The following is a 123,535-nucleotide window of genomic DNA, read 5'->3' as shown; positions in this document are numbered from 1 at the left end:
TGCTTGATTATTTTTATTTTTATTTTTAGCTTTATTTAACTGAGAAGCCTCTTGAGGCGATATCTTTCTGAGGGAGATTGGTGCGTGTGATGCGTTTGCATCTACCGTAGATGTGGGTCTTTATAGAGAAAGGAACAGAAGAGGAGGAATCTGTGCGCTTGTAAATGTCATCAAACTGTCTGTGATCACACACACACACATGCATATATTGTCTATTTCCTACTCATCCACACTCTCACTATGCCCTTGCCTATGATGGAGTGTTAAAAATAGACACGTTGGCTCTTTTCTAATTGCTCTATTTAACCCGACGCTTCTTCCGTCTCCACATCTCTGCGCCGTTCAGCCAATAAGCACAAGCCATGGATCGAGACAGAGTACCAGGGGATTGTCATGGAGAACGACAACACCGTGCTGCTCAACCCCCCTCTCTTTGCGCTGGACAAAGATGCTCCACTTCACTACGCTGGTAACACTGGACAGCAGGAGAGAACGGGGGGGGGGGGGGGGGGGGGGAATGCTCATAAATATGTGGCCGATTCCACGGATTTGCTCAAACATCCGCAGAATGTGTGAAACGTGTGAGAAATAGGCCAAATCAAGTTGCTCGCCCTGCCAAATTGAAAACGATCTCACCCGGCATGGCATGGGCTTCTAATAGTAAACATGCTGATCTTTACAGAATGATGTTTGAGGCTATCATCAGACCGATGCCATTAGCAGTCATATTTCCAAACAGACGGCCTGAAAATGAAAGGCGATGTCCTAAGTCACAGGGTCCATTATTTTTAGAACAGCATAGTGTAATTCAACCCTTCATCTCAGGAGTAGTCGGCAGTACTCTGCCTCTGCAGCCTGATGAAATAAGGGTATTGGATTTGCACTGCTGGAAATAACCATGTTCAGTCAAATTATCAATTAGAATTACTCAGGTGCTCCCAGAAGCTCATTAGGCTCATGAAAAAAAAAAAAAAAAGAAGATAAAATTGGGGATTTGAGCAAGAACGTTTCCCACCTTTAACTCAGGCCAGAGGAAATTGTCGGCAGCGCTGAGAGCTTTATTTAGACTCTCAACTGTTATCTATTCTATAAGATAAGACTCCGTTTTAAAGGAGTCCTTCAGGTGTCTGTATGTCCTCTGCTATTGTCAGAAATGAATGACTGAATGTTAAGCTCGATCGTCCCCATTTATTCAATAATGATCAAGGAGGCTGTTATTTCCTTCTTCTTGACTGGGCTGATTGACTCAGTTTCTGTTTATATGCCACCATGTTGTTGTAGTATTTATAATAAAAATTTTATCGTTATGACCTTTTCAAATCAAAATGGTAAATTTTCACATAAAAAAGGGAGAAAGAATATTAAGACCACGCAACTAATTGGGACGATAAAAAGAGGACGTGACAGGAAATCGAATGGTTACTCTTTACTGGAGTTTTCAGTTGAGATTAAAAAGGGAAAAGGTGCATTATAATTGGGGGGCTGTTCGACGCTGCAGAGTCGTGCAGCTGGATTCAAGGTTGAGTGCAGAAAGGTGAGGGCACAAAGCTCAGAGGAATGTGTGCTTCAGAAATAAAGCGTTTTTCTAAAAGCTGTGAGCAGGCTTTCTAATAATAATCTGTTTAAATGATAATAAGAGATTAAATGACTTTGTTGAAGTGTGTCAATTATAGTAACATCAAGTTGAACATTTTATATATCCACCATAACTATTTCAGGCAATATACATATTATAAAATTACAATATGAGCAATTTTCAACTTCTATAGGTCGAGTTGTGACTTCCTCTCTTCTGCCAGGTGAAATTTGCGGCTTTCGGGTTCATAATGGCCCTTCGGGTTCAGGGTCAGTCCAGTTTGAAGCAGTGGTTCTGGACCGGTCCACAGGCGAGGGTCTGGTCCGGGCCAAGGAGCCTCTGGACTGTGAGAGTCAGCGAGAGCACAGCTTCACCATCCAGGCCTACGACTGCGGAGAAGGTCCTGATGGCGTGAACAGCAAGAAATCCCACAAGTGAGTCCACCCCCCCTCTAAATGTACATATAAAATAGCATCCTCTTTTTTTAAAAAATAAATTCAACACAATTATTTGTTTCTATAGTGGCAGATAATAACAGAACGTTATCTCAAGGCCCTTTACAGGTGTAGAAGGGAAAGATAGAGCCCAACTTGTCCCAAAAGAGCAACCACTTTGGTGATGGAGGCGAGGAAAACCTTCCCTGTAACAGGCGGAAACGTTGAACAGAGCCTAGGACTCATAGTGGGTGGCCAATCTGTCTGGACGGGTGGGGTTGAGAAGGAGACAGAGGTAGAGAGACAGAGAGGGAGAGTGATGGAGAGGCAGAGAGAACAGGAGCAGACAGAAATATATTGTATTGACAATACGTCCAATGAGTCACAGCATCAAATGATCAATAATCCGAGTCTCTGTCTGATGCTCTGTCTTGCTGTGCGCTGCGGCAACTCGGCTCTTTCTGATTTCTACGGCGATGCTTCTCTCTGTGTTCCCCTTTTGCTTCCCAACTCCTTCTCCGTTCCCGCAGGGCCACCGTGCATGTTCGTGTAAATGACGTCAACGAGTTCTCCCCCGTGTTTGTCGAGCGTCGCTACGAGGCTTCGGTCCCAGAGGGCCGCCTGTTTGACCGAATCGTGCGCGTGGAGGCTCTGGATGCCGACTGCTCCCCGCAGTACAGCCAGATTTGCTTCTATGACATCATCACTCCCAATGTGCCCTTTGCGATAGACAACGACGGTGAGATATATGTTTTATCTTGTATCACTGAGGTGTTCAACTTAATATTCGTCTCTCTCTGCTACGATAATACAATATCGTCTCGCCGCTTTCCTTTTTTTTTTTAATGCTGTTGGCACTATCTGCTCTGTGTACAGTGATAAATTCAATATTCAATTCCGTTAACTCAAACTCCAGATGTCCTCATGCATGAAACGCACACAAGGCAGGCTCCGCTGAGATATTGCTGTCTGCCTCGCGTCCGAGTTGAATTCCAGGCGCTTATTTCCTCTCACAGCATCTTTCGGTTTTTGCCTCTCACAGGTAAAAGCTGAAAGATGTTTAGAATAGACCTTTTGTGGGCGGATTATAGCTTTATCTTTGCATATATTTATGAAACGGATTGATATAGTGGTATCCTTTTGTTCCCGGCTGCTCATAGAGTCCCTAAATTCTTCTTTGTTGTTTCTGTATCTATTACCTGTCAATTATTCGTGACTCAGCAGCCGAGGAGGACTCTGTTCTATAATCATTCTGGGCTTGGAGGGTGTTTTTTTTTTTTTGCAGAGGATGAGCAGCTCCTTTCTTTCCCGGGTCAGACCAGTGCAGCATCAGAGAGAGCTTTTGTTCAAACCATGTCCAGATACTGTGGGCTTGTCATTGTCTGTTTTCCCCCTGACTCTGTCTTTTCTTTTGATGCCGCTATCTCTTTCATCCCTCTGTTCCTCCTCTCGCCGTGTCACAGCGTCTTCCGTCTTACCTACTGTTTGACAGCTGACACACTGAGCACCAGATCGCCGGTACTTTTATCTCCTTAACACAGGAGGAAACGCATCCATTTTCAATTTGTTCTGCACAATCAATCCTCCTCTGTTTCGCTTTTCTAAGGTGTACATGCAGTGTTAGATGCTCTGTCACTGATTGGCTAGTCGTGCCAGGCTTTCAGTCCCACACGCTTGTTGGTGATGACTAACGCCTTCTATTTCTGTGTCCTGTTCATTCTTTGTTGCATTCTTTCTTGCCTATTCTTTCTTTATGTTTTTCTCCGTTTCCTAGGTAACATTAAGAACACGGAGCCTTTGGATTCGAAGCTTCAGCGTGTTCACACCTTCTGGGTGACCGCCTTCGACTGTGGGAAGAACCGCGCTCAGGCTGATGCTCAGGTCGTCGTCACGGTCAAGCCGTCCTGCAAACCCGGCTGGATTGGTAAGTGGTGTTACGTCTCAGTTCTGGTCCTTGGAGAAGTCTTAGCTTTGCCCTGATATTTCCTCGGCTGTAGGTACATTTGAAGTAGATATATTTTAGAAGAGGACTTCTTAGTTGTCTCTTTGTGAATTACACGTTGTACAGAATGTCCTTGTTTTCAGGATGGACCAAGCGTGTCGAGTACACACCCGGGTCGGGCAGCATTCCCCTGTTTCCCAGCCTGCATTTGGAGACTTGCGAAGAAACCGTGTGGAACATCCAGGCCACCGTAGAGCTCCAGACTGGCCACATCGGGAAGGGCTGTGACCGAGACAGCTACTCTGACCGATCTGTGCGACGACTGTGCGGTGAGTTTTGGTTTCAAGGTCAGCCCATGTGAATATTTAAAAAGGTAGAATCCTTTATGAATACGCTTCATTTTGTCTCCTCCTCAGGTGCTGTCAGAGGAGAAGTGGACCTCCTCCCCCCTCCATCTCCTGCTGCCAACTGGACCTCAGTTCTGCCCACGCTTCCCTCCTCTGATTCATCCCTGGTGTTCTCATTCAACGGGTCCAACCACGTAGCCCTGGTGCCGGATGCGGTCGTCACGGCGTTATCGGGTGACCACTTCACCCTGCAGCTCTGGATGCGCAGGGGCGGCGCCAACATCCAGCCTGCGACCTCTCAGACAAGAGCAAATCGCAAAGAGGAGGAGACAATTGTGTGCAGCACTGTCAGAAACGGTGAGTTATTTCACGCGATCATGCCTTTAATAGGATTCAAAGACATTTTAAGGCTGTTTTCGGCTGTTTGGGGAACATAATAGGCCTTTTTAGTAAGTAATGTCTTCAGTTGTTCCTTTCCACATTAAATCCTCAGAAGGTTACCCACTCAAATTCCCAGAACTGCAGGAGGAATAAAAGTTTATTGCTTTTAACAACTCCTCTCAAGGTGTTCTTGCGAGAGGCGCTTAAACCCCAGCTGATCCACTTGAGCAACCAAGTGAGCAGCGGAGGAAATAAAAAAAAGCTGCAGTTTGTGCCAGGCATGTTAGTTTGTGCATCGGGAATATTTGCTACTGAATGACATTGTAGATTGTTTTGCTAAATAGCAGCATGTTTAGGAAACCTTCACTCAGTAAAAAAAGAACGATAAAGTGAGAAAGACAAAGCAATGATAAAAAAAATGCAACTTTTCTGTGATTAATCGCATCGCACTTACCCGCCATTTATTTCCTGTTCTTCCCTCCTGCCCCGCAGACGACTCCTTCTCCCACTACTCTCTTTCCGTGCACGGGTGTCGTCTCTCTTTCTTCTACTGGCCTGACGTCTCCGCGGCACGGCCCGTCAAGTTCTTATGGAAACTGGAGCAGGTACAAGAGGAGAAATGTTCAGCGTTTCACCTCCACTTATTTGCCTAACTGGGAATACAGATAGAATGATGGGGATTCAGCATCTGCTGAGACGGAAGCAAAACAATAAAGTAAAGCATTGATCATGATATTATCGTTCTGTTGCGCTCGGGGGTTTTCAATAGCGTTTAGGTCGAGGTTCATCACTTGGCCAGGCCTGGACTCCAGACCCTGTTCTAGCACACCAATGGCACAAGACAAGCCATGCCCCCCCCCCCCCCCAGCTGCAGCATACTTAGATATCTGCCTTAGATGATGATATAATAGCATTGCTAAAAGAGAAAAAGGGTTTTCTTAAGGTGGGTAAAAAAGAAATTAGTAATGCAATTTTAAATCCCACGAGTGCACTTTGAAAGTTACGTGGAAAATTTCAAGTCTATCCTGATAAAGGGCCTTTCCTCATCTCCAGGCTTTCTCCAATTAATTGGCTACTTAAAATGTCTCTGCATGAGACGCCAAGTCTGTTTATGTGTAAATTAACCATTGTGCTGTTCCCACTGAGGAGGATATTACATAATCCAAAATTAAAAAATAAATTCTATTTAAAATATATATATATATATTCAGAGACTTATTCATTCTTTGTGGATAAACATAACATCTTAGCTGGGCATGAGAGATCTTCATTTTTCATATGTAAAATGCATTCTCATTTATATTCATATATAGCTGCATATAAATGTTCACAGTGACGCCCTGCATGCCGTGGTGCATAAATTGGTTCCACATCAGGTATTCTGAATATTGATCGTATGCCCTCCTTGCATACCTGCATGCATGTCAGTGTGTGTGGGGAGGCTGGTTGTTTTGACTGAAGTCACTGGTCCCAGACAGATTGAAACAGCATGAATTAAAAGACCCTGAGCTGATTTAAGAAGATTTATCAAATCCCTCTGTCTGATCCGTGATATGTTATTACACCAGTCGGCTCCTCGGACAATTAATTTCCCTGTCTTTTGTGTTCCTTCTGATGTCTCCCTATCCATAGACAAAGCTCAAACTGACTAATTAAAAAAAAGAAAATTTTAATTGCACACAATATATTATAATTAACAAAGGAATAAACACACCTGCAAGACATTTGTGTCTTCTGACCGAATCTTCTCCGTCTCGTAGGTGTGTGACAGCGAGTGGCATCATCTTTCCCTCAGCGTCCAGTTCCCGTCAGTCACTCTGTATGTCGATGGCGTGACCTTCGACCCCGCTCTGATCCATGACAACGGAGCCATTCCCAACCCGGCCCCCCGCCAGCGGATGTTTATTGGTGCCTGTTGGGGTAAAGACATTTGAACTTTATTTTTCATTCCAGCGTAATGATGCATTTTGACAGAAATGAAGGCAAACGTACAATGGATGATGGATTTTACTTATAATTTATTTATTTGTTTGGAGGGGTTGCACAAATTGCACACTGCGACGCCACACATTTTTCAAGGATAGCGAACTGTTTCTCGTATATGCATTGGCAATATCCAAATCATCTCATCCATCAGCCAAGACGTTTTGCCAATCAATCACTCACCCATTCCAGTCACTTGCAATTTGGTTGATGCATTTTGTCTTTGAGGGCTAATAATATAACTGACTTATCAATTATTCAGGGAAGCAGAATAACATGCGGGCTAGACCACTTACACCCCAGCCGCTGGTTAAACTGGAAGACTCTGGCTGCCAATTAGCAGTAAAAAAACAAACAAACCCACACACACACACACACACAAACACACACTGATGCTCCATAGTGGAGCTCTGCAACAGCTGCAGCTAGTAATGAGGAGAGAGTGTATATGTGAATATGATCTAGAGTTTCCCTGCCAAAGTTTTTTCTCACTCGCGTCTACTGGTGCTATTTCCTTTATTCTTCATGACAATCCGTTTTCCTCTCACTTCCCTTTCATACATTACTATATTTAGGTATATCTCTCAGCGGACCTTATTATGTACCCTCTTTGTCTCTCCATGTATTTTTCTGCAGAGCCTGGGGAGAAGCAGAAGGAGCTACTTAACAACACCATCCCTGAGGGTAAAGACTCAGGTGACCTTAATGCTGTCAGCTTGTTGGTGTACAGATTGCTTATTTTGTTGTGTCATTGTTACTGCATAATTTATATGCTCATTTACATTACATTATAATCAATATAAAAGTGGTAGTAACGGAGCTCCTGGACGGTCTGTGATCATTAGTGAAGTACGTGGGTGGTTATCACGGCCTGCTGTCGGGCGTGACGGTGCGTCCTGGGAGTGTGGAGCCTCACAGTGTGGTGGAGTGTCTTTACGCCTGCAGGGAGGGCCTGGATTTCGGAGACCTTGAGACGCTGGGCTCTGGCATGAAGGTAATGACTCAAACGTGGGCTGTCGTATAATGGAGAAACAATAATGAAAGAGCCCTTTCCTTTTCATATGTGTTCATTACTCTCACACAGTCCTATTTAAAAACTACATCCCTGCAATTTCTTTGCTGTTCATTAGATATGCTTTGAAGAATAAGTTTGCAATTTTTGCAGCTGGAACTAAATAATAATGATGATGTGAGGAGAACCAGTTTAAATCTTTATATGGGCATCTGACTCTGTGTGAACCTGTTATCTGAATGCAAACACAACTTGTGTGAGTGAACGTGTTTCTAACCTCCTCTAGTGGTGGCTTGGCGCTTTTGAGTGTTATCATGTTTGTCCAGTGTGATTGTCTTTGGTCTTGGTAGCATGATTAATGTGCACATTTCATTCATCTTGTCTGCCCTCCTTTCAGGTCCATGTGAACCCCAGTCAGTCAGTTTTAGTGCTGGAGGGGGATGACATTGAGAGCTTTAATCGCGCAGTGCAACAAGTCACTTACAGGAACTCTCTGCGATTCGCCACTCCTGGAGTCCGACCCCTGAAACTAAGCACCTCCCTCAGGTACAAAAACACACTCTTACACATGCACAAACAAATAACGACTCTTTTTACTAAACGCAGAGATACTGATTTCATCATCAGAAGTATTTAAATATTCACAGACGGCTCTGCTTTAGTTGAAAGCTGCAGTGTCCTCTTACTTATAGTAATAAAGATCTGAATTGAAATGCAGACATGGCCTTTCTGTGTTTGTGTGTTTCTCCCTCGTCTGCCAGCCCTCCCCCCTCATCAGTTTGGATTCTCTCTGGGCTTTCCAGCTTCCTCCCAGTCCAAAAACATGCAACATAATTGAAATGGTGAATGTGATTGTGGCTGGTTGTTCATGTCAGCCCTGTGGTGAACTGTGTCAACCCATCCATGGTATCGTGTGTCTCACCCAATGTCCTCTGGTATACCCCCCCCCCAACAATCCGGCAGATGATAAATGGATTACAGAAATTGGATGGATGATTGAAAGTCAGTCTGGCTCGGTCTGAAATGAGACAAGCTCAAGGAAGTTAAATGAAGTGTAAAGTATCATAATGGAAAAATGGTACATCAGACACTTGCTAAGAGTTTAAAGAACGTGCTGAATAAGAGTAAGAATAAGAATCCCACAGTGTCACGCTCTGGAATCTTCTTTAACATTGATCTCATCAAACATTGACTTTGCCTGGACTGAGATAAGAACTGGTGCGACATAAAAGAGCTGACTATATAGGAAACATGTCAAAGGAGCGATAACGAGGAATATCTTATCTCTTTGTTCAGACATTTCTTAAATGTAATCTATCTGGAGCTGAAGTTAGTGAAAGATTCATTCAAATAAACCATTTTGATGTTGTTCCTTTTTAATATCCCCCAATGAAAAATAAAGAGCATCTCCTGTCCTATTAGTCAGTTATTTACATAGGAAAAAAACATATTCCTTTAGTCCACATTTTTTCACGGTAGCCTTGGCGGTTCCGCACGGATTGACGGCACAATGTTGTTCAGCAGCAGAGCAGCCTGGTTCGGTCTGCATCGCTCTGAAGCACATGGCTGTGTAAATGAAAGGCACACAAACTCAGTTTCCGTGCCAGTGCTCAACCACGCTTAACATCTGCAAACTGGCTCTCTGGCTTTAGCAGCCACTTTTAGCTCATGCAATTTTAATTCACATAGGAAAGTACAGTCAAGCACACATATGCTCTAAGGTATATTCTGTATTTATACTTAAACTAGCATCCTGCCAAAAAAAAAAAAATCGGATCCTATAAAACTCTCAAGCTGCACAGACATTCTTATAATTCGCATGTGTATAAGATTCAAATTATTACCGCACCACAAGTTTGTGCTGGAGGATTTTTTCCACAGAGTGATTGTAAGATCCCAAAAGCTCAAGGTCATGGACGGATTTTCTTTCCTTGGCTTAACTCAAGTGAACTGGAGGTTTTTTTTTTATTCTTCTGCATGTTTTATTGCGTGTGTGAAGATTAGACTGATTGGAGGCCAGGAGTTACCCAGATGGCTGAACAGCAGGCCCTTCTGGAGAGGCAGCTGTTCACTCTGATAATAGAAATCTAACACACACACATGGACATATTTTGCAAAATGCCTTTGCTGATTTGATGCTGAATTATAGTGCAGATGAATAAATATGTGTGCAGCTTGTCATCAATTCGATTTGCTTTCCCCTTGTCTGGAAGGCTATTTTTCCAACAGAGATACATTGGAAAGACATTTGCTTCTTTCATTGTCACAACTCAGACACCACTCTAACCCTAACCTCTATCAAGGCAGCTCAGATTCCCCGCCGTGTTAGCACACCTGATAGCCCCATGATAGACTGGACATTATAATAGGCATACAAACAAATAAAAATAACTGTGGAAAATAAAAATCTCCATGGTAAAGGTAACCATAGTGAAATTATTAGACTGAGATCATTCTTTGTGGGTTTAGAGCTATTTGCTCAGGATCATCATGTCATCTTCCTTTCTGTCACTTTGCATCCATCATTGCTAAATTGTGTGCAAGTTGGAAATCTACAGCTTTATTAGCTCTACTTTGAGGTAAATGCTAACATGAGCATGCTACAATGCTCACAGTGAGGTTAAAGAATTGTGGTTTAACTTCATCATAGGATTTATCATATGGGCAACTTTAATGTCTGGATAAGATTTTAAAGTCTTATCTGGATCTGACACGGTGCAGACAGCTGAGTTACCCAGTCAATGACATTTTTAAATTCTCCTTTTCAAATTCTTTATTTGCATCACACTCGCCTTTATTTACCCGCCAGATGTTTCAACGAGGAGAGCTGCCTGTCCCTCAAGCAGCTGGAAGGATACCTGGTGGTCCTCCAGCCGGACGCCCCTCAGATCTCGCTGTCTGGGGTCGGTCCTCATCTGGCCCGTCCTGCCCCTGAGTTCGAAGGTCCGCGTGGTGTCCCCCTTTTCCCTGAGCTGCGGATCGTCTGTTCCTTGTCTCATGCCGTCAACACAGCTGCACAGGGTATGGAGGGTGGAGGTGAGTCATGCATTAAGTGTCCCCACTGCTGCTGTACATCTATGAGGTATTAGGAGATGAACTGAACGATTTGTTTTAACACACAGCTCCTCCCTGTAATTAACCGTCTGCAAAATTTGGTTAATGACGTCGCCGTTGATCTCCTTTTCACTGCCTCTTAGCTCTGATGTCTGACGCTATAGCTCACACGCTGGACGGGTGTGAAGTCCAACCACTGGGAGAAGAGCTAAACTCAGAGAGGGAAGAGCTTCTGGTGGACATGGATGTTGTGCGAGAGAGGGGACTGGAAATCATCAATACTACTGCATATATTGCCATCACCGGTAACGTGCATAAGGACAACCTGTTTCTGTTCATGAAAAAAGATGTGCAGAGCATTCTTTTGTTATTGGCTTTGGCAAGGGAAAGTATTATTGCCATTAATTCTTGTGCAGGCATTGATAGGCACCAATATATCTATAAAGTATTGATTATGGCTCAAACAATATGCAAGAAATCTCATTTTTCTATAGGAATAGAATACGAGCAGAACACAAAATGAAGACCATTTCTCATCTGACAGATCTTTTAAAACCTCCACACTGTATAATTTCCCCCCTCAGTACTTAACCCCTTCTCCTTTATTCCGTCTTTATATTTCTGCACTCTTTCCAGGAGCTGAATCCATCTCCGTGTACGAGGATGTCCTTCGCTCAGTCCACTACCGGCTGGCCAAAGGCTCAGCTCGCTTCGAGAGGCGGTTCCGCCTGTCCTGCTCTGAGATGAATGGCAGATACACAAGTAATGAGTTGACTCTCGAGGTGAGAAGGGCCATTGTCCCCTGGTATCGACGTGCACAAGCACAAATCATTTAGATTACGCAGCCGTACAAATAATCACGATGCAGTGATTGCAATGTGTCATTTTGAGGCAGTAACACTGAACTCATTATGCCTTCTCCTCTATTCCTCCCGTCCTCCATCCTTGCAGGTGAACTTCCTCCACTCCCTGGACAGCCTGTACCATCCATCCCACCTGCTGGCCTCCCAGCAGCAGTTTCTCCATCCATCCCACCATGCTGGAGAGCTGAGTGGACACACTCTGCCCAATCCACACCGCAACTCAGGTGACATATTCCTCTCATCAGCATTTCCTGCACTGTAGCATGAATTATTAGTGTAACGAAGTGCTTCATAGCAAAGGACAAAAAGACATAACGTGCAGTCATAGCTCGAGATGGAATGGTAGGAGCCTTAAACGGTTAAGGGTTAATACTCACAACGCATGGACAGTGCCTCCGGCTTGATTCCCAGCCAAGCTGAATCAAATAGTTTCATTTTCAGTCTTGACAACTGATGGTTGACTTGCGTCGCAGGAAATGCGAAATCAGCATTCTAAAGGTTTTATTAAGAAGGAAACACTCTTAGATCTCAAAGATAGACACAGAGACTTGTTCTATCCTTGAATGCAAACATCACGTTAATGTCTGTTTACAAGGAAACTCCATAGGGTCCCCTTTAAGTCCAGAAGAGATCATTTCAGAGTCCGGGAGCTGCAGCCTCTGAGGCACAGTCTTTTAGTTTTATGCCTTGGGTGAGAACCAAGCAATAAACCCAAATTAAAAAGACCCCTGGAAACCTAACTCGTGATAAATGTCTGCAGCAGAGCTTTAATGAAGGCAGGTGCCTGGGCACACAGAGCAAGGGTAGAGAGAGCGTGGTGAGGCAGTGTTACCAGTGTGTGCTGTGTAATGGTCTGCTACACTGCTGCAGTAATTACAGTTACACAGTTGGTGGCACTTTCAGCTTGAATTCTGTTGTCCATAACTAAAACATTTTAGATTTTAAAATGTATCTCTTGTTTTCATTTCTTTGAATTTGTTCACCGGGTTTTTGTCCCGTTTTACGCTGCATCTTAGGCAACACTGTTGTGTTTTAAATGCAGATGAACTGGCTTGACTTGTCTTATTGGCATGCATACTCTTAATATCATTTTATTATTCATAATCATCCTGGCATGTTCTTTTTTTTTCTCTCCTTTCCAGTGGTGCCAGGAGCAGCAACGGTTATTATTATGGTGTGTGTTGGTTTCCTGGTTGTCATGGTGATCCTCGGAGTGTTCCGAATTCGCTCCATTCATCGCCGGGATGAAGGTGCCGGAGGCGGGTCTAAGGACGGCAATGGCCAATGGGATGACTCTGCACTCACCATCATCGTCAACCCCATGGAGGTGAAAATATGCTGTTTGAATTTTGGCGGTAAATGGCCGCATATGTTTTGCTCTTGTTTTATCCTAACATTGTTCTCTCACACAGACCTATGAATCTCGAATGGGCATATCTGCTGACACGGAGGGCGAGGGGGAGGGGGAGGAGGACGAGGAAGTTGCAGAGTCACCTGATGACGCCAATGATGACCAGCGAATCATTATCAAAAAGGAGGGGAGGGATGGCAGCGCCCGTCGCTACTGAGCCGCCTGCGTGTGTCTCAGCACCAGTTCTCATGGGAACCACACACTGGATCACCAGTTACACACTCAAACACTTAATATCAACAACTGCTTACACCATTTGTAAAAGGAATGTATGCATACAAACACAGTCACTGTAATACTCCTGACACTCAATGCCACATGTGACCTATAGCCAACAATGAGCAGTTGTTCTCCACCTAAATGTTCTATGGCACAATGTATACAGTTTACGTAATTTAACCACTTTAACAAGCCCCACCAAAATTATACGTGGTGCGCCAGTGCTAAATCACAAGATGGTAATGTGTTTGTTGAGTGTAATACTGGCTGAATGAAATAGCTTTTTTTAAAATTGCAAATAAGAAGATTGTATTGTAATGTTTATTATTTAACAGAGAATGAAATCCCGTTCTTTGTCTCAATATTAATCTTTACAAAATGAAATTTGGAAGAATCCATAGCATGCAGGCCTTGAACAGATGTCCAGGCAAAGAAACAAAGCCTTGATCCATGGCGCTGCACTTCCTTATTAAATTGACTCGAGAAGTCCATGCACAAGCTCTTCTCCCTCTTTGCATCCACTCGCCTCACATTTCTAAATCACCATTGAGCAGAAAGGTAATACACTGTGGGTCTGACATTACAGTCACTCTTCAGCATATTTATTAAATATAAAAATCCATGTTTGAAGGTATTTTTCTTTTGGTATTGTGATGACTTTAGCACTTCAGCGCTTGACTGTATCTTATGTGGGGCTGATGATTAGATGAGAAGATTTGAGGACTATCAACAACAATTTCCATGAGCTTTGTATTCTTGCAATATTCCATTGACACACAGTGAAGGCCTCAATGTGTTGAGCCCATGTCTGTGTGATTTCTGGGTCATATCAGAGCTTGTGCTGTCTTCAATAAACCTGAAGTCTAACAGCTCTGACACACACACACACACACACACACACACACACACACACACACACAGTGACTGCTGGAATGTCTAAATGAACCATCACTGCTTTTACAATAACTGCAAGGCATCTCATACAAACACATAAATGCTCACATGCACATCCCATAATGCTACCCCTGCTGTTTCCAGAATGTCAGCTCAGCTTGGGCAGTTTTTGATTGTAATGAATTTTCTGTACATATAATGATTAATATTATGATATTATTGTTATTACTATTACAATTGTTGCAGCCACACTTTTTCTGCGCATTATGTGAGGGAAGCAGATTATGATTTCCTTGTACTTCTAAATTGAGTATTTCATCTTTGCAGCATCAAAAAAACAGTACAATGATAATAACAGTACCGTAGTAGTGATAAAGATGATAATCCCTGGCTTGGTGAGTGTCTCTTAATTTGTGTGTAATATTGTTGTAATTTAAGAACTTGTCAATATCCGAATCACAGAAAAAGGAGGGCACAATGTTGTGATACTTAGATATGTCTCACTCATTTTATATTTCACAATTCTGTGTTACTTTTTCACATTTTATAAACTTTTTCCTCTTGTTTTCACTCCATCTGATATCTTTGGTTCAATGAATGTAAAACTGTGCGCCTCTCCTCACCCCCCCCCCCCCCCCCCCCCCCTTCCCTTTTCCCCTCACCTCTTTCTCTGTGTCTCTTGCTGTCTTTCTGTGTAGCCTATCAATGTGCAGTGCTAAACCTGTCAGTAAATAAAGCCCGTCGTTTCTGAGTGTGATGTTAAGAAGGAATAAACATTGCATTGATTAATAACTTATATTATTACTGTTACTATTGGCTCATTACCTGTAATTATTGATACAATGATGACATGGATTATGCTGACTAGCTGTTATGGTCAAAAAGAACAAAAATTCATAATAAAAACACAATATGAGATCTCCACGACAGAAAGTGTTCTTGTTAAAGACGATGGCATTGTAGAAAATAATTTTAAAAGCAACGTTATATATGAAAATGTACAAGAATTACATTTGTACCACACCACATTTATCTGAACCCGAGTTACCAGTCACTACTTTTCAAAATAAGATAAAAAACATAACATAAGATTTAAAAAAGAAGCCAACTACACTTGCAGTATTCAAGGTAAACACTGACAAAATACTGCTTCTACACTCCAACCACAGTAATATACAGGTGAGAGTAGTGTTCAGATCATTAAATAATAGAAGCTAACATAAAATATTATACAAAATTCTGTCTTAAGTTGTTAACGTAACGTCTTTAATCTTCCAGAAACACGCACACATTTACACTTACGTATATTACGTATTATACACCTGGCAACAACAGTTCGGTCTTTACGGCAAAAGTCTCCAGCGTTAAAACCTTTGCGTTGTTAAATTCTTCTCCGTCGGCCTCTCTACGTTTGTTTTTGTCGAGCGCCGACATCTTCGTACGTAAAGCTGTGCGAGAATACAAAACCCATCCAGGCGCTTAAGTGATCGGTGGAGGGGGTTTTGTGTTGTGGGTCATGGAGGCAGAAGGTAAATAAAGGAGAAGCGTCCGGAAGCCGAGTGCACAACAGCGGCTGGATTCAGACGGTTTCTGCCAGGATTTTCTGCGACAACTTTTAGAATCAGGCGGAAAAGGGCTGACCAGAGCCGGGGGGACTCCCAGCAGCTGCTGTCGGCGGTGAGATGAACATCACGCTACTCGCCTATTCATGCCTGCAACGACCTGTCCCCGACAGTAGCTAGCTAGCTAGTGCCATTAGCACCCTCTAGCTACATTCGCTTTTGTTGGAAGGGACGTCGTTGCTTGAATTCTTCTTCTTTTGGCTCGCTGGCGTTATTTTTAATGAACCACGTCGGCTATGGACACGTTAGCTTGATTGCGGTATGTAAAGCTAATAGCGCTGTTTGTGGTCAACACCACGGCTAGTGTCAGACACACAGAGCTACAAGTGCAAGCGAGGCTCTCCGTGCAGTTAGCCGGCTTGATACCAGTGGGTTGCTTTTAGGTGCGCAATGTGCCAAAGTTTGCATTTCGCCTTTGTTTTTGGAATAATTCCCGAAACCAGCTATCTCGCATTTTTTTAGTATATAGATGAGCGATTAAACATGACATAGTTGCCTGTCTGTGATGGCGTGTGTATTAATATCTCGTGTAATCCTCTTACATTGACCCTAATCATCATACAAACAGCTGAATGAATTGATATAAACTCCCCATTGTCTATTGGGTTTATTGGAAAATGCCGTTTACTGCCATTGCAATAACCAACTCAAGTACAGACTGTAAATAACACAAGATTTTTCCAAAATACAGCACAGAATGCTAGTTTTACCAACTTCTTATTGTCTCAAGACACTGAATGTTCAACTTTCTATGACGTATTTTCTTTTTGTGGTTTCCTTATACTTGATGGAATCCACCTGACCCTCTATACGCCAAAGGATTCCAGGGTCAGAGCAAGGACAGTAGCCCCAGAGCATCACTAAGCTACCAACGTGCCTACACTGTAGATACTGGATTCTCTTAAGCATACACTTCATTCTTCTTCCTAAAGACGTACCAGTCATCCATGGGTGAACGGGTTACATTTTGGTTTCATCACTCCACACAGCAGCATTCCCCTGGAGCTGACTACGTGCCTTTGGTCAAGATACGATGAGTGATTGGAAACGCACTTGTAGAATGAGCTCCCCTCCGGAATATTTTCTGTGGTGATGTTCAACGTACACCTCAATAATAGACATTCATCCATTCATTCATTTTCCAAACCGCTTTGTCCGTTACCGGGTCGCAGGGTGAGAGGCAGGGTACGCCAGTTCATCGCAGACACAGACAGACAATCATTCACACACTCACACCTGTGGGCAATTTAGTGGAACCAAATGCACCTAATTTGCATGATTTTTGGTGGAGGGAGGAAGCCGGAGAACCCGATAATAGACAGAGAATTAAATTTCTATTCCTGGCAATTCATTATGGAAATTGAAGCATTGCACATCCCTCCGGGGAGGTGGAACAAATAGAGTGGGCCAGCATGTACAACAGTCTGTCAGCTGTTCGTCGCTGGGTCTCGATGTAGGTCAGTCAGTTGAGCTGCAGAAGTAAAGAGTAAATAATTATTAGAATTTGTACTTTTGGAGGATCATGTAAGTGAACTTCAGATATGAAAAAGGGATGAAATAGAACTTAATATTGAAGGTGTGACTTAATACTGCATGCCGATGTATTTTTTATTATGTTTTATCAGCACGAAGCAGTGTTTTACGCATACATCTTTAATTTTTATTTATCGTAACCATGCCCTGTACATGACTTTAGTTTCCAAATTATTATAATTATAGCTAAATATATTTCCCGAATAAAACATTTGCAGGATGTGGGGATGGTTGCCATCCACGCACCAACATTGTCCCGAGCACTAATGTTTTTTCTAGGATTTTCTACTCCTTCCTTGGAAGCGTGATGTGTGTGCAGCACTCAGTCCTCATCTTCCAGTGATTATAGAAGTTTTGTATCCTGAGATGGTCGTAGGAGTCTGAACAGTTGTCATCTACAGCCGGGAGACAAACCTCGCAATGCATCCATTCATTTTCCTCGTGTTCTCAGGTGGTCTGAAAGGGTTTGCCTCGTCTCTCTATTGCCATGGCGATGCGGGAGTTGGTGGAGGCAGAGTGTGGGGGAGCCAACCCTCTCATGAAGTTGACTAGTCACATGACAAAGGAAGGCGGGGCATGGCAGCACCGCTCAACACCGACGGTGAGTAATTTGTATATGGAGGCGGACAACTTTTCGATAAACTAAATTTGCTCGTCGACAGCAGACGTAGCATTATTAGATCGTCACATTTTATTCCTTCATGCTTTCTCAGATTCCCCCCAGTGCTATAGAGATCACAACTGAGGAAGAGGTTTGTAACCATGGTTACTCTTTACATGTTCTAAAAGTCTTTAAAAAAAAACCCTTCTGTATTAGGTATGGTAACATGATTTCATTTTGCGCCAGCTGGTGAATGAGTTCCTTCAGACCCCCCCACGACCCCCACACACATTTGACATGGGTCAGCTGTTGGAGGAGATGCAGCAAATTGACCAGCAAAGCTACAGACAAGCTCCACAGAGGGGTACAAATACACGTTCATGTGTTTTGTGCATTAGTTTAATTTTTGTTGTATTTTTCTGACATGAGACAACACAAACTTTTTTCAGCTTCTTATGCACCATCTATTTCCTTGTCCTAGCTCCAGATGTGGCAGCATTGGCCCTGTCTGGTGACTGGGCAGCTGAGTTCATCTCAGGTTCTGGTCCCGACTCCGCCTCTGCTCCGGGGATCATCAATCTCGGTGATGCAGCAGATGCTGATTGGACGAGAGAATTTATTGATGAGGCTGCAGGTATCTTTATTTGTTTTAACTGTGCTTTCTTATGCTTGCAACATGCATCCTTAGTGAATCCTTGTATATGCTTAATGCTTTTATCCCCCCCCCCCCCTCTATCAGATCCTGGACGCTGGGCAGAGGAGTATCTGGAGCAGTCAGAGGAGAAGTTGTGGCTGGGAGACCTTGGAGACAAAGAGAATGACTGGTTAGGAGAGGGCTTTGGGGGACATGAATAATGTAAAAAATATCCAATAATAAAATGTATCTTTCTGATGTTCATCACAGTCAAAATGCAATGAAGGGTATTTAAATAAAGTGATTTATAACAGTGTTTTGTTACTTTGACAGGACAAAGGAGTATCAATCAGGAGAAGAGCTGAGGCAAGCCGCCAATGAACTTGTCTCGAAGGTTGATGACCCAAAGTTGAAGAACACAGAGGTGAGCAGTGACTGGATAGGATCGGATCTTATTTATACCATACTTCATTATTTTTACATATCTGACACCATTTCTTTGATCTATGTCTTTTTGTGGAGTGGTTCCCCGGAGGCAGAGTTTAGTGGCTATGTTGAATTCTATTGTTTACGTTTGGACAGCAACGTGTAGGCTTTGACATAAACTAGCGTAAATCTGATGATTTAGTAATGCTAAATACTTTTTTTTTGCTGTTGTTGTTTTTTTTTGACTGTTGTGTAGTTCCTGCGATTCATTAGGCAAATTGGCGAGGGCAGTGTGACAGTGGAGAGCAGAACAGACAAACAGCTCACAGATAAAGCTCAGGCCGAGGAGGCTCAGAGCTGGGCCTCCAACCTCAACCAGGTACGAGTTATTGCCCATTGAGGAGGGAATGGTTGCAACTGGGAATAGTGGTGGAGCACATGTGACTCATTATCCAAAGCTTTTCCAAACATGTAACCAAAAGCAGCTTCTTCATTCCCGTAACTTGGAAGTTCAATCTGCCCGGTGGTGCAGATGGAATTTGTGCAGCAATGAAACAAGTCTGCCTCTTTTCCTGTGCATTAAGTTCTTAAGGGTCACAGTCTAGCTCTACTTATTCCCATCTTGATTCAGTTTTCCTTCAGTTCCTGTCTTTGCTGAGGCTGTAATCAATCACACCATTCGCTTCACACAGAAATGTTCCCATCAAGTCATAAACTATAAAAGCCCGTTTCTGCCAAGCAAAAAAATAAAAATAAAAGTTAGTGATTAAAAATCTAAATCTGCATATCAATTCAGCCTCAATGTATGACGTAAAAATTAAAACAACATTACGTGCCTCATCAGTTTAACAAACTAAAGACGCAAGACGGCCCTTGAAAGCTGTGGTCGGTCAATTTGGAGAAAGGAGCCAGAATAACTTGATTTTAAGTGTTAAAGGAAACGAAACGCACAACATGCTGGTTTTTTAGTTGAATAAGTACATAAATAAATATTTTACTAACTGTTACTACACTGCTCGTCAAACATAAATCCAGAATAATATGAGCTACCTCAGGAAGGATAAGTGGGGTAATATAAACCTTCAGTCTAATTATATGGAAGCAGTTTGGGATGGTTATTGATTGATTGGAGTTTAGCATTTGATTATGACTCATCCTTTTTCCTTGTCCATATTCCAAATATTTTTGGAAGTGATTTTCTGCCTACACTGTAAACACTGCACTGTTATCATCCATCAACTCCTATATTGGCTGAAGAGCATGAGAGCAAAGCAGATTCACCCAGAACATATTGGACATCATGACAGACTTTAATAATCAGCAAGTCTTTTGGCAGAATAAAATGGAATGCCAAGTCCTTACACACCTCCTCTCTCGTGGTAAATCAATTACTGTCGCAAACTTGACCTTGTTGTTCCAAATAAACTTTGTATGTAGTTGCTCAATTTTTGAATCTACAACTAGATGATGCCAGTGACTGGAACATTACTGATACAAAACTGTTTCACAACCAACCCTTCATCTATTTTCTTTTATGATCTTGGCAGTTGGCGAGTGTTGCCCCCCCCCTCCGGCGTATCATTCACATCTGTCAAACTTGACTCCTTTATGTTTTATTGCCATCTAACGTTGCCATTTTCTTTCACATGCATTTTAACTCTGGGCTTGCCGCAACCACCCTTCATCTCAACCTCCTCCTCATTTAAACTGGTGCTGCTCCTTCGACCCCCTCAAAAACCTCAACTGTGCTCCCCTCCTTCAAAACGCCCTATTCCCACCTCGTCCTCGCCTAATGCCATAGTTCCTGGTGGAGACGGGGGGAGGGAGTCTTCCCTTGGAACCCCCAGAGAAGAATAAGAAGATTGAGACAGTTAAAGCTAAGCAAGCAGAGCAATGGGCCAAGGTCATCAGGCAGGTAGGGCCTCTGTAGTCATGGCAACGATAGGTAGTGTAGTAATTATATTATTTTTAAACTGAGTAGCAGCTTTTACTGTACTAAACTAGTATCGTACATTGAGCTTTTTCCTATGCCTAAATCATAAGACACACTTTTTTTTATTGTTATATAATATCTGTATATTTATTTTATTGCTGCTCGGTGCATTTCCTGGAAAAAAAGTTAGAGGAGTGAGAGAGAAGGAGCTTTTTCTGTAGTTTCTGGTTTCACCCTTGTCCTCCTTGTTCACTTCCTTCTGTTTTTCCCGTTTTAACGCCTCCATCCTCACCTCTAAGGACATTGATAGTAGCCAGAACCTGCTTACTCAAGTCAACCAGTCTTTCTGCTCTTCATCCCTGTGTAGGTGTCCCTGGACTCAGCTGAAGCCTGGGTGGATGAGTTTACCACAACAGGGACAGATTTCCAAGAAGCTAAAGCTGCTGTGGAGGTGTGACGCAAACAAATGATAAATGAATTTCAAATAGACTAGAATCGTAGCTGGTGACGCACACAACCCTTCGGAAATTAACTTGATCCTGTTTAAAAAACAGGAACAAACCAGTCTCAATTTAGTAATCGATCCAAAAAACTGGATCGGTATGCTCTTGTCAGTCTCCTAGAAAAGTAATGCTTGCGAAAGGTCTGGAACAGTATGTCATACGATGTGAGGAGACCATGAATTCATGATGCATTTCTGTCATGTCAGAGTGATGTGGATTTCTGGGAGAAGCTGCAGCAGGAGTGGGAGGAGATGGCTAAAAGGGATGCAGAGAGCCATCCCTGGCTGTCTGACTTTGATAAGCTGCTCAATACCTCCTATGACAAGGTAGCTTTCAGGCTGCTGAGCAGCCTGGCTCACTGCTCCAGGACTTTTCTTTGTTTACTTACAGCTCAACAGACACTGTGTTGATTCCTGATAATGCTGTGATGTGCACGTATGGTATTCTGAGCAGCACGCACATTGTTCTTGCGTCTCAGGGGTATCAGTTTGAAGACGAAAACCCCTACTTATCGCACCCAGACCCGCTGTCGGAGGGGGTGAAGCGGATGGAGGCAGGGGATATCCCAGGTGCGGTGCGGTTCTTTGAAAGTGCTGTACAGAAAGAACCAGACAACCAGCTGGTGAGACTCTTCTGACTTCAGTGATTGTCTGTTTTAATAGTAAATGTAAAAACACATTTAACTGTACGTGCATTTCTACTGATTTAAATTCCAGGCATGGCAGTATCTCGGATCCTGTCAGGCAGAAAATGAGCAAGAATTTGCTGCCATCAGCGCCCTCCGGAGGTGGGACATTAGAATTGCAAAATAATGGTATAAACTCATCACTTCAGAGGCAAAGCAAAGGCAAAATATCATTCGTATACTGTATCTGCATTTATAAAGCAGTTACGCTATCTATATATTAGTCATTTGTTTTCTTTAAATGTGCAGTTTTTAAATGTTTTAGTACTTATATAACTTATATAGGGGCAGTACGGTGGCGCTTGCCCCACAGCAAGAAGGTCCTTGGTTCGATTCCACCTGCAGCATTGCTGTGCAGAGTTTGTATGTTCTCCCTGTGTGTATGTGGGTTCTTTCCGGGTTCTCCGGGTTCCTCCCACCACTAATTCAATTAGGTGTATTGAGCATTCTAAATTGTCCATAGGCATGACTGTGAGAGTTAATGTTTGTCTGTGTGTGTCCCTGTGATAAACTGGGGTCTTATCCAGGTTGTACCGCCCACGCGGTGTCAGCTGGGATAGGCTCTGGTGTAAACTCGCGACCTGGATTTGGATAAGCGGCTGAAGACGACGCAAAGTCTGATCGTATACTAATATATGTTTAGACAGTACTAATATATTGAAATTGTCATTCATAGTTTAGTAGCTCTTTTACGAACTCCATGCCTGCAGGTGCTTTTCTGCTGCCTGTTTTGAGTAAACATCCATTAAAATATTTTTAATAGTCTCATAAAAAGCGAACTCAGTGAGTCATGGAAATAGATTTCTTCAGGGTAAAGTGTTTTAACTATAGAAGTCTTTGATGTGCAACAAAACGTTGTATCCAGTGACATTTTATAAACCAGATCCCAGGTCTGAAAGGCACGTTGTCTAGACCCGATATCATCCACTGAGGAAGCCGCATCTTGAGCAGATAGAAATACTAAGACCATGTTCCCTGCAGGAGTGCTGCCTCTGCACCCTTTAGGACGCTCCTGTCACCTGATTTATATTAAGGGTTTGGCAATAAATAATATCCGTTTATCTTAACAATAACGATATGATGTTCTTCTTTCCTCTTCCCATTGCCACCTCTTTCGTCATTAGATGCGTAGAACTGAAGAATGGCAACCTGACTGCTCTGATGGCGTTAGCCGTCAGTTTCACCAATGAGTCGCTACATCGACAAGCCTGTGAGACTCTTCGCGACTGGCTGAAGCACAATCCAAAATACCGTTCCGTGTGGGAGCAGAATGAGCGAGAGCGCCTGAAGGATGCTGCCACAGAACGGGGCAAGGAAAGAGAGCGGTTCGGCTCGCTGCTGCCAGAGTGAGTGTCCCAAACGCCATGGAGAATGATTTCAGCTTTTAAATGCAGCAAGCAGATTCAGCGTTAGTTAGAAGTTAGTCTAAAACAAATGTGATATTGTGCTTTATTCTGTTTGACCCTGTCTTTGCTTATCCTCTTCAGGTCTTTGTTCACAGATGTCCAGTCCCTGTTCCTGCATGCAGCCAACGCCGACCCCGTGCAGGTGGACCCTCAGCTACAGTGTGGTCTGGGAGTTCTCTTCAACCTCAGCGGGGAGTACGACAAGGCAGTGGACTGCTTCAGCGCTGCTCTGTCTGTCACCCCACAGGTTGGTGTAGAACCTGAGTACTCAAAAGTCTCTTGTCTTCCTGTATATAATGTTTGTGTCTGAGCTTTCACTTGATTTCTTTGGTGCCCATTAGGACTACCTGCTGTGGAATAAGTTGGGTGCCACACTTGCTAATGGAAGCCGCTCGGAGGAAGCAGTGGCCGCCTACAGGAGGGCTCTGGAGCTGCAGCCGGGTTTCGTCCGCAGTCGCTACAACTTGGGAATCAGCTGTGTCAACCTGGGAGCTCACAGGTGAGGAAGCCACGTTCACCAAAAATGTCGAGATGTTTCTTTCTTAAACTTATGTATTATCCAATTATCCGTTTTAAAGTGTGACTTCACTTCACTATGTTTAATGAATCTGAAGAACAAAGAATTTACCATTTACTCTGAGATAGATTTGAGAAACATCTGCTTTATCAGAATTTTTTTTGTTTTTTGTAATTGGATTTGATTATTACATATTATATACAAAATTTCTCAAAAGTTGTGTCATTCAAGAGAACAGGAAGGTCTCTCCAAATGTTTGTTTCAGGATCACCATATGTTACTCCAACTGTTATTTATCTTTCAGGGATCAAAGTCATTTGCAAAAGAAAATGGAATTTGCTGCTTTTTCATCTCATTTCAATCTCCCGATCTCTTATTTTATCCTCAGGGAGGCAGTGGAGCACTTTCTCGAGGCTTTATCTTTACAGCGCCAGGCCGCCGGGGACGGGGCGAGAGCCGCAAGGGGTCCTGGAGGTGCTGCAGCCACCTTAATGTCGGACAACATCTGGTCCACCCTGCGCATGGCTCTTAGCATGATGGGAGAGAGCTCTCTGTACAATGCTGCTGACCACCGGGACTTAGACACATTGCTGGCTCACTTCTGCCAAAGAGAGGTGGAAGGTGGGTCTGAATGAGGATTATCCAGGGGGTGGGGACCCATCGAGTGCGAGTGTGCTTCACGGGGAGATAAATGCCTGGGCGACTGAATGAAGCGCAGAGGAATCAGAGCGGCCCCTCCTCCACGGAAATGGAGGGAAGACGCTGTCATTTGTTCACCATCTTGGAGACATTATCTTGTGATCGGGCGAACTTCAATGACTTTTGTTAAACGAAGCCCCGCTGAGGATGCAGCCAGCAGTAACTCGGTCACGTTACTGCATCTCAAATGATTGACAGTCAGTTTTCCTCCTTTTCAATTGATATGCAGACCTTGGAAATTTGAAGAAAATAAATGATTACGTATTGATGAATCGATTCTGTATTCAACAATAAACAGTTAAGTTCATCATGTTTAACGTTGTACTCACTACAGTTATGTAAATTAAAGGTGCAGTATTGCTGTAGCATAGCAGTATAGAGTCCAAACTCCAACTAGAAGCCACTTCTTTTTTGCAAGTATTTAATTTTGTAGCAATCAGATATCAGCCATGATTATGAAATAAAATCCAGCCGAACTGTTACTGTTATGGTAAGGTGTGTGTGTGTGTGTGTGTGTGTGTGTGTGTGTGTGTGTGTGTGTGTGCGTGTGAGAGAGAGAGTAGTTTGGGTTGAGTATTAATCATGAATTGAATGAAAAGGTCATACTGTATTATCATTGAGAATGATTTCTTTGGGCTCCTCCCCCTCATGCTCATATTCATATCGCTCTTGTAAAACGATTTGCTTCATTGTAAATTAATGCTATTTGCCATTTTGTGTACTGTAACATAATTGTTGCACTATAAGTGTTTTCAGGCCAGTTAAATGCTGACCTCGATGTTTAATTTCATATTCAGCAATAAAGCTTTGATTCCAAACATGCTTGTGTTGCTGAATACGTAAAAGTAAGTATGGAGTTAACCTAGTTAACAAGTCTTTATAAAGATAGTGTCATATTGTAGATGTAGAATCTCATTTTATTGTATATTGCCAAGTGCATTGGTCTTACTTTGCACACACTGCTTACAAAAATAAATACATGTATTTATTCAGCACATACAATAAGAAATATGTAGCAGTCGGAGAGAGAACATCTCAGGCTACATTATAACTAACCATCATTACCCTGAATATAACAAGTGTGATGTCAACATGATGATGCTGCTGAATTTAGATCTTTAGATCTGTATAGTTTAACAAATTGTGTTTATTTCCATTATGATTTAACTACTAAAGTATGATTTTCTATCATGGCAATATCTGAATATTTTTCATCTAGGTGTAAATTTGCACCTTTCACAGACATGAAATCATCTTAAATAAATCTGAATCTGCATTATTTCAGCTGCAAATTGGTGATACTTGTGTCTTCACCTCTGGACATTACTGTTCTAAAGCACATTTCCTCTTCCACGTGTTTATCTTTCTGATCTTTGAATACTGATGATGAATATTGAGCAGTAAAAATCCTCAATAATTCTGTTTGAACGCCTGCCTCCATGTTTTAAGATTTGTTAAGCATAAGGATACTTTTCCATGAATACTGTAGAATTTATATGTTTGTGTTTTTTGTGTGAATCTTCGGATCACTTGGCCTGGAAGATTCAAATTTCATTTATCTCCTTCGACATGATAAACAACGCTTGCTTTATTTCTGAAATTGTAATTTTGTATCGGCATTTGTACATGTATTTTGTACATCCCGGCCACCGTAGGTACCAGTGGAGGAACTTTAACCTAAAATCAGTTGTCCACGCCCAGTTTTGACAACATGGTGCTTTTGGCCAATCAGCACTGAGCTAATGGGAACAACGTTCACGCTGATTGGTCAGTTCAAAAATAACAGCATGCATCCGTGCTATTTAAATGTTTTAAATTAAACGTTTCTCGTGTTGTTAACTGAGGATACGTGAAAGGAGTATCTCGTCGTCCTCAACTGTGCGCTTCAGGTAATGTTTGTTGTTAGTCTGGCACGGTCAAAGACATTACGCTTCCATGCTTGACATCAATGTTTATAGTTAATAATGTTTTTTAGGGCGAAATCAAGAAACGCGTGTAGTTTTGCCGAGCTAGTTTGCGCTTAAATGTTCTAATCAGTTCGTGAAGGTTGTGCTAAAGGTAACAATGCTAGTAGGAATGTTATCCTTCCTTGTTTATGAGCATTGCTTTGACAGTAAATAAGTGTTAAAACATTGGCTTTCATGTATTATCTTTTTAATGGGCGGTAAGTTAATTTGTACTAACAAGTAACACCAAACTGTCGTACAGGCAATAAGTTAAATTATGTTTATATATTTTTAGTAGTGTGGAAATGTGCCCAAGTATTTTATTTGCATTAAACTCTCTGAATTCTGCACGTAATTTTTGCAAGTTTTAAAGAGTTTTCGTTTCCAAAACTCTTCTGTTTTAAACCAGACCGCTTTAAATCAGTAGCATGGGGTCCTTTAAGAGCAAGGAAGCAGCGTCTTCACCAGCGATGCCACAGCCAGCCATCAAGAACAATCGAGTGAGCCGCCTGATGGATCCACGCTCTCCTTCGACGGAAGTCGACCGAACACCCATTCAGGTCGGTTACCAGACATGCTGTGAGCTGCGTGGAATGGTTTAATCGCACGCTACCGGTACTCAATCCAAAAATTATGTTCTTAGGTTAATGGGCTTGTGCCAAAAGCCGTCGCGGATGCAAAAGCCGAATGTCCTGTGGCGTTCACGGACCCCCGCTCACCCACGTTTGGCGTTACGCGCACCCCTGTCAGAGACATCATAAGAGGTGACTATTTGGTAATGAATAACTTTCATTTTGGCGTGACTCGTGGAAATGACCCGTAATATTGTTTCCTTCCGTTTATCCTTGCAGCGACGGTTGGCTCCTACGCTCGCCGTCTGGGCTTGCTGTTCCACAATGAGGCAGAAGGCAAAGTCCCTCAAAAAGACTTCAAGGGTGAAGAACTGGCTTCCACCGATTCCCTCCAGCCTCCTCTAAAGCAGTGTTCCCTCGACTCTGAGGCCGAGCAGGCGAATCTTCTGGTCACCCCTGTAATGCCTCCTCTCCAGTCTGTTGCCGACGCAAGCCCCTTTGTGCTTCTTCAGCAGCCCCAATTTGAGGTGGAGCTGGAGACCGAAGACTTGAGCCTGGAGGAGGCTGAAGAAGCAAAGGAGTCCCCTCTTCACAAGAGACTAAGCTTGAGTCTGATAACTTGTCATGAGGGAGCAACGTCGTCCCAGGTTTATGCTGAGGTGCATTACGATGGCGCGTCGTCTCCAGTACAGAGTCCAGGAAAGGACTTACCTGGGGATGGTGTTGATCATTCGTACGCCCTTCCATTGATCACTCTTAAGACTGAGTCTGACGAACCCACCGTTGCAGATTGTTCACCAGCTCAAGTGTCAGAGGAAGCGGAACACGCGGCGTCCACATTGCCCTCTGCTCCCACTCTGTCAGATCAATTAAACGTCCTCCGCTTGGCGGAGCCACGACCCGACACCAGCATCCACCGCCCCTTTCTGGAAGCGGGGAGGAGCCCCAGCACGGTCGTGTTAAAGCCACAGTGGTTGGGAAAAGGCTTCGGTGCCACTGGGCAAAGAGCTCGAGGCGTGCAGGGATACGGTGGAAGAGGAAGTTCCTCTGCTCTTGCTGTGGCTGTGAAGAATATGGCCAATGAGAAGGTGGAACCGCCTGTCAGACGAATCCAGACAGGTACGCGTAAAAAGCTTTGGCATCTCATTGTCTCATAACAAAATCCATGTTGTTAATGTTTCTGTTCTCTTTCAAGACAATGAGGGTCGCTCCCCATTGCAAATCCTGAGGGAAACGAACTCGCCCAGGATCCAGCGTCCTCAGGTACTGCCACGCACTGACACTTTGATAGGGATACCGACTGCTCTTGTTTACTGAATATTAATTTTGAGACGTTTACAATGATTTGGGATTTTTTTTTTTTAATTCAGTCAACTAAAGTAATGTGTCTTGTTTTTCCAGAAGAAGCTGAAGGTGTCTACTCCTGATAGGCAGAGGCTCGGACAGATGGACCTCAGGACGCTGTCAGTCTCCTTTGATAAGGAGAATAGATGATCCACTGCATTGAACAAGATTCAGTATCTACATTTCTGCTTCTTTTATTGTCTCTTAAAACAAGCTTATATATGTACAGTTTTTTTTAATTGACGTCTTGGTTATACTGTATCGCTTTACTTCAACTTCAGGTATTTTTCTGTCCTGTTCTCTCGTGTATATAAATAAAATTCTGATGCATAATCTAATCGCTGTATTTTGTATTGCTTTTTTTGGGCTGATTCTGAAACGCCAAACTTGCAACATTCCTAGATTCAGGTTCCCTGCAAAGAGGGCAAATGAAATGAACACTAAATGTGTTAATCTAGTGAACACTGCAAATTTTCATTGAATTGGATTTGCCGTTTAAATTATTTTGACACATCAGTTGATGCCTTTTTAACCTATTTTCATTCATTCTTGAGCATTTTAGAATTAAGTATTAAATACTAGAGTTGAGACTATAATCTGTGAAAATTTTCTTGGGCTGATAAATATAAATGTCCTAAAAATTCTGATGTATTTAATGTCTGACTCCATGTCCACTGCCGTAATCAACTTTTTGGAAGCAAAATTCTTAAGTCTGCCCACCAGAAATTAAAGTCAAAAACATTTAATGCAGAATCCCATTTTATTAGTCGTTTTAAAAACTGCAGTATTGCAAGTTGTGGAAAAGATGCAGTATTAATTTGTTTCAAAACTTACAGGATTTCTTGTTTTCATGTTCACAACTCTTCAAGTTTATTTCGTACTCTTGGTGAGGAAAAGGTAAGCAGTCGTACAGACTCGTGTGCACATTAAACCATCTAAAAACACTCATACCAACGTCCGCCTGAGACAAATGGGTCATTTTTTTTTTTGTAAGTGCTTAGTGAGCCATGGTAACGATTTTATTATCCCATCTGCCACTTTTTGACCAAAGCACTTTTCAGGTCTAGCTACTCGGGGGGGGATTAGACCAAACGATGAGACCCATATTCTGCCATCAATCACTCACAAAACAGCCCAAACACTAATATAGACATCTGCAAACTAAAACTCTATTTTAATTAATATTAGAAAATGAAACTTAAGTAAATATAAGCATGCAGGGAATCTATGAAAACTAAGAACAAATTAGTCTCAAACAAAAACACTCGCATGATTCATATGACAACTTATGCTTGGATATAAAACACAGCATATAGTAGCTACTGTGAACCTACATCTTGACACATTTTCTTCTATCATCCAGTGTGCTACCATTTCCATGCTGGTATCTGCTCTCATTGGGTGATCTCTCAAAGTTACTGCCATAAATGTGTTATGGATTTCAATGTGATCTATAAAACTTAAAAGGAATGTTCTTTTCTGAGACCTCAACAATATGTGCCACCCAAAATCCCCCCCTGGTAACGTGAAAAGAAAGGTGAGAGCGCAATGTGACAAGAGAGGAGGAAATCTTCACATTACAAACCAACGTCAGATAGGACTTGGCACAATTGAAATACCCTCTTCTCACCCCATGCAGCTCCCATTGCCCCTCATTCCCTCCCTCAAGCTCTTTTTTTCCTCCAATCTTCTTTGCCTCCTGCTTGGTAGCAAGGAATAGCTTCAGTTCCATATTTTGAGGAAGCTGTCCCAGGATCCTGTGCAGCATGCCATGCCATCTGAGGACACTCCGATGCAGCTCACTCTGTTATCGTGGCCGGCCAGCGCTCCTGGACCACAGCACAGAAGAAAAAAAAAAAACATCATATGATCTGCAAAAAGTGTCATTTCTGACCGATCCCCATAATAGAAGAGAGACTCTGAACCTGTACTCACCCACTCTCTCAGCTTGAAGCGTGTCCCAAATGTTGACATTAAAATCATCATAGCCAGCGAGTAGCAGGCGTCCAGACAGGGACGAGGCCAGGGAGGTCACCCCACACATGATGCTGGAGTCCTGGTAGGTGATGAGCTCCTGGTCCGCCCGTAGGTCAAACAGCTTACAGGTGGCATCATCTGACCCTGTTATCACCGCGGTACCACTGGGAAAGAACTGCAATAGCGACAGAGCGATCAGAAACTGGGCCCTCCTTTGAGCATCTCAAACAGAAAGGATCCTCACCCCGATAGCATTGATGTCACTTTCATGGCCCCCGAAGGTCTGTCTGCATGTGCCCTCCCTGATGTCCCACAGCTTGGCCGTGAAGTCACAAGCCCCTGAAATGAAAAACTTGTAGTCTGGGGACACAGCTAGCGACATGCAGTCTCCCTGGTGTCCCGCAAAGATGGTCTTCTCGGTCCCTGTCTCAATGTCCCATAGCACACTGGAGGAGGAGACAGACCAGAAGCGGTGTTTGTTTCTGTTTTATCTACAGAGAACCGGTTTGCAAGATACTTTTCAAACGGGTTAAACATGATATATTCTCACCAAGTGCAGTCTCCAGAGCTGGTGATGATTTCACTGTCACTGAGGAAACGACAGCAGGACAGGTAGCCTGATCGAGTAAAAAAAAAAAAAAAAACGAGGCACAGCGCAAGTAAGGAAAACAGAAGTCCCACCAGGACATCAAATGTAGAAGCATCAGCGACTTTAAGAGATCACGTTTCCGAGCCGTGTCGTCCTACCTGTGTGCGCTGCCAGCTCACGCATGACCTTGACATTTCCATCCTTGCCCTTGAGGTTGTAGATTGAGCACATGTTGTCCAGACCGCCACAAGCCACTAGGTTCCCCGAAGGCGCATAAGAACAAGTCATCACCCACGATGACTTGAGAGGGATGGCGTTCACCTGGAGACATAGAAAAGACACGGGAAAAGTCTTCTGTAAGCGCTGAAAGGAAATAAACTCCAATTTATAGAGTTTTCAATAAAAATATTTTTTGTTTGAATTTGCCTTTAATGCTAGTAGATGGGTCTTTGTTAAAATTATTGTAATTATTATAAAACACACAACCCCCCCCCCCTCCTTTTAAACGATTGAGTCTTGCTTGTCTACTTCTTAGTATTTGATGTTTTAGAGAAATATTTGTTTTCAGGCGCTTTAGGGCTTGTGGGTTGCGTGTGCACTTCTATTGGCTCAAGGTTGGATCTACACTGCAAGGCTTAATCCTCAGTGTCAACTAAAAAGTTTGCATTACTAGAATCCTAAACCGTCGCTGCTTCGTTGTGTCTCACCTTGTTGGTTGTAATCGTGTCCCACACGATGAGTTTTCCATCTTGTGAGGCACTGACACACAGCCTGATGTTAGGACAAACAATGAAACAGGGAAAGAAAGCGACATATAAGCATTTCGTGACGCTCCAAATTTGAACAGACCCCTCCCACAGCCTGGACGTGAAATAAAGCCGCAGGTGTTCTTTAAATCATGTGTGCAATTTGCTGTGCATTTTACTTGGACTCAGCACCCCAGTGCATTGCATAGATCTTAGCAAGGTGACCCCGTAGTGTTTTCCTGGTCTTCATTTGGACCCGAGCCACCACGGTGGTCCCTGCTGCCGCTTCCTGCAGTGTGGTGTCCTGCACGGCCTTACGAGCTGCCTGGAGAACACACACACACAGTCTGGTTCCGACTACTGGGCTAAAATGTAATTACGAATAATATTCATCATAGTCACATCATGTCACAGTGGAGAACTACATGTCTCTCCCTCTAATAAAGGTGCTGCTGGGCCTACTGACAGTGATCTGATCCTTGAGACTGTCTGCTTCCTTTCGCAGTTCCTCCATTTCACCCATGGCGATGTCACCAGTGGAGACAGTGAGAGATGGCAAGAAAAGCAGATAATCCTGAAAGGTAGCAAAATGGCAGAGAGACAACCCCCCCCCCCCAAAAAAAAAAAATTAGAATTCCACCTCTATGAATTCAATTCAACAACAGATATTCTTTCTAGCATTGGCCGGACACTCATTTATAGATTTTGCCTGCTCTGATCTGAACGGAATTGAATTCTTCCCATCTCCGGTCTCTGACCAAAGTGTGTTTTTGCAAGTCAAAACTGCCCTCGTCTACTTTGCAAACTTTCGTAAACCCACGGAAGCACACGCACAGGAACTCACAGGAACACACCTACTCTTACATTGGTTTATGCATGTACACACAGACAGTATGAATGTTTAAGCATGGCATTCAGAGGCAGTACCCGCTCGTTAGCGTATGTGACACACACACACACGCACCCTCACCCTGAATGTACACACAAACCGGTATGTCCTGTAATAATGTCATTAGAGGAGCCGGCCGCTTGTCACTGTACGATAAATTCCCAAACAATGAATGCCATCAGCAATCCAGAGAGCCTTCGCCTGTTGCTGGTGGCTATTGAATTTAGTAATGCCGTGATTAAATATGGAATGTTTAGCAGTCACCAATCACCTAATGGACAAAGAAGCACAGTGTGATAACTGTAATCAAGGGACAGTTAAAAAGGCAGAGTCCTGATCTCAGGCTGATTTTACATTAGTTCACCTCGGCGATAACAGATGTTACAAAGAGCTTTTCTTTCTTTGAATAAAAAATAGATGTCTTAATCTTACCTTGAAAACTGATGAGAGGGAATACTCGGGCTGATCTTTTTGTTTGCCTACCTGTGGCAATAGCTCTCTTGCTCTCTCGCTCTCTATTTGAATGACTGTCCCTGTCACAACACATGACCCAGCTGATTTGCTTCTAATTTGTTTGACGTGAAAAGGAGAGGAAGGAGAGAACGAGGGAGTGACTCTTTGGAGGAGTTCAGATGGTTTATTATTGGGCTCTAACTTTTGCTGATGATGGATGATGACCTGAAAACACATTAAAATGAAATCGAAACGGCTTATGATTTATGGCGATTATAGCATTGTAGTTTTCCAAACAGCAAGGGCATGGCTGCCCCGCCTTTAGCTGCTGAGGAAGTTGGAAACTGGATTTTAGGTCTTTGTCCCAGATGGTAAATTGCTTTGATAATAAGTGTTGTAATGAATGCTTCAGCGTTTGAGTCGTGCTATTACCCTTTTGCCATTCTGTTCCGGGGAAGCTGCCATTGTTCCATGTGATTAAATGACAGCTAGGTGGGTGACGAAGTGCATTAGTGCATCAGGGGAGAAGAGAGGGAGGCAGGAGAGTGAGATTTAAATCTGACTGACTGAGTTTTTAAGGGAAGCCTTTTGAATCAAATCTGCTCTCATCCGATTACTGAATGCTCTTTGCATCTGGGTATGAGATGGAGAAATGGAATGGGGGGGGGGGGCAATAGTGGGATGAGAGTTATGGAGGGAGCAGGTGGAGGATCTCGACTGGGACGCTGAAAGTGTTGTGAGGCTGGAAATCAGTGACAGGTTTTTTCAAACAGACTGGGTAACTGTGGCCTCATGCAGGTTGCATCTTCACCACAGATGAGAGGTAGCAACCAAAAAAATAAAATAAAATAATTCAGTTCTTGTTTATTTGACCTGAAATGAACAGATTAGTATTGTCTCCTAGTATTTCCTAAAAAGAGATGGATGCTATGATGTCTGTTCTGGGTGCATAAGGCGATGAAATGTTGTATATCAATAATCAGACTGTATTTATTGTAATTACACTTTTTTTTTTATAAAATAACATTTCTGTAAGCCGCTAGAAGCCCTTGATTCACCCAAAAAAAATAAAACAAATGTGTCTTGTTATTTTATCCATCATAAAATAACAAGACACCATCATTACCATTTCAACAGGGATTATTCTATTATCATTTACCGGTAAATTATATTTACCATCGTGAAGATTTTCTTCCCATAAAGCCATAAAGTTGATGACATACAAGTGCGTTAGAATTTTAAAGCTCATCTCCGTGTACCATGTCAGAATATTTAACTGCAAATACGCGTAACTATAAGATTGCAAGCATATGGTGTTAAAAAATTAGCAGCTTTTTCATTGAAGAAATATTATTTTTTAAGTCAGGATTCATCATCACAGCAATCATTCAGTTTTGCCACCTATAAAGCCAGTTTTTTAACAGAATAATTTCTGGTCACAAATTTCCAAAAAATTCCCAAGCCAATTCTTATCACATGACCATCCACTTACTGATCAGGTGTCTCCTTTCAATGTGACCGGCAGATCTTTTAATCAATGTTCCTCCAGCGGTCTCCCTCTGCTTGCAGTCATAAGTTGAGCCCGCCTGTTAAAGCACTTTCTCCCACTCATTCACTTTTGGTATCACACACAGCAGAATATCCCTCCACTGCTCCTATGAGGAACAGATGAGGATTGGAGGGATGAAGGGAGATCAGCAATCAAGGGATAAACTCCAGGATGGACAGAAAGAGGGGTGGGGGTAAAAAGAGACAGAGACGGAGAGGAGACATTGGGGCGGGTGGGGGGGGGGGGGGGACCAAACAAGGTGCAAAATGTGGTTAAAGGGTCACAAGACATGAGCTGGGTTAAATCCGATTCAAAAACTAGGATGGAAATCATGGAGGGGAGGGGAAGGAAGATAAATAGAGGCCCAGAGAACATGGCTTTTTATGGTGCTGGGGTCGTCTTTAACGGATCCGTGACTGACGAGAGGGTTTGTGTTTCGTAAACCCAAGGTGAAGCTAATATTAGAATGGCAGAAGCAGAGATCAGACTGGTGACGCAGAGTTACTGTGGGTTTCAGGAGAGAGATCTTTATGGTTCATTCCTAGTATGCAGTTTCACCAGGTACGGATGCTTACGTGAACAGGGTTCAAGCTTTGTACTACTCTCATTGGCTTACAGTCTGTCCTTAGGGGTGCTTCATCCCACCTCCTGTTCAACCCAAGACTGCAGAGAGGTCTTCCAATCCCGTCTCCGGTGCCCTCCTCCGTCTGTTAGACAGCGTGCAACTCACCGCTGCACATGATCTGTCGTTATCTAACAAAGAAAATCACGTGCATTGGCTATGAAATCGCACTCACGGTCATGAGCACTTCCAGCACCACGCATCAAAGTTAAATGTACTATGCTGAACAAATAGAATCGAAATCCCCCTGTTTGTTTCTGTGGAGACCCTTTCCTCTGTACTACACCTTTGAATGATATGTTTTCAAGCATAATGGCACACCCTCGGTACTTACTAATTTTACATCGTGTCTCAGACCACAGAGTAACCTAAGGTTACACATAAAGACGTAATTACACAGGCTTGCAACATGTCGAAGGTGTAATTACATGTGTTTGTACTCTGGTGCATTTTTACTGACATTTGCAGCACTTTGAAAAGCCTTTGGCGAAGTTTATTTTGCATCTTTTCCCGTGTGAAACAGAAGCCATGTCGAAATTAGAAATTAGCCACAGTAGACTTTTATTATGCTACCTCCTACTTCTTTTAAACATTTTGACTTTTTTGCTCACTCAAGCGCAGCAGCAGAGACAGAAGCAGACTGACTGAGATTAATGAGCTGGGCTGGAATTCAAAGAAATGGCATTTGAGAGCCGTGAAATGCATCACAGAACGGATTAAAAAATAAAGACAAAGAAGGATTTGTTAGCATCCAAACATGCACTACTCACTACAAAGGCAAAGCGAGTGTGTTATCTTAGTTCAAAGCAACGATGTTTTGATCTCTGCTGTTATTTTTAGCATCGCTGCAGTTTATCCGATATTTTTAAAGTTATTGTTGGACGAGTGTATTTTTAGTCTGTAATTCCTGAAAAGGGCCGGGATATCTATGATGCATTATATAGACAGAACACCCACTTCAGAGAGGATTAACGCAGACTTTCAGGGTGCTGCGTGGTTTCAGCAAGTTAGGGAGGGAAGAGGTTAAAGCCAAGACTCCATTAAACAACCCCGCCGACCCAATTCTGCAGCAGTGGGGGGGTTACAACACAGAGGGGAGTGAGAGTGTTAATATGGGCTGTAAACAGTACTTGACTCAGTTCCTAATGCACTAAAGGGGGGGGGGCTGGCTGTAATGGGAAGGATAAGGTGGAAGTGGTTGAGCGGGTGACGCTCCACGGTAGACGTGAATGATTAAATCATCTCTTGCTGGATTAACATTCCATATTTTAAATGGGAGATTTTTTAAGCTTCATAAACAAATGCACTCATTTATGAGAGATTACTGGTAATCTCGCTCTTTCTATCACCCCCCCCCCCCCCCCCATCTCTCCCTCTCTTACTGCCTTGAACAGTCGTTTCTGACGTACTGTGTTAATGCAACTACTTTATTAAACGTTTCCCGCTGCTGCGTTGTAGTAAAATGGTTAAAAAGATGTTCAAATGCAACTTTGACAAAGAAAATGCAACCTGAGAAAGCACAAAATGTAACTCTAACAGACAAAAGGGCAAAAAGCAATATTTTAACTTGGAATATGACCTTCGGCCTTTGCCTACAACAGCAGGGGGGGGGGGGGGGGGGGGGGGGGGGAGTACTGCAAAAGATGGGACTGTTTTACACAACCTGTGGACGATGACAATGTTGACGAGATTTGAATTGTACCTGGGGCTCTGGTGAGTTATTTTATTCTCTGCATGCCACAAAACATTTAAAAATAAAGTAAAAAAAAAAAAGATATTTGGTGATAACATTTGGAGCCATGACCAGTGGCATTTCTGGAGGTGAGAGAGGTCTCCAGCTCCTCAGATGTTTTACTTGGATCTCTTGTCTTCCTGAATGAGCGTTCATCACGCTCTTGGAAGGTTCACTGTTGTTCCAAGTCTTCTCCATCTGAGGATAATGTTTCTTTCTGTCCGTCTGTGGATTCCAAGAGCTTTGTAACCCTTCCAAGACGGATTCCTGTCAACTTCTTCTTCTTCGTGTCTTCTGGAATGTCTTTTGATTTTGGCTTAGGCCGGGTGATACTGATGACTTTGTTGAACAGGCCCGAGTGTATTTGCTTCATCTGCAACCATTATTGGTGCATTTTTGCGGCTTAAGTTTCAAAGGGGAGCAAACCATATCACTAAGCTGCCATGTTAGCAGTTTACTCATCCTGTTTGACATTAAATTATGTTTTAAGATCCAGTACTTTAGTTCTTAAGAGACTCACATTTATTTCTTTTATGACCTTTTCATTTCTAAAAGGCGTGAAATCAATCACTCCTGCAGCTTTAAAACAGCTCATATTTAAATTAGAACGATAGAAGAGCAGTGTTACCTCACATATCTTCATCACACACAGTATAAACAGCGTCTGCAAACATGCATTCGGCTTTACAAAAAAAAAAAAAAAAAAATACATTCAAATTTATCAAACAATGCAGCACGTGAAAAGTGAACGTGGAGTTTAAAAACTCAAGTGTTCGTGTTTGGTTCGATGACCGATGTGTGCACTGGAGTGGAGTCAGACGACTGCTTCAGTCTGTCGGATTTTGTTATGGCTCTCACAACTCATCTCTGCCACCAACCACATTCCCTCTTCTCCTCTCCTTTGGCGCCTGGCTCCGAGCATTCCGGATGACTTTTCCTTCTTCCTCCTCGTCCTTTTTCACTACTTGCTGTCCATCTGCAGCCCATATGGCCTCTGCCTCCTCTCGCTCCTGAGGGAGAGAAGAAGAAGTATAGCAACAATGGCTCGCCTTCATTCCTGTTATATTTTATATTTCAATTCTCACTTTTCTTACAGTGTTATATAACACATGACAGCACCACATTGTGTGATGTGAACATGCTCACCATGTCCCTGTAGAGCTTCTCCTTTGAGAACCAGAGTGCCAGCGCACACCTCCGGCCGCTGGTCACCGCGGTAACACCATGTGGATTGACTGGCCCCGAGGAGAAGCCGACCAGTCGACCGCAGCTGGGTTTGACTCTGGCCTGGGGACACGACACGGAGAGGGAAGGGGAAAAACAGGTTTCATTTCTCGCAAAAGTGAGTGGGCCTGAGGTTGAAAAGCGACTTACTGTTTCTGTCTTGGCATCCCTGCTGGTGAAGAACAACTCTCCTCCATCAAAGTTGTCGTTCAGGTAGAGGATGGCACTGGGAGGGAAAACACTCAGCTGTAAAAGCACCCATCATGGTCTCTGTTGGTTAACCTTTGACCTTAAAATGCAATCATTGATATTTTGTTGATAAAGTTTTACAAAGCTTTACTAATACAGTTTGCCTTTTTGTCTACTGTGCCTGTTTATTTTGAGTACCTGAGGTCTCTGTGTATAAATGCCGGAGGCTCCCTCCAGCACTGCTTTGTCTCGGGCTCCAGGAGACAGTTGTCAACGTGGACGGGGTGAGACAGGTCCATCCTGCCCTCCTGGTCACCTCGGCACAGAGAATCAAAGGAACTATTTCACTTCCTCAAGCAACACGTCAAAGTCCACAGAGTAAAAATCAGACCAGCCTGTAGTTGTAGTTCCACACGTTCATCCCTTCCAGCAAATAATAGCGATCCCACACGAGAGACATACGGATAAAGTGGGGATTACCTGCAACAGCAGTGCGGCAGACCAGGTGTGTGAAAGTGATGAAGAGTCCTGAGGGGCTCCGGAAGTAGGAATGCAGCAGGTCTCTCACTCTTTCTCCCAGCTCATGTAGAAGCCTGGAATCTGTTTGGTTCACCAGACCGTCCTGAGCCAACTGCAAGAGAAAATAGAGCCCTGTTAAAGCAGTTCCTATTAAGATGATATGATACAGTGGAACCTCGCTCCTCGAACGACTCGGTGGTCGAACAGCTCAGTTTTCGACCAAATATGTTTAGTTTAAAATGCCTCGGATTTCGAATGCACGAAAGGCGGAGTCTACCCGAGCAGGTTCCGTTTGAGTCGACCTGCCGTAGCAGAAAGACTGTGCAGATTTTTCATTTTGTCTGCTTAGTTCTCTTTTGCCCTTCAAGTCAAGGATCCAAAGAAAGTTTCCATTTATTTCTTAGCATTTCGGGAAAAATAGTTTCGGTTTTCGAACAGTATTACAGAAAGAATTATGTTCGACAACTGAGGTTCCACTGTCCTTGGTTGCTGAAGGCATTACCCCAACATCGCCTGGTCGCCTACCTTCACAGCCCTGAGGACAGTCAGGCCCTCAAATGTCTCATGAGGCGTGTGCGGTGACCGTCGTCCCCGGTAACCATCTCCAGCAGATGTTGCAGCCTATCATGAGATGAGATTAAACTGTAGGTGAGAGTATTGCTACGTCGATCCTGACTCTCTAGACAATATGGACTTACTGCTGCCAAATGCAGTATTCTTTCACACTCCTTCTCAGTCATGACTCCGTCGAGTACTACACGGTTGGTCCCTTTAAGGCTCAAATCATCCATGGTGATGGTCACGCCCACCCGAGGGACTGGCCCACCTGAAGAGGGGACAAATGAGAAAGGATAAGAAATGTGAGATGGTAAATCCTTAACCATCCTTATTCCTCAAAAATGGAAACAAGAGGGTGGACTCACCTGCAAAAAATCCACTATCATCCACTTCCTCCTGCTCATCTCCAGCTTGCATTTTGTCATTCATTTTCTCTTTTTCAGCTCTGAAAAATAATAAAAAGAAAGATTAAAAAAAACTGTGTTGACGTCACATTAACGTTCACAAATGCCCCTAGCACCAAATAGAGTTCCTTCAGACTTTCTCACCTCCAGACATGCCTCAGAGATTCTGGTACAACCTCTTCTGGGGTCCATAGATCCTAAAAGGAAAGCAATCATCTAATGCGTTGATTTAATTTTGTGGAAGTAAATATTTGACACATTTAATACTACGCAGATTGTGGTCATATCACACAACTCTAGTCTCACTACTTACTGGGTCGATGAAAGTGAAGTCGAGGTTCTCCATCCCAAAATATAACAATTCTTTCTCTTGCAAAGAGCGGCTGACATACGTGACAATTTCCTGTGTGACAAATACAAGGAAAGACATGACTAAAAGAACTGGCGTGACGAGACAGCGACTGTTTGATTCTTATTAACGCCATAATTCAAACTTTAAATGGTGCTAGGTTCTTATAACCATAGTGGTGAATTTGCTGTGATGGTCATTAAAATAGTACCTGTGCAGGCTGAGTGCTTTGTGGTTCCGTGTCTCCCCCTAGTGACTCATAATAGAGCTGCAGGTTGCCTAAGGAATCTTTGTCAGAAGGGTAAAACAGGAGAAAGGCGTGAAGTGTCTGCACTGCTCCACGGACATCACCAGCTGTGGGGAGGATGGACATCAAAATAAGGTGAACTGGAACTCCAGGGTTTGAAATGAACCATGTGAAGAACATTTAGACGAAGAAACCCATACGCCGCATTGTGACTGGACATTTGACCCCCCCCAACCCTTTACCTTTGAACTGTGCAATATGCAGATGCTCCAGCTGCAAGGGCAGGAAGTCCTCCTGGGCAGAAATCCTTCCAGGTCTTGTGGCCACCTGAGTCACGCAGGACTGTCGAAATGCAAGGAGGGACAGGGAAAGAGCTAGACAAAAAAGATCAGTTAAGGTCAATCAAATTGGGTTCTTTTTATTCTTTTTCTTTCTAGTTTAAAGCAGAGAAATCAAGTGTCGTCAATTTTTCTTTTCTTTTTTTACCTGCAGCCTTCTCAAATACACCGTCAACACCGTCGACTCCCCTGTCCTCAGGCAGCGGCTGAGAGGCAACTTCACATTGCACCCTGCACTCCTCTATCTGCTTCATGGTTTCATTCACACAGGCTTTCCATTTCTCAACTGCTTTCACCCAGTCAGAGGAGGCCTCGTGCTGAAGAGCAGAGTCATACAGGACCTGGGTTTGAAGGAAGGGAAAGAAGAAAATACCTAGTACTGTGCACGACTCAATGTTCTTCTCCTTCAATACATCACCCCCCCCCCCCCCCTCGCTCCTCACCCAGTGCTTCTCATGCTCAATCTCTCTGTCCTGGAAGGCATCCTCTCTCACTCCCTTCATCCGTCTGTACTTCTCGATGTTGTTCCTCATCTCCAGGTGATTGGGGTTGGCCATAAAGTAGGTGTGAGCTGCTGATGCTGCTTTCTGCAACTTTTCCACCTGTTGAGTTGAAAGAGAGAGAGAGAGCGAAAGGGAACATCTTTTCGCCACTGACGGGAGAAGTAAGTAACTTGGACTATCTCGTCCCAGTGGCCTCTGCGGGTTGGTTGTCTGTCAGTAGTGATGGGAAATGAGCCACTATTATGTCATACACCTTTAGAGGTGCCTGAACAGTAGCTTACCTTGTAGTATGTGACCTGTAAAAAGTTGTATGGGTTGCGACTGCTGAATTCATACTCTATGTCGGTAGAGACAGGGAGCTGTCCTACATGTGTGACAGAGAGTCCCATGCAGAACTTCAAGCACTCAGCCTTCTGCTGTATCCAATCCAAGGCCCAAAGGTCCCACAGATTCCCATTTTCAGAGTCTAACAAAATGGAAAACGATAGCGTCAATGTTGGAAGTGGAAAACTTCTGTCATCCATGCAAAAGATGATAATGTACAAATGATGATTATTATTATTTTAGGTATAAACGTTTGACGTAAATAAATGAAACTTGTTTTAAATGTGCATGCTGCGCATTTAGGATTTAGGAACAATTTAAGAAATTAAGATTTAGGAAAAAATACCATTAACAAGCTAATTCCTAACTGGTAACTATTTGATTCAGATCTGTTTGCATGCTTTGCTTGGCCTGATTCTTACTGATCAGCATCAGTATAAACGCAACATGCGTTGTTTGAAGTCATTGTTTGTTTGACATGAATCCATTGACTGCAAAACTGAGGGATTACCAAATTGGTGTTGACATTCCTGCAGACATTCCCAACAACAAAAATCTGGTGCGTCACGATAACTGAGATTAAAATGAACACGTAACAAAATTACTGTAATTACTTTTACCTTTTCAAAGCAAGGTTGACTTCTTCTAATGTTTAGATTACAAAACAAGGTGCACAAGACACACATTAGAGGGGTTGTTTCGGTCATGGGAATCTAACTGTGTAATTGCTATAATAATAAATAAATAAATAAGTGCACAAACTTTAATAAATAACTTGCCCAGCTTATCGAACGCCTCTTTCCCTGCTGCCGCACATTCATCGTGACACCGTCTGCGGATTCTGTGCAGCGAATCCTTGGCTGCGATGGATTTCTCCAGCAGCCCCGCAGCCTTCCCCCACTCCTTGTTAAAATACGCCCGGACTCCGCTGTAATACAAAAGATCATAGGGCTGCAGAAGCGCGGACGCTTTGGGGCTGCCACGACTCGGAGCTGCAAAGGAAACACTAAATACCGCCACCGCAACGAGATGAAACGCCACGTATGCAGCGAAACAGCCTGAGAGCAGCGACATGGCTGTTTTGTGAGACGCCAAAACTGTGGAGGAAAGAGAGAGTTGGAAGAAGAAGAGGAGGGACTATGTAAAATACTTGAGGAAGAAAGTTTCGTCTCGATTGAAGATACAACACGTTTATGTTTTAATAAAACTGTTCTTTATTGCTGACTGGCTTTTGTTTGATCCCATCAGATAAGGTTGTTCTCGGTGTGACGGATAGAAGTCAACTTTGTATTTCTTCATTAAGGTTGCGTTCACGGACGTTACCGTAAATATACCAAATAGTAGAACGGAAAATAACTTTGTCTCATGAACACGTAAACTACCACGTAAAAATAAAATTCCACCTGTAATTAAATTACTGACTCAGAAGCATATTCAAGCAGGGCTTTTTTTTCCAATTTGCAATAAAATAAATATGAATGTTATTGTTTCACAAACTCGCGTCAGGTGGGCGACATTCTCCGTATTACGGTAACGAGCCGCAGTGGAGCGGCCTTCCCTCAACGCCAGTGAACGCATCTCACGGTTCATTCACCCAAACACACAGACAAGCAGAAGCCAGGCTAGACATTACCGGAGACACTTCCGAGCCGTTAAACCGGGAGGCTACGGGTCCAAACTCAGAGGAGCAAGTGTCCCAGCGAACGTCGGAACTAGCGAGCCTGACATGGCGGACGTCGGTGAGGTTTTGATGTCGGTTTTGTCCACAATTCGAGTTCCCAAACCAGGCGACCGTGTCCACAAAGACGAATGCGCCTTGTCATTTTCCTCGCCGGTGAGCTATCTTCCTCTTTCGAACCGAAACGCCAGCCGACAAACTGCGCGCCTTCGTTTCTGATAATCATCCACTCCCTCCTGTTATCGCCACGTTCGATATTCTATCGGCACAGCCCCGCTTCGATCCTCTGACCTGCTTGATTTTCCTGGTTAAACTTTAGTAGTGAGGCTAGCGGCAGGCTAAGCTAATAATGCACTGTAATGGAATCTTAGCTACCCGAGCTTTTTTATGCTAGCTGTGCCAGTGTTAGTGTGTATTTCTTCATATTGGCTAGCAAGACAACTTAATAATGTTTATTTATAAATGGCAATATATTTTTCAATAACATTAGCAAACGTTTCAGTCGTGACGTTGAAGTGAACGTAATTTGATTAGTGTTGAATTGAACAGCATGCGTTAGCTGCCTTGCTGTGGAGAGCTAGTTGGCTAAAGTAAAACCTCTAAACTTGTGTTTGCCACCACAAACAGATTGTAACATCCAGTGTCTTCTCTTGCAGGAGAGTGAAGGAGGTCTCTACGTGTGCATGAACACTTTCCTGGGCTTCGGGAGCCAGTATGTGGAAAGGCACCACGCTCGGACCGGTCAGAGGGCTTATTTCCACATCACCCGTACGCGGAAGGCCAAGGTGGACAGTCATGATTTCTTCTCCCAAACGACAGTTGACACACGCCTCCGTTATTTTGGATACTGTGTGTACGTCATTTCGCTCCGGGTTCGAGTGGGCCCGCTGTAATCTCGTATCCTGATGGATATGCTATGTTCTCTCACAGAAGGAAGATGATAGCAACTCCGGATCTGGACATCCACCGAAGAAGAAGCCCACCAGACTGGCTATAGGTCAGATCAGGAGCCATTACAAACACGGATGATACGGGATTGTCCTTTTTAAGATTGACGTGTGTCTACCCCCCCTTGTTCAGGGATCGAAGGAGGTTTCGATGTGGAGCAGGAGCAGTACGAGGAGGATCTAAAGGTGGTTGTTTTACCTGATAGACAAGAAGTGACGTCGGAAGGCCTTGCTGCCATGCCTGACGTTGTGAAAGAGCGGGTGAGGACATGTGTATTTAAAAAAAATAATATACAATTATTATTTACTATTATGTTAATAGACACATTCTAATACAGTGATTGCTCTTCTTACATGTTCGCATTATATTCTGTTCATTTTAGCACATTGTGCAACAGACTCATGCTCATAAACTGTTACTTGCAGATGAACGTTGAGCTGTTTTTCACAACTAGTTTCTTTCTTTCGATATCTTTTGTCATTCCACCAGGTGTCCCTGTCAATGGCGGGTATAATGGCAGCCGACTCGGTGTCTCACACTTTACAAGTTCAACAGTGGGATGGAGAGGTGAGGCAGGAGTCGAAGCACGCCACTCACCTTAAACAGCTTGACACTGGAGTCAAGATCCCTCCCAGGTGAGACTTCAGCCCGTTTTATATTAAGTCACCGTGAACTTCCTCTTGTAGACTGGTGTTTGCAAACAAGAGCAGGACCATGAGGGAAAGGTCAATCCTCCCAGGCCCGTTAAATTAAATCAAATGCAAGCTCTGATACAAGTGTCAGTTTAGTAGTTGCCTGGAAATAAAGGTAAATCTTACGATTAATAATTGCATTTCATTACCTTGTACTTGTATATGTGTAATTATGATAAAGTTGAAGCTAACCTAACTTAATTGAAAGCTATGTGCTTCAAAAATAAACCTCAATCATTTCCTAAGAAATAAACTTAAGTCTAAAAGAATACAATGTTTAAGATTGCTTGATGGTAAAAGACACCACTCCAGCAAAAATGAATATTTAACAGTCTTTTGGTTCCATCCTGGACAAAAAAAGTATTTCTTGACAGGCAGGCAGAGGGATGGCGATATGCATCGAATGTCTGGAGTAAAACAAAGTTTCTGCTTAAATCAAAGAGTTTGTAGAACAGTTTATATCTGTTTCTACGTAATGCAGAGCCTCACTAAGTTGCAGAAGTATATTGATTTCCTTAAATACTGTTTCCTTCCTAGTGGCTGGCGGTGCGAGGTGTGTGATCTCCAGGAGAATATTTGGATGAACCTGACAGACGGGAAAGTGCTGTGTGGTCGCAGGTATTTTGATGGCTCTGGTGGCAACAACCACGCCCTTCTCCATTTCCAGGAGACGGGATACCCACTTGCTGTCAAACTCGGCACCATCACTCCCGATGGCGCAGGTCGGTCATTTGGATTGCACAGACGCAGAATTTATTTCAATTCAACCGGCTGTAAAAGAGCGATTCAGCATCCTCCAGTATGTGTTTTCATTTTAATTCAACTGCTTCCGTGACCTAATTGCTCCCAATATTCTGTCTCTCCAGATGTGTATTCCTATGTTGAGGATGACATGGTGCTGGATTCTAAGTTACCAGAGCATCTGGCCCACTTTGGCATCGACATGATGACGATGGAGAAGGCAAGTTCTGTGTCTTTGCTGCTCCGCGTGCTGCAGGGATGTTTGTGTCATTGAACACCACATAAATCAAGTTGTTCTTAAAAACTAACCCAAAACTAAAAGCTTTAGCAGATTCAAATCTAACCACTTTTTTTTTTATCTGGCTCCCCCACTTATTTCTTCTTCCCTGCTGTGCTTAGCATGCTGTTAATCCTTGTGTGTGCTTTAGTGTCTAGCATCAACAGTTAGACATTTCTTTGTGTGCTTCCACTTTCACGGCACAGCCATGATTATATTCACCTAGTTGTTCTTGGTTTCAGAGGCTTTCCTTCCAGACCTGCTTCTACTTCTCTGTTGGCATCATTTCTTTGCCACCTGCATCTCCTCTCCTGTGGAGAAAAGATCTTTGTTTCTCTCACTCTAATGCTGATTTTCTAATGTAATGATGCTACACCGACAGGGGGGGGGGGTGCAAGAAAACAAGTGCGGCACTTAGTATCTTATCTGCCTGCTGTTGTTACCGCTCGAAGGCTGTCTCCTACGTTTTTATATGCCTGTATCCCACATCTTTCTTCCCATTTCATCGTTTCATTTTTTTGGTACCAGACTGAGCGGACAATGACTGAGCTGGAGATTGCCGTGAACCAGCGTGTGGGGGAGTGGGAGGTAATCCAGGAGTCGGGGACCACCCTACGGCCCATGTTTGGCCCCGGCCTGACCGGCATGAAGAATCTTGGTAACAGCTGCTACCTCAACTCTGTCATGCAAGTTCTTTTCACCGTTCCAGACTTCCAGAGCAAGTTAGTGCCCTCTTTTTACTTATTGCCCATCTTCTATTCTATCTTGGTTAAAGTTTCTTATTAATTTATTTCAGCAGCAGAAGTGAAATAATTATTCTGAGTTTCTTCACTGTGCCTCTATTTGAATTCATCTCACATTCTCCAGCATTTTTAGTATGGTAGGGAAAGTAAAGATGTAACTGCTATCGTTCATGCTTTCCAGGTATGTGTCTAACATTGATAAGATCATTGATGAAGCCCCAAGTGACCCCTCCCAGGACTTCAAAACCCAAGTGTGAGCGTCTTCTCCCATCTCTGGTTATTTGTATTTTTCCATTTAACAATCGCTATTCAATGTGGAAAAGACTCTTGATTAAAATATAGCATTTTTCCAAGTCCTTTCTTTTGTGTACCTCGTTTCTCTGGCTCATTTCCACACACACACACACACGCCTTTGTGATGCAATGTTATGTGGTTGGACGTGCAGTGATGTCAGCTTTGTTTATCGCAGAGCCAAGCTCGGCTACGGTTTGCTGTCGGGAGAATATTCCAAGCCGGCTCCAGACCCTGCGGATGAAAGTGGTGCATCTGAACCCAGGGTAAGAATGAAGTCTTGGGTTAAACAGTTGTTCACGTCCCATGCGTGTGTGAGAATGTGACCTGTCTATTATTAACCCGCACCTCGACTACTCCCGCGTTTACAGGGAGACCAAGCCGGCATAGCACCACAAATGTTCAAAGCTCTTGTCGGGCGGGGCCACCCGGAGTTCTCCACCAATCGACAACAGGATGCTCAGGAGTTTTTATTGCACTTCATTAACATGGTGGAGGTAAAGCTACATTCAAACCCTGCACCTCTTTTGCACCCCAGTTTTCCCCTTTATGTTATTGCTTTTTGTCCCCCCCCCCCCCCCCAGAGGAACTGCCGCTCTGGGTCCAACCCATCTGAAGCCTTCAGATTCCTGGTGGAGGAGAGGATTGTTTGCCAGCAATCACTGAAGGCCAAGTACACACAGCGGGTAGATTACATCATCCAGCTGCCTGTGCCGATGGACCAGGCTACCAACCAAGGTGAAGGGCTCATGGGATACAGTCCCCCCCCCCCCATACCGTCTCCAACCCCCATGCTTCATCAGTGGTTTAAGCTGTAGGACAATCCAAAGACTAGTGTGACGTATGTCAGGTGGCAAGAAAGGGCTGAGAAATTGGGAATAAAGGCAATTTTGTGGATGATATTAAAATTGATAGCTGACATTTTGAGAATATGAGCTACAAACTGTAGAGAAGTTGGATGTCTGATATCTTTTTACAAGTGACAGTGCAGTAATTTATTGATACCACCACCAGTAACTCACCTGCCGTCTCTGAAGTAGATCAGGTGAAGAGCTCTCAAAACAGGCAAATTACAGACAGACAGAAATGAATGGTCCTCACCAAGGTTTTTTAGTTTTGTGTACATATTTCCCTGAAACAGAAGAGCTTCAGGAGGCAGAGCGTCGGCGTGAGGAGGGCGACCCATCAGCCCCGACGGTGCGAGCGCAAATCCCCTTCACAGCTTGCATGGCAGCACTCAGCGAACCAGAGATCCTCTCAGACTTCTGGAGCTCAGCTGTGCAGACAAAGACTACTGCCACTAAGTATGGAATGAGCCGCACGCAATGAAGGCGAATGGACGACACAAATCTCAATTAATATCAGCGTTTGTCTCATTTTTCCAGAACGACCCGCTTTGCCTCTTTTCCCGACCATCTGGTCATCCAGATAAAGAAGTTCACCTTTGGCCTTGACTGGATTCCAAAGAAACTGGGTGAGGAAAGAAAATATTAGATGTTTAGAAGTTAACCGGCCAAGAGGAACAGGTTTAATAATAATCTCAAGAATGGGGGAAAATCCAAAACAAACATTTGGTCTCTCGCAGTCATTTGAAGGTTTGTATATTTGCAGATGTGAGCATCGACGTTCCCGATACTCTGGACTTGAGCGCTCTACGTGGAACCGGCCAGCAGCCAGGGGAGGAGCTTTTGCCAGAGGTGGCCCCACCCCCACTCATGACCCCAGATGTGGAGGTCAAAGGTATCCTGGGTTCCCATGGCAACGAGGAGGACGACTCTCTCTACTCTCCACTGCTGTGTTAGTCTGTCTGTCACTCCCAATCTGTTCCTTCTCTCCGCTCTTATTTGTCCTTCCTTGTTTCCTCCTTTTCTTTCTTTTCTGCCTCAACAGTGTTCTTGCGTCCTTCCGTTGCCTTATTTATTTACTTTTGCATAATGTCAATTTGTCAAGTGATTTGAGTTGCATTTCAAAGTAAAGCAATTGAACAATGGTTACATTTTCCAGGAGCATACGAGTCTGTATTTATTTGCATTGGTTTGCTTTTTTTGTTAACGTTTTGTAAGCATTGCCTTTCCCAACAAAAAAACTGTTTGTCGTTCCACAGACGACGTCAAAGTGATCAGAATTTCTTCTTGTCACTCAACAGCTCCTGTCCTGGATGACTGTGCCGTCTCCCAGTTGTGTGAAATGGGATTCCCATTGGAGGCCTGCAGGAAAGCGGTGTACTATGCTGGGAACACTGGAATCGATGGAGCCATGAATTGGATTATGAGCCACATGGAGGATCCAGGTGTGCAGCGCAGTGGGGCAATTTAAGAGAAACCCAAAATGAGTGTCACCTCTCCTGACTCGCCATGTTCTCTCCTTTCTGATTGGCTGCAGACTTCTCGGCCCCCCTGGTGTTACCTGGCTGCAGCTCCGGTCAGGGGACCACACCCACAGAGAGCCTGTCTGAGGAGCACTTGGCAATTATTGTCTCCATGGGCTTCAGCCGGGACCAGGCAACAAAAGCACTTCGGGCCACGGTTAGGATCAAGCTCAATCTAGTTAGAGCTTCACATTTTACCAATTGCATGATTTATTTGTTTAAAGTAAAATTCATTAAAGTGAACTGCCAAGTCAAGAATTGATAACATCATTTGTCAGCCATCATGTATCTTTAGCTTTCTCACTATCCCCTAAAGCTCCTCTAAAATTACAACCACGTATATGCGTTCATTTCTCAGAGTAACGTTGTGGATCGGGCAGTGGACTGGATTTTCTCTCACCTTGATCTGGAGTCCATGGATGTGTCTGAAGGCGGCCGCTCAGCGGCAGAGAGCGAGGGCGGCCGAGAGCCTCCGCCCGGACCTCGCGTCAGAGACGGGCCAGGCAGTGAGTTACATGATCTTTATCTCTGAATATTCCCGCTCAAATTAGCTGCAGAGACGCGTTCATGACATCAGCAACACTGGTGGAATGTTGCTCTAGTCATGATTTGATAAAAATAATTGTTCTTCTGTTTTCTCTCTTTTATCCAGAATACGAGTTGTTTGCATTCATCAGTCACATGGGGACGAGCACAATGTGCGGTCATTACGTCTGTCACATTAAGAAAGAGCAACAGTGAGTATTATCATTTCATTTACCTTGTGTTTCTTTGGGGGATTTTAGAAGCCTCATTGTGACTCTATATCTCATTTAATCTGCCTATTAAGAAAGGAATTCCCATATGTACGTCTTCAGCGCCATTTTCTCTTTCTCCCGATCATCATGGTTGTCGGGTGTGAATCCAGCGTTGAAACAGATGATTTTAGTTTCACATCAATAAAATGCGTGAATCGTTCTCTTTTAAATCTTCTCCTTTTTTCGAAATATTTCTGCAGTAATATTTTAAAAGCAACAAAACAAGATTTTTCAGCCTCATAAATGCAATGCCTCCTGTTCTCTAATCGGTATTCGATTCATTCAATGTCTTTAATTCAAAAAATCTATATTTTATATTTTAATGTGATGGATTTTCTGATTCTACTGGGCCTCAGCAGGGGGCGCCAAACTCCAGGTCTGACCTGAACAATAATATGCTCGTGGTCGCATAGTCCCCCGTCAAAAAGCTTAACTTTTGGGGTATTGGGTTAAAGAAAATGGCAAATATATTGTGCTAACAAAAATTAATCCCACATGATATGTGCTAGTAACTATGTCTTAAATGAGATTATTATAATAATAGTGATTGGGGGGAAAAAAGTAGGTATCACTTTAAACAACACACATAAATATTATTTTCAGATAAGCCTGGTAATGTTAAAAAAAAAAGTATGAGTTTTTAGGTTTTATTTCCAGAATGGAGTCAAATCTGTCATTTTTTGTGATGATGACGATGTCTATGTTTCACAGGTGGGTCATCTTCAATGACCAGAAGGTGTGCGCTTCTGAGAAACCTCCCAAAGACATGGGATACCTCTACTTCTATCGGAGAGTGGCTGAATGAGACAAAGGGAGCGTTGCATTTGACGAGAAGGAGGAGAAATGTGGACCCTATCTCAAAAGACACCCGACAGCATTCACAGTGGCACCCAACCCAGCTCTTACAATATGCTCTAGCACACTTTGCAAGTGAAGTGTAAATAAATATTTCATAATACATAAATAGGCTGTTGAATAAATTGGTGCAGGTGTACAGATGTGGTGTTAAAAAAAAAACCTGCTTCATGGAATCAACCACAGACCATTAGAACTGTCGCTCAGAAAGTTCACCCCTTATTAAAAAGTATGCTTGATTTCCACTGCCGTAATAGTCACTGCCCCTCTGCATCCAGATGCGTTGCTTGCGGCCTCCCTGTTCTATTGGATGGTTGCAGCTCATTGTCAGCTGTTTAGCCTGGTGTTAACTCTGTTAAAATTTAAGTCAAGTGAAGATAGTTCAACATCTGAATTAACAAAATATCAGTAAATCAAAGAACTGCACAATTGAGTGTTTCAGAAAGAAAAAACAACTTCTGCGTGTGTTCCAGGTTTTTTTTGGTGTGCAAATAAATCCCTAGTTACTTCTGCTGTGACAAATAAGGAATTGTCTTTCTGTTATGTGTTTTTATTCAATAAATTCCTGAGTTGGCTTTCAGCTTTCCTTTCACTAGTTATTGATGATTTATGCGTCATTTTGAAACTGCAGAGTGAACAGAATGCCAGGCTTAGACTGCAAGCAAGGCGCTGCTGGCGTGAGGCGCAGACTCAGAGCTGGGGTTGCACTGACCTACAAAGTTCCAAACTACAGGTTTCTTCTTCAGATCTCTTCCGCCTTCTGCAGTTTTTGCGTCCTTGTGCTTTTGTGTCATGAAAAAATGAAGCACAGGATGAAGAAAGATTTTTGAATTTTAGTAATAGCACGAAAGACAACTCTGCTTCAAAGTGAAGGTAAGAGCTGAGACTAAATTGTGCAATTAAGTTTTGTCTTGTGTATAATATTAGTCCCGCTCAGGACACATCTTTTAAAGAACTTCGTAAGATTGTAAATGTGATAAATGAAAAACATGCTCATCACTGCTATTTTATTTAAAGGTTAAAAAAATCTGTTCAGCCAATAAGGGGACATAAATCTGCTCTTTTTATAGTTATTACAGTATCTGGTATGGTTAGATTGTAATTGTTCTACAATAACGGGAAGATATGTCTGGCTTCAAAACGAATAGTTTGCCACATTTAATTCTTTATATATATATGTTTTACATTCTGAAATAGAGAGAAAAATGAAGACTGGCTTTTATTTTTATACGATATGGATTTTGATTTGGTTAATAGAAAAAAAAGGGGGATGCGATGAAATGTTTATTGAACAAATATATCTGACTTGTGAGCTAAATGCTACAGAACAGATCAACAGCAAAGCACCTTGACATTCTAACACAAGGGCTTAAACTTGTGCTTGGAGCATCCCAGTATTAATGTAGATTTATGAAGCACTTTTTCAATGTTTTTAGAGATGAAATAGAGAGGAAGGAAGTTGAAACCCAACTTGGTGGTTAGGGATCACATGTTGCTCGTCTCAAACAGAAGCTGCATGCGGTATCTCTAAGCTGGAAAGGTTTGCTCTCACACACAGAACTATTGCGTTCAGGTTTTTATTATAATCGTATTAACAAAAATGCCTATTATTTCTGCTTCATCCCTTTAGATATCAGCATTCCAAATGAAGGCAACTGTGTGGCTTTTGTTTGGTGGGTGAAGATACTTATATAGACAGTAAATAATCTGGAATAAACTGTTAATAATTTGCCGAACACTCTTTTAATCTACATCGAAAAACAGCTGCATTTGTCCTTTTTTTTTTTTGCATTCAAGATGCTTAGAAACTAAAATCAACTCGAAACTCTCTGATGTCATATTCAGTTTATAAGATTCTGATGTAGAGTCATGACAGTATATCGTAATATCGGTTTGTCCTTACCTAACTTATTTGAATTGTAACTCATGAATGTAATCCTGTCTTTAGTGCTGGCTGCTTTTCCGGCAGCCGCCGACGTCTTCCTGGCATCCCCGGGACGGAGTGCCACCATCGAGTGTGGGGGAGACACGAGTTACTCCAACTTGGCGTGGTTTCATAAAAATGAACTGATTCTTAAAGTCCGGAGAAACGGCGTTCCTAGTAAAGGTATAAACAGACTTTAGGCATTGTCTACAGAGGATGAAGTTTAAAACGTTAACTGTGCAACCTGCATTTCTGCTCTAGGCAAGGCTCTTATTGTGCGTAGGACAAGTCTGCAGAACACAAAGCTGGTGATCATGAAAGTAACGGAAAGTGATGCCGGAATGTTTACATGTGAAGTGGATGGAAAGTCTCATCAACATGCACTTCTCGTAGCCACAGGTAAGCGAACGCCTAAGAGGGCATTATCTGCAAGTAGTTCTCTTCCCTGATGTGTGTGTAGGTTTTGTTTTTTAATCCCTCCCTGTCAGTCTCAACCAGCCCCCCTGGGGAGCTCCGGCTGGGCAGTAAGGCCACGCTCCGGTGTGAGGTCAAAGGTCTGATGGAAGGATCTACAGTACAGTGGAAGAATCCATTTGGGAGTCCACACACAGGAGCTGAGCTGAATCCAGTGACCCGCTCACATCACGGCTCGTGGAACTGCACGTTCTCCCATAATGGGGTGACATACAATGAGAGACTGGTCGTCAAGGTTACAGGTAGGAAACCGGCTCCCGCCGAAGTATCGGCTTGTGATTTTTACCCTGACAAAAACAACGTCTCCGCCAAAGCCAAGAGTTCTGTTGTGCTTTCAGGGCCTGCTCCAAAGACACCTTCACCGAACCTTTCCGAAAGCTCGGATGACACCCCCAATGCACCCCCCACCACAGGTTTGTTTGCTTTACTTAAATCCACTGCGATTACATAATTGCCTGTGGTGACTCTTCATTCATTCATTATTCATCCTTTCTGCCGGGGGTCTGTTCTCATGACTCATCCAGGTGTTGCAAACGCCCCGCCCAATGCAGGGCTGCTGCTGGGCCTCAGCTGGTGGATGTGGGTCGTAATTCTAGTCGGCGGCGGCGTGGTTTTGCTTCTCCTTCTCGTCGCCGTCATTTGCTTGTACAAGAGGATCAAAAGGAAGAAGGTGAGTGAAGAAAATGATTCGGTACGGTAACGTAGAGGAGCTTCATATGCTGCTTTGTGGATTTACATTTACAATCGGGATGGAGATCTGAGATCAGTTGTTTTCTTTTTTGTGTGTGTGCTTCAGAGAAAATTGTTAAAGATGAGGAATGGCCACCAGCCACTGACACCGAGGCAGTACTGTCAGTGTAACCGCCGGTAAACTTTCTCGACTTCCTTCTACCGAGGAGAACGTTACTTTACTCCTCACTCACTTTACAGATGCTTTCTAATGGGCTGTATTCGCTTCAATATTCATAACTGTGTGACCTCGATTTCACCAAGTGCTTCATTATCGTGTTGTTTTTAGCGTCAAAGCTTTTTCTTTACTCTCTTTATCACAGTCCAACAGCTGCTGCGAAACTGGAGCAAAGACACAGGAGGAAGAGGCAATCAGTACCCCCCCCCTCCCTGCAACTCCTCCTAGCGGAGTGACTGATTGAAGAAAAGAGATAGACAAAAAAAGAAAGATAGGGAAAGAGAGAACCCCAATGTGAATGTGCCATGAATTTAAATGTGCTTTTGAATGCTGTAATAATAATAAAAACGTTGAGCTTTACCAAGTGCTTCATTATTATAAAAAATAGAATGTACATTTTACTCAAGCCCTCACATATTATTTTACAGATATACCTTTAAGTGTTTTTTTTATTTACAAAATAAATGTATAAAATATATGCATTTTTCTTCAGTCAATAAACTATAACAAAACTAAAAGTGCAATATTTCTATATTATCTTCAATGTGTATTTTAATATACTATTAAACCATCCCTGCTTTGGTGCAGAGGCTTTGTATTCCCCACAACTGGTGCAGGAAAAAGCAGGTGTTCCCACCAGTGCAGCGCTGCGCGTGCTGAAACGCACAGCAAACACCTGTTTAACACAGTAATGCTCAAGCACCAATGACATGTACATGCACTGTTGTCTGAATTTGTATTTAAGGCTGACTAAATGTTTCATATCTTTCAAACATGGCTTATTTTATAATCTACTTAAGCCATTTATATTATAATAGGAATGATGGAATCATAGCGGTGACTTCCTGTATGTGTGTGTGTGTGTGTGTGTGTGTGAGAGAGAGAGAGAGAGAGAGAGAGAGGTAGATTGTATCTACACAGTTCACCAAATGTTAGAGCCGAACTCATCGCTGTACTGAAAGCGTCACATGTGAGTACTTTTAAATATACTTCATGTTCTACTTGCTAAAAACTGGTAGTAAATATTCTGGTAGCAGGAAGACCCATAAGTCTGGACAACAGCATGTCTCTCTATGCAGACACAAAATATTTCTACAGATGCTCACAAATCTCCCAAAGGCTGCTGGAGACTCGTCTCAGACGGGAGTCATGGAGTTCTGAGCAACTCTGGCGTCACTCAAGGCCACATCTTGACAACCGTTTGTCATTGATTTCACATTATGCTTAATTTGTCTTTGCCTCGGTCCGGTCTTGTCTGTTTTATTCGCTTTCTGTCTTGTAAACTGGTGCAAATGATCCCAAACAAAGGAGAATGTGAAGAACTTGAATATCTGAATAGCATGTGATATTTAGCTGATGATGTAATAAATCAGTTAAATCAGTACTGAAGGACTTTCAGTTTAATCACTAGCCCCAAATAAATAACACTAAATAAATAAGCATTTCCGATTCCATCTGTGGACTTGCTCCTCGATTTCAGAAGTGTTTAAGCTGTGCTCTTCCCAACTACAGCAGTAAGAAAGCGGTCAAAACCTAAAATACATTTCTCTGCTCCTTATTTACTTCAAGCATAATGATGAGAACATTTAGAATAGCTCTGTAGAACTGATTAGGAGCTAAGCACAAGCTGTACACAGACTAAATGCATTGTTTAATGCTAAATGTAATTGTAGCCTGCAAACTGGCCCATCATAAAAAAAAATACTTTATTTGCATGGAATAATCAGTATCTATATTAACACTGTGTTTTGTAAATCATGTTTATTTAGTAATCGTTGAAAATGATTACTTAATAACATAATGACTGTTTCTAACTAGGAAACAGAGACACTATTATGATGACAAGCTGTAATAGTTTTCTCAGTGATTTTAATAATACTTTAAAGTAAAGACTGTTCCATATGTTTATGCTGCGATTGGCGTCACAGTCGACAGATTTTAAGGAGCATATGGTGTAAAGAAACAGAATGCGCACTGTCAGTTCTGGGTTTGTCCACAAAATGCAAAGAAACGCTGAACCTTTTCAACTAATTTTGACTTTGTTTGGTGATTAATTAATTATTAAGCATTCTGAGAGTCTGTCCAAAAGGTATTTTTGTGCCTTAAAGGCTTTAAAATGTGATGCATGCAAATAAAGTTAAAGCAAAGATGCTTTGCACATTAATATTTCATATTAACAGAATATGCCTGCTCGTCTGTGTCGTTTATGTTGTATTCACTACTACTAGATGTAGCGCGAACATCAATCAGTGGAAGAAGCCATGAGACAGAACCTGCTGTCTACACCGAGTCTAATTTGTGATTATTTTGCGTGCCCTTTTACATTTTTACCAGCTCATTTTCAAAGGGCCTCGGTAAATGTGTCTTGCAGATTCGCAGCACCTTCGGGGCCTTCCTGTCTGCACACGGCTGCAGACATCCTACAGTAGTTTTTTTTGCAAAACAAACAAAAGAAGTCACACAGAGAATCGGTATTGCAGAGTGAGGGAAACCCTCTGTAGGAGAGAATGGAGGTTGAGGGAAGGATGGAACGGTGACTCACCCTTTCTTTTTGGCCTTTTCTCGTTCAGTAATGACGGTGTGGCGCCTACTCCCGCATTTAGGCGTGTGACTAATGAGGGATTCCACACTTTCAGGTGTTTTACACCAAGATCACGTAAACTAGACACATATCCGTTGCGAATGAAAACTTCATATGGGTCTGTTTTTTGAGACAGATTTATATCCAGATGTTCGGTGCGTATTAAGTCTAGGCTGAGAAATAAAGACATTGGTGTTGCAGAAATAACTTCATGGGTTTTTTAAAATGACCTGTTTCATTCGGAGCTCGCAGAGAACAGAAGCAGCTGTTTTCCCTTCATGAAGGCAGAATAACTTCAGAGAGACACATTAAACATGCCCAATATATTTGTTTTGTCCTTGTGGTTCGCAACAAGGACAAAACGTCTACACCACCTCAGCATCTTACTTATTTATTTATATGTTGGCTGTACACTTTAATTGTCAATAAACAGATTTTTAAGTCTTTATCTTGGTTTGACTGAAATGAACCAGAAAATAAATCCACGCTGAGCGCCATTGCGTTTTCACAGATGTTTCATGGCTGCTGTGTTGCGTGCAGGTTCAACTCGGCAGCAGGTTTGGAGGCGAGATAAGAACAAACAGTTGTTTGCCATCGCACAGCTGTTCATAAGTATTATAAAAATTACTGTGTGGTGCAGAATTCAATGTGTATTTTATTGTCTTCATCATTTTTCAGCAAAAAATTAAATGCAATCTGAAATGAAACACTAATTTTAAACTGAACCGGACTGTAAACTGTTGAGTGATGCAATCTCCTATTTGTTACAGCATCCGAAGACGCGCTCAATCCTCCGCAGGCTGATGATGGCGAATCCACAAAGAGCAGTGGAGGATACCTTAATTTAATTAGTCTAAGAATACATTATTTAAAAGACAAATCAGTGAGATGAGACAAACAGAGATTAATATCAAACAAGTCGTGCTGAATTACATGATCAAAAATGATGGTGCAAAAAAACAATGATTTGGAGTTGAACATTTTTGCACATTGACAGTGTGATACAGACTGCATGCATTATAATTGGAGCATGCAGGGTGTCCATCCTTCCTTGTTAATATGTTTCTGTAACTGCCTGATTTTATTTGAACCACAGATCATGTTCGAAGGGCTTCTGTTGGACAAATTGCTCCGCAGATCTTAAGTCTGAGTCTGCGAGTAATGTTCAAACGCCGCACTGTTCACACAAAGCAGTATTTGCTACAGTGGATATAAACATTTTTGCTCCATTGATCTCTGTATTGACAAATGTCAACTGGACTTGTTGCTTGAAGTTTTTCTGAGACTGAGAATCTTCACAGACATTATTACGTTATCCTTAAGTTCATGAGAATGAGAAAGATGCAAGGTCACGATGTTAGACTGAACACAGGACCTGTCTCAATCTGCTTAATCTCATAGATCGGATTATGAATATCCAATAATAATTCTTTATCTAAGCAATTACAATGACAATGAGAAAATGAACATGTCAATTACAAGAAATAATCAGGTCAGGTCAGAAAGATTCCTGCTGGCAGCAGCGCTTTTATATCAACAGCAATTTGAACCAGTGAAAATCAGTTGTATTGTTGGATGAATGAAATATTAAATAGAAATAAAGAAAATCACGAGTATATTTGAATCTGCTGATTAAAATAAAACCTGAATGGTTTTGTTTTAATCTACCGTTATATTCATTTGATGCATTTTTGCACTAAACAGAATATAATGCAATTCATTGATTGTAAAAAACAAAAAAAAAAAAACATATACGACTAAGATTTTGTCCTTTTTCTCTGAAACAACCAATCAAAGCTCGTTATTTCGATTTCGGTTTGATCAACAACTCTGTGCTCCGTTTCCAGACCAATCGCTGGTGAGGGAGGAACGAGGACTCTTTAAAAGAAGATTTACAGCCGACTCCAGATCACTGAACACAGAAGGACTCCTATCACTCATCAATAGCTGTAAGTATATACTCTATTTTGGTGTCCAAAATATACTCACTCACACTCCAAACTAAAAAAAGCTCATGTCTAGACAGCAAATATCATTGTTAACCGTTTCCCTGTCATCCCGGTTATAGATCTAAGTAATTACAGCAATATCTGCATGATGTATAAATCAAAATCATGTACTGACACTTTAATAACTGAAACATAAGTTATTAAACATTAATTTAATAGATTTAGGAACAAGCACCACACAAGAATCATTAAAAAAAAGAATAACTTTAAATCTGGTTTTGTGTGAAGCATAAAAGCCATCAGATAATTTAGCCTCCTGCTTAAACTGAGGGTTATTAATTCTGGTAATACTAATAAAGTTATTATATCTGGACTGTGTTCTCCTTTTTCTGTTTGCTCGCCTCTTCGCCTCCTCTTCTCCACCCTCCCCCCTCCATCTTTGCTCGTTGTTTCATCCTCGCCAGACGAAATGATCGTTGTTTCTGAGTTTTCACTGCGCGAGATGATCTAGAACGTCTGTTTATCTGTAATTGTATTATGTTTCCATCATCTTCTTACAAATCAGATCTCAGTCGTAACAAATAGCCCAAATTATCATTTAAATGTCATCACATATTTGCAGTCCTTCATCTTTTAGAAATATAATTACACATTTTAAAGATGGAGATATAAGGAAATATTATTTTGCATTTTCTGCCTGTATTGGTCAGCCGACAGCAGAGAGGGGAGGAGGGGGGGAAATGCAATATATATATGGCATTTTATTTAGAGATAGGGATGGTTACACTAAAATGTTCTGCCTGTGTGTGGCCCTGCAACGAACTGGCGGCTTGTCCGGGGTGTACCCCGCCTCTCGCTTGGAGGCTGCTGGATAGGCCCCCAGCACGACCCCGCGACCCTGATGTGTGATCTCGATATCAAACAAAATCTCAAATCTTAGTCTTGTTTTTAATTCAATAAGAAGTCTGACACCCTTGTGCATCTTTCCTTTAATCTTTATTCAGTCAGGGCTACACAGAGGGGGTGGGGGGACCGATGTGCTGGAGGCAGGGAGAGAGAAGAGAGTCATCTCTACCGTAAACCACAGTTTAGCTGTGCTGGCGCTGAGGTCTCTTCTTTCTTCTCCTTCTAAGCGCATAGAGATCCGCCTTTCGGGGAACAGGGGAGGAAGAGAGGGGGTGTGAGAGTCAGAGAGGGAGGGCTGGGATAAGAATCTGCACTTTAACTAAATCAAGGCCCACCGCAGCGCAGCGAACGCTCCGTGTCTCTTCCCTGTCATCATCCAGAACCCACCACAGAACGCCTACTCTAGCTCTTTGTCTTTCATCCTGTCAAATCTCTCTGAATCTGAGACCACCACAGAACTCGCTCTACTTCCTGCTGAACGCAGGGTTTGATAAACAAACAAAACCGTGTGATTAAAATAGGGATGTTGCTACAAAACCAAATTTGTTCAATTGTTTATAATGCTCTGAGAATGTATGCGTCTTTCTATAAACCCAGTCTATCGAGCACTTATAATATCTTTAATAGATTGTTTCAGCGTCGTAAATAAAAATAAAAAACAGAAAAAAACAGATTAACAGAAAAAAATAATACTTGCAAATCGAACCTGCAATGCTTCTTTACTGCCAAAAAAATAGAAAATTTAAATTTAAATCACAAAATATTTACATGAATGTTTTACGTCTGTTTTTCTAAATTTACTGTTTTTCAGACTTGTGACTGAGATGAAGAACTTAATTCAAGGCATCCTCATCGTCATCAATGTGCTCCTGTCAACCTCAGGTAAGCTGCTGCAATGATTGCATTCAGCCACTTTGAGCAGGAGTGATTTGGGAAGCAACACTAAATCTTTCTCGCCCTCTCAGGGGCAGAAGCGGTGACATACGCCCAGGTCGGAGGGACTGTTACCTTAAAGCCTCCAGAGGGCATTCGATTACAACGGCATTACTTGTTCTGGAGGTTTGGCAACATGGAGCTTGCCTGGCGCAACATTTTTGGAGGAACTTGGTTCAGTAACGGTAAACAGTGCATTGAGATATTTGCAGATTTGAAGGTGTATTTTTTTTTAACCATTCATAAAGTCAACTGTACACCTTTATTTTAAATTAATCATGGCGCAAACATTTTAAAATTAACCTTCCTTCGCCTTGCAGATGAAAAGTGGAAAGGTGCATTGTCCTTGTCTGAGGGCGCACTGATTATCAGAGGCGTCAAACAGGAACATTTCGGGACGTTTTCCTGTGAAGCAAAGGAGAACGGTCAAACTGTGGCCAGCAGCACACGCACGCTACTCAAGCTCACCGGTGAGAGAACAAACACAGTGAAATGATCACTACAGTCATGACGCCTTAACCTTTGTTCATTTTCATTTAAATTAATGCTAAATATAGTCTAGTGCACGTTTTTGTTTTTCAGTGTCCATTTAATGTGCTTTAGATTCTTTCTCTGCTCTACAGCCTTTTGGCTTTTCAAACCCCACGAGATAAAATTATTAAACATGATGATGTCTATTTATTTGGAAATGTTCAGCCATATAGAAATCAGAAACATTGAATTACCCATAATATTAAGGAAATAACAAACGCTTATTCCCTGCACCCTGCTTGATTTCCTGTGCAGTGACAAAGAGCCCGACCTCGCCTCTGCTGCCTGGAGAGACTCTGTCCCTGTTCTGCGATGCAGAGGCTCCTTCGGGTCTCGCCAAGCCAGCAGTGCACTGGCTAAATCCCCAGGGAGAGCAAAAGAAAACCAGCCAAGGCCAGGTCAAGGTGACGGCGAGCGGGCAGCACAGTGGGGAGTGGACCTGTGTTGTGACAAATGGTGCAAAAGAAATCCAAGCCAAAGCCTCTGTGGCAGTTGTGGGTGAGTACCTGTGTGTATATCCATGCATGTATTTAAACAGTCATGTCCTCTCATACAGAAGATCAATTCACACTCACCCCTCTTTTCTTTATTGTTTAGACATGTCCCCAGCTCCTTTACACCCACAATATACGTCTAAATCCTCGCCGCTCAGCATCCCCTGTTCCATTGCCTCTTATACCTCCTGGGACCAAATCAAAACGAAGGGCATCCAAGGCGGAAACTGGCATTTCTACCCCGCATCCGGCTCGGGGGTCCCGTCCGCAGCTCCACAGAGGCTCTTTTCCCTGTCTCTGAAGAATCCGCTGTCATGGAAGTCAGACCAAGATAGAGGCCTGACTCCAGAGCCAGGCCTGAAAGCGGGGGTTCTGTCTTTGGCCAGACACGAAGGGAGGGAAGACGACAGCGGAGTCTACGTGTGCTCCCTGACATTTAACAGCAACGTGACCCTGCGCAGGACCGTTAACATAAGTGTGTTGCAAAGTAAGTAAAAAAAAAAAAAGCTGCTTGGTTACATCCGTAGCTCAGTTCCAGTGAGATGTGCAGCGTGACATTTTATTTCCTTCTCATCGAAGGCTCCTCATTTATCTTTTTGATGCCCGGTTTCTTTGCTCCCTCCTACTCGTGATTCATAACAAGCTGGAAACTTTATTTCATTTCTGCCTGCCTGCTTCTGATCAGTTGGATCGAGCTTCCCCGCATTTTAATTTCTGTTTTTCAGCGTTTATTTGGACGAGTCCCTGACGTGACGTGCGTTATATTAATTGACTCGTGTGTTTGTCCTGTTCCTGCTGTTTTCCCTCAAATTGATTATAATTGGTCTCTGTGCTCTGAGAATTAATCTAAATCATCTAATGAGCTTCATTTTGTGCTTTAGAACGGAGAGATTAATTATTCAACCATTCAGTAGGACAACAGTGCTAAATAAATCATTAGGTGTGCGTGTACTTTAGAGCTATAGCTTCTGATTGTTTTATTATACATACATTATTTTCTCAATTGATCAATAAAGATAGCTTGGTGCATTAGTTGATGGAGTACGGTGAGGAAGGCGAGGGCGGTGAGGAAGGCCCGACAACCAGTAGATATTCACTTCATCATTGTAGATATCAAATACAAACCCTGACATTTTATTAGAAGATGTGAGGGGAGAAATGTATAAAGGGCACAAGAAGATATACCTGAATGTGCTTTTATTTGTTTTAATATTATGATGATGTCTTATGTTTACGCTGCTATTTTAAAAAACTCCATAGGATTCAGATCGTAAGGAAAGGAGAGGTTTATTTTATTTAAAGCACAGCAAAGTCTGTCAGAAATGACTAAATGTATTTATTTATTGCGATATATATTTTCAGCTCCTTATTCTTGTCCTCCCCGTGTCCCGCTCTGTCTCCAGTTCGCTCCTCCTCAGGGCCAGACCTAACGGCTGGCCAGCAGGTCAACCTCACCTGCAGCCTCGGCCATCCGCTGCCCTCCGGCCTGCGGCTGAAATGGTTTCCCCCTGAACAGTCCCACCCGCTGGCGTCTGACCATCGCTCCACTCATCTCACCGTCCCCCATGTGGGTGCAGCAGATGGAGGAGTGTGGAGGTGTGAGCTGTGGCGGAACGGCACACGGCTAACCTCAGCTAAGATCGTTCTGAAGATCGGTGAGTGCAGGAAGTGAGCGGGGAAGCAGGAAGTACGCCATCTTCTGTGCGACTTAAACGTGGCTTACATGTCGTCTCTGGAGTTTTACTGTTTGATGACTGTTTCTTTCTGATGTACACAGACCACACGATGAGCTTGTGGATGCAGGTGATCATATGCAGTGTCGCAGTCATCGTAGTCCTCATCCTCATCTTCATCGTCTATCGATGCAGACAGGTACAATTGGATGATCCCTTTTCTTTTGTATTTATCCACACTGGATTGGTTAATAGTTCTCTCTCTCACTCTGTCTCTCTTCCTCTCTATCTCTTCCTCTCTTTCTCCCTCTCTCTGACATTAGCGGAAGATGACACACCCTCGGCATCGACTCTGCCAGTGCAAAAAGTATGAAACGATCCCTTGATGAAATGACTCACATTCACACTAATCAGCTCGACTGCATTCTATTATTTATGAGATGCTTCATGAAGATTGATAACAACAACAACAACAACAACAACAACAACCTTTGCTTCTAGTAGCTCTGTGGCTCTTTCTCCGACTCAAACCTTTGATTTTCTGTTTCAGTCCCAAGCCCAGAGGATTCTACCGAACGTAACGTCTCAAAGAAAAGAGCCTTGCAATTTTTCATCGTTAAAAAGAGGAGATGGATTTTTCTACGTATCTACTTCGCTGTGAACTTCTGTTAAGGATTTTTTGGACGAAAGTTTACCCTTCAACGCAATAACGCAAAATGTAACACAGCCTATAATATTTTTACATTTTGTTTGCTGTGACAGAATTGCTCTATGAAACTGTTGTGCCTTTTAACAATCATCTTTGCACCTATTTTTTTTTTTTTTTTTAATCACCATTCTGTTTGTTTCTTTGTTTGTAGCAGGAATAAACAAAAAGGTATTGATGGATATTCTTGAAAGTTGTTGGGTTTCGGATGAAATCGGGAGAATTCCTGGATAAAGGCTCCGATTCTGTACGTTTTTGTCGGCTTTTTTTTACTCTTTTTTTCTCACTTGTACATAAACTACTTGGTGGATTCTCATTGAATTGAGCTGAAGGGTGAGGCATGTGATTTCAGAGTGAATTAAGATAAAGGACAGGATCTGGGACCTTTTTATTTTACTCCCTTCAGCATTGCAATTTGTTTCTGCTTTTTTTGAATTCTGGAATAGATCCAGATTTATGGGTGGATCTAAGATTCTTTTTTTCAACATTGCAAGAACACTCTCACCTATTTCAGATTTGTTCTTCCTTTTTGTTGGTAATTGCATTGATAGGCTTTGTTACCTGCCATAGTTTGCCCATGTCTGGTCTGCACTATACTGTTGATCTGAATTTTGAAATTGCATAATAGCATGTTCCAATACAGTTGTCTGACAATTGCAATGACTGCAGATTATCCATATTTTACAAAAATAAAAATAGTTCTTCATCTAATTTCTTTACTGTGGATGTCATGGGCAGTGATTCATTATGTCTTTGGTTTTAATGTGTGAAGCAATGTGCCACATGCCTTTGTGTTAACATCCTTGTTGTGTTGATTTGCAGCACAACTCCACAGGCATTAGAATGATCTAATGTCTTTCAGAGTATTGTCAGACATTTGCAACGATACAAGCAAGAAGACAAACAAGCAAATATGAGTGATCCCATAACCTCGTCCAATTCTCATTGGCAAAGGCAGCAAAGCCTAATTAGCTAATGGAAAATAAATGTAGCAGATGGTTTACAGAGTGATGCAGAACACGTGGGATTGCAGAATAATGGATGTATATAAAAAGATGATGAATTAATGCATCTGTGCCGGTGTTTGTAGCTACTCAGCAAAATATTTAGTTTCAGTTTTAGAAACTTTTTTAATGATGATGAATATATTTATTAGATAGAATGTTGGAGTACAAGTACAGTCACACAGTAGCATGTATTACAGTACAAATACAGTCAAACATCTTGTCTAAGAGGAGCATTTCAAAAAAGCCCTTGCGGTCTTGTTTCCGTTGAAAGTCCTTAGTACATAAATCATCGACATTTAACAATACAAATAAAAATAAAAATAAAACCAATATTAAATGACTCAATTGATGCAAAATAACAATAAAATATTGAGGGTCTGCAGGGAACAAGAAGGGTGGAGAGGCCTCTGACTCTCAGCATGCCTGAAGGTGCACCTAGCAAATATGACATTAGGTACTAGCAGACAGCGCCACATACAGAGCCAGTTGTATAAGGAAGGTTAGGGTTAGTATTTTGTATTCTGATCTGTCAGCCAGTATAATGTCATGAACGTTATCCCTCTCTCTTTTATTTCTGGTATTTAATAGAACACGAAAGAGCAGGAGACAGACAGTCCAGACTGCACAAATTATCCAGACAGATTTGAATTTGCATGGTTCATCAAAATATATAAGCTCAGATGGTGCAACATCTTGAAGCCAAACAGTTGATGGCCTGCCATATTGGAATTGATGAATTCTTCATCAAATAAGTATTTGATGATGAAGCTCTGGCATTCAGGTTGGCCGTCAATTATCCATACAAAGCAAAGGTCTTATGCATTCTTTAAAGTTGGCAAATTTATCAGTCCAAAAAGTATGGGTCTGCATTAATTAACATTTATTTTGCATATGTGATATATTTGCAGTCTCTTCTTGAGAAGAGCAGCTGCAAAAACATCACCTCCACACACACACACACACCAGATGCTGGTGCTGGTGCTCCAACAGACTGTTGACATTTTTTGGGGGGCTATATGTTCCATTTATTATTTTATTCTTGGCATATATTCCCACCGCTACTGTCAGCTCAGCTGCTGCAGGAGGTTTTGTTAATCACACCAAACTAATTAAAGCAGAGCAGCCGTACTGGGTGTTCATGTCCATGTCCCTGACAACTGAGCTTAAGTTTATAGTTGCACATCCCGACAGATCCTCCTCATCTGAATTTGTGCTATTTCATTTGATTTAGAGTTTGCCTTGTTTTCCCCCTTAAGAAACACAGTGGGTCCAGATGCTATTCCATCACAGGCTTTTTTTAATTAAAGTCACAAAGTTAAAGCTACTTGCTATTGTTTTCCCATCTATTCTAAAAAACTATTTTCACTCACACCCACATGATGCACTGTGTCATCTGTCACACATCTGTCAAACATCTGTCGCATCCAGAACTAGAAAAGCACCCGGAGAGCGCAGACCTCTGCCAAGCACCCACGTCCACCTATATTGTGATTTAAACCAAATAATATATTTATTTTATCTGTATTTTTAGATTCCTTAACCATGAAAACAAACATTTAGTAATTGGGTTCACCTTGATATCATTATTAGTTTAGAAGTTATTCACAAAAAGCACACTTTCTGTAATGGGGGATTCTTCTGGATCTACATTTGTAGCTTTTGAAGATACAACAAATCCATTTGTCCTCTACTAATTTCACAGTCAGTGTCTTGGTAAAGACCAGCAGAAACAGAGCCTCCTTTGTGGAGGCAATAAGAGAGATATTACAGTATGCAATCACAGCCCTCTCTTTTATGGGGTTCACAAAAGTCTAATCAGCCAATCAAAAGTGACAAACTAAATGCATTTGGCTCTGTACTGCAGGCACAACCAAGACAGTCTGATGGAGAGCATTTGAAATGGCGCAGTTGCTGGTGCCAGACAGTGTGATGTGAATATTTCAGATACTGAATGATGCACTGAGACTTTCACACACAAACATCTTTAGGGTTTAAAGAGAATGGGAGACGAGAGAATATGCAGTGGGTGAAACGTTTTGCTGATGGCATGAGTCACTGGAGAACAGGCAGAAGGTTGTGAGCTGATAAAGACGACAATTATCATGAGGCATCATCGTGACCTTGAGGCAGATGGGCAACACGGCAGGAGGCTGCAATGGTAAAAAGAAAAACAGGAGAGGACATAACTGGGAATGTGATTTCTGTGAGAACTGCAAACATTTCCGATAGATTTGTAAATGATAGGACAAATGATTTAAAACAGACCTCTTTGCACTTTTATTATGGTACTTTAATTATTTTCTCTGATTGAATTCCATCACGTCTGTGCAAAGAACCAATTTATTGCAAATATGTGGTTATATGCCAACCAAGCTCTTTAAGAAATGATTCCATCACCTTGTAAAATCTACGACATGGTTTCATAGAAATGCACGTGTTGTTTTTGTACTTGTGTGAATATGTGAGGGGAAGAGATGTATCCTACACTGACCGAGCTTTCAGCAGACATACTGCATTGTCTTTTGGGAGCAGTAAACGATATGAAGCTAAATTCTGGTCAAACAGTTTGGCTCTCCAATTACCTTTTACTAGACGTTTGCACTACCCCATGCAAGGAGGTTAGGAAATGGTCAAACCAGAGCCGCCATGCTGCAGACTGTTGCCGATTATCAAACTCCCAGGGACTGCAGCGGGGTACCGAGTGTTGGAGAGGTCAGATTGCTTTTTCTGATGGTTATTAGCTTTTTGGTCTCCATCTGCACCAAGAATGACTGACTGCGACTCAGTAAGTATACACACTGTCTTACATCCTCCCATCTTCCCTGCCCTCCAGTCTGAGTGTGTCTGTCTCTCTGTCTCTCTCTATTCCTCACCCTCCCTGATTATTCTCTCTTTATTTCAGATCAGTGTGCTTTTTGGACGCCTATAATTGGCAATAAAAAAGACAAAGCGCTCTACCCACTCCGGTGAGGGTCATGTAAAAGAAAAAGCACCAAGGTCTATAATTGTGAAATATTTCCCCCCGCAGGGCCGGAGACTCTGGCAGCTCAGCCTGATAGTGCGCTTGTGAGGACGCACTCATTTAAAACAAACTCCTCTGGGGATGTACCTACATTGCTTGATCTATTACCACCAACACACATATAGCTGTTCGTACGCACAAACAGAAGCTACTGAGCACAGTTTCAGTGTCTGAAAATGAGGACTTTCCACGTAAGGAAAATAAGAAGAATTGTGTAGCACTTTCTGTAGCGGCTGATTGTGATGTGAGACTCTTGACGGAAGAAGAAGGGCATAAAAGAACACATTATATACCCCGTCACAATACATTGGCCAAAATTCCTATAGATTGGGTCACTTATGCTGGTATTTAAATGTTTGGACTTTATTTATGTGGACTGCAATTTATTTATTCCGGGTACACCCCGGACAAGTCGCCAGATCATCGTGGGGCAAGCTGACAATGCATGTAAAGAAAATAAGTGTTGAATACTTCATGCTTTCTGCCATTTTACGTAACATCAACCTTCACGCCATTGTCCCGTCATTGCAGATTTACTCAATTAAAATGTCCTCAGCCTTACAAGTCTCAGCAAAGTAATCAGCCACCACCACCACCTTGTCCCCAGACTCCACGGGGGGATTTAACGTTCTGCTGCTCAGAGTTGATTATAATTACACTGGGGAGTCAACACACCAAAGACACTGACAGGAAAATCGTCACACATCATCTGCTGTAATAAAAAAGTTTGTAATTATTTGTCTCTCTTGATTTATTGGCTATAAATCATTAGTTTTACCAACACGAATAAATTAATTAACTAAAATTCTGATGTGTTTCTCTAACAACAGCAGAAATCTGTTTTTAATGACATAATCAAGGTGAAGCACATCATATAGTGAACAAACAGGGCAGTTACAGTTTTGACATTCAATTCCATTAAACCTGCCCAGTGATGACAATCAAGTTTCAAAGTCATCCTGAGATGTTTGTTTTTTTGTGTTTGTGACCTTTTAACGATCTTTTAATGAAAGCCACGTAAATATATTTTATCTTTATTTATGTCTCACTTCCAATTATTCTTGTGACAAAGAATTATGTCTTTCATCGAAGCATGCGCAAAGAGTTCTGATAGGTAATGGCAAAGTGGCAATATAAACAGAGGAAACACAAATGTGAAAAAAATATGCTGCAATGGAACCAGAGAAAATTCATATCATAAATGATCATTCTTTGCAGCCGGAGGGAGCTCATATAAACTCAATTATTCTGGCAACAGCGGCAATAGAATATTAGAGATTCAAAGACTGCACAGAAGACGGCCTATATTTGAAGACGGAGGGAAATGTGGTGGGTGAAGAAACATTAAAATATGAAAATTTGATCTGTCTATACTGTATATCTGTCTATCTTTCATCTGTCTCTCCCCTCAACAGTTAAATGGTTATGGTAATGTCCTGATAGATGTCTTGATGTCAGATATCGGTGTTTCAACCTCAGCAGACTGGATCAGCTGAGTGAAGAGGAGCAACCATTTTATTTCAATATTATCATCAATATTTTTAAAAATGTTGTGATAGGTCAAAATATTAAAATATGTCAAAGCGACTTTAAATATTTAGAAAAGCGCTATATAAATAAATATTTATTAAACATACTACCCATGTAAAAGGCCTAACCAAATGGAAACACTCATCAACAGAGAATAATCTAGTTACAAGAATAACAAAAGTTATTGCTCATTTTGAGACACCGAGGTTTCATTGTGGCTGCTAGATAACATTGGCTGATGTTCATTAAACCACCGCCAGGGGACACTGTTATTCACGATCCCCGTTTACCAAAGATGATCGACGGCATACATGTCCCACCCACTCCATTTTATTATCCAATCAACTGTTACGTTGCTTTGTTGTCGTACGTGTGCTTACAGCGGAACTGAACGAACGGGAGGTCGTCCGTTTGGCTAGAAACCGACACAACAAGGTAAATTAAAGAGCTCACAGTCGTATTTTAATTTGTTTTTATACGTATTTATGTGTATATCATTTCCCCCGGTTATTTATGCGCTGCAATGGAGTGATTTAACTCTCTTGTAGGGCTGAAATTGAACTGAGGCCTAATATCGACGCTCAGTTGAAGCCTTGGTTGGCTTAGCTGTTAGCAAGCGGAGCTAGCATGACACGTTGGTTTAATGAGCATAGTTTATCTGGATGCGTTCTATGTGCATTTGTTTTCCTGTTAGTTCCGGGATTTAGCTATTGAATGATTATAAATACATGTAAATGCAGGGAGTTTGGCTTAGCAAACCTTAATGTAACGACATAGCTGGCTTGACACTTGCCTTTTTGATTAACTCTTCTATTTAGAATCAGAATACTTTAATATTCCCAGTGGGAAATCATATAATGGAAGTATAATGAAACTATAATGAAGTACTGGAACCACCCCTTCAGGTTTGGGTTCAGGTAGGAGTGGCAATGGAATGTTAATTTAACTTTACGAAGCCAAGTTTGTCAAGATGGGAATACACTTTATGTAGCTTGGTGTGCATATTATTAGGAGTACTTTAACTCTTAAATGAAGGAAGTTAGGTTTAAGAAGCCACATCTCATCATCATACCTTGCCTGAGGGATTGCTGGATTTCTCCTCTTTTACTGAGTTTACATTGATTTGTTTTGGCTGAAGGATGTTGCTAAACTAATATGAGCATTTACTTTTGACCACTGCCACATTTTCTGAATGTGTTCTTTATGTACTAGATGTTTATCTATGCTACCACATGCATTTAAGATTCTGTCTTAAAAGTAAGTGCTTTCGCCTGCTACGAGATTGTAATAAACTTGGTAAACTGTCTAATGTGTACATGTATTTGGCTCCTTAAAATGTTAAAGCGTTTCCCAGTATCTTTGAATTTAAGTATTTTCCCAGACAGAAAGGTCTTTTCTCCCTTTAAATTCAATGGCGATGGACAGACTGATGTGATCCTCACATTTCACACAATCGGTCCTTTATTTGACTTCTTTGGAATTCCAGAAATGAAATGAGATTCCATCTCTCCCATAGGAATGGGCATTTTGAGCAAAAATACTAATTTCTCTACACTAATCTGCCATGAATTAAACTGCATTATTATTATATGATTCCTTTGGTCTTGCAGTAGCACCAAAGCTGTTGCTTCATGCAAGTCTGTGAGATGACGGCTGTTTGTTCAACGCGCCTAACATCAAAGGTTAGCCATAGACTATGATTGGTCCTTTTTCCACTACTGCTTTCCTTTGACTTGTGATGACAAAGTTTAGACAGACAGACTAAAATTTGTTTGAATCATTTTTTTACTCGGGTTTATTAAGATTATAGCTTTGGCATTATTTATTCTGAAATAAGTACATGCTAACTTTACACACTCGGCAGTTGTTTACTCGCCATTCTGAGTAGCTGACGTGGTTTTATATGTCTATAATTTAGTGACAATTCAGATATTTGAACCAGAACAGAATCAGAAAAGTCTTTGCTCAGAGTGTGTATCCAGACCCTGTTGCATTAATTTTAGGATCTGTCCTCGCATAAAAATACCAACCTGTATTCTGACTGCAATACATTTGTGTATCTTCTGCGTATTCTGTGGTGAAGTTCTTAAAATACGAGGGAGTGGGATAATTGTTCGCAAAACATCTTTTAGTTTGAACACATGATTAGAATTAATCCTGCTCCCGTTTTTTAATCATAAAACTTGATTGCAGTGATACAAGGTATCAGGAAATGTATCTTGTTTTGGTATTTTTATTATTAATCTTCTGCATTCTGAGTATCTGCTGGAGGTACAGGTAGATTCTTTATTTTATTCGGTAATTATTCTGCCGTTGCCTTCAGACATTGCATCATCTTTATGCAGAGAAAGGCTTTTGTTGAATATAAATTCCCTGCTTGGCATTCATTGCACTTCTTGCCTGTATTGTACTTCCTGGAGCAGCTCCTCATACGCTGTCTGAGAAGCTCTTTGGGTAATTTAAGGGTTAAATCCTTGGGTCAAGAGTACTTAGCTGTTTGATGATGGTAAATGAAAATGGGAGTATTTTTTGCTCAACTCTGTATCCTGACAAAGATACCAACGTGTTGTTCATTAGTAGAGCATATTCTTTTCTACATAATTGCTAAGCTAACATACTTTTCTTCCTCCTCTGTCCCCCGTTTCCCCCGGCGACAGATGGAGGTGGAGCAGCTCCTGTCTCTGTCAGGCTCAGCACTGGCCCAGGCTGTTAGCGCGCTGCTGGAGACCCCAGGCCTCTACGTCTTCTCTGACATCCTGGAGCTGCCTAATGTCAGAGAGGTAAACACTGACTCCCTTTTTTACTTTCTTAGTGAAGAGTAATGTGTATTTAAATTGCTCATATATTCAGAGGACTTTCAATCTAACCAAAAGAACGTGCAGCTATTATTTCCTCGCTTACAGGCTTTCTCTTGGAGGATGAATTGCCTCATTGGCCTTTTGTAGTTGAAATCATTTACGTCCATGTAGAAAAGCAGAATTCTCTGCCTGCCATCATTTTTGTCCCCTTGGTGTTGACTGTGATGGGTCCACTTGCATTCTATTTCTTGCAAAAGACAGTTATCGGGTTGTCATTGGCTCGCATGGAAACGGTGATTGACTGTTTATTTTTTACATATTGAACATTTAGCTAAAGGCTGATCAGAAAGAATCAATGGAGACATTTGTGGATGAATGCCTCCCTCTGCTGCTTAATCCAGTCTGTGTGTTCTCTCGCTCAGCAGCGCTGTCGTCAGTCGCTCATTTTACATGTCGAGTCTCATTACTTCTGGCTTCCTGCCACACTTTTCTCTCTTCCCCTCGTGCTCCCTGGAAACCACAGCTGGAGAACGGCCCTCATGCACCTGTGTACCAGCTCCTCAACCTCTTTGCCTATGGAACCTACTGCGACTACAAAGGTACTTTCTCTGGCAGCTCGGTATAAATAAGTAATAGGGCGGCCCTGCAACTCTTTTCATTATGAGCTACCAGTATGTTTCTTCGCTGCAAGGCAGACACCTTGACACGACAGCTTAAACTCCCTTACCTGAGCGGCAACAAGAAGCTTCTTCGCAGGCAGAGATGTTGGACTGCATGAATCTATGCAGCCTTTTTCCAAACACTCTTACCAGCTGATTCCACAGTGCAGCCCAAACTAATCTTTTGCGACTTAATTTGCTGTCTTTGTAGCACACTGGGAAGCTTCAACAAGAAATGCAGTATTAATTATGTCTAAATTTATGCTGAGTACCAACCAATAGCCTGGTTTACGGTTCCCTTGTCTCTTGAGTCGCATCGACTGGGAGCAGATTTACGTTCATAGAGCGGTGTAATGGAGCACTAAGAGACGCTGTCATTGCTGCTGTATGTCCCGTCACCGGGGGGACATGGAAGCAGGAGACAATCGCTTGAGACAGACTTCACGCCGGCTGTGTTCTCTGACTACTTAAACAGTTCATCCTCTCGCTGTAATATTACACTTCCAAGTGATGAGTAGCGCCACGATTATGTGCAGCCGTTTGACCCTCGGCAAGGTGACATTCACGCTCCGCTCCGAGTGTCGCATTCTTATTTCTAATTTGATGTTCTTTTCTGCCGCTGTAGAGCGAGCCGCCTCTCTTCCGGAGTTGACCCCCGCACAGAGAAACAAACTCCGCCATCTGTCCATCATCAGCCTGGCGTCCAATCTCAAGGTTCTGATTTTGATCTTTGCTGTCCTCACAGAGAAGTGCAGATGGAACTGTAGTGTAGTATTTGTCTAAAAAATAGAACAAATTAATTTGTGTCATCATATTGCTGTAGGCTTCATAAAGCAAGATGTTAATAATTTATTAACGATTTGCATATGGCTTTGCTATTTTGTTGAAGTTCGTGCCAGAGTGGCTGTTGCTTCATTTCTTTTCTTTTATTAGGGCCTTTTTAATATCTTGGATATTCAAATTCTATCAGCATTTGAATGTTACAGTTTTGTTTTTGCATGTTTGGACCTGGTGTATTTGCATATACCGATTATGCAAGGCTAAAGCTACTAATATTATACCGCTTGGAGACTTCAGTCTTTGACTGCGTGTGATAAAACAAACTTTAGGCCGTGTCTGCTTATAAACCTCAGCAATACCTGCATCTTAATGCCTGTTTGTAGCCTGTGAATGTTGGTTTGCACCATTAATTTAGCGTTGATAATAAACTGAAGAGAATAGGAATAAATAAATCTGTGTCTCCTCCTCCTCCTCCTCCCTCAGTGCCTGCCGTACTCGCTCCTCTTGCAGCAGCTCGAGCTGAAGAATGTGCGGGAGCTGGAGGACCTGCTGATTGAAGCCGTTTACTGTGACATCATCCAGGGTAAACTGGACCAGAGGAACCAGCAGGTGGAGGTGGACTGCAGCATGGGCCGTGACCTGGGTCCCAACGAGCTCCCAAACATAATCAACACACTGCAGGAGTGGTCAGTATTACCCCCGTGCGTCTGAGCAAAGCCCTCAGATTTATGTCTCAATTATCTGTTTTGCCGAGACCTGACAGTTCGACCTTCGACCTTCCTCCGCTGTCCTTTGTCTTGCAGGTGCACGGGGTGTGAGGCGGTGCTGTGTGGTATTGAGGAGCAGGTTTCAAGGGCAAACCAATACAGAGAGAGCCAGTTAAAGGTCAAAGTTCAAGTGGAAACAGAGGTCAGTCCTTCATCCCCTCTGACTACAGTTCTCTTTCTCTTCTTCCAGAGAGTCCAGTAAATGTGACTGCTTGATTTCTTTTTATTCTTCCTCTTCATTCTCACTTACTCTGTGTACCTGGTCTAATGGAAGGGCAGGACAAAATTCACAGTCCTTGTTTTCAGGAAATTGGCATGCAAGGTGACACTGAAAGCACTAAATGGGCCATAACCGTTGTAAAGGCTCCATTTTATTTTTGATTTTGATTTTAGCTGAGACTAATAAGTCTCATTTTAGCTTCGAATAAACTTTTCAAAACACGTTTCATAGACTGTGGAGTATGTCTTCCATCGTCAAGGGATTTTATAATGGACCATTATGATATGACAAATTACAGCAAAACAAAACCCGCTGAAGCGTTCATATGAGGAACGCACAAATGTTTTATTTGAAGAGTTGAACCAATCCTTCATCTCGTCTCTTATTCCTCCTTCTTTTTAAATGTCTCTTAGCTTTACTTATTCCTTCTTTACTCCCCCCCCCCCCCCCCCCACCCTCAGGTCTCAAACCTACAGAAAACGCTAAAGGCCAGCGCCGCCTCGCCATCATCAGGCCCCGCCCCTGCCGGAGCCGCCACCAATCAGGACGCAGACCAGCCGGCAGAGCCACGAGACCCCGCATCCTCTCAGGAACCCCGACAACCAGGCAAAAAAAGTTCAAAGGTGAAAGGGTGAGTAGAGCTCCTCACCTTTTTAATCCGATGTCTGTGAGAACCTGCAGAGAAGGAGGCGACCGTAGCGTTCAGATGGATGGCGTTCTCTCATGCAGGCAAACCACCAGGAGTTGGCACACAAAGGACATTTGGTCATTTCAGAAACGCAGCATCTAAAATATATTAAGTCATGTAGAATAAATTACCTGAATAATGTTTTATTCCATATTGCTGCCACAGTTTCTAATCAATTTGACGCTTTTCCTTTTATTTCCAGCATGTAACTTTAATTTTTGTGCCTGCTTTTGTTCTGCAAAGCACTTTATTCACATTTGTGGTTTTTGAAAGGTGCTTCATAAATTAGAATTTTACAGAGTGATAACCAGGACACTAAATTGAAGCCATTAGTCCAATGTTCTCGTGGAGTGCAAAGTTAATTCAGCAGAGAACCTGCTGTGTTTCCCTTTTTTTTTTTTCACTAAAATGCCAGCTGCTAGTCTTAGTGGTGTTTGTGTGCGAGCACATCCGCATAAAGCCGCTTTATTAAACACGTCTGTGTTTTGCGGTGCCGCTCTAACCCTGTTATCAGTGATTTTTCTCCTCTGCCTCCATTCGGCCCAATTGCCGATGGACAATTCCGCATCTGTCCTGGATTGCAAAATGTCACTGGATACACAAAAGCCCCGTGTGCTCCCGTTTTGAAAAAGCTGTTTATCCCTCCGGTGATCTTAAGAGATGCTTTGCTCTTCTGCTGTTTATGTTGTCACTGCCTAACAGAAAGCAGCAATTATTTTCTGGTCGCCTGTCACATTTTGCCGAAGCACGGATCCCTGTAATTTCCATCAACGGCATGGCTTCTCACTCAAATGAAGATCCGCTTAATGTTTTGAAATCCAAATGAATGATAACTTACCATTCCGCCTCAAACTGAAATGAATTTTTGTCACCATTTCGGAGGACAGAAGAAGTGTGGCTGATTGTGCTGCAGCTATGATTAGAAAAAGAGTTCTTTTTTTTATGCCTGAATAGTGGCGTTAAAGCCAGACTTCTGCAACCAGATACTGGTTTAACATTGCAATTGGAAAGTAAACACGTACCTTAAGATCATCTTAACAAATTCAAAAACCAGTGTACCAATGCAAGTGTTATTTGTGGTTTCCCCCCGCTCAGGCTGCGTGGCAGTGGCAAGATCTGGTCCAAGTCCAACTGAAGACAAGAGACTGAGATGTGGAGACAAGAGCACTGATAGACACTCTCACTGATTAACTATTACACGGACAAACGGATACGATGTGACCGATGTTCCGGGGACGCCCTCGTCACACACACTCGCCACAATGAAAAACCAGGAGGCTCCGAGGGAACTTCTCATCAAATTCCCACATGACCGACTCAGAAGCTCGCTTTGGTTGATGGAAATGACGGGCGCGACATCTTCGTCGTGCAGTTTCTTGGTAGCCTGACGGGCGGTCTATTAGTACCCACCTATCAGCAACACACATTGACACAGCACTTGTATCACATCCAGGTCGGGGCAATCTGCAAGTAGGAGTCAGTTGCCTTTGACCAGAAACCGGATCAGTGTATTTGGCGCGCGTGTGTGTGTGTGTGTGTATGTGTGTATCCCACTTGGTTGAAAAAATGTTTTTGCTTTGTTGTTTTTTCGGTTTTAGATTAATTCTATGTTGCTTTGTAATTTTTCTCTCTGCTGAGATAAGTGTATAAAATCTGAATCTAACTTGTTGGGGAAATAAAGCAAAGCCCTGCGTTTATTCTGACCGTCTCGTTAATGTCACTGTCGCTTCTTTATTAAATGCACTTCAAAGTGCGTCTCTGGAGGGTGCACAGCTAAATGTTAAATCGCAGAAGGGGGGAGGGGGCTACCATTAGGAGGTCAAGCCTTTAATTAGGGCACATCCCCAAAGAGCCTAATGCATTATAGAGCTGAGCCCCCCCCCCCTGTACACAGCCAGCAATGGCGACACACAAACCAACCGCATTCATATTTCATGTGTTGCCCAGAGCTTGTATTTCAATGGCAACTTTCCCCCCCCCCCCGTTGAAATTGTCAGCCATTTTCTCTCGTACCTCTAGCTTTCAGTTCAAATCCCCTTTGTCCGAATCAATCGTTCCACCCTGTTCTCTGCCGCGTTCCACGTTCCGTACTGCGTGGAACAAACCGGACCAGCAGCAATACTGGGAGAAAGTGTTCGTGTTTCTCTCCCCCCCCCCCCCCCCCCCCCTTCCCTCCCTCCAACTCTATAAATAGTTGTGTTAATTTCAGTCGGCGTGATTGAGCCTGATTGGTTGTTTTTAACCAGACTGGGGCTGTGGATTCTAACAGCTGTACACCTCCCAGTGTGTTTGCTTGTGAAAAAGGGCAGGGGGGGGGGGTAGCTGGCATATGAATATGACAGTTGTCGGGCATTTTCATGATAGGTGTGACTTCGAGCATTCAAACCCAACTTCTGCTTTGCTGTTTGTCATTTGTCCACCATTGTTCCAGATTGCTGCAGCATCTGCTGGTCGTTGCTTCATAACTAGATGGTCATTAAAACTCCCAAGTGGAACAAAGCCAATCAATGACTCTGATCAGTGAAACGCCCAGAGGAGCTGGCATTTCTCCACTTGCGCCCCGCCTTTGATTTCTATTGACATTTGTTTGAAAAACTGCGCACAGAGGACTTAACGCTCGTGCTTAACATCCTGCTAATCTCTCTGAAGGGAGCGGAATCCATATGAGGTGAGGAGATAAGGAAAAGCTTCACACGCTGGCTTATTCTTCCTTTTCAGCTGCTCCTCATTGGTAAAAAAAAAAAAAACATGATTGGCACATGCTGATCATTTTAATGCCAAGCCCGTGGTTCAAAATCAATGCAAGGCGGCGGACTAAACTGCACGGTAGAAGCTTTGTCGTTCCCATAATAAAGCGTTGGAGATCGCACAGCTCCCGGGGGAATCCGTCCAACGTGCTCAGAAATAAACAAGACGTGGAGCTGCCAGTTTTGAGGCTTTATTTAACTGCTGTGGTACAGAAAGACCAACATTCTACAGGAATGCGACTAAACCTCACAAGACTGGGTATCTGGAGAATTCCGAGGAGTCACGCGTGCCCAGCAGCACGACGTCTAAAGTGGGGGGGAACGCGTGCGAGTCGAGGGTTCACGTCTTCAAAGACACTTAGAAAAGTTGCCAAACACAAACTGACATTTGGCTTTAAAAGGTTTCTGTAAGATATCACCCACTGATAGATAAAATAGACATTTATAAATCAAAGATTCGAAGCTACTCCCTCAGGTTTTTGTCACCGTACACATGCAGGCTCTCTGGAGACAGAAGTGATGCTCATTGATGTGCTGCTTTCCTTTGGCGGCTGATTGCAGCGGCTTCAGGATGACAAGGGGCTTTTATTTCTCTGGATTGAGATCCTTGGCTTGCCAGGTGGAGAGGAATTTCTCTTGATAACGCAAGTCCTTTGATCAGGTGTACAGTTCACAGATGCTCGTTTACATGACGACACAAATCGATCTCTGTTGCAAGTGGTCCCAAACCTTTGGGAATCATTGATTTTCCTGCAGGAACGGCTACGCTCATCCACCTTTCTACATATATCTCCATCGCTGTAAGGCCTCTAATCCTAACACGCCTCTGCACACAGTCCGGCAGGAGGAGAGGGCTCACGATGGATTGACAAAGAGGTGAACGTAAGCCAGATCATTAAGAGAACAAATCAATGAGGAACAACAACCAGTCCTCTACACGCAGCAGAGAAAATAAAAAAAACTCCACGCTATTTGCATTTCAGGTTCCCAAAGCGGGGAATAAACGGCGGTCTTTGGAGCGTGACATGTTAAACACATTGCCTGTTGGATACAGACGTGCCAAACGGCTCTGAATATCCCGGTTGGTGATGGAGAACCATTTTTTAACCATTTACAAACCAGATCGTCTTCTAAACTGAATGGAAATCGAGCGAGAACAGTCTGCTTGATTAGAATTAACACAGACGAGCCCAACATGTGCGGCTGAATCTCTGGAAACAGCCACGGAAGCACAGGTAGGACATTTCAGAGGTAATGGGACGTTGCACGGCTGTTAAGCTGCTTGTTTTAGAATTAGTCATGGCGGGTCGAAGCACAGAGTGACTGTGGTGGCTCGGCAGAGCTCGGGGGCCATACAGGGAATGGCAAACAGGGGAGAAGGTTCCAGGGAAGCCGAGACGCATAAAAGAAAACAGGAAAACAGAAGGATGGAGAGGGCAGCGGGGAGATGAGATTGGGAGTTTCAGACCTCAGAGGAGCCGGGGTGTTTTCGCGATGGCTGGATACCTGGGATGCCTGAATTAATTTCACAGTTTCAGAGAAAATAAAACGGCGCTGCGGGCACACCCTCTGGTCATGTTGATGTTCCTCCTCAGGCCCCGAAGAAATGTTTAGCATATGGAAAAACAGTCACCTCAGAGGTTCACAACTGGGATCCTGACACAGCAAGAGACACAGAGAAGAGTGACACAGAATAAAAGAGTGGAAAAAAGAGTGATGGGGGGGGGGTTGGGAGTCCTGATGAGGAAAGGCAGGGAAAGAGAGAAGTGGAGCTGAGATGCCTGAAGCTGGAGAAGTACATGCAAATGGTAAGATGCATCACAGGGGACCGAGAGGGGCGACCGGGGGAAGAGGAAGAAGAGGAGGAAGGTGGAGGAAAAGCTGAAGGGGGGGGGGGGGCACTGGAGAACAGCTCTATAATTATCCTGATTGAGATTAACTTTAAACACCCTCAGATAAAAGCATCATTTCATGAAGGCCGCCTTTTTACAGGCCCGCGATGACTCATCTGGAGAGGGCGTTTAAAACACTGAACCGTCTTACAGCAGCAGCAGCCCTCCGAGCACCCCCCGGAGAAGAGCACCACAGTCCAATTACACTGTGTACATCCTCACAATACACACAAACAGGTAATGTGGCTGCTCGACACACAAAGAAGCATGCTGGAATCCAGAGGTGCACACACACACACACACACACACACACACATCAGACCCATAGACTTAGACACACACACTCAGACTGTGTAGAGCTGGCGAGGCGACTCATTACCTCTCCCTGTCGGTGAAGGAGGAGGAGGTGCTGTGCAACGTCTGCCGGCTGTCCTCCGAAGCAAGGGAGCGAGGGAGGGCGAGGGAGAGTGGGGGAGCCACGCCACGGGAAAGCGGGGGCGGATGCTGGGAACAGCTGCGATCGTAACTGGAGGAAGATAGTAGCAGAGATGGATAGAAGGGGGGGGGGGGGAGTGGAAGAAAGGAATGGACAGGGAGTGAAAAGGGGTCATTGGGAAGGAAGGAAAACGATGAGACAAGGAAGAGAGATGAGAATAAAGGGCAAAGAAAGTTGGAATAAAAGTAGGTGAAGATAGGTGGGGCAGAGAGGAGGAGAGAGAGGGAAGGGATGAAATGAAGGGAGACAGACAGAGAGTTGAATAAAGAGACAGAAGTCTCAAATAGTGTAGACATTTAGAACCAACGAAGCGTTACTGTGAGAGAATTAGTGCACTGATCTGACTCATTAAAACGCCGAGAGAGGAGAGGGAAGCAGAGCGAGACGTGGGGAAGGAGGCAGGCATCGTGGGATGACCGGGGAGTCTGAAGGGAATGAGGTGGGAAGTCAAAAGAAATGGACGGAAGGGTGACGCCAGTATTTCAGTAAAGAAAGGGCGCTAAGGTGAAGACACGGCCGGGAGTCACCGCCCCCCCCCCCCCCCCCCGGCTGCTGAGAATACAACAAAGCTCTTCTCTCAGCTGTAAAAACCATCGTGCACCCTCAAGAATCCCCGTCTTCTTCTGGCAAACTGCTATCTCCATGTGCACACACACACACACACACACACACACACACACACACACACACACGGTCACACTTGACAACATTAGCCACACTGACGATTTCAGGGCTCGGAAAATCACTGAGCACATATGCTGTTCTTCTATAATCATCATGAACTGGGCTCTGGCCAATTTCCACTATAGGCTATCATTTCAGTCCATCTGTAGCAGCCTCCCGTTCTGTCTGCGGCCCGTTCTCCATCTAACACGTGCCGTTATTTACACATTTATGACACTGATACGTCAGTCTATACTAGGGAGGGGGGGGGGGGGGGTGCAGCCGCGTCTCCAGGAGGGACCCTGCAAAGATCACGTTTGTGTGGCCACTCTGGATCCGGCAGCAGCGTGGGTTTTCCTCCCCTGGCAGGAGCGAGTGGAGTAAGTTATCCAAACAAGAGTGAAGGCCAGTCTCAGGAACAGAGAGAAATGAGGTTTATCATGTATCAGCTCACAGCAAGCAGGATTATCTGTGGATCTGCAGCCAGACTAGCAGTGCTGGGAGAGATAGGAGACTGGGGAGGGAGATAAGGGGAGTACCGGCTGCACAAAAACACCAGCCGGGCAGCGCCAGAGCAAGGGAACGGGTATGACTGGAAAGAAAAGGCTGGAGCGCAGATATTCAGAGAAAGAAAGGGAGGCAGGAGGCACAATAGGGGGGAGGGAGGGAGGAAGGGTAGCAAGAGAGAGAGAGAGGAAAGAAATGACGTAGGAGTGTGGGAGCAAAATTGAGATTAAGAGAGGTTGTGAAGGAATTATACAGATTTGGGTGATGAAATGAAAAAACTATGATATAAAAGGAACGTGGGAAAGATGAATAGATAAGAGAATTACAGTCCAAGTACAAATGGTGGTGGGGGGGGGGGGGGGGGGAGAGAATTGATTTTAGAAAAAAAGAAGGAGAAAAAACAGATTTTGGCGTGCGGGAGGAAAAGGAAGAGACGTCCGTCCCAGTGGTCAAATAAACTGGGTGTTATTGGTTTGATCAGCTCCACTGCATCACGCCGATGGCTCGCCATCTCCAGCTAACGGCCATGCATGCAGCTTCCTAGGGGGCCTGAAACATAGCAGGCACCGCACAGAGCCCCCCCCCCCCCCCCCCACTTTGTGCTCACGTGCTCTGAGACGTCTAATGTCCTGTGGGCTGTTAAAGCAGCTTAACGCCACTGAAGCCACATTAGTGCTGAAACCCGGGAGGCACCGGATCCCGTCCTGTTGGTTATGAGAGGACGGTTGAACGTTCGTCCGTACCACCTGTGATTCCCAGGAACACAAGTGTTGTTAACGGCCTTTAGGGAGCAATTAGTCAGCTCTCATCCTGATACGCAGACAAGTTGAGTAATAATGGAAGATGGGGCAGGCGGGCGAAACATGCATGCATCTTCGTCCTCACTAAAATCCAACACATCAGGTCAGGCGATGGAAAGGAGAAACATCCTTCCAGCTTCATGTTTTTAATGCCAGGATGCATTAAACAGGTTCCTATATTTCACCACTGAAACTTGGGATGTGATTGGATGGGTCTGCTGAAATTGATTAGTTCCATTTTACATTAAAGACATCCAGTATTCTCGTAGTTAGCAGGATATAAAGATAATCCTCAAATCTGTCATGTGGGCGCTTCTAGGAATCAGGACGTCCCCCCCCCAGGATAGAAAAGAATGTTGTTCTAATTATATCTACAAATGAGCTAAACACATGCCAATTTAACTGAGGGACATCTTATTATATAATCTATACATTTTAAATCTAGTTTTATAACTAGAAGAAACAGGAATATATACAGCTCGACAATAAAATACTCCAGTTTAGAAATTCAAAATGACGTCTCATCGAGACATTTTACTGTAATAACAATCGTCCTTGTTCTGGAGAACCTGCAGCAGCCTTTTGTTAGATGGGAGTTTAACTCAAACGTGATTCACTGATCATTCACTCGGGGCTCGGTTTTTACGTGACTCTAGAAACCCCCAACGAGACATTTATGAGGACAGACTTCAGGTTCCTACCAGAGTTTGGCTGCAATAACAACGGCCGTCAGGATGAGTAGGGAGGAGATGGTCACGGTGACGTAGAACTGAGGGTCCACTGTAACACACACACACGCACAGTTACTTATTTCCATGTTCATAATACCCATAAATAAAGAACATATTGACAAAGCTGAAAAATGAGGTCAGTTTGCACAGGATACCGCCTCAAACTGTTACAATCCAATGAAATCTCACGATTTGGCAGGGTCCAGTTCCTGCCTGTGAGCGATGAGGACTTTATTAGGCATTAGCCGCCACACATCCAGCCAGCTGCACAGCGGTGACAGCCTTCACCCTGCTGACAGCCAATCCCCTGGAGGACTAGTGGCATGTGCGTGTGTTCATAAAAGCTGTGTCTCGGGGGGGCCACCTTCATTTTAGAAATCCTTCATGTGCATCGTTTGATGCCCACCTTCGTCAGGCTCTTTCTCCTCTGCCGCCGTCCCTCCGTCTTCCACTCCCTCCCGGTCTCTTGACTCCAGCAGCACCTCCTCTCTGGGCTGGACACTCGTGTCAGAATAAGGCCAGTCCTTGGAGGTGATGGTGCTGGCCTCCTGCTGGCTCCCATGCTGGTGCAGGGGGTCTGTGTCCTGGCTGGGGAGGAGGTGGTAAGTCTCATCCTCCAGAGGCTGAGTGGGACCCCAAACCACGGCCCACAGTGGGGTGGGTGTGACCTGGGCCGTGACAGACAGCTGGACGGACAGGGTGTCCACCTGTCCCTCGCTCTCGCTGTTATCACGGTTGCAGGAGGAGGGCTGTGTCGCCAAAGAAAGGAGGAGGAGAGAAAGGAGGCGGCAGGGGGTGGTCAGTCGTGCAACAGGAGAGATGGAGCTGGTGGAGAAGTGGAGGAGAGAGACGTTCGACGTTGATTCCCACACCAGCCATCACTCACAATGACATTTTACACATCTGCCCCCACTACATCCCTCCTTCACCCCCCCGATGCTATCCATCTTACCATCTCTCCATCGCTTCGGTCTGTTCACTGAGACTCCGCTACTTCGATCATCTCGCTCTAAGGCAGGACAGAGGGGCAAGAGAAAGATGGAGAGGTAGAAAAGGGGGAGGGTCCAGCTTTCATTCATTTACAAATAAATGAGATATAAAAAAAAAAAGCAACCATTGCAAACACATGCATGAGCATGAGTAGTTGTAGAGGAAACTGTCACTTCTTTAGTAAAAAAAAAAAAAAAAAAAAAGTCTCTGTGGACTTTTAAATTTAGCAGAAAATCTATGCCACAAGCCGCCAGACTCCACGTCTGCTTCAAAAGCAGCGGGGACGCACTCAGTGCCCGTCTCTCACACACACGCACTGTACAGCACACCTGAGAAAGGCAGATTAATCACCATAAGAGGCGTCGTGCATGGACCCACCACTATAATCCACTTTGGTAACTTCCCATCAAAAGCTACGCCCCTCAATGCCACAGAAATGCCACTTAAAGACACAAAGAGGACACCGGGAACGGACGGGGACGCACACGCACGCCGACACATATCAGTTATCATACCTACCTCTGCTAGTGGAGAGAGGGAATGAGAGAGGGAGACAGAGAGAAAGGGGTAGATACAGAGAGCAAGTCAGGAGGAAAAAAAAGCATCCGTTGCCGTAGCGACTGGGTTTGCAAGACTAGGAGAGGGGAGAGAGAGAAAACGCTGGTGTTGGTGGTGCTGGTAATGGTGGTGGTGGTCGGGGGGGGGGGGGTTAGAGAGTGTGGGAAGAGATTTAAATGCTAATTATGTTTTTTGAAAAGGGGTTCAATTAAATGGATGCAGAGGAACCGAAATGAATTTGATGAAGCAAACAGACGTGATACTGAGGGTCGACATTCAAGTCATCATTTAAAAAGAAACTCCTCAATTATGTTTACAAAGAGCAAAAGACACCCCGGAGACAAACTAACATGTAATGCAGACAACAAGAAGGACGGGATGAGTGGAATAAAGATTTAATAACATTGTATTTGTATCTATGTTTCCACAGGCTGCACCAGCTGAGCAGCAACGAACCAGCGTTTGAAGAGTCAGGGTCACATCGGAATAAAAAAAAAAGACGAAATGCAAATATGGAGGTGAGAGTCAGTGTCACACTTTATTGGCTGTGAAAACAATATTTACATAAAAAATCATGTCTACCACTCACACACGCATTAACTTTCTCAATCCATATGCTCCCCTTCTGATACAGACGCTCAGGTCTGTCACACTCCGCCCCCTTATACTCTCACTGCACTCCCTCCTTCTCATCTCTTCTTCGTGGCTCCAGGCCTTGGCGTCCTCGGCGTGAGAAAACCAGCACTCACTGGAGAACGCAGCGCAACCATGAGGCGGCCGTTCCGTCCCCTGCACCGTCACCTTGGCGGTCTCTTCCCTCGCCGCTGTCGTCGTCCACACAATCTAAATTTACCAAGGAGGTGATAAAGAGTCATCAAGACACGCAACGTGTAAAATCCTGCTGACAGTGGTTACTCATTCAGCATCTGCGTCAGAGAATAAGACGTGGAGAGGTGTAACATCGCAGAGTGTGTTTCGTATACCATCAGAGTCCTCTTCATCATCTGAGTCCCCCTCGGACTCCAATAAGCAGGACTCCAATCGACTGTCTCTCTTCACTGTGACATCGCCTCTGTAACATTTATAGCGGAAATCCATTAACAAGGGTCATCTGGACATTTCCTAAAAAAAAAAACACACACACAAAAAACAAAAAGGTACGACAAATGCGTCGGTGTATGAAATTATTATATTAAGGATTGCAATCTGCTCTGCAGGGCTGGAGAATATAATGTATGAACCACATAACAGACGGGAGCGTTCTTAAGATGAGAGTGACTGAAAAATCCAGTTCCTGCTTCATGAAATAATAACTATTATTTTAGAGGAAAATGAAAAACCAATAAATAAGATATAGCTCCACTCACTTTTTAACAATGAGTGTGTGTGTGTCTTTTGATAATCTAAATATCAAAAGACACACAGCTATTCATCATGGTTAAAATATTAGTAAGGTCTGGTGAAGCTATAGTTAAAAAGAGATGCTCCAGATACTGTCTGCCCATCACACCACGGCCAAGAGGATAAAAATCATTTAAATATAATTTAAATACACGAGAACATTGTAAATCCCAGTATAGCTTTAGAATTAGCAATGCGCTGCCCTTAGAAGAATTATGGAAATATAATTGTGCTGTTTCAACTGAAATCTTCCTAGCTGGGCTGTGTTGATAAGTATTACGCCCACCTCTGCTTCCTGGAACCCGGGAGCTGCTCCCACACGATCAGGTTGCGACCTCCGGTGACCCACCGGTGATCTCCGCTCCCTGTGGTCCATGAAGCAAGGCAGAGGATTCTGGGAGCATCAGGCCAGGTCAGAGAGACCAGGTACTGACACTGAGGCAGAGAGAATACTAGAGGAGGAGGAAGACAGAGGGGGACAGAGGGACACAAAGTGTTTTGATTTTTGCATTAAGTCCTGATGATGCTTTCGATCACTCAGAGAGGAGGAGGTGCATTTTTGTTTCACACGGGTTACAATGACACTCACAATTTAACGAGCTCTCTCCATTTAGCAGATCATAGCAGGAGCCAATTAGGAGGCCTCCTGTCTGGTGAGCACAATCTGTTACCCCGGTGACACTGCTGTGATTGGTCAATCTGGACATCGTTCCTGTGATAATTGGACAGATGTTTGTTGGAAGGATTATGCAAATGCTCCAAAAATCTACCTTCTGTCTGACACACGTAACTCCACTCATCTCATTCCAGAGCTCACCAGTCCTCCAGTTCAGAATCTTGATCCAGGCTTGACCATGAGCCAGAAAAACTCTGTCCCCCCGTGGGCTGAGTATCAGACGCCCACCCAGCCCCCCTCCGCTGCCTGCCACCCGGCCACTCCAATGGTGCAGCAGCCTCAGAGGGTCTCGATCTGAACACCGGTTCTCCCACACAGAAACTCCTCCCTCAGCCGAGCCACTGAACACCAGTGGACCTTGAGACTACAGAGAGCACAGGAGACACGGTTGTCATGGTGATCTGAGTCTTAATCCACTATCTGTGCACGGAATGTGCTTGCATGTGAGAGGTTTCGATATGTAAATGTCTTTGCCGCCATTGGTTCTAAATAAATTATGTGCTTTTTGCACGACAAAAAACAAAGAGGGCCACAATGATGCGCTATGCTTCACCGCTTTGGGCATATTGTGATGATTGCATTTTGAATTATTATTATTATTTTTTTGCAGCGGTGGATTGAAATACCAAATATAAAAAGCCTTTTTGCTCAAAATACATACAGTATTCGCTCTAAAATTGGCCAAGCTCCACAGCTTACATCTCAAAAAACATCTTTGATTTTCATTTGAAAGCACTAACCAGAGAGAGCGAGTGTGGGAATAAAAGTGCATAAATATGTTTGATGTTGATGCCATTTGATTTCCTCAGGAGAGGCCTTTTCACAAATTAATAAAAAAAAATAAAAAAAAATCTAAAATTACTTTTGACAGCTTTTACAGCGAGAGAGAGAAGCACTGCTGGAATTTTCTCTTTGCCACCAATATCACAATAATAGGCCGACCAATGAAATAGCAGCTTGAGCGTCCTCGCCGTGGACAGCGTTCCCACGCCAAGAAGTGTCTGACCCACCTGGACAGAGGAAACGGCTTCCTGGTGAGCGTTGACCGACTGGCAGTTTTCAAAAGTGTACCAGCTCCAGACTTGAACTTTCCCCCCATCTGAAGGGGGGGGGGGGGGGGGGACAACAGTCTGAGGTTAGCGTGTGCTCACAGGCATCTGGAAGTCATTACCGCTGGTCACGGTCAACCCTCTTGAGACCGACTGTCTAAACTGTTGAGCCTGCGTCTCTCTGATTTGCCCCGATAACTCTCGGCTACACTCTCTAACTCGCTGGCAGACTAATGTCGCCGCCACACGAGCCTCTGCCTTTAAATCAGAGACGACACGTACACTCACCTACACTCCAATTAGGACAAATACACATACAAATACGACGTGATATGACAACATCCGACTCCAATTATACTGTTCACTGTGACACAAACTGCCCCCCCCCCCCCCCACACACACACATACGCCTGCTTTCTACACAAAAAAAGCCCTCACCTGATCCAGTGATGATGCACCCATCCTCCTCTGGGACAAAGCAGAGTGCAGTCACAGCATTGAACGTGTAGATAGACTTAACACACTGCCCTGAAGGTAACAGGGACATTCTCATTTAATTGACAGGGCACAGAAACCACTGATTACAATGCACACACACACACACACACACACACACACACACACACACACACACACACACACACACACACACACACACACACACACACACACACACACACACCAGTTGCCCAGACAGGACCCTGAAGCGCTGTGTATCTTAATAATAATAATAATATATATATGTGTGTGTGCCTGTGTAGTTATGCATACCAATGCTCAGGGCCCAGATCTTCACAGAGCAGTCTGAGGAGCCGCTTAAAATAAACCTCTCTTTGTTGGACAGAGACAGGGACGAGGCTAGGGAGAGGGCAAACGCACACAGACGAGTGGGGGGGGGAAGGAACAAGGGTCAGAGAAGGAAAGAGCGAAGAGGACAAAAACTCAAATCAAATCAAAAGACAGCGAGAAAGAGATAAAAAGCAGCTAGAAATACATAAAATAAATTGGTGAATGAGCACCGTGTGGCTTCAGTTCGCCGAGTTGCATCGTTCATGTGCTGCGCTACTTCACTTGAAACCTGAAGTTGGGGAAGCAGGTGGGGAGGGAGTACAGGTGGAGCCACTGGAGTTCAACTGATGGAAGGCAGCCAGTTTCAGACCGACAGGGAATTGTCTAAAGTGTCTACTGAGATTATCTCTAACTGGAGCTGATCTGATGAACGGCTCCTATAATTACTAGACCGTAGGACACAGCCATTACGCAGCTGTAGTCAACCCACGTGTGTGTGTGTGTGTGTGTGTGTCCTCACACAGCCTTTTGCAGTACTCTGGAGGAGGAGCAGACAGACAGGTGACCCCACCAGTATGACCCCCCAGGTTCTTGTGCTCCGTCGCCGTGGGAACGTGCCATACCTTCACTGTCGTATCTCGGCTGGGAGGAGAAACACGGGCAGTGGCAGAGAGGGAGCAGGTAGGAGGAGAAAGTGTGATTGAGATGAGGCACGCAAACACCAGCAATGTTAAAAGGCTTCTCCATTAATCATGAAAGACTTTTGCCGAGAGAAGGTGGAAAAACAAATACCCGTCAGACAGCAAGGGAATATTAAGTGATAAATTAGGTGAACTGTTCAATTTGCACCTCCATTATGTAAATCAGGGCTTCTTTTCTGCGTTACCTTCCAGAAACCACCAGGTTGTCAACGGCAGCCACACAGGTGACGATGTCATTGTGACCTTCCAACAGCCTCAAGCGAAACTTTGCCTTCTCCCAAGATGATCTGAGGGATGTAAATTCAGCATCTGTGAAGGAATTTATTTGTGCAATTAGCAATGTTGCCTCATCACTACCCCGTATGCTAATCCACACAGCAGCTTCAGCATGGATCGGGCTGCCGAGCGTGGAGGGAATTTTGCAAATGCTGCCTATTGATTTTAACACTGACACCTGACACCCATACTCCTATGGGTGTACCTGTACAACCGGATTTTATATCATAAAATAAGGAACTGCAGTCTACGTTAAGTTCATTAAAGCCACTCTTCTTAACTCCCCCACCTTCTTCTTGAAGTCGTTGATCGGACACGCTGGCCGACGCCGTCCTTTCCCACCGTATGCTTATGTCTGCTCCCCCTCCTCGTCCTCCTCCTCCTCCCCGTCTGGCAGCCGCCTCTGGCATCGCTTCAGCACTGGACACCTCTTCTCCCTTACGGACCTTAGAGGCTGGAGGCGCTTGTGATGGAGGAGCCTCAGAGGCATCTTCCCTGTGCCAGTGCAGAGAGCAAAAGCTGAATGAATAATCAAAATGCAAATGACACGCAACATTTGGACAGAGAACGTACCTGTAAAGTCACACTGAAAACAATTCCTTCTTGATATTGACCTACGAGTCTGTGTACATTATTGGGTGATGTTAATACCCCTGTGTGATTTTACTGATGTGCACAGAGCCCTGAGGGCCTTTGATACGGAGTATGACATCCCTGAGCGACGCTTGCATTGATACAATGTGAGCGGTAAAAAGTTCACATTTTCTTCAAACGCGACAGCATTTCACCTCCAGTGTGTTTGTTGGACAGACACACAAAAAAGATCAAACGCTTCAAAGTGAATGTTGTCGCTTTTGAAGAATTACACTTCTCTCAATCTGCCCCCACCCCCACCGCAAGTGCTTTTCCCTCACTTCCTTACACTTGTCTTTTCATCTTCTCCTCTTTTGCGTCTCCCACAATCCCTGGAGTTTGCTGCGGGCCAGAAAGCTGCAGCCGAAGCTCAGCCAATCTAGAACGCAGCTCCGCCTTGCTGGAGATCTGACAGACACACGAGATTGGTCGTAAACCAAGATGCTAAATACACAACTTGTTTATATGCACGACCAACGTAATCAGCCTGTCATCATTTATTACAGCACAACTGGCAACATTAGTTGTATATCTCATCTTCCTAGTGGGTGGAGAGCACCCCACCGGAATTACAAATTAAAGGTGGACTAATTTAGAAGCACAAGTATGTGTGATGTTTGGTGAAGCAAAATTATGTTTAAATATATATATATATATATCACAATGATCTCATCTGGATTATCTTGGCTCAGGTCTGGGAAGATTTAGGACATGAGTTTGAAAATACTGCATAACCTTTAGGCAGGAAGCTCTAATAAAGACAGAGGGGAGCGTATGATCATTGCATGATTCTTTCTGCAGACGTCCAAATATCTCTTATTGAGATTTTGTTATTGCGAAATGGACATTAAATATAGAAGTATTGTATTGAAGTTAGAAGTATCAATACATTACATTATATATATATATAAGATATATTTTCTCTGTCAAAAACAAATCAGAAAAGTAACCATACATTCTAGATTAAAAAAATTAAAAGGAATGAACAGCAAAATGTGTCAAAATATACAGGTACAAACATACAAGACTAGAAATACACAATAAATAAATACTGCACAGTAACAGCCTAGGACAGTAGTTTTACACATTAAAAGTTGTACATCTCTGAACTTTTCCCACATTTTAATGACTCTCTTACTTTAACGATGAGATAATTAATCTTATGAAATGTAGAATTACACACATTTTGTGTAACACACTATTTGATCAAACAAGTTCACACAAAGGAAATGAAGAAGTCTCATAAATAAATAATGAGTAACCTTCATCCTCTTGACTAAATGATCTTATAATACTGACGCGCCACAAATTAGGTAACATCAGATCAGCAGAAAATGAAACGTGGCACTTTCGTCATCTCGACAATCTGCCCTTTTACTCACTGACTCTCTTCTTGATCATTATTTGCTCTGCTAAAACTCCTTAAGGAAATATCTTCCGTATGACTCATTATTATTACTAAGTCAGATGTATCACATATTTCTCTTTTTTATTATATAAACATTGTCATGCCTAGTTTACGAAACACTAATTCACAACTTCGGACCATTCTAACACCAATATATACTCTTAGTCTACGTTTTATTCACACAAGTGCAGTTGACGTGTTTCTGTACCTTAAATCTCTCGTCTGGAGTGAGACTGAATTTAAATTCCAGATTTTCAATCTGTCTCAACTTCTTCTCGAGTTTCCTCGCTTCCCTCATCTGGAACTAATGCTGGACCGAGCTGCACTTTAAACGGCCTGACTCTCACTCCGCCAGGAAAATGTCAAAGATACAACATCGCCGATAAATAAAATAGCCGGAGGAGTCAGATAAATAAAGGTTAAGAGACAGCTCTAGGGTGTGTTGCCTGGTGAAGACGTGTTGCCGGATGTTGACGATACGGCAAAAACGTGTGTGACTGTCGTTACAGCGACACCCTGTGGCGGATTAGAGAACTTCACTGAAAATAACTACCGGTGACGTTCAGGCTTGCAGTTTTACATGTTGCATTCTCATGTCCAAAAAAAAAAAAAAAAGAACTATGATATTACGCTGCTTTCCCGTACTGTTCTATCATCTCGTATTTTCGAGCTACCGACTCGTCTCACGGTGGCTGGAACTAACATAGAAGAAAAAGGAGTTCCTGTCGTAGCTCAAAATGCTTTATTTTATCAGATAAAGCCGAATGTTGCAGATATAATTATATCACCATCTTTAAGCCTTTTTTATGCAGGTGTTTAGTACAAGGAGTCACCAAATGACTGACAACAGGTAATTTAAGCATTTAAATCTCAGGAAGTGACGTCATCAGACGCTTCTTTTGTTCGACGGACCATATCCGGAGGAAGTAAAGCTTGACTAGACAGCTCCTTCGTCGGAGGGAAAAAAAACCGAGGAAAAAAAAAAAAAAAAACACGAAAAAAAAAAAGCAAAGAGGACAAACTTCACTGGTTTGGGAGAATTTGGACAACTTTGTCCAAATTTCTCCGACCTACGACAGTTCCGGGGAGGCAGACGGAGCCGTCGTTGCCGGTAAAAGCCACTCATTTCCATGCAGTCTGCGGTGTTTTGTAGTAGATTTGCATGACTCTGCTGCCGCCTGCGCCGCCTACACAGCCGGAAGTCTGTAAGTCTGTTGTGTGTTTTTTTTCTCTCCGGGGTTTTTTTTTTTTTTTTTTTTTTATCATATGAGTGCGCTTTTTATTTTTTTGCTTTGCCTTTTATTTCATCTCAGGCAAGAGGGACCGACAGACACGCTGAGCTGTATGCTAGCTAACTGCTGACTAAACAGCACGTCAGGCCTGATTGAAGTCAAGTTGACCGAGACGAGTACTTCTCTTGAGCACTTTGTTGACATTTAAATGACACACGTCTCATTAATTAACGATGTTTGATGAATTTATATCGCAGTTAACATGTTGGCAGCTCAAAAACAACGAGTCTGTGACCTCTAGTCAAGATAGTTGAGTGTAACTACGTCATTAACATACCGGGAACATAAGCTAATGTACTCTGCATTACATTTAGCCAAAAACGTTTGATGATGTCTTCGTGCTGTCACCCACCATGTCTGTACTAGTCAGTTATTAAACCTTAATAACTAACACTAGTCTGTGTGTGTGTGTGTGTGTGTGTTAGCTATGCTCACACAGCTGGAAGCATAGTCTTTTGGGTTTGTTCTAATATTCTCTTTAGCACATGTTCTAAAGGCTTAAATATACACGATGCCTCCACGCCCAGACTCCAATATGTTCAGCTCTGCTAACTCCAAAGGATAGAAAAGTTAGCCCAAAACCCATCTGGGTAAGCTGCAGGAGGTGTTTTAGGATGTTGCTCTCTGGAGCTGTGGGGGGGTAAAATAACGTCTGGGGGGGGGTTACAGACCAGCAGTATGGAGGAGGAAAAGGGAAGCATATGTTGACAAGAACGCCCTGCATACGGCGAAGTAGGTAGTGCTCCTGCATCTCTGATAAAGACTGTTTAGGGGTAATTAATTATCCATTCATTGTTATGAAGTCAGGTGTGATTGTGCTATGCGGTTGTTTGTTAACATTGGCACTGTCGACTTTGTGTTTGTGGTGGTGGTGTGTCGTTTTTTATTTGTGCAGTGACTAGTCGTATCACCGACAAAGCAGTTATGGTCAATTTATTTCTGTTGCTTTTGTGTCATTGCAGAGATTATGGAGGATTCTCACTTTAATTCATCCTATTTCTGGGCTCCCATTCCCACCGTACCAGGACAGGTAAGTTTCAACAAGGAATCAAGATGATGTATTTCAGAAGAAGCCTGTTTGAGGTGTCTTCAGTCGAGGCCATCCTGTTAAATCCAATGACGATTCTCCTCTTGATTTACAGATTGAGAATGCTATGTTCTTGAACAAGGTAAAAGAGCAACAGGAAAAGAATGCGTCCTTCTCGCCTCCCTCTGCATCCCACTATCAAACCGCTCTTCTCACCATCCCCACTTCTGGGACAAAGACAGATGGAGGAGGGCAGGCGGGTTCTGTTGCACACTTTCACCCTCCTCACAGCAGCCAGAGCCTGCTGCCTGTCCCGTCCACAGGCATCATGACAGCAGGCAAGTTTGCGTCTGCGAGGACGTCTATCTCAGTCTGAGGCTGGTTTTTATCCCACAATATAGATTCAGATTCCAGTTCTGTGGGCAGAAGGGCACATCACAATTTATAAAAATAAACACCAGTGTGTCTTAATTTATGCAACAACCTCAGGGCTGCATTCTAATAATAGAAACAATATTGCTGTGCCTTCAATTTTAATACCGTCACTTCCAGGTTGAGCATACGGCACATAAAGTGTCGCTACTAAGGTGATTTATTTTCTCTTTCCTGTGGCTTCTTATTCTTCCTGAGAAGCAGGTCTGGTCATCACGACACCTCAGGGAACACTCGTCTCTCCCAACTCATCTCAGCCGTTCGTATCTGGTCATCCAGCGACAACCATGATTGTTTCAGCACTCCATTCTCAAGGTAAACCAGCATATTAAATATTGTATCTTGTATATGGTTCAAAAATGCAATGTTTTTTATTTTTTTAATTTTTTTCCACAAAATGTAACGCATCAGCAGAGCAGTCCTTTTTACTATGCCGTCTACAGAAGAAAACAAATTAGGTTTGCTCTTTATGATATCTCTGCGCTAATGATCCATACTGAGCACTTTGCTCTAAAACAGCAGCAGTTCCCAGATGTTAAACAGCAGCACAGCCATCAAAGGAGCCACGCTGTGCTACTAACTTTTGCTTTTTTTGCTTAAATAAATCTGTTTTTCTTTATTTCCAAATGCGAGTCTACTTTTCTGCCATAATGAGTTTTTATGGACTTTTAAATGGTTATTTTAACATACTTCATTATGAGTCACACTTTTATATGTTCCTTCAATTAAACCTGAAAGAAAAAATACATTAATAATCGCATGGCTTCCTTCAGGTACACTTACTTTGAGTCAGTTTACTCACGCAGCAACACGTGGTACGCTGAATATACTAAAGGGTTGCTTATAGAAGCAACTGTTCATCGGAAGCTTCTCGAGCCCCTGTTGTCGCCTTGTTCACCGGTGTCGTCCCCTCTTTACCCGCTGCTGTTGATCTTGTTGTAGAAAAGAAAGAAGGGGATGGGGCGTCCCACGTGGTTCTGATGCCTGCACCCTCCAAACGGGGCAGGAAGAGGAAGGTAACGATGACCAGGGTTGGTCCTGGGGGTGCAGGAAGTGAAACACTAATACTGGCTCATCTGGCTGGTAGCCAGGTAAGAAAATCCAGAGATAGAAAGGAACATCAGAGTTCAGAAACTATCAGATTACCAATCTCAAATATGACTTTTGACAGGTAGCAACTTTGCAGCATCATATTGGAGACCCGTACAACCTGTCAAATGAAGAGGACCACGGCCCAAAAGACGGCACGAAGACATACAGGTACCGGTACTCCGTGGTGTAACCTGCTGTGCATCGCCGATCATCCTCGCACTAGCTGTGGAATGCAAGCACGCCTGCTCCTCTGTGTCCTGTTGAAATGAGTAGAGATGATCTGTAGATGCGCTAGATGCTGTTGGGTAGACGCACAAACACACAATCTTGTTTGCATGGTTTGGCTGAACTTAACAGCTTTAGCAGTGGACGATTGATTCTTTCTTTTCGTGTATTTTAGATACAAATACATCAGTGCTATATGTTTGCTCTCTCTGCCTCTGCAAAGTAAAGGTCCTTCGCCGCTACTGTCCCCTTTTTTCTTTCTATAGCATGCTCTCTAATGTCTGAATGCCTTATTACCACAGTTCGCACTGATGTCAGCCTTGAAATCTTTTCGTCATACAATTGATGTAACTCCTGCCATCCTGTCTTCATTTATATATATTCAATAGTTAATTTTCCTTTTTTATTGTAAGCATAATTTTCTATTCTAGCTTTCCACTTTCCACGGCTCAATGCTTCATTCCCCTGTCTCTTTTCAACAACCTTTATTTCCTTTTTTCTTCCCTCTTCCCAAACCTTTTCTCTTGCGTCTCCCTTTCCTGTTATGTGTCCGTCTTCTTCGTTCTTGTTCCTCAATCTCCTCCCTCCTATTTCTGTGTCTCTCCGCCTTTAGGTGCCGGATGTGTGCGGCGACCTTCCACAGTAAATCAGACATGCAGATCCACTCCAAGTCGCACACAGAGGCCAAACCTCACAAGTGTCCTCACTGCGCCAAGTCATTCGCCAACTCCAGCTACCTGGCCCAGCACATCCGCATCCACAGTGGGGCCAAGCCTTACACCTGCTCCTACTGCCAGAAATCTTTCAGGCAGCTCAGTCATTTACAGCAGCACACACGGTACTGCAGACGCCCCCTCATTTTTCAGCCCATACCATCTTCCCCTGTCGTGTTGGCATGTCCTGCTAATTGCATTTTAGAAGCTCAGATTTTTTTTTTTTGGTCTTCTGACTCCTGGGGAAGAGATGCGAGAAGTGTGCAGATGTTCATTTCACTGACTTGTGGATGTTCTTTCACATGGAACCAAATCCATCCAGATGTGACCTTTTCAAAAACCTGAATCTTAAATACCCTTAAATTTGGGCTCAGTGCATTAGCACATTTCCACAATATTCAGGTCAAAATGACCATTTGAAATCCATGGAGCTGTGTTATAATGCATGAACACAATGAGAATATTTACCATTGTATCCCCCCCCTCATTTGTGCGTGTGCAGTCTGCTTACTTCTTCCCATTTTCTAACTTTGCATTTTCCTTTTGTCTGTGTTTCCTGTCATTTCTTGTGCCGGTGCCTCTTCAGTAGAAACACGCACGTGCGTTTAGACTTGCCCTTCTGTTGAAATAAGGTTTTACAGACAGATTTTGCACCATTGTGTGATTGTCAGGTATACGTCTCGATCAATCCCTTTTCTTTCTGCCTACTCTTGCTTTCTCGCTCACTGCCCACATTTTGTAGCTATCGTGTTGATACTCTTTTCATAAAACACCAACAAAATCGTGCTGCATTCACACAACAGGCCGGAGTGAATGAATGTCAGACAAATCACTTTCATTTGTGTTCCGAGATCAGATACATAAAGCAGTTTGTGGTTATGTGACATGAATGAGAATGAGCATATTGAGGCTCCTGTGGCGTTTAGCATGTATCATCAGTAACCAACGGCAGCACAGTGAATCCAAACGAGGAGAGATAACAACATTGTAGATTGTCAGCGATTCCCGATCTGCTTACGTAAGCATTTCTGTCCTCCAGAGCGAAATGTCATCCATTCACCGCTGGTGCTTCCATTTCAGATTGGACACCAGGAATTGTTCACAAATATGATGATATTGTTGCTGATGATGCCGATTACTCACGCAAACACATGCTTTTCATTTCAGAGGACCGATGCGTTCACATCAGAGCTAGACATAGGTGACTTTAAATTCTGAATGATACAAAATATGATGCTAGTAATAAATCAAAGTTAAGCTGTGAGGCTTTAAATGTTAGTGTAGCCTTGTTTGTCCCAATCATCTGGAAGGAAAGGGCGTGCGTTGCTTTGGATAAAAGCATCTGCTAAATGTAAATAGTTTTATTTAACATAATGCTTTACGTTCCTGTTCTCCCTTCCATTTCGCCCCTCCTGTCTGCACTCATCAGGAACCACACGGAGTCAAAGCCTCACAAGTGTCCCTATTGTACCAAGTCATTTGCCAACTCTAGTTATCTGGCTCAACATGTCCGCATTCACACCGGAGTGAAGCCCTACACCTGCTCCTACTGCCAGAAGTGCTTCAGGCAGCTCAGTCACCTTCAGCAGCACAACCGGTAAGTCAGTTTCATATTTCCCTTCAGTTTCTTTCTGTGGTCGGATTGAATCAGCTTGAACACAGTACATGTACTTGTTTGCTTGTGTTGAGGATTCACACTGGAGATCGACCATACAAGTGTACCCATTCGGGGTGTGAGAAGTCCTTCACGCAACTCTCTAATTTGCAGGTGAGAAAGAATTTTGGTTTCTTCTCACGCAGCGAGTCCACATCAGGTTAATTATTACCCACCTTGCTGTGTTTTAATACCTTCTTTTCAGTCCCACCGACGGCAGCACAACAAGGACAAGCCCTACAAGTGCACCAACTGCAATAAAGGATATGTAGACGCAACGAGTCTGGAGGTGCACATGTCTACACATACAGTCAAGCATGCGAGGATCTACTCGTGTGGGCTCTGCAACCGTAGCTATACCTCGGTAAGACTCGTTCCCTTATCTGAAGTGCATTTCTATATGAAATAGTCGTCCCTCGTTTAACGCGGGTGTTACGTTCCCGACTCCAACACATGTGCACAAATATCCCAGAATGCCACGAAATAGAGGAAAATCTGAAACTTATAAATACATATGCTCTGCAAGAAAACCCGCAACACAGTGAGCGGCGATATAGCGAGGAACGACTGTAGCATGAGTTTCCTCTCTGCCATTAGACAACCCATTACTTCATGTAGTCATGTGTTGACCTTACCCCTTTGCCTTTCTGCTCATCAGGAGACGTATCTGGTGAAACACATGGAGAAACACAACCCAGACCAGTTGAGAACACCGCCAGTCGTTACCATTCAGGCGGCGCAGCAAAACCAGAACCAACGCCAGGCTGGAGCTCAGAGCCAGGTCGAGGGGACAGACGCAGGACTGAGCCAACCTGGAGGCAACGGAAGTGGAGGAGTCAGTGGGGATCAGCAGGGACGGAGCCAGAGCAGCTACCCCGAGTCAGAAAGCATCTCCTGTCCATTTGACCTGCATCAGTACAAGACTGTGTCTGCCAGTGACATCCAGTACAAACCAGTCACTGTAGCGGACATTTCTTCCAACAAGGACCTCTGTCTCACTGTTTCAGCATCCACCATTCAGGTGGAACATCTCAATTCTTAGAGGTGATCAAAAAAACAAGGACGTCGGGTTGTGGGGATGTTAAAATTGATTCAAGAACTGAATTGTATGATAAAAGCAATACTGAAAACATGATGGGAGAACATTTGAACACATAAATGACTGTTCCTGATGATGGTTTGGGGCAGGCAGGACAAATTATATGTTGTTACAGACTATTGAAGGATATATATATATATATATTTGTTTTTAAGATTAGGTCCTTTTTTTGCTTTTTGCTTCATTTGATTCCTTTTCTTGTTGCTTGTCTGTCCTGTCTGAATGGAAATTTCTTGTGACGACTGCAATAAGTTTGATTCAGTCCATCACAGTGATGGTTTTATGACAGGGAGGGAGAGTCAGAGAGACGTCGCTTCTCTATTTATTTTTACCTCCTGCTCTTCCTTACCAATAAAACATTGGCCGCAGCAATTTCTGGCCATTCTGTTGATTAGATTTAAGGTTGACTGACATTTGCCTTTTTCCTTTTCAGGAAAGATAAATATCAATCAATAATGTACATTGATGTATACTATCAGTTCATAAAAGTATGATTGTTTAAAAGATGTAATCCCTAAAACCATTTGCATATGACCATCAGGGGGATGGTAAAAAAATAATGGCATCCTATTGTACTGCTTTGTGTGTATGTCTTTAAAAGTCCTAAAATTTTATCCAAATGTGTTTTTGCTATTGTATTTCCACAATGATGATGTTTATAATATTTCATTATAGACCTTCTGACATCTTAAAGTGTTCTTTCTGCACATAATACAATAAAATATTATATAAAATTTGCCATTGCCATTTTTTTTCAGTTACTAATTCAAAATTCAGGTTTAAACAAGTCAAATGTACAATAAGAAGACATGTTTCCCTGTGCAATGGAATTATTTATTTGCTGTTTACAATGAAAGCCAAACAAACAAACAATAACAGTCTGTTTTTGTATCGGGATATATTTAATAGATGACGCAAATAAAAACTATTTCTGTCTTCCTGTGCCGCTCACGTACAGGTATGTTTAATATTTGAAGCATGCTGGAATGTGAGCGTTCCGGGTGTTTACAAAAGTGGACTGTACCATTAAAGGTGAGAGGGGCTGCTGTCAAGTTGTTTACATGTTACATGTATGTAAGTTGGAGGAAGTTTAAAATAAATTCTGCGATAAGATCAGTTTTCAGTAAAATAATCTAATATTAATATGGTCTAAAGTCAACTCTGGCAGTCTGCAAACAAACAACGAAATGTGGAGTCGTGGACTCGTCCGCCGTTTCTCTGCAGTGGATATGGCGTCACTGAAGAAGTGTGGGAGTCGAGAAACTTCGCCCATGTAAATAATATCACCGAGCAAGCTGCGTTACAAGCTGCAATAAGAAATAGGCTCAATAGGTACATTAGTTAAACAGCGTGTCTTAAGTATGCCTCGGAAAAAGCCATTTAGCAACAAACAGAAGAAGAAACAGCTACAGATCAAACGGGAGCGAAAGAGAGGGACCGGTACGTTTGCTGTTAGCTTTAAACACGCTAGCTTTAGCAGTTTAGCTAACGATTTGTGCAGAGCATCACGTTTTATGTGCGAGTGGAGAGTTGGGTCGAGCAGGATTTCAAATCCTTCTTAGATAGCGAGATAGCGTGTAAAACAAACAACCAGCTTCTTCGGTTTGCTAGCTGTAATGCGAAATGTTATACATAATACAATGTCTATATGAGTTGCCTTTGAACTTGACTTAAATATTATATTGTTTTAGTGTCACCATCTGGACAAAATATGATCTAACATTCCATTCAATAAAAAAAACTCGGGACTATGTAATTGACTTTAAAATGTCCCTTTATTGTCTGAGTTCAAGCTGTTAGTGTTGACTTCTCAGAACGATTTGAAACCTCCCTGGACTTGACTCCTGACACCCAGCATATCGATCAATAATCATATCAGATAATATATGTGGAGAAGGTAGATTTTGTTATTGAAAATCCTTATAACGTTCATTTGACCGATCTATGACTGCCAATGATTTTTCAGGTGAAACCGGTTGTGGCGTAGAGTTGGGAGGACAAGAGTCGGACACCTCTGACAGTGAGACGACTGATGTTAGGAGGATCAATCAGCAGCCCGCCAGCGCAGAAGGTCGATATGACCCCAACAGGTGAGTTACCAGCATAAATACTAATCCTCATTTTAATGGAGTTATGAAGGAGATAACAAGTTGGATGGAAGTTCCCTGCTAACAAAAACACATTTAATATGTTTCCATCTAAAAGAAAATGCGTTTGATTTGTTTTTTTAAAGGGTGTAATGTGATGTTGATATTTTATCTTATGTTTGGAAGCATTGCAACAAAATACAAAAGTAAATCTCACTGACATCCGCTCTCATTCTCCCTGCCAGGTTCCGACTGCACTTTGAAAACGAGAGTAAAGAGGAAGTGGAAAAGAGAAAGAAATTGTGCATGGAAAAGTTGCTGCAGCCCGTATCAGACAAAGAACTTGAGGTCAACATCGATGACATCTACCCCTTAGAGAAAGGTCTTCCACATGACAATCTCAAGCGAAGTAGGTTAAGGGAGTGGCTCACGGCTTGAACCTGCTGAAACTTCATTATTCACTGCTAGGTCTCGGTTTCCCACAACGGCCACCCTGGAATTATTCGATGGCGCGAGAGGTCCTGCTGAGGAAAGAGGAGAAGTCATACAGACACTACCTGGATGATCTGAACTACAGAAACCTACCTGGCTCTCTCAGCCACTTTGAACACAATCTAGAGGTGGGTTATGTAAAATGGATACTCTTTGGGCTCCCTAGTTTGTTCTTTCAGTAGCTGCAGTAAAAATAGTGTGTTGACATTTTTGCACACAAACATGTTCATTATTTATCATTTTAGTCTGGTTATCTAGATTGCATTAAACCAGTTTCATCAATGTGTCCCATGATTTTTAATAAGTTTCCTTCTTTTGAGTATTTGTCCATAATTGAATATTTTCATTGAAATGTAAAAACTTTGTTAGTGATGGAGAGAATTATTCAGAAAATGCCATGGAAGTCTAGTATCTGTACTAGAATCTGTAAATGTCTAATTATATCCAAGATGGTGTTCATGAGTTAAACTTAATCGTTAATTGTTTTAAAGTTGCATTGTGCAAGGATTTGCAAGCGTTTTGACGTACCTCTGCATTGCCGTGTTGTTCGTATTGCTCAGGCTGTGCGAATGGTGACGTCATTCATCAAAATCAAAAACAGATTATTGCAGATAATTAAATTTTAAAGCGTAGGCTGAGCTCAGGAGGCACGTTGCAGCGTGAGCATTCATTGAGCAGCTGGTGGTTAGATAAGTGACTCTCAGTAATCTAGAGATGCTGACGCTTTAAGTGGCACTAAGGATCAAAATGATGGAATATATGCCACATATATTCCATGTGATTGTGTTGTTTTGCCCATTGTGCTCTTGCTCAATGTGAAAAGACTCCACTTCATCAAATTATATCCCATTATCAGCAGTACATTGTCCCGGTGCTGGTTAAAAGTTAAAAAGCTGTCACAGAGTTCTTTCTAGTTACAGAAAAAGATGTTGCTGTTTGTTTTTTAATCGTTCAGCCCTTAATTATAGAAGAAGGGCTGCTTTGAACCTCACCTCACGTTCCACATCTGTGTTGACTTTTAGACATGGCGGCAGCTTTGGAGAGTGCTGGAGATGTCGGACGTAATCCTGCTTATTGTGGACATCAGACACCCGGTAGGTGGTTCTGTAAGACGAAGCCTCCAGACTGGATCTGAGCACTAGATGGAGACACAGTCAAAGTCCATCTGAGCGTCAACGTGAATTATTGATTAGCAAATACATGCTGCACGTGTTTTATTTTCATGTGGTCCACTAAAATTATTATCTATAAATATGTTATTGTTCGACACTTTTAAATTAAAAATTGGATTTTGTCATTTCCATCATAAGAGTCTCCTTAAATATTTTCTTTATATTGTCATATCTTTGCTTATGAACTCACAGAAAATGGTCACATTTAATAATTTGCTGTCGTCACCACTTTCAATTGCTTCTTTTGGGTCTAATTATAACATAAGCTCATAAGATAAGTACTTATTCTAACAAGTCGAATATACTTTATGAGTTCACATCTTACGTTTATAGTTTCCAGTGTGGGTATGTACGTGAAGTTGAAAGCGCAGAGACTTCTTGTGTTGGTATTTGTGGGAATATTTTAGTTTATTACTTCTGTTCACTATTTTTTTTTATGTGAACAAGAGACATGCTCTTCTAAATCCACGCAGGTGCTGCAGTTCCCTCCATCCCTGTATCACTACATCACACGAGAGCTCCAAAAGAAGGTGGTGCTGGTGTTGAACAAAATTGACCTGTGTCCTCCCCCAGTGGTGATTGCCTGGAAACACTACATGACCTCCCAATTTCCCCACCTGCAAATAGTGTGCTTCACCTCCCACCCTGGACAGCCCTACAGTACAGGTGTGGGGCAAATAATTGCAAATATATTTTAGTGCTGCGTCTCTGGTTTTAATAACAATCTATTTTTCATGTTGCCTGTTGCTTGTAGTGCTCCAAAAGAAGAAGACGAGGAGGAAGGCTGGCTCGAGTCAAGCAGGAGGTCCTATAGATATCCTAAAGGCATGTCAGGACATCGCCGAAGGCTACGGTGATTGTCTCTCCGCCGCCACAATCTTCACCAAACGTTCTAGATCTGTGATAGCGCAGCCGTCTCGGTGGCATTATTTTTTACCTTGAAGTCGAGCATGTTTGTGTTGCATCGTTCTGGGTGTCGACCGATTTCTTTCTTTCTTTCTTTTTAAAGTTGACATGTCCAGCTGGGAGCTGAAGATTCAGAGAGATTCTGTCGCGGAGCGTCGTGACGAGCAGCAGCCGGATGAAGGCGAGTCGGTGCTGATGGAACATCAGAGTGACAGTACTATGGAAATCAGCAGCCCATCGCAGGAGCTCTACAAAGATGGGGTTCTGACACTGGGCTGCGTCGGTACGGAGCGATAGGAAGTTGTTGCCATATTCAGCAGTTTAACAAACCCAACCAAATTATAACCAGAATTTACACGAGGCTTTTTTTCCCCCCCACAGGCTTTCCAAATGTTGGCAAGTCATCTGTTATAAACAGCTTGGTGGGGAGGAAGGTGGTAAGTGTTTCTCGGACCCCAGGCCACACCAAATACTTCCAGACCTACTACCTCACCCCGACGGTCAAACTCTGCGACTGCCCTGGACTGGTTTTCCCCTCCTGCGTTAATAAAGAGCTCCAGGTACGAGTTCATGTTTGTGTATTTGAGAGCAGACGTGACTTTAACTTTACTTTTGCTTTTCACCTCAAACTGAAGTTAATTTTGTCTGGCAGCGTTCTCACACACCTCTGGGATAAGTGTATTGTTTCGTACAGTCTGACGGGTTTTGTTTGTTTTGCTCTTCCATAGTTCCACGGGTGTATTGGGGTAACGTCTGTTAAACTCTGCGGTATTGGGAATGGTTTTCGCTCTGATTTATCGTAACCATGTTTTTCTCTTTCCATCTTGGCTTTTTTATTTCTCGCGTCCGTTTTTCCCGTAGATCCTGGCAGGCATCTATCCGGTATCACAGCTGCGGGAGCCCTACAGCTCAGTTGGTTATCTGTGCGAAAGGACCTCGTTCTTATCCGTGCTGAAGCTCAAACATCCTAGTTTGCTAGAAAATGACTGCCGTCAAGGAGACCGCAGTTCTGACGAGCTCAAGTGGACTGCCTGGGATGTTTGTGAGGGTAAATAATCTCTGAGAGATACTGATCATGTGGCGTTTGATTTCTTTTAAAACCTTTCAGAAAAGCCAGTAATGTGTATAACGCTCGTTAATCTTTGTGGCTCATCTCACCAATCCCAAAACACGGACGTGCATCTCTCAGTATCGCCGTCTTTTTTTTATTTTGAGCAAGAGTGTCTTTCTCTTTGTGCAATCCTTAGCATGGGCGGAGAGGAGAGGCTATAAGACGGCAAAAGCAGCTCGCAATGATGTTTACCGTGCAGCTAACAGTCTTCTACGGTTGGCAATTGATGGCAGATTGTGCCTCTGTCTAAGGCCGCCAGGCTACAGCTGCCTCAGAGGTAAAAAAAATAAAGAAAGAAAGGACTTCTTCATTTCAGAGTATTTGTAAAGTTAAAATGGAATGTTGACAGAAGCCATTTATTTTGGGGGGATTATCTGTGGTCTGCAGAGCATTGGGAAAATCACCCAGGCTTGCCGGAAATCGTTGCCCTTCAAGGAAGGAGGACGGAGCAGGCTGAAGAAGGAGAGCGAGAGGATGAAGAGGATGGGGAGTCCAGCACTGAGTCAGAGGAAGAGAGAGATCGAGATGCAGATGACGATGAGGATGGGGATGATGAAGATGAGGGGTTTGGACATCCTAAGCCGAAGGATGATAAATCACGTGGCTTCACCGTCAACATGTACAATGTCCTTCGGGAAAATGAGTGCGAGTGATGAAGGAAAGACGATCAAGGAGACGGAAGTTGTTCCTCTTCCATCACATTTTCCACTTCTCATTCCTCATTTTCCTAAATCTGCATTCCTTCTCATCTTTTCTTTGTGATGCTATATAATCTCTTTGAATTCATGGATCCATGATTTATTTGAAGTCATGGATTGACATGATTGATTGATTGATATGTTGTTGTTTTTTCATCCTATTACTCAGAACACATATCGTGTATTTCATACTGTATCTTTTTCTCTTGTTCATTCAGTGAGAGTATTCTTAATGCTGCTTCCAGGAATGAGCGTGGTTTGATTTAATTTAATCTTATTTTTTCCAGCATGTTCTCATGAGAAACGGAGGAAAAACAACTTTATTCAATCTGGAATGGTTTTTATTCTCTTTATTGATAACAGCTGAGATGCCAAAGTTCAGGCCAGGATGATTCAATTGTTGATATGATGTCATTCACTGGAGCAGCTTTCATGGCGGCTGGAAGTTTATGAATGCAACTCCATGGCTTCTTTAAGGACATTTGTTTGTCATAAAAGTAGTTCAAGGATGGCGGATAGGGGAGATATAAGATATAAGCAATATAGATAGTTTTTGTGCTACCAGTATTACAATTCTGCTAGAGGTTTATTTTTCTGAAATGTTTTGTAGGTTATGAAGAATGTCAGAGTGATATTTGGTTTGTTTCTTCACAGTAAGCAGGAAATGTGGATAATTGAACCCAAGGCTGTTTAACCTGTTGTGTTTTAAGTTAAACGCAGGATTTTAGCTGCGGTTATTCAACAAATGTATTTGCTAATGGAGACATTGGCTTTGATCCCAGCAATATTTCATTTTTCCTGCGGCCACATCTTCGGATCAATCGTTCTGGACTAGTAATGAATCCGCTCCAATCCCGGACGCTGTATTATCGTTTGCTGTCGACGCTCCTCATTCATTTTTTCACTGAGGGCGACTTTACAGCACCCTTACTGTGCTACTGTGTAATTCATCGAGCTGCAGCAATTCCTGCTATCAGTGCAGCGCGAAGCAATCATTCAGCTCTGCTTTGCTGTTGCACAGAACGGATGTTTGAATTTCTTTATGTTATGGATTTTTTGCTTTTTTGGAAATACCAATACTGTCAGCATCCAGAGTGTGTCATGAAGGCTCGAGGCGTGTTCAAACGGTTTCCTCATTTCATTCCGAGTACTCCTAATGATGACTGGACTGCTTTCTGCAATAAAGAAAAAAACCTTGAAACAATGAAGGTGTCTGAGATGGTGTTTGGCAAATGTAGTATATAAACTTGCAACCTGTGTTAAGTGTATTTATTTAGAGACAATGAAATTACACTCATTTTAGATCATGTTTGAATTTGTATTTTAGGGGAGCTGCTCATATTATAAATTACTGGCGTCTGCCGTGTCACTGTAAGCAATACTTTTTTTTATGAGGGTGATTATCACAACACTGTCATGCTGCTACTACTACTGTATTTTCCGCTTGTCCCACTTCACCCTGTCCTTTGCCAACTGTCATGCACACCTTCGACTATCAACGGTGTAGATCAGGTCATTCACTCTCGTCACCTAAATAGTCGTCTTATATGAGCGAATATGACAGCATCTATTTTGTCATTCTATGTCTGACCTGGTGGACGCAATTGATGGGTGAGCTGAGACTGCGTAATGATAATCACCAGTGAGCATTGCCCCAATCATCATTTAAGGAATAGAAGTGGGTGTAAATTGCCTCATTTTACATAATTTGGATTCACAGCCTGCTTGTGTGGTACTCAGAAACACAATTCACTGACTAGATAAACTCAGTAGGAAGAGACAAATGATCTGGGATTGCTCCTCATTCGCAGTCGTAGCATGAACTGCTTTATTTCCTAAATCAAAAATGTAACACAGTGTGGACCTCCAAACTGTGATTACAGCAGAAAAAGGCCCCAGATTTACCAGGCTGGTTTTCCTGAAGTACGGCGCCACAAATTTAGAAGCTATTAACAAAATTCTGCTGTGCTAAATGTCTTTACATTGGTCACACCTATAATATCCATGTGGTTTAAATTTGGTCTCTTTTTCTTGGAACGCTTTCTCATGATGCAATCAGTTTGTTGTGCCCCCCCCCCCCCCCCCAAATATGGGTGACACTGGGGAGTAAAGAATTGGTTTCTTATGCTCATAAGCAGAGCAGTCAGATTCATTAGTCTGGTTATTATGTTCCTGAGACACACAAGGCTGAGAAGGAGTGGGAAGTTGTATTAGGAGAAAGAAAAGAATCTCTCGAGAAGAAGGAGAACGACAATAGCCATTAATATTAATGTTTTCCTCAGACAAAATGTTAAAATAAAATGTCCCCGTTGGTTTTACGGAAACTGTATAATGAGACTTGTAGAAAGTCTCATTATACTATATTGTAGTTCTATATCTCAGCTGGCAGGTACACCGCTGTGGTCACTAGAGGGCTATCAAAGCCAGCAATAAATAATCACCACCATCATTGTGCACATGCATCTCATTTATGGTGTTAGGACTGAGTGTGTGCAGCAGTATTTTACATGGTATTACAAGCATGATCGGATTTATCACCTTTATAAAAAGGTGGGTCGTAAAACCGTGATGAGCGTCAAACCCAAATGACTGAAATGAAGGCAGGCCAACAACACTTAATCCAAATGTTACACCAGTAAATCCTGGTAATGCAAAACCAGCCAGTAAGTAAAAATGCAGAAATGGTATCACCTACATGCAACACTATACTCTGTAGGGAGTAAAAGATCCCCTATGACTCTCATATTATTAAACACGGCTATTGCATCATTATATTTTATTGTAGCTGTGTTAGGTGGAGCTACATTTAGCTGGTTCAGTCCAGTGGCTGGACTCTTCTGACAGGTCACAAGATAGGAAATAAGAAATTAAGTTGTGATGCATGTTTGCTTGTTTTTTTGTTTGTTTTGGAAGTTTTCTGTACTCGATTTATATACTATAATCAAATATACTTGATTTATTCATTCATTCATTCAAGCCGCCAGTTCATCGCAGGGCAACACTGTGTTGCCAACACAGAGACAGGCAATTATTCACACACACACCTTTGAACAATTTAGTGTAATCAATTCACCTAATTAAAAAGTCAAATATTTGTGTGATCAAATGATAAATACATCTTCTGGGGTAAAACATTTAATATTCCTCTATAAAAGTGACCCAAAAACACTTACTGAGTCATTTAATCTTTATTTTATGTTGCTTTTTTTTCCATGTTAAAACAAGTCCCCATCTTCTTCAGTTGTTTCGGAGCGTCCCAGATGCTGTTTTTCTATGATGTTCCATAAACGTTTTATGGACTAAGAAACTTCACCCTATTTTCCTTCAGCATGGGATGAATAAAGAATGAAGTTTTGTTTTTGTGTTCCAATAAATCTCACCAGAGGCATGTTCAGACCATTGGAAGTAGGAGAGGTTATGCCAGAAATCTCTATTCTATGTCAGCATACATACTTTTCACTCAAAAACAAAGACCACACACACACACACACACACACACACTGATTTACAGCTCTGGCAGTTGTCCCGTCCTTCGGTGACCTGGCAGGGCCGGCGTCCTCCTCAACTTCTTTTGATGTTGTTTGCCTGCAGTCTGCAGTCTGTACTTTTATTGAACACTCTATGTAAATACAAAATGGAGGGTTGTCAGTATGAAACAGATTGTATTCCCCTGTGTGTCATCATAAAGCGACATGTCTTGATTTTTATACTTTGTTCAAGTAATGCCCATTCTTTTTGTTATTTTCTCATTTCCACTTCTACACTTCAAAGACTAGAAAAAGATGACTAAATACAAATAAATACATATATATATAACATATAATATAAGTTTTTAGATCTTTTTCCAGTAATCAAAGCACTGGAGATTAACCTTGAGCACCGGGAGAGCTCTAAACCACCAGTTTAGAAACAGTAAATTAAACTGTTTAACACTATGTAAAAGTAACTCTGAGCGACAGTGAAATGATTCTTAGTCATTTATGATTTTACTTTAGTAAAAGCTTCTGGAGTGCTGCTTCTTCTGATGAAAACCATTCAATGCTACAAAATAAATCAGGAAATCTGAATGAAGTTTTTGGTGGCAAAGGGTCAGGATTTTCCCCCCTGTTGTGTTAAAATATATTTTTTCCAGGTCAAGAGATGGATTAATCTCTACTGGGCGGCATCGACAAATCTCTGAAGAAATGAACTCACCCTGGTGCGCACCACACCCAGAATTTGTAATAATGGCTCTGAAAGCTGAGCATGCCTATTCTTAAGGGGATCAAGCTTGGCAAACTCTCCCAGTAACATGTCATCTGAGGCGAGCTCAGGAACAATATTTGCCTTAAAGCGCTTTCATCACTGCGTGTACGGAGCCATATTCTTCCTGCAGAGGGTCACAATATGGCAGCTGAGCTTGTTTGTTTAGAGGGCTTGTAACTTGAGTGTGGAAATGACCTGCTCTCGGTTTGACGTGGAGACTCTCTAAAACTCGACGCGCTGCCAACGCTAGCTCGGATGGGTTCACCGTTCCGTAGTTCTGTTGGGCTGTACCTGCATTCTAACCGTGATATTGCAGGGTGTGCATATGTTCACATACATCCGTGTGCGTCTCTGTGCTGTCTCTGTGGCTGCTGGTGCACGAACGAGACGCCTTCCGTCGCCGCCTTGTGTGTTTGTGACCCTGTTTGAGAGCTGGAGTCCATGTGTCAATAGATATTTTTAGCGCCACCTCTCACTGCATTGCAATGACACTCATTTGCACCCCTCTGAGCTGCCACCCTCCTGATTCTCCTCACCCACCCAGCACACAATTTCTACGGTGCCTTCCAATCCGCCACGACATTCACTCTGGCTGGAAGGAAGCCGGCATAGACGTGTGAATGTTTTGCATAAGGGTGGGTGTCTGAGAGCCAGGAATGGAAGCACATCAGACACATCAGGTGTTCAGCATTGTCTCCCAGTAAATTAGTAAAGCTCTGTTTCTCCCTTGAGATTTGGCCAATTTGTGTCTTAATTAAAATGATTAAAGTATATATTTATAATGTATTTATACGCAGACCCTGGGAACACGACATGGCTGTTTGGGGGCAGCGATCAGCCAGCCTGATCAGCTGCGTGGAAAGATGAAACATTTAACTGAGGAAGGAAGCAGACAAATAAGACGGGCTCACGTCCAACGGTGGCTACAGCGAACAATTCGCAAAGCTCTATTGTTAGCAACGCAGAGAGCCCGGAGAGAGGAAAGGGAGGCCATTCATTCAACAGCTGGCTCAGACAGGTGAGGTGAGGAGGGAGGGGCGGGGTGAGAAAAGGGAAGTCAAATTCTAGAGGGGCTGCAGGGGCAGTTTGAACAGAAGGCGACAGTTGTACTAGAGCCTCCCGCATGCCACAGCAGAGGCTGTAGTCCTCGACCCCGTCAGATGTATGTGTGTGCAAGTGTACAAATGAATACCAGGGGATTTATAATGGGGGGGGGGGAGAAACCTAACACCCAAAAAGAGTTTGAATCCTCCCCCCGCCTCCTGTTATGAGGAAAGGGAGGCATAAGTGTGCTGCTACAGCTGAGAGGGTCTCCAGGGACTCCTGACTGTGTGTGAGGGGTCATCTCCAATGCCACCCGCCAACCCGCCAACACCCATCAACTCCTCCTCCCCTCGGCCTCCCCGCCACCCTGACCCTCTGCCCGCATTCCCCTGACAACACGGCGCTTCATCACGCTCATCACACGTCCAGCTGCGTGATCACAAGGACAGGCAGGAGATGATTCCTCCAACAAAAGTAAAACATCAGTAAGAAGATGTTTAGGCACAAGGAGCACAGGTTGCACACGCTTGTGTCTGGATTATGTTATGTTTCTTAATAACTAACCAAAAAATAGAAACAGGCGACAGAAAATACAGAACGCCCTGTGGAAAGTGAGAGGACCTGTCATGCCCATTTTTCTCTCTGATGACCTAAAAAGAGCGCTCCAGGGCTGTGATGCACACCTGACCCAACAACCAGGAACTTACCCCCCCGGGCCAGGCGCTGACCCCGTCACCCCCAGACATCTCTTCTCCCCCCCCCCCCGAGCTCCTCTCCAGGGGCCAATCAAATACAACCTGTCCCACTGATACTGACAGAGCGCAGACAAATAGACAGTAAACACACATTAGGGGTCGGAACCCAGGGGTGCACGTGGAGTTGTGTAACACACACACTCACACACACACACACACACGCGGTCATGTAGGTTTAAACCAAACATACACCTGGAGTCACACATGCATGAGAGAAACTGAGTTATTTTGTGGCCACAGGCGTTGCGGCGCTCTCTGGGGGAGTTTGAGCTGACCATTACAAATCGGAGACATTTACTGGTTTTGGATGTTTCCAGTGACAGCGGTGGTGTTTCTGGAGCTAGCATGCTCGGTATGTGGTTTTTAACGCCGGTTCCCAACATACTGCAAGCCTCACATTCTGCAACTGATCTGTGCTGTCTGAATCCTGCAGCCATGGACAGCTGTCAGGCCAGCCGAGGGGGTGGACAGGCTGCCGCTGTGTGTGTGTGTGTGTGTGTGCGTGTGCGTGTGTCTCATGCCTTTACATTGAGCCCTTTCATTTCTCATTCAGGTGTTGGTGCATTGTGTTTTTCACATTGAAGTGACATCAGGGTGATAAATTCAAGCAGCATATTGAAAATGACAAGGCGTTCAATCATGTGTCATCCCTCTAAAATATAAACTCTGGAAGAAAATAGGGATTTTCTCCTGAATCCAATAATTGTTTTGAATCTCAAGACTTTATTTAAACTTTAAAACCCCTTTCTATCCTTCACGAGAGGCCATTGAAGCATCTCCTTCTTTCTCCTTTTCTTTATCTTTCTTTAGCTTTTATGGCGAGTGTGTTTCTGCTAACTTGAACTTCTCTGTTGGTCTCTCTCACTAAATGAATTCCTCACAGGATCAGACCTGCTTTTTATGCTTCACTGGTTTTCACTCAAAGCAAGAATGAGAAGGGGGGGTGGGGGGTGGAGTGGAGGGGCTTTACCAACAATAAAACAAAACTCAAAGGAGGAACTGGGGATATTTTGTTAAAAAGTCCCAAAAAATATGTATTTAAATGAATCGTGGCAAAGAGAATTTGAGACACAAAGTGAAAAGCAGAGGGGAGACTTTTGGTGGAGAGGAAATTCTGAAAAAAAGGTCATCATTTCTGCTGGGGGGATTTGCAGTTGCCCGGACAACGAACAAAGCAGAGCCAGTTGGGCAATGTGCACAACAGAAAAGAGTGTATAGAAATGAAAAGACTCTGGAGAATGAACAAGAAGTAAGATATACTGTGTTCATCCATAGGAGCATTCCTGTCAAAGTTGTGTATAATAGCTCTCAAATATCTGCTGTGATTTTATCATCACTCGTTTTAAAAAATTGTTGAGCATTATTGGAAAACAAAGTTAAGGGAAGACTGACTCCAGAGAAGCAGAAAACATGAATAAATCATGAAAGCATTGCAGCTGAACAGGGAATAAAATTCCACTCTCACAAGACTATTTGTTCTGTACAGAATGGAAAGTGTGTGTGTGGGGGGGGCTTAACCATTAAACAGAGGAGTGATGAGTGTTTTGGTCTGGTTTGGCTCTAAATTGAAAGGCAGTGAGAGAATGTTAATGATATGCAGAGCAAATGAGGCCAGATGAAAGTCCAGCTAAACAACAAACTTCAACAAACTTCCACTTATTGAAAAGACTGCCTCATTGCAAAGATCTCCTGAGGTAAGATGTGTGTTATAGAATCAGAAATACATGCACATGCCTTTCTACCCATGGAAGTAAGCAAAGAACATTGGGCAGCAGGGAGTTTATGTGTGTTCCTCCTCTGAGGTGGAGCTCAGAGTGTGTTAAATGACTTTTATTGTCCCTTGCTGCTGATTGAGCCAAGTCTAAAGTTCCCCTCCCCTCAGTATGTCAGGCAAGTACCAACGCATCCTGTAACATTTTGCACAGCCTTGCTTTAAGCTGTGTGTGTGTGACTGGTATAATTTTTGATGAAATCGTTAAACACACACACACAGACGGGTTTCTAAACATACATTTCCCCCCCCCTCATTCCTGCCTTGCCTCGGGGTCCCATATGAAATGCTGTCTTGCTTCCAGCTTCGTCGTTGACTTTCATTGCAAACCCTTCATTCTGACTCATTATAGCCCGGGGCAGTGGCAGCACACTGTTAACACCACCGGTGCTCTGTAATGAGGTTCCCTTAGAGGTAAACACCAACCCAGGCTGCTGTTGGGCTCAGATACCGAGAGCCTGGGCAGATAATTCAGTTTTTATAAGTTTACATGATATATATATTTTATTTTATTTTATTTTTTAAATATGGAAAGGGTTAACACGGTGAGAGCATCATGATTGCTGTATCGGATGTCATATTCCCCAAATCTCAGCGTTGCTGTAACAAAGAAATTCCCATTGGCCCCCCCAAAAAAGCTGCACATTGAGCTCTTTCAGCTCACAGAGCTCCGCCCACAGAAAGCTCTGATTGGATGGCGCGCCGGCTTGAATATTCAATCAGACACCTTGCTCCGAGCTTGTGATTGGACACAGCCAGTGCAGATATGTAAATGAGTTATGTCGCGTCGTCAAGTTGCGCAACTATTCGACCCCAGCGCGTCAAGTCGAAGACAGGCTGCGGGTCCAGTGTCATCCGGGCGCGTTCAGATTATTCCGACACATAATCTGGGTTATCTCCGTTTTGGGAGAAACTCAGCGCAGCACGGAACCGCTCCAGAACACGGTTCGGATTATTTGCTGGACGCGTTCAGAACAGTCTAAAAGTTTGCACCGCTGTCCAAAGCGCGCTCCTCCGCGTATTTTAGGTAAGTGGGATACTTCTTTAAATCCTCGACCCCATAATAAGCGGCTGCTTTAATATTTGCAGCGGATATTTCCAGCTGTCCTGCCTGTCTTGCCTCCTCGTCTGCGGCTTGGCGTCTGTATGTCTCGGTGCGTGAGGACCACGGGCGGCTCTGTCTGGACGCCGGCCACGGGCTGCTGGGAAGCGCATTGTGAGGTGGTCCCCCCCGGGTTTTGCGCGTCCGCGTGGATCCTTCCTGCGCATTCATCGACCTGCTCGCTGAAATAATCCGACAGTAATTGATTTATATTTGCACTTGTTTTTTATTTGTGGATACTTTGGAAGTAGAGAGTCGTGATTTGCGTCAGTCATCATCTGCAGTCTTTCTTTGTCCATTAAATCCTCTAACGATGATTTATTATGGTTTTATTATCGGCGGGTGCTTTTCTTGGGGCCATTAAAAATAACTCGCCATTAACCTTGCATCACAAAAACACACTGGAGCCTTAAAAGTTAAACAAGAGTTATTAAATAAATTGTGATGGCCAGGAAGCCCCGCCCCCTTAACATCATGACCTTGCAGTGCCTCAGGTGAACTCCTGTAACAGCATCAGCTCCGGTTTCATTCACCCCCCCCTGGCCCTAGAGGTGGTGGTTCTCCTTCTATTAGAATAAAGTTCCCCCCCCCCCCCGCACTGGAATGGGAGAAGCTGTGTTGATACAGAAAACATTTGCAGGCTCTAGGGTGGAGCTCCCAGGAGGACTTTTAGAGTTTTCACGAGTCAATAGAAAAGGGGGGGGTCAGTAGTGAGGATGGACTGTGTTTCCAGTGAGAGCAGATAAAGTTATGAAGCACAGAGTGCGGAAGCGTCTTCTCGCTTCCGTATGTTAACAATGGGCTTCAGCGGCCGTGCAGTTCATATGGGGGGGCAGATTGAGCAGGCAGCCCGGACAAGCTGTGGGCTTGTTGGACTGTTGGGATGTGGAGGTCAGTGTGTCGGCAGGGGAGGGGTGAGTTTGCCAAATAGATAAAGAGGCAATAAAAGGCAATTTTCCAGCTTCCTGGCCCCTCCCTCTGTAGCAAAGGCAGGGACATAAAGCGAGTTGGAGTCCTGAGTGTATAGGTGCACAGGTCTGCTGGACCCCGGTCTAATGGGCATCTGGCAGCTAATCACCCCCCCACAATGTCCCACGAGAGCCATTGGTCCCGCATAGCTGCATTTTAGCAGCACTGTAGTCCAGCAGAGGAGACGCTGAATGTACTAAATAGTTGGAGAGAGTTGTTGCGTGGGTATAATTGTTCTTGCAGAGGGGACCATAGATTTGTTATTATTGATTAGTATTTTGCTCAGTCTAATAACAAGACGATTATATTAATTGCTCAAAAGTTGAAACACAAGCAACTAAACGTATTTCACTGCAGTGTGTGCTGTCATTCCTTATTTAGGATGGCTATGCCCTGGATGAATAGAGCGCTGAAAGTCTCGGCATCATTAGTCTTCAAGAGCCGTATTTCACGTGCAAGATAAGAAAAAATGAATTGGGTTTTGCAGTTTGTGCAATGTGTGTGTGTTTGTGTGACTGAACACACACACACTGATGTTTGTCTGTGTGAAAGCTTACACACTCGGGTCGAGCTGTTCTTGTCTGGCTGATCATTAACCTCAGTCTATTGTTCCACCCCCCCCCCCCCCTATCTGGGTCATTCTTTTGGTGGCAGCCGGGCTTTGTGACTTTGTGTTTCTGCTTTTTGACTACTCTGAAAAGACTTTTAGCAGGCGTGGGATACACATTCAAAACGCAAAGGCAAGACCCGGCACAATCATTTAATTTCATGTCTCGCACAGTTACCTGATCTTCACAGCATCGGGAGCGCAAATGGTGAGTTAGCCACATGAAAGAGCACAAAGACGACTCGAGTTCTGAGTCCATGGGAGCTGCCTTTCAGGCGGCATTTCTCCTGGCGATCATGTATAAGGAAACGACTCCATTTCAGGTTTTTTTTGCTAGTAATTGGATCCCAACTGACTGAGCAGGAACCTCTAGGCAAGTGGAAGAATTCATTTAAGGCGCGCCGTGCTTACTTGTCTCCTTTCTATCCCCCTCCATTGGGAGATAACACCAACTGAAGCTCGGATCCGACTGTCCGACGTGCTTTCTTAAACCGATCTCCCTTCAAGTCTAGAAAGCCGGATACTTAAATTGCATTTGCCACATGCGTGGTCACTTGCCAAAACCAGCTTCAACCGATGTCGGAGAAACAAATTCATCAAGTAATGGGCTGTGGCACTTCAAAGCTTGATCCGGGGGGAGGTTTGGGGTTGAGGGGGGGGGGGGAGGGGGGGCTGGGATTTAGTTGTCAGTGACTTTTCAAATCTCTTTTTGATTTCCTCGTTGTGAATCTCCATCTTTCAGATTAGCCCTCCCTTCCACGCCAGTGCGCCTTCATCTCTTCATCTAGCCTACTTTGATCCCCTAATTGATCATTCCGCCGATGTGTCTCTCTACATCTAACATGGAATACACACACACACACACTTCATCTTATAGCCGGCCCATGCCTTTGAAGCAACACGAGATGCGTCATTTATACATCTCCTCCCTCCACTCATCCATCTCATCCCCAGCCTCCTCTCTCCTATCTTCGCTCATTTATCTGTTTGCTCTTCATGCCCAGGGTGTCCTGGTTAGATAACGATGTTTGCTGCTTGGATGTGAGAAAACTGGGGCCATATTTTAGCCCCCCTCTTCAAAGAATTTGTCACAATATATTATCAAGGTACGTCACGCTTTTGACTTCAGTGCAACTCAAGATCATGCAGAATATTTCTGCATGACCTAAAAAAATCAACTGTGTACCGGTACTATTTTGGAGATGTTAATGTCCAAATATAATGTAATAAGTTGTGAGCCAATGGGGAATGTTGTAACAACTAGTGTATAACTTCTAAGCTGTAATACATGTTAAAGGATTTGTCACATGTTTAGCATTCCAGTCCTGTAATATTGTCAGATTTGGAAGAATTTAACAAAGAGAATTATCAATAGACTTTTTCTTTTGCATTCAATGCATTCTTCTTCTTTATCCAAACCCGCGTGTAGCTCTGCCATTAATTCAACTGAATTGTGAATAGATGATGTGTGCTATGCTTGCGGCGTTTAGCGTAGCCGTGAGCAGCGACTAGTGATAATTGATGCGCTACAGAGGTCTGGGAAGTTCACTTCTGTCTCACACCACGTTCCCAGGAATCTTTTTTGTATTCAAACTGACTTGTCCCTGAGGCGGTCTGTCAGACCTGCATCTACCTGCCTCCGGAGACACTTGGATTTAAATAAATTGTTCACGTGCAGTAAAGACAAAGGGATGTATGAGACGTGAGCGTTTTTAACGTGAAGCAAAACATACGATATGAATCCGCTGAGTTGAAACCGACCTTCGATTCACGCCGAGCTCGACTGGCAGATGAGGGTCCTCGTGGAAAAGAGAAACTCTCCAACTTTTATTAAAAGTAAATGTGAGCAGCAGTTTTTAAAGGACGAGAAAACTGTATTGACGTTTCTCATCTCTTGATTAAATCCTCGCACTACAGTGGCGTTATTGTCTGAACACGCATCGCTCCTCTCGTGAATCATTACTAATGGCTGCTGGCAAAGGAGGCGCTTTTGAAACGCTGTTAGAACACAGAATAAATTTCTGCTTTTTAAAATGTCCTGTCTTCGTTTGATGAATGTGGTACAACGGCCTCCCCATTGACGGGGGGGGGCAGACCTCTGAGCATTTGCCTCCCAGGGGTTTGGAGGGGCACCTTAGCAGCAGGAAGCTGCCGTGCCGTGTGTAATTTAGCTCTTTTTTTCCGAACGAAGTGGGCTGGAAGTGTGATGGAGGTGATTTGCCTGCAGTCTTATTTCTGTTTGTTTGAAGTTCTGTTTTTCTTCAGGCCATCCCAGCTTTATTCCCACCCTTTGACCCCCCCCCCCCCATTCTCTATCTTTGTTTCAATAGCTGCGGAGGATAAAGACATACCCAGACTTTCTTCATCATTCTGAGCCTCTTTGTGCGATTATTAGAGGGAATTTTCCTTAATCATGGCATTCCTCAGTCTCTCTTTGTGTATTTTCTCTCCAGCCATTGCGAGACTAGCACTGTGCTGTCACATGCCTCTCCTCTCACCCCGTCAGCTCTCTCCTTCTCACTTGTGTCCTGACAGGTGGCAGTGAGACTGTGCAAATTGACTTCAGAGAATCAGGCCGCTGCTTGCCATCACACCACAGCCCTAAAACAGCCTCAGTGTCAGACCAACCCCGAATGCGCTCTGCTGCCAGGCTGCGATGTTGCCGCGCGAACGCTCCCACATATCTGCTAGATTCTCCTTATTATTTTTTACATTTATGCTTCAAATGAGGTCAAACCCACACGTGATGGCTCGAGTTCATGCATCAGGTGAGCGGTTCGGCAGAGGTCTCTCATTAACTTGCTTTCACTCGAATGTGAATGGACTCTCCTTTCATTCCAGAGGTAATGAACGGAGAAAGGAAAGCGCTGAGACCAGCCTAACTACATGCACCGACATGCTTGAAACTTCAAGCCCGAACAAAAGCACAGTTTTTTCTGTTGGCTATTTGAAACCCATCTCCCAGAAAATGGGATCAAAGGAATAGCATGACCTCTGATTGGTGACACACATTTGCCACATTTGTACAGTCTTTGTCATATTTCAACTCTCTCAAAACCTTTTTTTGTTACCTCTGACAATGACATAATGGTATTGCATCATCGGTTGTGTTGCGTAACTGTTAGCTGGATAATTCAAAGCATTTTGACAGGATTTGTTTTTGCATTTATGATCAAATATCAAATTTGACATCTCTTGAAAAGTCACAGAGCAAGATCCTGAAGGAAAGCGAAATATAATTTACTTGTTTAGCCGCTAAACTAATAGCGTTGCTATAGATATTAATGCTCTTTGTGCTTCCGTGGGAGTTGTCTCTGTGATGCCAGCGATGGTGATGCTTGGTTGCAGTCTTTTTCCCACATTTTCCAAGCTTTTAAACTGGCACAAAGTTTAAATAAAGCAGCTGTCAAACAAATGACATCACCCAGAAAATTACAAGCAACATAACAGCTTTCAGGGCATTGAGATATATCGGAGCAGACTTTGGGGATTCTCGATAAACCACACTTGTTCCACCTTGAAATATAGTCCTGGCTTGTTCAGTGCTATTATTTGTGTTGGCAACAATCTAATAGCTGATTCTTGGGTGTAACTCAACCATTGAAAACGACATCTACCTAAACACTGACAATTCATCCTAAAACCTGCGTCCCTCTGGCTGTCGGCACAAACGTTTCTATAAGAGTCTAAATCTTTAAATTGTTTTTGCTCTTTTGAAGGCATTGCATTATTGGATGTGTGTGTGTTTGTTTGTGTGTGTGTGTGTGTGTGTGTGTGTGTGTGTGTGTGTGTTCAGGATTGATTTGTGCATTTTAACCACCTCCACAAACCCGTATTATTTCTTGTCGACTCCACAGCTTGACAAAACAAAAGGAAAGAAAAGCCAAGGAAAAAGTGTTTCTGGCTATCGGCCTAGTGCAACACTTTGTCCCAACATTTGAAAATCGGTTCGGTCTGCCGTTGATGAGGGCATTCTTCATTTTCCAGAGCAACCGGTGGTAATCAGTCACCATTTGTCTCTTTCAGCCGCACACTTATAATGCTGAGCGTTACTGCAAATGGGCCGAAGGGCCAATTAGAAAACATGCTTTGGTTTGACTTTTTATTTTACGATTCATTTGATTTCAGATCTGTTTTTCTGCGTACTAATGAGCACATCTTTTATTTGCACTATGCTTGAGAGTTGGCTAAATGGCACTCTTTTAACTTGTGAATTAGTTTTACTGTGTGCTGAGCTGCTTTATGACACTGCCCTGCTCAGACTGCACTGCCAGGACGGAGGTTTTTTTGTTTTTGTCCATGTCTTAATGAGTCATGCAAAGTTCAGTACAAATGGACTATTCTGGGAAACCTGTCTTTGTCTTTACCATGCTCTCTGAATTTCACAATGATTCACCTCCTTCAGTCAGGACATTTCTCCCTTTCCTCGTTGCTGCACATTAATTTGTTTATCTGACTCGGCATTACCGAGTTGAACTGACTCATCCGTTGCTTCCCCGTTGCTTCCTCCACCTCAGTGAAATTGGATTCCATAGTTGTGACTCGCACTTCCTTGTATGGCTGAATATTATGACACACAGCTGTACAATTTGATGACCAACGTATGACCACTAGCAGCCGACGGTACCCAGAGCTCACTAACATGCGGCTCATGGGTGTGATGGTAATTATTAGAAGTGCACTGCTTGTATTTTCACTTTTAATATTCGACTTAACTGCAAGTCAGACAGTTTTATGCAACCAAACGGCTCATGCTTATCCTGCTCAGTTTAAACAAAGAACCCGTCACCCTTCAGAGAGAAGCGCTTCCCTCACAACACCCCCCCGAGTGCACAGGCTCAAGTCTTGTTTTCGGGAAAGCGTAGCGTAGAATGACCTTGTTTGACTGGCGCGGTCACCCTACAGTGTGCTGTGAAGTTTGAAGATTAATTTCTGATTCCTCCTCTGCAGGACATGGAGGTTAGCGGCGCGTACGACCTCACCAGCTTCCTCTCACACTGACGGAAATCCAAAACAAAGAGCTTACTCGCTGTCTGTCTCCCGGCGGCCATTAGTCACGTCTAAAGGAGCGTTACTCACCGGCTGCGAGAAGAGATTTCACACATTGAGAGAGACGATGCAGCAGAGAATCAAAGCATTAGTGGTTTTAGCAAATTAGTCGCAAATCACATCCATCACATCGCTGCTTACCAAACAAATACTATCCGTGCCCCCCAATGGCACTGCTTGTTTGAACTTACTGTAACTTCATAGGAATCCATCACAGCGAGCGTGAGGTTCAATCAGTTTGATGTAGGAAAAAATAAATAGTACAATATTACAGAATGGGGCAGCACGGTGGCGCAGTGGATAGTGCTGTCGCCTCACAGCAAGACGGTTGCAGGCTCAAATCCAACTTGGGGGGGGGGGGGGGGGGGCTTTCTGTGAGGAGTTTGCATGTTCTCCCTGTGTCTGCGTGGGTTCTCTCCGTGTTTTCCCCGTGCCTGCGTGGGTTCTCTCCGTGTTATCCAGCTTCCTCCCACCTCCAAAAACATGCAAATTAGGTGAAATGGTTACACTAAAGTGTCCATCAGTGTGAGTGTGTGTGTCTGTGTGTAGCCCTGCTATGAACTGGCGGCTTGTCCAGGGTGTACCCCGCCTCTCGCCCGTAGACTTATAGGCTCCAGCACATATGACCCGTAAAAAAACGTCAGGAAAATGAACGAATATAACCGACTGTAGTAATAACCAATTATTGTGTGTTTTTTTATTGTAATTTTAAATTCTATCATTCACAGGTTGCTTGCTGTGCAGCAGCTCTCTGGTTATGCACTTTCTTTGGAATGTTGGACTCGATAATGATGATGATTTATTGCCTTTTAGGTTTCAGCCTCACCATTTTGCCTTTATATACTAATTCAAACGAACGGCTGTCTGGCCTGCAGGAAATCACCAGACAAAAACAGCAGAATGTTTTAGAAAGTCTTTAGCAGTGATGTAAATCTTAGGCTACGCAACCATCTGCCCGTTAGGTCAGAACTCACATTTGGACTGGTTTCATAGTAACTGGTAAGAATAAGGACTGCTAGTCTTGCCAGTTTTTCACTTTGCAAATCTAATTGTAGAGACTCTGGCAGACTATCTTTTAATGAAGCAACGACTGCTCAAAGAGAAAGTTCTGCATGTCTCTCTGCTCCAGACTCTTGTCGGGTACATATTGCTCTAGAAAGCTGCAGCTCATGAGTTCTTCATTAATCTGCTTTTGGATTGGCCCAGACAAAATGTGAGAATGAAGACTGGGCTCCACGCTGAAGCGCGGCGGGCTCCGTGCTCATCTCCGGGAGCGCTAACCACAGCTGTTCAACACCACTTGACGTTTCCAACAGCAATGTTCTTGGATGGCTGCGGCCACTTTTGGTTCCTGCTCGCCAAAAAAGTTTCGGGCTTTTCGTCTCTTGTCTTCATCGCCCTCGTCGCTCTCTGTTGCCGCGGATGAAAGTTTGTTCCTCTGTTTCTGCTTCACTGTCAAACCCTTCATGTAACAGTGTAGAAAGTGATGTTTGTTGACACCGACTGGGGCCCAGTCATCAGTTTCTCAACTGTGGTTTTGCACACACACACACAAGCTTATTCCTTTTTTCATTTGGACAGCGTGGGCGTTTTTCTGTAAAGAAAAGGAGATGCCAGCCTGTCTTTCTTTCAGTTACCCCCCCCCCCCCCACCGGGGACACATGCACCGTGCATTGATTGCATTTGGTCTTCCACTCTGACAGCTGCACTGGCTGGCTATCCCTGAGATCCTCTCTATGCCCACATCCACACCCCATGCTCCCATGCAGACACACACCAGAAGGCCATAAGTCACTCCCCTCCAGACCACCCTCTTAAACACACACACACACACACACAAAGCAGCCATGTCATCGCCACACTTGTTCCATCGTATCTTTTCTTTTGTGCCTCATCTTACTCAACTATCCACACTGTTTCCATGCATTCCCTGTCCACGACTCCCCCCACCCCTAGTTTTCTGTCACTACAGCTGTGTGTCAGCTGT

At 43.3% G+C, this 123,535-nt stretch overlaps 13 protein-coding genes across 14 annotated transcripts; 9 read left to right on the top strand and 4 right to left on the bottom strand.

Annotated features, from left to right (window-relative positions):
- Nucleotides 1–346: 346 nt before the first annotated feature.
- Nucleotides 347–13,160, top strand: LOC137915241 (calsyntenin-3; the record flags this gene model as incomplete). The annotated part of the gene is made up of 17 exons (XM_068758686.1): nt 347–469; nt 1,800–2,010; nt 2,541–2,749; nt 3,785–3,934; nt 4,096–4,281; nt 4,369–4,656; nt 5,173–5,285; nt 6,441–6,600; nt 7,300–7,359; nt 7,509–7,657; nt 8,073–8,221; nt 10,485–10,711; nt 10,873–11,034; nt 11,366–11,511; nt 11,681–11,816; nt 12,735–12,919; nt 13,005–13,160. Coding segments are annotated over 17 exons (2,810 nt in total), but the record flags the coding sequence as incomplete, so codon positions are not given.
- Nucleotides 13,161–17,758: 4,598 nt separating this feature from the next.
- LOC137915238 (peroxisomal targeting signal 1 receptor-like) lies at nt 17,759–25,487 on the top strand. The gene is made up of 16 exons (XM_068758682.1): nt 17,759–17,872; nt 17,985–18,023; nt 18,119–18,236; nt 18,354–18,506; nt 18,612–18,696; nt 18,840–18,930; nt 19,189–19,311; nt 20,734–20,847; nt 21,233–21,316; nt 21,575–21,694; nt 21,847–21,990; nt 22,085–22,155; nt 23,178–23,399; nt 23,541–23,706; nt 23,801–23,958; nt 24,365–25,487. The coding sequence occupies exons 1-16, from the start codon at nt 17,759–17,761 to the stop codon at nt 24,609–24,611; spliced, it is 2,049 nt and encodes a 682-aa protein (XP_068614783.1). The 3' UTR covers nt 24,612–25,487.
- A 1,562-nt stretch (nt 25,488–27,049) lies between these two features.
- Nucleotides 27,050–28,687, top strand: LOC137915246 (cell division cycle-associated protein 3-like). The gene is made up of 5 exons (XM_068758692.1): nt 27,050–27,181; nt 27,265–27,385; nt 27,473–28,318; nt 28,389–28,456; nt 28,595–28,687. Exons 1-5 carry the CDS (start codon nt 27,050–27,052, stop codon nt 28,685–28,687), a joined length of 1,260 nt encoding a protein of 419 aa, XP_068614793.1.
- A 1,543-nt stretch (nt 28,688–30,230) lies between these two features.
- LOC137915234 (guanine nucleotide-binding protein G(I)/G(S)/G(T) subunit beta-3-like) lies at nt 30,231–32,372 on the bottom strand. Its single transcript, XM_068758678.1, has 8 exons — nt 32,316–32,372; nt 32,029–32,174; nt 31,811–31,874; nt 31,262–31,424; nt 31,065–31,131; nt 30,759–30,960; nt 30,473–30,689; nt 30,231–30,366 (listed from the first exon to the last, which is right to left on the bottom strand). The coding sequence occupies exons 1-8, from the start codon at nt 32,370–32,372 to the stop codon at nt 30,260–30,262; spliced, it is 1,023 nt and encodes a 340-aa protein (XP_068614779.1). The 3' UTR covers nt 30,231–30,259.
- Nucleotides 32,373–37,948: 5,576 nt separating this feature from the next.
- On the bottom strand, nt 37,949–42,823 carry LOC137915240 (prolyl 3-hydroxylase 3-like). Its single transcript, XM_068758684.1, has 16 exons — nt 42,529–42,823; nt 41,707–41,891; nt 41,366–41,524; nt 41,071–41,263; nt 40,827–40,958; nt 40,549–40,691; nt 40,302–40,391; nt 40,133–40,185; nt 39,950–40,029; nt 39,725–39,852; nt 39,552–39,647; nt 38,988–39,138; nt 38,706–38,823; nt 38,469–38,544; nt 38,241–38,381; nt 37,949–38,104 (listed from the first exon to the last, which is right to left on the bottom strand). The coding sequence occupies exons 1-16, from the start codon at nt 42,821–42,823 to the stop codon at nt 37,949–37,951; spliced, it is 2,196 nt and encodes a 731-aa protein (XP_068614785.1).
- Nucleotides 42,824–43,393: 570 nt separating this feature from the next.
- LOC137915235 (ubiquitin carboxyl-terminal hydrolase 5-like) lies at nt 43,394–51,720 on the top strand. Its single transcript, XM_068758679.1, has 20 exons — nt 43,394–43,583; nt 44,084–44,212; nt 44,358–44,424; nt 44,508–44,635; nt 44,865–45,010; nt 45,605–45,789; nt 45,934–46,028; nt 46,614–46,807; nt 47,010–47,081; nt 47,299–47,386; nt 47,492–47,617; nt 47,705–47,858; nt 48,262–48,424; nt 48,506–48,594; nt 48,732–48,917; nt 49,267–49,410; nt 49,503–49,645; nt 49,847–49,994; nt 50,141–50,225; nt 50,997–51,720. Exons 1-20 carry the CDS (start codon nt 43,476–43,478, stop codon nt 51,088–51,090), a joined length of 2,544 nt encoding a protein of 847 aa, XP_068614780.1. The 5' UTR covers nt 43,394–43,475; the 3' UTR covers nt 51,091–51,720.
- A 1,346-nt stretch (nt 51,721–53,066) lies between these two features.
- On the top strand, nt 53,067–54,749 carry LOC137915239 (opioid-binding protein/cell adhesion molecule-like). Its single transcript, XM_068758683.1, has 7 exons — nt 53,067–53,247; nt 53,326–53,463; nt 53,553–53,780; nt 53,877–53,951; nt 54,063–54,208; nt 54,335–54,405; nt 54,591–54,749. Exons 1-7 carry the CDS (start codon nt 53,067–53,069, stop codon nt 54,679–54,681), a joined length of 930 nt encoding a protein of 309 aa, XP_068614784.1. The 3' UTR covers nt 54,682–54,749.
- A 5,956-nt stretch (nt 54,750–60,705) lies between these two features.
- Nucleotides 60,706–64,093, top strand: LOC137915242 (T-cell surface glycoprotein CD4-like). Its single transcript, XM_068758687.1, has 9 exons — nt 60,706–60,763; nt 60,847–60,999; nt 61,135–61,284; nt 61,601–61,843; nt 61,943–62,326; nt 63,243–63,494; nt 63,617–63,711; nt 63,836–63,879; nt 64,063–64,093. The coding sequence occupies exons 1-9, from the start codon at nt 60,706–60,708 to the stop codon at nt 64,091–64,093; spliced, it is 1,410 nt and encodes a 469-aa protein (XP_068614788.1).
- Nucleotides 64,094–70,158: 6,065 nt separating this feature from the next.
- LOC137915243 (COP9 signalosome complex subunit 7a-like) lies at nt 70,159–77,386 on the top strand. Of its 2 annotated transcripts, XM_068758688.1 has the most exons (9): nt 70,159–70,212; nt 71,388–71,459; nt 72,435–72,557; nt 73,099–73,174; nt 73,860–73,948; nt 74,498–74,700; nt 74,818–74,923; nt 75,463–75,632; nt 76,785–77,386. In XM_068758688.1, exons 2-9 carry the CDS (start codon nt 71,409–71,411, stop codon nt 76,822–76,824), a joined length of 858 nt encoding a protein of 285 aa, XP_068614789.1. In that variant the 5' UTR covers nt 70,159–70,212; nt 71,388–71,408; the 3' UTR covers nt 76,825–77,386. The 2 variants fall into 2 exon arrangements, with proteins under 2 accessions (XP_068614789.1, XP_068614790.1); XM_068758689.1 differs by lacking the exon at nt 71,388–71,459 and having other exon boundaries at nt 70,166–70,212.
- A 3,317-nt stretch (nt 77,387–80,703) lies between these two features.
- LOC137915233 (PILR alpha-associated neural protein-like) lies at nt 80,704–84,488 on the bottom strand. Its single transcript, XM_068758677.1, has 4 exons — nt 84,478–84,488; nt 83,932–84,350; nt 83,496–83,574; nt 80,704–80,854 (listed from the first exon to the last, which is right to left on the bottom strand). The coding sequence occupies exons 1-4, from the start codon at nt 84,486–84,488 to the stop codon at nt 80,704–80,706; spliced, it is 660 nt and encodes a 219-aa protein (XP_068614778.1).
- A 1,108-nt stretch (nt 84,489–85,596) lies between these two features.
- On the bottom strand, nt 85,597–90,387 carry LOC137915245 (F-box/WD repeat-containing protein 7-like). Its single transcript, XM_068758691.1, has 11 exons — nt 90,255–90,387; nt 89,875–89,998; nt 89,509–89,630; nt 88,971–89,057; nt 88,638–88,727; nt 88,161–88,249; nt 87,292–87,514; nt 87,064–87,186; nt 86,761–86,926; nt 86,057–86,145; nt 85,597–85,916 (listed from the first exon to the last, which is right to left on the bottom strand). The coding sequence occupies exons 1-11, from the start codon at nt 90,373–90,375 to the stop codon at nt 85,819–85,821; spliced, it is 1,332 nt and encodes a 443-aa protein (XP_068614792.1). The 5' UTR covers nt 90,376–90,387; the 3' UTR covers nt 85,597–85,818.
- Nucleotides 90,388–92,949: 2,562 nt separating this feature from the next.
- LOC137915236 (zinc finger protein 384-like) lies at nt 92,950–100,212 on the top strand. The gene is made up of 11 exons (XM_068758680.1): nt 92,950–93,117; nt 94,261–94,328; nt 94,441–94,663; nt 94,959–95,072; nt 95,700–95,840; nt 95,933–96,017; nt 96,688–96,912; nt 98,217–98,384; nt 98,477–98,555; nt 98,647–98,805; nt 99,100–100,212. Exons 2-11 carry the CDS (start codon nt 94,266–94,268, stop codon nt 99,481–99,483), a joined length of 1,641 nt encoding a protein of 546 aa, XP_068614781.1. The 5' UTR covers nt 92,950–93,117; nt 94,261–94,265; the 3' UTR covers nt 99,484–100,212.
- A 689-nt stretch (nt 100,213–100,901) lies between these two features.
- LOC137915244 (guanine nucleotide-binding protein-like 1) lies at nt 100,902–107,203 on the top strand. Its single transcript, XM_068758690.1, has 12 exons — nt 100,902–100,980; nt 101,507–101,630; nt 101,873–102,009; nt 102,096–102,247; nt 103,142–103,213; nt 103,765–103,957; nt 104,046–104,144; nt 104,301–104,480; nt 104,579–104,757; nt 105,059–105,245; nt 105,445–105,585; nt 105,696–107,203. The coding sequence occupies exons 1-12, from the start codon at nt 100,902–100,904 to the stop codon at nt 105,959–105,961; spliced, it is 1,809 nt and encodes a 602-aa protein (XP_068614791.1). The 3' UTR covers nt 105,962–107,203.
- Nucleotides 107,204–123,535: the final 16,332 nt, after the last annotated feature.

Source organism: Brachionichthys hirsutus, unplaced genomic scaffold (genome assembly GCF_040956055.1).
Source record: "Brachionichthys hirsutus isolate HB-005 unplaced genomic scaffold, CSIRO-AGI_Bhir_v1 contig_1058, whole genome shotgun sequence".
Lineage (NCBI taxonomy): Eukaryota > Metazoa > Chordata > Actinopteri > Lophiiformes > Brachionichthyidae > Brachionichthys > Brachionichthys hirsutus.
Note: the sequence above shows the minus strand (reverse complement) of the source record. Positions and strands in the feature narration are given on the sequence as shown.

Excerpts from the sequence above, each read along its gene's own strand:
- LOC137915238 (XM_068758682.1), top strand. The coding sequence starts at position 17,759 with ATGGCGATGCGGGAGTTGGTGGAGGCAGAGTGTGGGGGAGCCAACCCT. Across the intron at positions 18,507-18,611 it reads ATTTATTGATGAGGCTGCAG|ATCCTGGACGCTGGGCAGAG; the intron begins GTATCTTTATTT and ends CCCCTCTATCAG. Across the intron at positions 21,991-22,084 it reads AAGAACCAGACAACCAGCTG|GCATGGCAGTATCTCGGATC; the intron begins GTGAGACTCTTC and ends TTTAAATTCCAG.
- LOC137915246 (XM_068758692.1), top strand. The coding sequence starts at position 27,050 with ATGGGGTCCTTTAAGAGCAAGGAAGCAGCGTCTTCACCAGCGATGCCA. Across the intron at positions 27,386-27,472 it reads TGTCAGAGACATCATAAGAG|CGACGGTTGGCTCCTACGCT; the intron begins GTGACTATTTGG and ends TTATCCTTGCAG. Across the intron at positions 28,319-28,388 it reads ACGAATCCAGACAGGTACGC|ACAATGAGGGTCGCTCCCCA; the intron begins GTAAAAAGCTTT and ends TTCTCTTTCAAG.
- LOC137915234 (XM_068758678.1), bottom strand. The coding sequence starts at position 32,372 with ATGGGTGAAATGGAGGAACTGCGAAAGGAAGCAGACAGTCTCAAGGAT. Across the intron at positions 32,175-32,315 it reads GTCTCAAGGATCAGATCACT|GCAGCTCGTAAGGCCGTGCA; the intron begins GTCAGTAGGCCC and ends TGTGTTCTCCAG. Across the intron at positions 31,875-32,028 it reads CACTGGGGTGCTGAGTCCAA|GCTGTGTGTCAGTGCCTCAC; the intron begins GTAAAATGCACA and ends TCCTAACATCAG.
- LOC137915240 (XM_068758684.1), bottom strand. The coding sequence starts at position 42,823 with ATGTCGCTGCTCTCAGGCTGTTTCGCTGCATACGTGGCGTTTCATCTC. Across the intron at positions 40,959-41,070 it reads TGTATTTGAGAAGGCTGCAG|CTCTTTCCCTGTCCCTCCTT; the intron begins GTAAAAAAAGAA and ends TTTTTTGTCTAG. Across the intron at positions 38,824-38,987 it reads CTGCCGCACTGCTGTTGCAG|GTGACCAGGAGGGCAGGATG; the intron begins GTAATCCCCACT and ends CTCTGTGCCGAG.
- LOC137915235 (XM_068758679.1), top strand. The coding sequence starts at position 43,476 with ATGGCGGACGTCGGTGAGGTTTTGATGTCGGTTTTGTCCACAATTCGA. Across the intron at positions 47,082-47,298 it reads CAGGACTTCAAAACCCAAGT|AGCCAAGCTCGGCTACGGTT; the intron begins GTGAGCGTCTTC and ends TGTTTATCGCAG. Across the intron at positions 47,618-47,704 it reads ACTTCATTAACATGGTGGAG|AGGAACTGCCGCTCTGGGTC; the intron begins GTAAAGCTACAT and ends CCCCCCCCCCAG.
- LOC137915239 (XM_068758683.1), top strand. The coding sequence starts at position 53,067 with ATGAATGTAATCCTGTCTTTAGTGCTGGCTGCTTTTCCGGCAGCCGCC. Across the intron at positions 53,464-53,552 it reads TGCACTTCTCGTAGCCACAG|TCTCAACCAGCCCCCCTGGG; the intron begins GTAAGCGAACGC and ends CCTCCCTGTCAG. Across the intron at positions 54,209-54,334 it reads AGAGGATCAAAAGGAAGAAG|AGAAAATTGTTAAAGATGAG; the intron begins GTGAGTGAAGAA and ends TGTGTGCTTCAG.
- LOC137915242 (XM_068758687.1), top strand. The coding sequence starts at position 60,706 with ATGAAGAACTTAATTCAAGGCATCCTCATCGTCATCAATGTGCTCCTG. Across the intron at positions 61,000-61,134 it reads AGGAACTTGGTTCAGTAACG|ATGAAAAGTGGAAAGGTGCA; the intron begins GTAAACAGTGCA and ends TTCGCCTTGCAG. Across the intron at positions 61,285-61,600 it reads CACGCTACTCAAGCTCACCG|TGACAAAGAGCCCGACCTCG; the intron begins GTGAGAGAACAA and ends TTTCCTGTGCAG.
- LOC137915243 (XM_068758688.1), top strand. The coding sequence starts at position 71,409 with ATGCAAGTCTGTGAGATGACGGCTGTTTGTTCAACGCGCCTAACATCA. Across the intron at positions 73,949-74,497 it reads GCCTGGCGTCCAATCTCAAG|TGCCTGCCGTACTCGCTCCT; the intron begins GTTCTGATTTTG and ends CTCCTCCCTCAG. Across the intron at positions 74,924-75,462 it reads AAGTTCAAGTGGAAACAGAG|GTCTCAAACCTACAGAAAAC; the intron begins GTCAGTCCTTCA and ends CCCCACCCTCAG.
- LOC137915233 (XM_068758677.1), bottom strand. Across the intron at positions 83,575-83,931 it reads GGAGAAAGAGCCTGACGAAG|TGGACCCTCAGTTCTACGTC; the intron begins GTGGGCATCAAA and ends TGTGTGTTACAG. Across the intron at positions 80,855-83,495 it reads GTTATTGCAGCCAAACTCTG|TTACGATCGCAGCTGTTCCC; the intron begins GTAGGAACCTGA and ends ATCTTCCTCCAG.
- LOC137915245 (XM_068758691.1), bottom strand. The coding sequence starts at position 90,375 with ATGCCAGAGGCGGCTGCCAGACGGGGAGGAGGAGGAGGACGAGGAGGG. Across the intron at positions 89,631-89,874 it reads AACCTGGTGGTTTCTGGAAG|CCGAGATACGACAGTGAAGG; the intron begins GTAACGCAGAAA and ends TTCTCCTCCCAG. Across the intron at positions 87,515-88,160 it reads AAGCCGTTTCCTCTGTCCAG|TCTCAAGGTCCACTGGTGTT; the intron begins GTGGGTCAGACA and ends TGCTCTCTGTAG.
- LOC137915236 (XM_068758680.1), top strand. The coding sequence starts at position 94,266 with ATGGAGGATTCTCACTTTAATTCATCCTATTTCTGGGCTCCCATTCCC. Across the intron at positions 96,018-96,687 it reads GACGGCACGAAGACATACAG|GTGCCGGATGTGTGCGGCGA; the intron begins GTACCGGTACTC and ends CTCCGCCTTTAG. Across the intron at positions 98,806-99,099 it reads GCAACCGTAGCTATACCTCG|GAGACGTATCTGGTGAAACA; the intron begins GTAAGACTCGTT and ends TCTGCTCATCAG.
- LOC137915244 (XM_068758690.1), top strand. The coding sequence starts at position 100,902 with ATGCCTCGGAAAAAGCCATTTAGCAACAAACAGAAGAAGAAACAGCTA. Across the intron at positions 105,246-105,444 it reads TGCCTGGGATGTTTGTGAGG|CATGGGCGGAGAGGAGAGGC; the intron begins GTAAATAATCTC and ends TGCAATCCTTAG. Across the intron at positions 105,586-105,695 it reads AGGCTACAGCTGCCTCAGAG|AGCATTGGGAAAATCACCCA; the intron begins GTAAAAAAAATA and ends TGTGGTCTGCAG.